General features: G+C 35.6%; 1 protein-coding gene across 5 annotated transcripts; it reads right to left on the bottom strand.

Moving 5' to 3' along the window:
- Positions 1 to 20,789: 20,789 nt before the first annotated feature.
- LOC138706509 (lysosome-associated membrane glycoprotein 1-like) lies at positions 20,790 to 110,707 on the bottom strand. 5 transcript variants are annotated; one of them, XM_069835867.1, is made up of 7 exons: positions 110,529 to 110,706; positions 98,861 to 99,270; positions 93,721 to 93,934; positions 86,679 to 86,870; positions 81,557 to 81,695; positions 57,449 to 57,505; positions 20,790 to 21,358 (listed from the first exon to the last, which is right to left on the bottom strand). In XM_069835867.1, exons 1-7 carry the CDS (start codon positions 110,584 to 110,586, stop codon positions 21,346 to 21,348), a joined length of 1,083 nt encoding a protein of 360 aa, XP_069691968.1. In that variant the 5' UTR covers positions 110,587 to 110,706; the 3' UTR covers positions 20,790 to 21,345. The 5 variants fall into 5 exon arrangements, with proteins under 5 accessions (XP_069691968.1, XP_069691970.1, XP_069691965.1 ...); XM_069835864.1 differs by lacking the exon at positions 20,790 to 21,358 and adding an exon at positions 36,329 to 36,814 and having other exon boundaries at positions 110,529 to 110,707; XM_069835868.1 differs by lacking the exon at positions 20,790 to 21,358 and adding an exon at positions 36,329 to 36,814 and having other exon boundaries at positions 57,411 to 57,505.
- Between the last annotated feature and the right edge of the window lie 19,268 nt (positions 110,708 to 129,975).

Genomic DNA, 129,975 nt, shown 5'->3' with positions numbered 1-129,975 from the left:
TGACGTTCAAAACGGCGCACCATGTAGAACATCATCTTCATGCATCTTAATTGAACGCTCGTTTTAAACAATATTCTTTCCAGATTACATGCGTACGCGCATGGAAAATTGAACCGTGTAGATCCAGCTTTAGAGCATTTTACCCCCCTTATTTTTGCATAATATAAAAACCTTTATTCCAAACATTTCATTTTGCCGTGAATGATGATTTATATGATGAATTTTGTTGTCCTAGATATGCATTAAAATGTGGTCTTTTCAGAAAGTGATGCTTGCCAGAAATGGGTTTAGTGCTCACTCCTTCAAAATCAAACAAAATTTGGATCAAACTGGCGAGTTTTGTTCTACGCATACAAAGTAGTAGTGCTCATACAAAGAGGATAAGTAATATGAAGTAAACTACAACAAACTGGCATGCCAGTCACTATCGTTAAAAATGTATGACGGCTAAGTTATAGGCCTACATACTGGACGCCAAAAAAAATATTTGGCGAAATAAGAAACGCAGTTAAACACGGCAAAAACTGGCTTGAAATCAAAGCTTTGGCAGAGAACTTTCGTGGTGTGCTTTCATTAAGACTTTTCAGAGTGGCTGACACTACTGCATTTCCCAAAATTTCGTTCTTCCTCAAGCTTGCCTTTATTCACTTAACTGAAATAAATGTTGCAAAAAAAATCAGCCAAAGTAGATTATATATAGGGGTTGCAACCAGGTGTGGCTTTCACTAGTGCATTCACGAAATTATAATATGATCTGCAACTCATCATGCAAGATGGATGGCCAAGGCCATTTATTCCCTAAAAATCTTCCTCTTAGGGATCAGAGCAAACTTACCTCTCGTGAAGAGAAAGATCTAAAAAATTGTCAGTTCGTGGCGCTCATGTATATAAAATATTGGCACAAAGCTCGTCTTGCTGCAGAGGCTCTGCTGAATGACCGAGCCTTCCTCATAGCATTAATGGAGTTCCAGGACCGACTAGTGGTCGATGTGGCTCTCAACACCTTCAAGTAAAATCTGTTTTTTTTTTTATACTTCACATAACTTGTCAGACTAGCAATGTTCGATGTAGATTTCGACATCGAAATGAAATCCAGAATGCAGAAAAATTCACTTCTGTCGACCAAAATCAAAGGACTTAAACGACTGGATGGAAAGTTGTTTGTTACTGCCAGCATCCTAGATTCCTGTCACAGAGAAAAACGCAAACATCGTTGATGTTCTCTTGGACAACAGCAAGAAAATATCAGCAGGGAGCTTCTTGCTCAAGGAACCCAGTCAGTGGCCAGAGGATGCAACCTACAAGTTACTCCAGGAGAAAGCTGGAAAAATGAAAATGGTAAACGACTGTGCCTGATCGACCTGATCCAGTACCATAATCAAAATCTGACAAAAGGTGAGACCCAGAAGCAGTAACTTCTGCGCCTGGTGGAGCTCCATAGAAAGGTGCACCCTAATCCTTCCAAGTATGCCTTGCTTCAAAAGTGATCGAGAAGTATTGTGTATGAAACTGATCTAATGAATATAATGCTATTGACGTTGATGGTGATAATTCGTTTTTCTTCAAATTTGTTAAGTAAACTTCGTTATATGTAAACAATGAACATGATTTTTGTAGATTTTCAAATGTATTTACAAAATATGGTTGCGACCACCTAAATGTAGTCCAAATGACTAGACGTTTTTGCTAGGCTTATTCATTTTATGTAAGGAACAAGATCTGCCTTGAGGAGAAATATATTTGTACCTTGCACTTTTTTGGATCACCCTAGTTCCCAGGCACCCCTCCCTCCCCCATACCTCTGCCTAGGGTATAACTTTTTCTAAGCTACTACAATGCTCGGGACAGAACAGAATTAAGAAAATTTCTCCATGCTCATTCCTTCTATTCAACTTATGAATTTATGCTTTAAATTAAATGAATTAACTTACTATGCATTGTACAGTGTTGTGTAACTTTCGATTTTTTCCACACTTCAAAGCTACAATACTTATGTAAATAAATGAATGGATAAATGAATGTATAGACAGACAGATTGGATAGATGGCCAGACAGACAGATTATATTGGATTAGATTAAGAGACAGGTATATAATATGGATAGATTTATTCATCATAAAAATTACACAATTTTCGGGTTGGCCACAAATTTAATTTTACATGTTGGCCTACTCTAGCCTAATATAAAATCTTAAAATTAAATTTTATCTTAATGGTATAAGTAAAAAGTTTACCATTTTTACAGGTATCTATAGTTTGAGTGTAACATATAAAAAGCATATTATATAGTAGTACACATTGTCTCTAAAGAAAGTCCCATTTTCTGTAATTTATAGGATGGCGAGGTGGATAAACTATGATGAATCATGTGGCATGTAAGGCTAGCTCTTCTGGTTTTGTTTTCATTGTAGTCTAATCCCTTTTTCTTTTTTTTTTTTTTAACAATTTATTGATCGATCAGCGCGTTTAGCGCTATAAAGATCATTTCTAAAAATTATAAATACAATATATGACACTGAATTGAAGGCAGCCTAGATTGGGCTCCTCAATGAACAAAAATAATTGTTAATAAATAATTGTTTACATAGGTTGGTGTGATGATAAATTTTGATTATAATATGAGGTCCATTGGAAGTCGGCTCTTGATTCTGGTGGGAAATGTGGACTTCTTTCCGAGAGAGTAATGGATGGCGCCTGGAACATTTTCTAGGTTGTCATAGAACTTCTTAGCTTGTGAATGAATAAACTGTTTGATTGTGTCAATACCAGTTTCTCTGTGTAGTTGGCTTTTACAGACAAACCAAGGAGAATTGAGTGAAATTCGTAGGACTTTATTTTGAAATGGCTGGATGTGTTTAATGTCACTTGTTGCAGCTCCTCCCCAGACAGGACAGGCATAAAGCAGTAGAGGTCGTAATAGAGATGTGTAAAGTAGCATGCAATTAGTGCAATCCCTGAACTTCCTCGTAAATCTGCTGTTGCTATGTTCAGGCTGCTCGCTGGCCACGATTAAGTAAACATCTCCACAGAATCGGTATACTGACTTCACCAAATTGTCTGTTCTGCTGTCAGGAGCAGAAAATGGATATGGATTATCTGGCAAGCTGCACAGCACTTCATATAGTTCAAGACATCACATAGAAATATTGGGAAGCACGAAGGAGAATGATTTCATTGTTAAACGAAGAGCATTAGATACATACATTCACTGCATTTTCCCTACGTGTCTGCAACAATACAACAATGGCATGCAGAATAATTTTTTCGTGCCCTGAAATTTGGTAGAGAAATGGTTGTGCTATGCAAGTAAATTCTTTCCGAACTAAATATGGAAATGAAGCACCCGTCAGGAAGTCAATACCCAAGTGGCATCACCAATTTGTCATGACTAGTGGTCTGTGTTCACTGAAGAAGATCGTATGTTCTGCAGTTTCCAATGAACATGTTACAAAAAGTCTTTCGTGAGGTGGGAATATCACCAGTGTGGAAGGTGCTATGGAAATGTTTACAGACGAAGCTGTATAAATGGTAACTTTATGAGAAGCTCACACAACCCAATAATGAAGATTGATGTCACTTCGCCTGAAGTTTTTAGGAGTTTGGGGAGGAAGACAGGTTAATCAGCAATGCGGCAACATACTAGAGAAAAAATGAACAGTCACAATTGTCGAATTTTGGGTACTGAGAATCCACACACACTATCATTGAACATCAACGTGATTCATCAAAGCTGAATGTCTTTTGTGCCATGTCACATTGCAAACCATATGGCCATGGAGGTCAGTCACTAGAGTATCCTATCTCGACATGCTGTTAATTCCACAAATTAATGAAGATTCTAATGATCACCTTACCAGCAAAGTACCCTGCATCCCACTATCACTGTGAAGCTTGTGACTATCTCAAGTGTGTGCTTCCAAAACATTGGATAGGACAAGTGGAAAACATCAACAATGATACCACAGTTTAGTATATAAAGTTGCGAAACTTGGGATGATTTTTTGCATTTCTCGCGATAGTTGCTAGCCGCTTGGAGCGCTGTGAGTACTAGGAACAATAGACTGTGTCACTGCCATCGTGATCTAATCCAGGCTGTAAGGCAAACCATGTGACTCGCTTAACCCAATCAAGAAGGGTGGCTTTTAAATCATATAAATTAGTTATATTTCTCTAAAATGTAGTGTAATTGTAATAATAAAATTTAAAACAATGATTATGAGACACTTCAGACATACTTCACTTGCGAGTTAAGGTGAAATATAATTTTTGGTGTGAAAATTACGTTGTTCGTATGTGTAATACCTCCCTTTATTTGAATTAAATATTGCGAAATTCTTGTACATTCATTTATGCACGATTCAATAACTTTCAGTTGCACCGCACGGATTTTTAGATATGTTGAAATTATAGGTTATGTTTACTGTACCATTACTTCAATATTCGCATTTATACATTATAATTAAGCATAATGTCATGTATGATACACTGCACATTCAATTTGTCTGTATTTTAATACTACAATTGAGTACGTACTGGATTATTGTATTTATCTACTTCCTAAGAGACAAAGTAACACAATCGTACATACACTAATTTCATAGGAGTGGTATGGTAAATTTTCTATCTACAATTAAGGAAGGTAGATGTGCCAAATTAAAATCACAGCATAAATTCTTTTTTATTAAACCTCAATAGCTTCCATTCTAAATTTAAAATGTTGATGCGAAAAGATTATGTTAACATGTAAAATTCTCTTCACATTAAAATAACACAGTTTTGTAATTATTTCTGCAACAAATTATGCAATAAGAAGTAAACGGAACTTATGGACACATTACACTAAATAAAACTTAGCAATGATACGCAATAAAGTTATAATATAATATTTCACCGAGCTCCATACACTGAAATAGAAAACCCGAACATACATTATCGTCTGCTCGGTAAAGGGTCTGTGCTGAGGCGATAGTAGCGATCCTGGTGGTCAGCAACTATCTATGTTTGCATATTTATTAAGTATTGAGCTTCGCAACTGTATATACTAAACTCTGATGATACCATGAAATGGCCTTAGCAATCCAAATTTTTTCTTGGTAGTGGTTACACAAAGGTTCGATCCTGGCCCAGTCAATGGCATTTAAGTGTGCTTAAATTCGATTTACTGGCATGTAAAAGAACTCCTGTGGGACAAAATTCCGGCACACCGGCAATGCTGATATAACCTTGGCAGTTGCGACCATCGTTAAATAAAATATATTAAAAAAAAAAGAGAATTGAAGAAGCTGGCAGCCATGGTGACATCTCACGTGTTATCCAGAGTCTGGCAAGAGTTGGATTATCACATCAACATTTGTTGCATCACACATGGCACTTACATCAAGTCATTCTAATTAAACAAAACCTGGGTATCTTGTGAATTATGAGACACCGAACATTGCCTAAGATAGGAGTTCTCAAACTTTTTGAGACCACGCAGCCATTCACATGTCATATTTTCCATGCAACGCTCATGTACCTAAAATTAAAGAAAATTTTAAAAAATCCAAATTCGATTTGGTGGTATTTTTAAAAGAAAATAGTAATTTACATTACTAAAATCTATTCCTGTAAATGTAAAAATACAAAATTACAGTAAAATAAATATGTACACATACTGGTACTGAAAATTTGTATGTTGTGTTTCACTATAAATCATAAATATTAGTTTCTCCTTATAGCCATGATGCCCCACACAAAGACTGGCAACACATAGTTTGAGAATGCCTGGCCTAAGATAAGACAGTATTTGAATAAAACAATTGAAGAGTCCACTGCAAGAATGATGGATGTAATTTTCTTGTCGAAAATGAACGAAGACTGTCAATGCATAGCTTAAGACATATAGAATGTACATAGAGAGTTATATGGCATTAACACTGATAGTCATTGTCCAATAATGATCGGAAAATCACAGTTAAGCTTTGAGCGCTAAGCATTTCAAACTTTCAATCACTTCTCCTGCAAAATTTATTCCAAATGACATCCATCATTCTTGCAGTGGACTCTTCAATTGTTAAAGTGGGACTTACTTTACAGACACGGTGTACTTAATTGTGTGTGATATAAAAACTTAGTTTGCTCTTAAAACTATTCTATTGTTAACAAAAATTCAATTAACTCATCTCGATGTTAATAGAAATTCATGTACATTGTAAAAGAGACTGTTGTCTAAAATTCATTTTACATGCTTCATAAATGCTGTTTCTTACTTCTTTTAGCTGCTGCGGCAATTTATTGTACAGGATCACACCCATATATGAAATGCTATTAAGGCTTTTACTATTTTATAATGATTTAGATGCTGGTGTGTAGATGTTCTAGTACTATGATTATGAAAGTGACTTTTTAAAATTTGTCCATGTTTTATGTATAATTTGATCAGTTTCTAGAATATATTACAGTGAAATGGCAAAATGTTTAATCCTTTGAATAGGTTTGGAAGCCTATTCGACCAGACTGGTACATGCTTCATGACATTCAGAATTTCCTTTTGCTCTTTAAACACTTCTATTGTTTTAGGTGACGAACCTAGAAAGGAATACTGAAGCATATTATTATTGAGTAGACATAACCACACTATACTGAATTCCAGGTAAGGAAAATATTGAGGCAAACAAACATGTGATGCGAAATTTATTACGCCGCTGAGATAGGTAACACGATTGTCATCTAATTGCGGCATGCGAACTCTTCGTGTGCATTCGATACAGTTTGATAATATGGAAATTAGTAACTATGAAGACAGGCATTAAATTCTATAAAGTGATGCATTTTTATAATTACATTGTTGACAATTAGTCCGATTTTTCCAAACAAGAACGATGTGGAGTTAAACATTTGATAACTGTATGAAAATTGTATTATGCAGTCCTCTTAATGCTACTGCTTGTACAGTATTCCATGCTACAGCACAGACTCGATCTCTACAGTGGCAAATTTTTATGTTCAGTATAATATTAATAATGTTTATGTGCTTAGGCATGTACAAGAGAGAGAATTTTGTAGGGTTACAAAAGAACGAGACAAGTCTCGGCATTGTACAGTAGTGTGCAAATTAATCCAAACACGACATATTTTTACATTTTCTGTCATTGTTGGCCTCACAGCTGCTCATACCGCTTTAATTGACATCTGTAGTACGTGTAATTCCATTGTTGAAGGTCTGTCATTATTTTTTTATAATATGTGACATTTTGCCTGTCGTTTTGTACTTATAAGCATTTCAGTTGTGTTGAAGACTTAATACTGCAATCCTGTGTACATTCTGTCGTCTTCACAAATGGATACAACTCCACGAAAATGGTCTAAAATTATAACATTAGCAGAGCATTCTTCTATGACACAGAGGCAAATTGCTGCAGAATGTCACATTGGTTTGGCTACTGTTAATTCGATCATAAAACGATACAGGGAGACTGGATTCATCACACCCCAGAAAAAAGGAAACTGTGGCCGGAAAAGGAAGACTTCACCTGCAGATGATCGTTTAATTGTCAGGAAAAGTAAATTAAATCCTAGACTAACTGCTGTCGACTTAACCCGCGAGTTAATGGCTACCACTGGGGCGAATATTCACGTCACAACAGTGTGACGTAGGCTTTTGGAAGCTGGACGAAGGGCTCGTAAGCCAATTAAGAAGCAACTGCTAACCCCTGTTATGTGCAAAAAACGCTTAATGTGGGCAAAATTACATCAACACTGGACAGTGAATGACTGGAAGAATGTACTTTTTTCCGATGAGTCTCATTTCGAGGTCCATGGCCACCGTGTTTCTTACGTATGGAAAGGATCTGAAAAAGTAACAGCAGCTCATCTCCAACAAGCACCCAAATACCCACTTAAAGTAATGTTTTGGGGTTGTTTTACACATGAAGGGCCTGGAGCATTAATACCTATCAAGGGAATGATGAATTCTGACAAATATATTCACTTATTGGAAACCAGAATCGTACCCCAGCTGCAAAAATCATTTCCGGATGGCAGAGGTGTGTTCCAACAAGACCTGGCCCATGCCATACATCTCGAAAAACTACAGAATTCAACAAGAAGAATATTCAGGTACTCCCCTGGCCAGGCAACTCACCCGACATCAACCCCATTGAGAACTTGTGGTCAATTTGCAAAAGAAGAATGCAAAAAATGGATTGTTCTACAAAGGAGAAGATGATTTCTGCCCCTATTGATGTATGGTTTCGCGATGAAGAAATTAAGAATATTTGTGGGAAATTAGTGGAATCCATGCCAAATCGTCTCAGAACTGTTATTAGGAACAAGGGAGGCCACATAGATTAGTGAGGTATTTCTTAGATCCTTTTTTTATCCCGTTTAAGTGTTTTTGCATAAGTAATTACGTTGTTCGGATTAATTTGCACGCTACTGTATGTAAAATGGTATAGGTTATATAAGGTCGTGAAGCAGGTTTTATTTACATGAAATGCAACAGTATGGCCTAAAGGAAAGCCTGTCTACTTTAGACAGTTAATATTACTTTTGTGAGAATGGATTTGTGATAACTAATAGCTGCATTCTAAACGTATCACGATTTTATCTTATCTCACTTCTGTCTAAATTACAATAAATGATCAAAATCTCAAAAAGGAATTGTGAACTAACTTCTAGCACATACATCAACACTAGCCAATATGAGAGCATGTATTATTTGGTACAATGGTATGGGAGGTGATAAAACTCCACCTTTTCTTTATCTCAGTATTTTTCTCATCTGAAATTCAGAATACAAATCTTAAGTCATCAGTCTTAGAACGTAGGCTTTCACAGCCAGTGTCAATAGATAAAGGATTCATCGGGCTGAGAGACCATGGTCTACTAGTGGAGTTGCATCCAGACGTTTCATCTACAGCTATGGTAAACATCTTCAGTGGCGAGGCACACACAAGCAAAGTGATCTCCTCACTGTATTCAGAATTCTGACACATAACCAATCACAGTATCAATTGCCTCTGGTACACCAAGGAGATCACTTTGCCTGTGTGTGCCTCGCCAGTGAAGATATCTACCATACCTGTAAACGAAACGTCTGGATGCAACACCTCCAGTAAGCCACAGCCTCTCAGACCGAAGAATCCTTTATCTTTTCAGTCATCAGTGTTCAGCCAAATAAAACGAAAGTTGAAGGTTTTCTTAATTAAAATGTACTCCAACGATGAAAACGTGAAAATGCTGCTCATCTATGGAGAATGTAAGTTTGCTGATTGAGTGAGTGGTCTGTGCTATATTTGTTTACTGTAAACCAAAGCTACGTGGAATGGATTATGTGACTCTGGATATCTGCAATGTATTGTTTACATCAACTTAAAATCAAACCACTTCCTTTGCATTAATTATGCACAGGAATCATGCAATCAAAGCATCAAATAACATTATATTTATTAGAATGACCCACTGTGATACATTTCTGAACAAGTCTTGGCGAGCTTAATTGAAATAATGAATAATAAATACATAGTGTCATTTAAAAAAGAAAACAATGTTAGTACTTGTATCTCATTAATAAATAGGACTATAAGGTTGCCTTTTCATCAGTTTTATTCCGCCTTTCGGTTCACTTTATGTATGAAATAATTTTTCATTTGATGCTTGCGTACAAAGTTATTTTGAGTGGTCAAGATAAATGTTGACATCCTGTATAATTAGGCCTAAAGCAGATTTGAATTCACTGTTCATACATATTTTCCAAACATATAAATACATATTAAATTTCAAATGTTATAAAAGTCTTAATGATATGATATTGGGCAATAGAAAATTTGTACTTCTTGATGGCATTCTGTAGCTTTTAGGTTATGACAGCAGCATGGAAAGATTATGAGGCAGCATGCAAATCTGTCCATCATGCCCCCTACATGCTTAGAGATAATAAAATACCATATTAGTAGCAATAACCTAAGTTTTTAGTAATTTTAAGGTACAAATTAGTTGCAATTATTAGATCTTTTAATTTTTCAGGGGTGGCCGAAATATTTAAATTATTGTTCAGTTATTCAACGTTACATTGGAAACTGTGGTTCCTCTGTCACTTTTTCTTATTATTGATTTTAGATGATTCATAATTATAAGAAGAAAATTGTCTCGAGAAGTTGTACAGAATATGCCATGCAGCAAGCTATGGATGACGCCAAGAGAACAAATATAGCAGAGGCTTCCAGGCACTACATTATTCCACTGAAAACTTTACATAGACATCTAAAGTCTGTGTCTACTAAGAAAGTTCTTGGACTATTCAAGCAAGTATTTTCTCCGGACATAGAAGTCAAAATTATGAAACATGCAAAAGGGATGAAGAGGAAATTTTACGGTTTAATAAGAATATCCCTTCAAGAGTTGACCTATTTATTGACGTCCAAGAACAATATTTCTAATCCCTTTCGAAATGAGAAAACAGGAAGAGCCTGGCTTGAGGGGTTTATGAAAAGGCACACTGAGTTGTCAATGAGAACATCTGAACCAATAAGCATAGCTCGACATGCAGGGTTTAACTGAGAGATGGTTCAGTCGATATTTCAGAACATGGATATCTTCCTTTTCCTCCTACTCCAAAATTCCAACCTTGTGCACACAAAATAAATTATTGGCACTGAAAAGTGCCTTTTCGTAAGCATGATGATGCACATTCGACAAACACAAACAAATCTGCTCTTTTAGTATTTTAAGATATTTGTCACTGAAATATCCGTATACTGAAATTTTCCCAGTTTTTCGATTAATTTATGTCTATGAAAACATGGATTTGTTCAACGTCCTCTTAATGTATACAATATGGACGAATCTGGTGTTAAAACGTTTTCAAGTAGACCTCCAAAAGTTATTTCTTTAAAGGGCAAAAGACATGTTTGACTTATAAGTACTACAAAAAAGCGAGAACAAACTACAGTTATTGCTTCTTGTAATGCAACAGGCACTTTTCTACCCCATGTTTCATATCTGGAAAGAGAGAGAGAGAGAGAAGAATAGCACACAGAATGTTACATGGTGGGCAGGCCTGCTAGCAATGCTGCTTGGTGGATTTGGTGCAATAACAATGAGGTATTATTAAGAATTTTCATTATAAGCTAAGTAACCCATCATCCCAAAGGTATACTCTGGATTGAAAGCCTTAACAGCATTACTTTCATTTACTTGAGAATATTCACTAGAGTATTTCTTCCTGGTTTACTAGAAGAATTGGCAGCACCCTTCATTTCAGTGATTAGCTTCCCGAATTCTGAAGATCATTTTCAAAGCAGTTGTCAATGACTTTGCATAGGAGTTTGCCCATTTTTATTGCTCCCATTGGATTGAGATGCAGACCAGCCCTAGTTCCTTCAGTGTATGAGGATTTGTTACATACACTTTGCTTTTTAGCACTACTTGCAGATGCTTCAGAAATAACTGTCTCCTGTACCACACATCTCAGGGACCTTTGAGTACTACGCTCCAAGGTAACTCCCATTTTATCAAGTTTTTCGTCAGCAAGCACACGATCCTTTAGTATGATTTTTCGATCATCCAAAGAACCTGTTTTGCTAACTTTATCAACTAAATTTAATATTGTATTTCTACACGGAACCGGCCTGTCAGGGAATTTATGTTTAAACTTTTGTCTTGTTATGCCACACGACTTATTATTCTTTATGAACGTATTGTAAATATATATACGTTCCCTCAATAAATATTTGCTGACCATTGTCACGCAATTGAAGAAATAAAATGAATTCAATCATAAAATCCACACCACAAACGAACTAGGCTATAAAACTGCCTACTGATCCACTGAGGTTATAGGTTGTAGAAACTATACAACCTACTCCAGTCCTATGATTCATGGTTGCATTCCGCCGGGACAGCACTAATCCATTTATTAGGCCTATTACTTTTTGATGAGGGGTTCAATTTGTCTATGGGTTGAACTACCCGATTTCAAAACGTCCAACGTGTTTACAAACAAAACAACCACACCCTTGTTCTTTCGCTGAGCGAGCAGCGGAAGTGTAGCGAAGCGAATAAAATGTTGCTACAAAAAATGGCGACCGCTGATACAGCGAAGCCGAAGCGCTGTCAGTCAGCAAGGCGTTCACTATAAAACGTCTTTGGGCGTTCAATGTTTTTGCTGAACCCATGATACAGCAACATCAAATATCACTATACAAATGAACAGTGTCACAAGCCTTGCACGTGTCTGACGTGCTCCTTCGAGAGATAGTGGCACAAAGTTACCCTTTAAACTAGTGGAAGAACCGCGAATTGGCAACACTGAGCAGCAGCGACAGGGACCAGTGTTCCCAAACGAAGGGAAGTTTGCCGCAACCAAAGAGTTTGTAATACATATTACAAACTCTTTGGCCGCAACAAAGGAATATTCCATGCGATGGAAGTAAGGATGGACAAACTTGGAAAAATTTGAAAGTAGAATTCGCGAAATTTCAAGACGGTTTTCTAGACTCATAGAGAGTGCTTACTGTAAAACAATTAAAGACTATAATATGTATAAATAGACCTAATTATTCATCAATGACTATATTTTAAAAGCCCTTTTACATTTTGATAGTTACGGCGTTATAATTTCATTTCTACATTTGGTGATTCGGCATTAATTTAAGCATGTACATGCGTCTTCTACCGTAAAAGAAATACTGTGCACGCTACGAGTGGCAATTTTCACTGATGATATTCTCCATGGCACAGAAATTTTGTTAGAGTGGGAGGAAAATTTCGAGCGTCCAGTTTACCAACGCGCTGTTCGTCAGTGTCACCAATACAGCGGCTTTTCCACTATATCTGGAGTTTTCCCCTTTTACCCCTGATCGTTATATTGTGATCAGAGCTAAAACTTATGAAATTTCGCTAAATCCCACAATACCTGTTACTAGTGCCACTTCCCCATCTTTTTTTTTTCTCTCTAGGCTATATATAAATATCTATCTTCGGGCACTTTAAATTACAATTTCGTAATATTAATAATAAAAATAAAATAATTTATCTAGAAACAAAACATTTTTTTTAATAAATCATAAAAAATGTTCCAAGCACAAAACTGTGTAATTTTACTCTATACTTAATATTATAGTATATCAAATCTAGGTGTTTATTAATGCACAAACAGGATTGGCTGGAAGAAAAGAATAAAACTTCTATGTTAAATAGAATTTAGTTTGAGTTATTTTTTTTTTTCAAGAGAGCAGATAAAAATTTATCTGGAAATATAGGATTCAAAAATTTAAATAGTTAAAGATTATTTTTTTCATTCTTATCTACACTTGCATAGAACCTGGGAGTTCATATATTTCATTAGATAATACATTTATCACTTACCTTCAGTATGAAGAACACAATTTCTTAAGTTTCGCAAAGTTGGCTTGTATATTGTTATAAGGTAGATTAGGAAGCATGTTACATTTTTATGGTTTCAAAATTATTTATTTTTACCTTACCACTTTATTTACAAACAGACTGTTTACCTCTGCACATCTTGCAGATGGAGTGATATAAGAATCTGAAATTACCTTCATTTCGCTTCCCCCCCTTCACCCCCATCTGAATTGTGTTAGCAGTTCATTTCCAATGTTCGGTCTTTCGGAAATAAAACTACCCACCATCCTGCAACTCAGTAGTGTTGAATCATAGTAAAGATGTCAGAAAGAGATCCAAAGTTCGCTAGATGAGTCCAATTCACCAAGTAATTCTTCTTGCACAGAATGCAGATGGGTCAAATAAGAATTCCAAATCTCTAAAAACTTCACCACTTGAATTGTACATAGTCTTGAACTTACAATAGTTAATGCAGTACAAGTGTAATGAAGTCAAGTGTCACAAGTAAAAACTTAAGTGATTCGGGAAGTGAATTAATTAGCTTAGGGGGAAGGAAGATCAGTGCCAAGAGGGAAAGTGAAAATGTTTCTGTGAGTGCAAGGGCTGAAATGGGAAGAACTGAAGAGAAGGAAAAAAAAAGATGAGTTTATAACAGAAATGACTGAAGTGGATATTTCTGGTTCAGAGACGGTTAAGGATGTAGTAAGTAAAATAAATAATAAACTGCAGAAGTATAATAGGAAGTTAGTAAGATGATAGAGAGAATGAAAACAGACGAGAAGTCTGGTGGAGGAGGCTAGCTAGGATAGCGAAGCATTCATTCATAGTGTTCTGCCCAAGGGGAAGGCTTTCACTGCAAACCCAGCATTCTCCAGTCTTTCTATTTTCTGCCTTCCTCTTTGTCTCCGCATAAGATCCATATATCTTAATGTCGTCTATCATCTGATATCTTCTTCTACCCCGAACTTTTCTCCCGTTCACCATTCCTTCCAGTGTATCCTTCAGAATGCAGTTTCTTCTCAACCAGTGACCCATCCAATTCCTTTTTCTCTTTCTGATCAGTTTCAGCATCAATCTTTCTTCATGCACTCTTTCCAACACAGCTTCGTTTTTTACTCTATCTGTCCATTTCACACATTCTATCCTTCTTGATATCCACATTTCAAATGCTTCTTTTAAATTCGTCGTAATATCCATGTTTCTGCCCCATACAATTCTATAAGCTCCACACAAAGCATTTCACAAGTCTCGTCCTTAGTTGTCCTTTTTCTATTAAGATGCTCCTTTTTCTATTAAAAGCTTCCTTTGCCATTGTTATTCTCCTTTTGACTTCTTAGCAGCAGGTCATATTACTGCTTATAGTACACGCCAAGTATTTGAAGCTGTCCACTTGCTCTACTGCCTCATTTAGAATTCGCAAGTTTATCTTCTTTACTTTTCTTTCTATGACCATGGTCTTCATCTTGTTAGCATTTATCTTCATTCCATACTGCTTACAGCTGTCATTTAGCTCCAATAGCAGATCCCTTAGTATCATCTCCTTTTCTGCTAATAACGCCATATCATCAGCAGATCTTACACACTTTATTCTTCTTCCGCCTACTATCATGCCTATTTTCTGAGAACAGTTCTTCACTAAATCCTCCAAGTAGATGTTGAACAGAGTAGGTGTCGTACTCCTCTCCCTATTTCACTTCCTTCTGACATTTAGCTTATGTCCGGAATCTTTTACCATGGAAAGACTCATCATGCAATGTTTGTAGTTTTTCTTGGGAAAGGTAAATGCGGTAGCTTCCCATTGCTTTCCACACACCACTCTCTCTTTCGCATCTTAAAAGATTCCAGGGTGCTCTAGAGTGGAGGTGAGGAGAGTGGATTTGACTAATTAGGCCCTCCGGACTTCACCGAAATTCACTGCAAGGGTTAAATATCAGTTCTATAAGGGTTTTGAACCAATCAAAGACCGGGAAACCCCAATTAGTAGCAAAGCATAATGTGTAGAAAATAAATGAGATCACAAAATGGAATGTACACAGACATAATAACGAACATATTGGATTTAGTAACAAGTATTCTTAATAACAGAGATTGTTCGATATAAGTGAACTGAAAATCAAAGAAATGAATTGTAATAGTGTCAATTTTGAATGAAGTCATTAGACCTTAAAAGGGAGGAGTATGAAAGAATTTATATTGGAACAAAAGCGAGAGACTACAGTAAATAGTGAATAAGTGTAAGGGAATGAGAAGGGTACAGTATTGAGAGAATATTAGTACTGGGTATGAATCTAAATTATAAGAGCATCTACAAAAACAAAAAAAAAGGTATATCTGTCATGAATGTAAGAGTGGCACCGGACACAAAATTGTGAGGTCCACTTTACATGGATGTATTTGATGACATGAAATATATATCATATCATATAAAAAGCGAGTTTTCGTAAGGTCTAGACTCAGTGATAGGTTAGGTTTGGTTTGTTTAGGCTTTTGGTAGACCTTGCAGATAGCCTATGTTTTTTTGTTCATGCTTTTGTTTGTTTAAACTAGTTTTTACTAGATGAAACTGGATTTGACGAATTTCGGGTTCTGACGGTAACAAAGTGATTCAGGGACTTCTATGACATATTTTGAATTATCTTTTGTCACTGTTTGCACTTCCCAAAATTTGTCTGCTATTGTTTGATGCAGTTTTCTACGCATATCTATCTTTCTATCACTTGCAACCTAATAAACACCAGCATATTAAACAGTGTGCTCTTTTGTTATACAGAGTGAATCAAAAGTCTGGAACCATATAAATATCTTCCATATGCTTGATTTTCGATTACTATAGGTGTTACCAGTATTTGTAAGACCTAATGCTCTACCAGTGACACATTCGATTCTAGCCCTCAGCTATCTCAAAAGCCGCCATTTTTTAAGCAACTTTGAAATCTTAAATGGAAAGGGGGTCATGTAGGTACTCAAAATCATGTGAAATTTTCTGAAGAAAAAAAAAATTGTGCAATCTATTTTGAGATATCCTCTAACCATTTTCAAGTTATTTAAAGATAACTGTCATAATGACACAAACATTAGTTACTGGATCTACAGATATTTTGTAACATGGTACAATACTAAGGAGGCTTTGGAAAAGGTATTTTTATGCAATTCTGGTAATTAACTTTTCCTTGTCAGTATATAAAGTGTAAGAGTAAAAATGTTAATAAGACATAATGGTTATTAGACTGAATATAACATTAATTTACAGTCCTTCGAATTTGTTATAGTTAAGGGATTTAAGCTCTTGTGGTACCTCTTCCTCTGATTACAAATCGACTGCACAATGTCAAATCCCATCAACAGAGTGCGCACGAAGTCCATATACACATTCATTAAATTAAATTACATTACCTCAGGGGCGGCCCGTCCATAAGAGGTGCGGAGCTGCAGCACTCCCTGCTTTGACAGGAAAATAAAAATAATATTTATTTTAATTTGTAGAAGAATTGTTACAGCTTTTATTGGTAAATTGTTTTAGATTTCATCTGGCCGAAAATATGTACTATTATCTTATGCATTATCTTTTTGCGCGTCGACTGTATTGGAATTGACACTGGATTCAAAGTCGTCCTGGGATCTGCAGGGTGGGACAGATCATAGAGTGTATGTCTTGCATGGTCAGGGGGTAGAGAGGTGAAGGGAAGCAGAGGGAAACTGCCGCTGTTTAAAACCCATGTTTCGCTGCAGTGGCTTGCAGAGCCAGGCGAGAAGGGAAGATCTTTCCTCCCCTCTCACACCGCTATTGTAATGCTACGTCAAATGGATTCTCTGCTCCCTTGAAACTTAATGACAAAATTTTTATTTTCTCTTCACATACTTATTGTTGTAGAATCTTATCGAGTTAATATAACGAAATTAATATTCTCTTTTGTCTTATTATTACGTATATATCCAGCCTCCAGCAGAACCTAATATTTGCCTTAACTCAAAAAGATTGCACGAGTATAATCCTTTTGATATAGCACGTAAAATACGAAAGAGACTTCTTTTCCAGTTTTAGAAAATTGTTGACTATCAGTATATCTAAGTGTTCCTTTGGTGTGACGTTTTAGTACCGTAACTTAACCAGTGCAAATGTGCAAGCATGAGTGTGTGTGAATTACAGAATATTAATTTTATTTTTCTCAACTTTCCCTTGTGGAGAAAATTGATGTAATGAAGTGAAATTAAAGGGTCGTTTGTTACCTGACTTAAAACTTACTCAAGCTTTATCCAGCTGAAATAGTGCATATATGTAAGGAAGTATAACAATGAAATTTACGCTGAGCATTTGTGATTGCCTCCTCTTCGGTGGTGATACTGCATAGATTGGGAGTGGTGTGACAGATTTAGGACATTTGCCCCTAAAAATTAAAAAGCACGAATCTTTGCAATCTCACCTGAAAAATGTTGTTTCATTGGCTATGTTAGGCAAAACTAATATTGCTGCGCAATTAAGTGAAAAAAAAAAAACAGAACAAACATTATTTTAAAAAATATTGATTGTATCAAATTTTGTGGCCAATATGAACTTCCCCTTAGGGGACATTATGAAAAAACGATTAGAAGGACTCTGATGTATTTCGTGGGTTGCTACAGTCCGTGAGTAATCTAAATGAGCCTCTCAGAAATCATTTGGAACATGCCACTGTTTAAAGGTAATTCTAAGACAATTCAGAATGAACTGGTAGATTGCAAGTTGAGTGTCTGTCGATCAGAAATTCAGATTGATATCGATGGTATTAGTTTTTTTTTAAAGCAAATGATGCCAAAGACATCTCCCAACTAAGTCAGAAAGTTTTGGTTTTTCGATATGTAATGGATTTATTTTTGTCCTATACTTATTAGTAATGGTATCAAGAAGTGAAATTTGTATGTACCAAAATCTCTGCAGCTCTCCCAATCCACAAGTTCACGAGCCGCCACTGCATTACCTACATTAAATTCAAGCTGACGTGTCATGTTCGTGCTGGTGAGGTTACCACTATTGCTGTCCATTGTTACTCTGAGAATCACAATGTATAGCAGCAGATTGTTAGTTGAAAGAATGGCTGACACAAGTGAATAAACGATTGAAGAACATTTGGTGGCCGCTGTGTGGGTCCATGAGCGTCAAGTTAATGGCAAATTAATTTAAAATGTCATGGACGATTTCGTTATGTGGTTTGAGAAGGCAGCACCATGCAGAAACACACGAAATTGGACCTGAAATTGAAATGTTGATGTCCACTGAATGTTAATGAATTATCAGATGGCGATTTGGAGAGACGTGTGGATGCTTGTGGTCGGATGCTGCAACAATTTCCAACAATGGCTCAGCAGGCAAAGGTAATATTTTCTGACGAATCCACGATATCGCAGCTCCTGCTGATGATTTTACTATTCATTTTTTCTTCAGATAAATCTAATATAATATAATGAACATTTTTTAAGTTCAATCTAAAAGATTTATCTATTTTGCAAATGTTTATTTGTTACAACATTGTATATAGAATATTAACGTTTTTGCCTTTTCAGCATCATCAGATATTGTTAAGAAACACGTAATCTAAACCTTAAACAAATTAAAAAATGTACATTGTAATATGCATGACAAATAGATTTTCATGAGTTTTATGTAGTATGTCTTATGAGTAAAAAGGTTTATGTAGAAAAAGTTTTCAGAAAATATAAATTTGGAAGGTCGATATGATTGCAGATACATGTAACTCATGTTACAAAACACATATGAAATGATTAAAATGTCAAGCATATTATACAAAACACATATGAAATGATTAAAATGTCAAGCATATTATATTATATCTTGCATTAAAAAAAGAATGTCAGCAATAATTAATATTGGTGGAAAGGACTTGAATTGTTGAATTTTATAATTAATTATGAGTAGAATGGTGATGTAATATCAATATATTTAAAAGACAATTTATAAACTCAATAATAGATGATTAATAAAATTAATAATAAATAATGATAAAATTTGATAAAATCTTATGTGTCGTATATTGCCATGCTGTTACAATTGATCCTTAGTAGATGTTTAGCAATACATTTGGCTTTCTTCATTCATCAATCTTGAATTTATTGATTGCGTATATAAGTACTGCATTCAAATAGTAGCAAACATCATTGTGTTGGTAGAAACATATGCTTGTAGGTTTGTTCTCAGTACGGATTAAACTACCAAGTAGAACACCCACACGTAAGCTGAGGCGTACACATACCATATCATTCTAAAACCTACAAGCATATGTTTCTACCAACACAATGATGTTTGCTACTATTTGAATGCAATATTTATATACGCAATCAATAAATTCAAGATTGATGAATGAAGAACAGCCAAATGTATTGCTAAACAACTACTAAGGATCAATTGTAACAGCATGGCAATATACGACACATAAGATTTTATCAAATTTTATCATTATTTATTATTAATTTTATTAATCATCTATTATTGATTTTATAAATTGTCTTTTAAATATATTGATATTACATCACCATTCTATTCATAATTAATTATAAAATTCAACAATTCAAGTCCTTTCCACCAATATTAATTATTGCTGACATTTGCTTTTTAATGCAAGATATAATATAATAAGCTTGTCATTTTAATCATTTCATATGTGTTTTGTAACATGAGTTACATGTATCTGCAATCATATCGACCTTCCAAATTTATATTTCCTGGAAATCTTTTTCTACATAAACTTTTTTACTCATAAGACATACTACATAAAACTCATGAAAATCTATTTGTCATGCATATTACAATGTACATTTTTTAATTTGTTCAAGGTTTAGATTACGTGTTTCTTAACAATATCTGATGATGCCGAAAAGGCGAAAACGTTAATATTCTATATACAATGTTGTAGCAAATAAACATTTGCAAAATAGATAAATCTTATAGATTGAACTTGAAAAAATTTTCATTATATTATATCCTGCTGATGAACTGGAAAATGTGGTGTACACAGCTTTCCAGACAGTGACCCCAAGAATGTTGGTTAACATGAACAAGAAAACACATTTGACTATGCAGGGACCACATAGCGACACATATGAATGTTTTGGAATCCTAAGAGGTACGGTGTGCCTTTTGTAATGTGTATACGGACTTAGTATGGACATTGTATATTTTAATTCTAATGTTATTTCTCAGATCTGAATACGATTAAAGATTCACAGCTACAACGTGAATAAATATAATGATGTGATGGGGTACTCACACATTCCTAATATGTTTTAAAGCTAATCCATTGTTTGGTCCAGTTTTTTCATTCAGATTTTTGGCAACTCTACTCATCATAATGATGTGTTGGGCAAAATATAAAACCAACAAGAGAAAATGTTTTCTAATGCAAAACACAATTTCTCTTGAAGCATTCAGCATATTCCATTATAAAACATGGTACATCTAATCTATATGGTTTTATTTGTTCTCCTTTTTCATTTGTTTAATTGAAGTTAATCATGCATGCATTTATATTTCAGTTTCCTGTTCTATATAGACAAAGGAATGAAAGTTATTGCGCATGAGTATGAAAGAGATTGGCTTACTGAGGGCAAACTGTACATTTAGAAAACAAATGCTCATAGGACTATTTAAAATGGAAAACCCAAGAGTAGAGTTCGTGACTTAGAAGTAGACATTCTGAAAAGATTTCAGCTGTTTGATATCATAAGTCTGGGGCACAGAAGGCCATTAAAAGTGAGTGTGAGTAAGTCTTTGAAACCGCTTGAGGTTATAGGCTTGTAACTTAATAAAGATTCTCCTATTTTGTGTTATTTTGTATATTATCAATCTGTCTCTTTCAAATCCACGAAAATCTTTCTTAATACAGTTTTCCCACCTGTGAACTGCTTCTATCATCCATTTTTATATACTCGGTCTTCTCCAACAGTTCATGTCCCTTTCACTGCAACCAGCTTCATTGCAGTGCCAACAAGCAGCATCAATCAAGTTTCAAAGCTATGCATGTTCTCTGGGAAAATAAAACATTCAAAATAGACGAACAATCTAGTAAAACCATTATACGAGGCGCGTCCATAAAGTAACTTTCCCACTCGTCCCACAGCTAGCAAACCATATGTTGCGCGAGGCGACTGCGTGTACGTGATAGAGTAATGTCCTGGCATGGCGCATGTGCTAGTGGAACTTCCCAAGTGCTCTCAGTAACTTCGTTGCATTGGTTGAAGATGGACGTTCCTATTCCAGCTGCCGCCACGTGAAGTGCGGTCAGTGATAAAGTTTTTGAATGGACAGGGCATAGCGCCGATTGAAATTGATCGTCAGCTGTGCCAGGTCTAGGGGCAAGCAGATGGTGCGTTGCTGCTGTAGACAGTTTTCAGCAGGACGCCAAAATGTGCATGACGAGGAGCGCAGTGGGAGGCCAACCATCATCACAGACGACCTTGTGGAGCAACGCATCATCTGCTTGCTCATGACGTTAGGCCCAGCTGACAACTGACGATCAATTTCAATCGGCGCTATGCCCTGTGCATTCAAAAACTTTATCACTGACAGCACTTCACATGGCGGGAGCTGGAACAGGAACGTCCATCATCAACCAATGCAACGAAGCTACTAAGAGCACTCGGGAAGTTCCGCTATCTCATGCAACATGCCAGGACATTACTCTATCACGTACATGCAGTCGCTTCGCGCAACATATGGTTTGCTAGCTGTGGGACGAGTGAGAAAGTTACTTTATGGACGTGCCTCGTATTTAGTGGACTGGGAAGGAAAGGATACTACAAAGAAAGTGAATAATTTTTGAGAGAAAAAATCAAATAGTAAAATTCAACAGTTTCAGGCAAAGAAATTCGGAGCTCTATCAGGGATGTCAAGGTCAACAATTGTGCGTAATGCTCCCAATAGCTAGAGGAAGCAAGAAAGAAGGACCATACCTATTGGATCTGTCCTGTCCAGGATTATATCTTGACATCCTTAATAATGAGATCAATACACAGCTCCAAAATTATGGATGTTCCTGCTCCCATGATATGGTGCAAAAAAGCAAAAAATCTGGCACCATGCTGAATACCACGGAAGGTTTACATTATATAAGAATTCAACACACAAAGCAGGTCATATAAGCAGTGAGAAGTATCGGAATTGAAGTGTAATACCCTGGGAAAGGTTCATTCAAGGTTTGATTATTTATTTTATTTGAGATATACCAAAATCTATTATACTGTATATCTTGGGTGTTTCAATTGTGTGTTGAAATGTTAAGTTTCCAACATTTCCAAACTCCTTACTGACTCCATTTTTAGGCAGATTAGTAGGCTATAACAGAAACACGTCCCACATATTGTAATTGTTGGTAATAACCTGGGAAGCACAGCCTACTGTGTTGGATCTGTTATGCTAAAATAGTCCAGATAACTAGACCAATCAAGAATTTAATTTCGCTTTAAAAGTGTCTGTTTATGGGATCATGCTGAGCCCCATACAGTTACATATTTGGTATACGAAATTACTTTTGACCAGTTTTCTAGACGGCATGATGAATAAAAAATCTGAAACAATGTTATTATATGTCTGATACTGTATGTCAGGTGAATATAGATGTTCCCATTTAATATATAACACCAATGAATTAACCAATTATATACATAACTGTAACACTCCGCCATCTTTAAATCTGCAATATTGAATACAACTTTGAAGTTTCAAATGGAAAAGAGGTCGTGTGACCACTCTGAATCATGTACAATTTTATACAAAAAGCAATAGCAAAATCGGTTTTAAGATATCTCAATTCCTACAGAAAATATTGCATATTCAAGTTTCCATAAAAATTGTTGCTGCACTTATAAGAAGTATAATTGTTATACTAGTCATGGATAATGTGTGCAGTGCCATAATCTTGAATGCCGCAATATTGGATACAACTAAAAAAAGTTTTATACGACTATTATTTAATATCATTTATTTTCCACTTGAAATTTTAAAGCTGTATTCAGCTTTATGGAAACTGTAATGTGCGATATTTTCCACAGGAATTGAGACATTTTGAAACCGGTTTTGTCATTAGTTTTGTTACAAAAATTTTACAAACGACCCCTTTCCCATTTGAAATTTTGAAGTTGTATTAAAGGTGGTGAAGTATTACAATTATGTGTGTAATTGGTTGATTCATTGGTGCTATAATAAATGGGAACAAGGTATATTCACCTGACATACAGTATCAGATATATAATAACATCATTCCAGACTTTTGATTCATCATGCGGTCTATACTTCATTCCATAATGTCTGACAGGAGATGTAAACATTGCCAACAGAGGAGGAGAGAAGTATAATTGCTATTCAACCAATGGTAGAGGTCTCATTCCACATTTTCCTTGAAGTTGGTCAGTCTGAAGCATTCTACATCTGCCCAACTTGAAGATCAGCATGGAATGAGACCTCTGCTGTTGGTTGAATAGCAATAATTATACTCCCTCTTCTCCTCTGTTGGCAATGTTTACTTCTCCTGTCAGACATTATGAGACGAAGTATAGACAAGTGGACAAAAATAACTTCGCACCAAATATGTAAATTTATGGGGCTCAGCATGATCCCATAAACAGACACGTTTAATGCGAAATTAAATTCTTGATTTGTCCAGTTATCTGGACTATTTTAGCGTAATAGATCCAACACAGTAGGCTATGCTTCCCAGGTTATTACCAACAATTACAATATGTGGGACGTGTTTCTGTTAGAGCCTACTAATCTGCCTGAAGATGGAGCCAGTGAGTAGCTTCGAAATACTGGAAACTTTTCATCTCAATATATGAATGAAACATCTAACAGCTAGACAAGAACTTAATCACTACGAAAACTTCAAATACGGTACTGTAATTATATGTAATTTTTTAGCATTGCTGAGATGATAATTAGACGTGGTGAAGTGGGATGAAGGAAAAGAAGAAGAAATGGAGGAGGAATCACATTATCTGTCTGTAGAAAACCATGCTGATCGCGATCCAAAAGCTACAGAAAATTACAACATCGTAAATGAATTCAAGAACTGTATTAAAGCTTAGCATATGTGTACAATGTGAGATGCAGTTATCGAACACATAAAGTTGTGAGAAGTGTATTATTGTAATACATTAATGTTATGTCTAGTTAAAAGCCTCAAATGTAGCACTAAGCCGTATCATGAAGTGCTGGATAGGTATCTGCTTGTGGAATGCTGTTAAATATGGAGGATCAACTGTTCTATACTGCAGCCCAGTTGAGAGTTAACCAACCAGATTTGTTCCATGTCTCATACATGATCCGTTGGATTGAAGTCCAAACTAATATATTGTTGGAATGCTTGGGAGAATTTCCCACTGTTGCAAACAATAGAGAATAGCATAATTATTTACATGCTGAATGATCAATTTTCGAGATTTTACATAACTCCATTCCATAAAAATATAACCAACAATGGTGTTGTTACAGAAGGAAGATGGACGTGTTTCACACATTAGTTTTCAATACATTTGTCATTTCAACGTATTTACACCACAATGTGAAAGATGACTTGAATCAATTACCATATACAATTTGAAATGAAATAATTTTCCCACTTTTTTTTGTCATGTCAGGAAACGAATACACCATGGCAAAGGGTAATGCTTGCCAAGAGACTATTTAAATCAACTTTAGCAAAGCGTAACAACGCAAATTTTTGGGGAGTGTGATACTGATGATAACATAATATAATTGTATGAAACAGCTTGAAATCATTTATAATAGAATGATTATCATATTACATTTAATTAATTCAATTTCAATGTATTTCGAGACTTAACAATAAACTGTTCAGATGATAAGATGTAATATTTGGTATGCTTAAACAACTAAACTACGACGAAATGACATAATATTAAAGTGAGAAGGGAAGCGACCACAAATTTTCGTTTCAAAAAATGAAGGAAGAAAGAATGCAAATGTTTGATACTGGTCATTAAGATGTGTAAACTATAAATTAGTTGTCTGTCTTTTAGGGGGTTAATTTCTTTTTCAGTTGGCATAAAATGTCTATGATGTATATGCTGATTATAAATATAACTAATAACTTCTTAAATCTTAATTTTACAAAAAAAAAGTTTTATACAAAAGCTGTTGGAGATTAACCATACAATATCATCATACCTTTGGTCCAAAAAAGTTAGTTACTCAGGTATACAGGGTGTGACAGTAAACTTAATTTTTTTTAATGATACTCTATATTAAAATTTGCACATTCCGAATCTCCATTAAATTTTACGTATGAATGTGTAGAATTTTACCCATTCATCGCTTTAATGTCTCTTAACTATTTATTAAACTTGTTTCGTGGACTTTAAACTTGAAACAAATAAGTATGTAAAATCCTGTTGAGTAGGTCATTAAAACTAAACAAAACACTACGACTAACCAAACTTTATCACAGATGCTCAAAATGAGAACCATTCACAGCTAAACAATATCCCAGTCTATCACGAAAACAGTCCATTGTAGATACGAGATGAAACAGATCAGTCTTATGACTGTGAAGAAGACAATGGACCATTTTCTTGATAGACTGGGATATTTTTTAGCTGTGAATGGCTCTCATTTTGAGCATCTGTGATAAAGTTTGGTTAGTCGTAGTGTTTTGTTTAGTTTTATGGCCTACTCAACAGGATTTTACATACTGGGTACTTATTTGTCTCAAGTTTGAAGTCCACGAAACAAGTTTAATAAATAGTTAAGAGACAAGAAACTGATGAATGAATAAAATTTTACATATTCATAAGAAAAATTTAATAGAGATTCGGAATTGTAATATAGAGTGCCACTTTAAAAAATAAAGCTTACTGTCACATCCTGTATACCCGAATAACTAACTTTGTTGGATCAATGGTGTAATATTGTATGGTTTATTTTCAACAGCTTTTGTGTAAAGCTTTTTTTTTTTTTTTTTTTTTTTTTGGGAAATTAAAATTTAAGAAGTTATTAACAGTATTCCATACTTACTGTTCACCCTGTATATATGTTAATGAGCATGGTGAGTTAGCAGTATTAAGTGTACATATGTAACAATATTTTTCCTGCAAGTAAGAATTACTATTTTTAAATAAAAAAGTACCATCATACTTCATGCAATTAAAAATATACATCCCCATCAACATAGGACAATCTATTAAATTTATGATGTCCACCTAACAAAAATTAATATCTAAAAATATCAGTGATGATCAGTAATATTAACTCCACAGCCATTGAAAGAATGCTACTCACACTAAACAATCTGTATAAAACATTGTAATTTCGGTGAAATAATAAGAAAATGTACATTACATATACTCTGTATATAGGAAAATTCTCCAAGACATTCCAACAATGCAGTGGCATGGACTTCAATCCAATTGAGAACTCGTCTAGACAGCAATATTCAACTGAACAGCTGGTTCTCCATATCTGACATTTAACAAGCAAACATTCAGTGCCTTCACGACTTGATGTGATGCTGCATTCGAGACTTTTTACACCAAAACTCTATTAATACGTTACAATAAACCCACTTCTGACAGCTTTATATGTTTGACCACTGTATCTAACCCTCTACACCATGCCTGTCAAACACAAACTCTCAACGCATGAACTACGAGGTGCATCCATAAAGTAACTTTTCCACTCGTCCCACAGCTAGCAAACCATATGTTGCGCGAAGCGACTGCATGTACGTGATGGAGTAATGTCCTGGCATAGCGCATGCGCTAGCAGAACTTCCCGAGTGCTCTCAGTAGCTTCGTTGCATTGGTTGAAGATGGACGCTCCTATTCCAGCTCCCGCCGAGTGTGAAGTGTGATCAGTGATAAAGTTTTTGAATGCACAGGGCATAGTGCTGATTGAAATTTATCGTCAGCTGTGCCAGGTCTATGGGCCTAATGTCATGAGCAAACAGATGGTGCATTGCTGCTGAAAACAATTTTCAGCAGGATGCCAAAATGTGCATGACAAGGAGCGCAGTGGGAGGCCAACCATCATCACAGACGACCTTGTGGAGCAACGTACCATCTGCTTGATCATGACATTAGGTCCATAGACCTGGCACAGCTGACGATAAATTTCAATCGGTGCTATGTCTTGTGCATTGAAGAACTTTATCACTGATCGCACTTCATACGCGGTGGGAGCTGGAAAAGGAGCATCCATCTTCAACCAATGCAACGAAGCTACTAAGAGCACTCGGGAAGTTCCGCTAGCGCATGCGCCATGCCAGGACATTACTCTATTACGTACACGCAGTCGCTTTGCGCAACATATGGTTTGCTAGCTGTGGGACGAGAGGGAAAGTTACTTTATGGACGCGCCTCGTAGTATGGATGGAGTGCTTGCCTTCTGTAATGCCTCAGGTCCCTTGCATCGACTCAATGTAGACAGAAGGTAGGGCTGGGCGAGTGACTGTAAACAGATGTTGCACTACTAACAGTGGTGGCTGATACTGTGTATAGACTTTGCACACCTAATTAATTTGTTAAATAATCATTACTGTAATTACTTTATAATTCTAATGAACAAGGGATGTATACAACAACAGTCATGATTGATGATATGATACTAATGTGCAATTTTTATAAAGCTGAGGATATGTTTCTCCTGGCTGGTTGTTCTGGGGCCTTTAAATTAAAAATAAAAGAGAAAGAGACGGAAGAAAACTGTAAGACATGTCTGTCCAATTTCACTTTTTGGTGTGATGTACCTCCTCACTTACATGCTCTATCTTCAGCTTGAGTCATAAAGTGTTTAATTTGTTAATTTGCCATAATATTACCACATTACACCACTGCCTATCAGTTTTATTGTGCACTATTATTCATCTCTGCAAAGTTTATCATTATCATCGTCTTCCTCAGTACATCTACTATTCCCTAAAATGAAGTTAATAGACGTTACTGCCTTGCTGCTACTTTGGAACACGATGCTAATTACACAGTAGGTAGCTACAGCATGGCAATAACTTATATTAACTTCATTTTAGGAAATAGTAGGTATACTGAGGAAGACGACGAAGATTGGCGATGATGACTGAGATACAATAAAAAAAAATCTTGCAGGGACGAATAATAGTGCTCAATAACACGGATAGGCAGTGGTGTAGATTGGTAAAAATTACAGCAAATGCACAAATCAAACACTTTATGACTCAAAGTTGAGGATGGAGCATGTAAGCAAGGAGGTGATTCGCACCAAAAGAGTCAAATTGGACAGACATGTATTACGGTTTTCTTCCTTCTCTTTCTCTTTTATTTTTAATTTAAAGGCCCCAGAACCAACAGCCAGAGAGTAACGTATTTTCAGCTTTATAAAAATAGCGCATTAGTATCATAACATCAGTCATCACTGTTGTTATACAGGTCCTTTGTTCATTAGAATTATAAAGTAATACAATAATGAGTATTTAACAAATTAATTAGGTGTGCAAAGTTTATGCAAAGTATCAGCCACCACTATTACTAGTACAACACCTGTTTACATTCACTCGCCCAGCCCTACCTTCTGTCTACATTGAGTCGATGCAAGGGACCTGAGGCATTACAGAAGGTAAGCACTCCGTTCGTACTAGTTCATGCCTTGAGAGCATGAGTTTGACAGGCATGCTCCACACATATGCCAAGCTTCAGTACAATCCTTCAACAAGTTCATGCCTTGAGAGCATGAGTTTGACAGGCATGCTCTACACATATGCCAAGCTTCAGTACAATCCTTCAACACCTTCATGGTGTTGCAACTTTAATTTCAATCAATGAAAAACTCTAGTGTCAACCATCCAATCAGTCATTCTCATTTCATGTCATTTGAAAATTCTGTAAATTAGAATATAAGCACAGATAGACATTTTGTATTTAATCCCCGGTTTTTATGTTATCTCTTGTACTTTTCTATTCCTCGCAGTTTGGGTTAATTAGCCACTTTTCTAACTCACACGGAGATCTCCTTACATGAATAATATACAAAGAAAGAAGATATTTTTTATCTTTCAATTCACAGAGGTTCACTATGACATCACTTGTTTAAGGTAATTCTCTGGTTAACTCATCTGAAAAAAGTATTTTATAATTTATGTGAACCAGGAAAAAACAGGACCAACTAGAATATAAAACTGTGGATCAGAGAATACCTTAAAAAAGTGGAATCATACTGAAATCTTTACTGTCAAACAATGACTACATGAAAAAAAATCATCACAACATTTCAAAGATTCGTTTGACTCTGGTTTTCAGATGAAGAAAAGATTAGAAAAAAAAATATCTTACTCGCTGAGGTCATTACTGGCGAAATTCACGTGACTGACCATTGACTGGTAACACAAGGCGAAAATGTAGGAGCATTACAGGGCCATAACTCTATGAAAAATAAAGAGACAAAATAGAACAGAAAACACGCATGGAGATGATGGGTGAATAGAAGAAAAGAAAAACACTAACAGTCCCATGTTACGTTTTATTCATCTGGACTTTATATTGTATCTGTTGTGTTTTACCTCTTGGTTCCTTTCTTTATGATGTTGTGGTCTGGAACTCCCTTACGTTTTCTGTTTATTCATGGATATATATATATATATATATGCACTATATGCTAAAAATGACATAAATTATATTTGGGTAGGCATGGTGTACATTACGATTGAGAAAGTGTGGTTTACAACATTAGGAAGTTTAAATCTTCCAGGCTTTATCTAGTAATACCTGAAGGAGGCAAGTAGTCACCTACTGAATTGTAAGACGAGTGTATCACACGTGCAAGTTATCATTACAATCAGTCCGCGTCACCGTTTTTGGCGTGTGAAATAAGTAATGGGAACGTTAAGTGTGAGTGTTTTACATTTGCCACAGTCAGTCTAACAACTGTATTTGGCAAATGTCTGATGTGACGTGTATAGGAAGTGGTACCATTCTTAGCTGCAGTAGTAACATGCCCACAAACTGGGCACTATATATCTAGGACACATGCCAAAAACGCTGGCACCAGCTATATCAACTTGCTTAAATTTGTTTTATTTTTTTTAAAGGTTTCTATGATGGCCGTAATATGCATTGCTTCTCACGTCACACCTAAGTATTCAGAAATATCTGATATCAGACACATAAATATAAAAAATATACGAAATAGCAATACTACTTTTTAATGCATATAAAGCCAGACCCTAATCATGAATAATACCTCGCCTTTTGTTACCAGTTGTTTGTCAGTCATGTGGGTTTAGCTATCTATAACGACTCTAACAAGAATATTTTTTTTCTCCCTTTTGAACTGGTGTTTTTCATCTGAATACGAAAGTAAATCCAATCTTCGAAAGAGTACGAATTCTATTTTATATTTTTACTTCTTTAATCAGCACTGCTTCAAGTCTAATCCAAAAGAAACTCTTCTCAAGAATACACCATTGCTTTCTCCTCATTTAGAATATGCAACAAGTGCTATTATGTTTTACTAGCAAGGTCGATTGAATAGTTTTGAAGAAAACAACAGTGGCTATTCATTACAGAGAGGCCGTTGCATCTCTTAAAAGCATGCAATGTCTCAGATGTTGTATGGTCCAAGCAGTTTGAATGTCCCAAAACACTGCTTGTCCCATGCATTTGCTGGCATTCTCCTCCATTAATGCACGGTGTTTTTCTCACCTGCAGTCAGCCATGAGTAAGATTTCATCGAAGTAGGACAGTTATATTGTGCAGTCCTGAGTGAGATTTCATTAGAGAGTACAGTAATGTTGTGAAATGGTGAGATAATTACTGCAACATCGTATATTCATCTTAGAGACATACATTAAGTGCAGAAAGTTGTGTGACAAAGCAAGGCAAGCATTTAGACGTAAATTATCTGGCAGCCCAGTTTCAATACGAAAAGCAATTATTGAAGTCCATTTTGAATCTTGCGTACACTACTTTTAACACTTAAATATAAGTAATTGATTAACTAGCGGACTTACTCGTGTTAATTATGTAAGACTGTGCGGCTTACAGCTGTTTCGGTGCTTCATCACACCATCTTCAGAGCCTACTAGATCTCGGCGTCATCTCGAACTTCTCTGCCTGTTATGTGGGTGCGTTTGATTGTTGAAAGGTGTTGAAAAGTGGAGTCAAATAGTGTGTGTGTACTGAAATTGATCTGTGTGTTGAGAATTTGATCGGGGTGTGTTTTAATGTGTTTGTATATTTCGTATTTTTCTAGTGTGTTGAGTTTTTGGTTCTTGGGTTGTATGTGTAGGATTTCCATATAACATAAATGCGGACATGGAAATCCTGCACATACAACCCAAGAACCAAAAACTCAACACACTAGAACAATACGAAATATACAAACACACTAAAACACACCCCGATCAAATTCTCAACACACATATCAATTTCAGTACACACACACTATTTGACTCCACTTTTCAACACCTTTCAACAATCAAACGCACCCACATAACAGGCAGAGAAGTTCGAGATGACGCCGAGATCTAGTAGGCTCTGAGGATGGTGTGATGAAGCACCGAAACAGCTGTAAGCCGCACAGACTTACGTAATTAACACGAGTAAGTCTGCTAGTTAATCAATTACTAATATTGAAGTTAATGAATACGTTATCTTGCTCAGGATAGGGACCAATGGTGGGCTTATGTGAGGGCGACAATGAACCTCTGGGTTCCTTAAAAGCCATAAGTAAGTATGAGTAAGTTAAATAAAGCAGGTTCTTTAATATAAGTTAGTGGATAAGTTTAATAAAACAGGTTCTGTGACTAACTGGAAAAGAAAACGAAAACATCATGTGCTGACAGAAGAAAAACTTGATGAAATAGGAGCTGTCTTAGAACATTGTCCTCGAAAATATTTGATACATCTAGCACAGCAGACAGGAATTTCTCAAGGATCTGCATGGTAAGCAATTTATTTGATACATCTAGCATAGCAGACAGGAATTTCTCAAGGATCTGCATGGTAAGCAATTTATTTGATACATCTAGCACAGCAGACAGGAATTTCTCAAGGATCTGCATGGTAAGCAATTTATCCACTAACTTCAATATTGCTTTTCGTGTTGGGACTGAGCTGCCAGAAAATTTACGTTCAAATGCTTGTCTTGTTCTGCCACACAACTTTCTGCACTTGATGTATGTCTTCAAAAGGGTTATATGATGATGCAGTGAATATCTCGTCACTGCACAACACTACAATATTCTCTAATGAAATTCACTCACAACTGCACAACATAATTGTCCTACTTCGATGAAATAATACTCATGACTGACTGCAGGTGAGAAGAGCACCGCATTTCCAAGGAGAGGAATGCCAGCAAATTGCATGGAACTCAGGCTGCCAGCCTAGCTATGTTTCGGGACTTATAAACTGCCTGCACTCTATGTAGCTCCATGAGAAGGAGATAGCCTCCTTGTTGAAATTGATATAACTGGCTGTTACAATTGACTGATTTACTTGTAAACCATCAGAGTTAAAGTAAAGTAGATTAACTATTAAAGACAAGTGAGGGCTAAAAAAAATCTTATGTACCAGTTTACAGGAGTACCACAGTAAAGCTGAAATAAATCATATTGTGACTGGAAGTAAGTACTAATAAAAACAGAAGAAGTGTGAAAATTTAAATAGAAACTAAGAATTCATATGAAAACACAAGAAACTTAATTGTTGTTATGAATATTTTGTTTTCATTTAGCATGTGATCCAAGTAACTCAAAATTTCTTCTCCTATAGCAGACATTCATATTATATATGAAACATTACCTTCTTTTTCTTCTTCTTAACACTTAATATGATGTTTAGCACTTACAATGAGAGGATAGGTTTCTGGAATGGCTGATTTTGATGATACTGTTTTTGATGGAAGTGAATGATGAAAAGCAAAATATACCAAACCAAGTTACATAATGCTTGAAGAACACTCGACTTATTTGTAGTAAAAATTGTGACATGTCGACAGTTTAATGTATTTATCTCAGTTATCTTGTCTATCTCCTTTCGTCAGGTAGTCGCAGTAGCTTAGTGCACAGATATGAGACTGACAATGAGGAGGTCTCCAGGAATAATTCTTCTCGGGTTCTCAGCCAGGTGAATTGGATTGTTGCTTCCAAGCTTTCGATGACTAGCTCTGCCATCACTTTCAGGGATTAAAGTGCGGTGGGATCATGTCTAGGCCAATATATAAGCTATCAGTTAGCCTTCCACTGTAGCCCAATCAGAAGCCAGTACCTAGTCCTCACGTCCTGTCTTGTTCTGGTTGGTCGAAGCATGTTGACTACAGGTTTCCACACTGTACTCAGCTGTAGGCCCCTGCCTCTGTTTACATTATTGGCATCTAGTTGGATTTCAATGTCTTCCTTGATGACCAGGTCTCAATAATCCGATGCCTTGTCCATGATGGTGGGGGCGTCAAAATTCATCTTGTGGCCCATTTTCAGTCTGTGTTGTGCTACTGCCGACTTATTGGGATAATGTAGTCTTATGCTGTGTTGGTTTTCCTCGCAGCATTCCACAATGGAACATCCTGTCTTGTCAATGTCGCATTTTCTACTCACAAGGTATTTTATACACACCAGGTATCTAAGACTAAGGTTGTCCCTTACTAGTTTTTTTTTATTTTTATTTTATTGGGTTATTTTATGACGCTGTATCAACATCTCAGGTTATTTAGCGTCTGAATGAAGTGAAGGTGATAATGCCGGTGAAATGAGTCTGGGGTCCAGCACCGAAAGTTACCCAGCATTTGCTCGTATTGGGTTGAGGGAAAAACCCGGAAAAAACCTCAACCAGGTAACTTGCCCCGACTGGGATTCGAACCCGGGCCACCTGGTTTCGCGGCCAGACACACTGACCGTTACTCCACAGGTGTGGACGTCCCTTACTAGTCTAAGTTCTGAATTTTTATAGGTGACATGGATGGTCTTAATTCCATGTTTTCTTAGTAATCTGCCGATCTTCCCTGAGGTGGAGCATGAAATGGAATTTACGGGAGAGGGGCAATATGGCCCAGCACTGCAATCTGTTACGATCTATTGCGCTAACCCTGAAGCTAGACGCATTCCCGAACCCATATCAGCTGACTGCACTAAGGTGCGCTGCGTACCTAGGTTTCGTCTCTAGGCCAGTCTTCTCAGTGTGTCGCCAGCCGAGACTCAGGGAATGCTATAGAATGATGACGAAATGAAGAAATAGTGATGGAATGATGTAGATGCCTAATATGGGGAAAAAATGGGAGGACTCTGAAAAAAAACCTTGTCCGCCATAAGTGTCGGATTTTTCAGAAAAATCCCAGCCTCACCGGGACTTGAACCCTGCCTGCTTGAAAAACTGGAGATCTGACCACTCAGTCACTGTAGGGGTCTGAGGTGGGACCATGGAATAGGATGTATGCCATGCCCTTCATCTTTCCCTTTTCCTCGGCAGGTGGTTTGTCAGAGAAGGCTCTTTTGCGAGCCAACTAATTTCTCTGTTACCGAAGTTGTTCCATTGGAATGTCTTGTGCAGGTGTCGAATCTCTCAAGGGAGACTCTCTTGGTCCAAAATGCCTCTCTCCCTGAGAAAAGAGTCGACAGGACCGTTTGTTTCTGTGCCAGGTGATGGTGACTGCGTCCATTCAGGTGAAAATATCTTGTGAGTGTGGAAAATGCTACACTGACCAGATGGAACACACCATTATGGAACACTGCAAGGAACACCAACATAGCATAAGACTATATTATTCCAATAAGTCGATGGTAGCGCAACACAGCCTGGAAATAGGCCACAAGATGGATTTCGACACCACCACCGTCATGGACAAGGCATTGGGTTATTGGGATCTGGTCATCAAGGAAGACATTGAAATCCAACTAGATGCCAATAATATTAACAGAGACGGGGGCCTACAGCTGAGTATAGTGTGGAAACCTGTAGTCAACATGCTTCGACCAACCAGAACAAGACAGGACGTGAGGACTAGGTACTGGCTTCTGATTGGGCTACAGTGGAAGGCTGACAGCTTATATACTGCCCTAGACATGGTCCCACGACACTTCAATCCCTGAAGAAGATGGCAGAGCTAGTCATCGAAAGCTTGGAAGCAATAATCAAACTCACCTGGCTGAGAACCCGAAGAGAATTATTCCTGGAGACCTCCTCATTGTCAGTCTCATATCTGTGCACTAAGCTACTGCGACTACCTGACGAAAGGAGATAGACAGATAATTGAGATAAATACATTAAACTGTCGACATGTCACACCTTTTACTACAAATAAGTTAAGCGTTCTTCAAGCATTATATAACTTGGTTTGGTATATTTTGCTTTTCATCATTCACTTCCATCAAAAACAGTATCATCAAAATCAGCCATTCCAGAAACCTATCCTCTCATTGTAAGTGCTAAACATCATATTAAGTGTTAAGAAGAAGAAAAAGAAGGTAATGTTTCATATATAATATGAATGTCTGCTATAGAAGAACAAATTTCGAGTTATCTGAATCACTTGCTAAATGAAAACAAAATATTCATAACAACAATTAAGTTTCTTGTGTTTACATGAGTTCTTCCTTTCTACTTAAATTTTCACACTTCTTCTGTTGTTTTTATTAGTATTTACTTCCAGTCACAATACGATTTACTTCAGCTTTACTGTGGTACTCCTGTAAACTGGAACATAGATTTTTTTAGCCATCACTTGTCTTTAATAGTTAACCTACTTTACTTTAACTCTGATGGTTTACAAATAAATCAGTCAATTGTAACAGCCAGTTATATCAGTTTCAACAAGTAGGTTCTCTTCTTTTCATCTGTAGGCGGAGCTAGATAAATGTCTGAAACATCGTTTGCTTTTGAGACATAACAGTAGTGGAAATAGTCTCAACAATAAATACTATTTTTACAGCACACACAACAAAAACAGAAGGGAACAAAACGCTGTTTGGTGAAAATCTGCAAGTAAACGAATAAATATATATAAAAAGATGTGTAGAGAGATCTGTCAATGATTTAATATATTTAATACCTATTTAATACCACATCATATCACTTATAAAAAAAATATGTTAATGAACATTAAGTATAATAGCTTTCCATGTAGATTTAAAGTGTCATATATGAAAATGTTACAGTCACAAAATAGACACTATCACACATTTGTCAATTAACGTAAAAATTATGATTTCAAAGTTCTTTTGCTGTTGCAGCTCTGAATATTATTATTTTCATTGTCATAGTATTGCAATGCGTGCAGGTGACTTATGATAATTTTTGCAGCACATTCAATGTCACATCATGCGTAAGAATGTTATGTTATGATATGACTGATTAGATGAATCACAGCCGAATGAACGGACCAACCTCACGATCCACTACACAACAACATGAGTGAACGATAGAGATCGGGGGGCCCTGTCTACTTCCAGCACTTCTTCCATTGGGAAACAGGTTGCAATGGGATGTCGCTCTCCGAGTCACTTCTTACACTGCAAAAGAAAGTAAGTCCCCAAGCTAGTTGTGACAACAGTATCACGAAAAGATACAGAACAACCAATATGTAAAGAGCAAAGTGGTATGGGCCTATATGCGGTTATTTTCAAAAGTGGAATTATTTCCTGTCTGTAATTAAATAATAAATTTACCTGAAATGTGGTTAATTTTCATTTGACAAACAGTGGCAGACTTTCACATTAAGATTGTGGCAGTTAGTTGTTATGAAATATTCCATAAGCATTTCAAAATTTGTTTTTTATGCGTCTCCTTTCCCAGTGTGTAAGTGTCTTCATGATGTTCAATAAATATTTCTGCTGCTACTGTTTAGAGCTTCGGTAGGTTGAGATTTTAACGAAACTGGTTTGATCAACAGAGTTCTCAGAAATCTAATTCTTCTACGAGTTTCTGAGCAGGTTTTATATCTGGTGTTTGAGAGTTTCAAGGAGGTACAGCACAATCCATGGCACCAAAGTTTAATAGTTTTCTTCTACTCTGTAGTTTGGCGGACAAAGCTAAGGTTCCTGAAGGTTTTCTCGTGGTTCTCCCGTATCCCTCCATCATTCCACTATCACTCTTCACTTCAATATTCATCATCATTAATAGTATCTACCCAAAATGGTGTAGCGTGATGCAGTATTGTGACTGGCATACAGACAACGTGAGCCTAAGGAGGTGGAGAACATTCTCGTGGGTGAAAGGGCGCTCTAATGAGACTTCACAAGACATTGAGCCTGCACAGCTGAATCGACACCATATAGATGAGTCATGATATCTAAAAGTCTTTCATAATAACGAGTCTATAGAAAAATTAATTATTTTGGATGATTTTTTAAAATGATGTTCATCCTCACGAGAAAGAACCCTTCCTGGTGCCGTACAGTCGATTTGGAAACAAACACCTCCTCCCCTCGCCACCAGAGCTATTAAACGAAAGTATGGTTATATTTTAAACCTTTATTAAAACACATAAATGTAAAAAACGTTTCAATTGTTGACAAATTATGGTGTACAATTTTCAAAATGTCTTCCATTCTGCTGAATGCACAAATGTAAGTGACGTATCAATTCTTAATGGATTATGGCGAGCACGTCAAGCATAACCATTTGTATCTTGTGTTCAATTCGTTCCACTAATTCAGGGATGGTGCGTGGCTTAGTCGTATAGACACGATCCTTGATGAATCTCAAGAAAAAGAGGTCCAGGGGAGACAAATCAGGTGATTGTGGAGGCCAACGAACTGGGCCTGTGCGACTGATTCACCTGCCTGGAAACACTTTGTCTAGCAAGGCTCGAACATTACATGGATAATGGGGAGGAGCCCCATCTAATTGGAAATGTGTTTCAGGAGTCAAGAAGTTCATTCTGTTCAACTCTGGAATGACAAACAGTGTCAGCATGTCATTTCCACGCCGGAAATTGAATTGTTCGGAAAAATGAAAGGACCGATAACAAATTCTGCAGTCAGGAGAGACAATACATTTATCTTAGGACTGTTCCTGTCATTATTTAAGTCATTTTAAGTTGGCAGGGGGTGTTTGTTTCCAAATTAACTGTACGGCACCGGGAAGGGTTCTTTCTCGTGAGGATGAACATCATTTCAAAAAATTCTCCAAAATAGTTAATTTTTCGATATACTTGTTACTTATGAAAGACTCTGTATAAGAAAGCAACTATTCAGATTCAACAATTATTCCCACAAAAATAGGAGTGGCAAGGCACAATATGCCTATCTAAGGCTCCAGTGCTTGCCTTCTGTTTCCTTCTTCATACAAAAATGTAACCACTGATCAGATTACTGATTAAATTTTCATACTAATCATTGGCAGCAGCAACATAATATGTTGAAAATTCAGGAAGTCAGCATTGTGGGAAGCATTCCTAATAAAACTAGTGCAATGCCATTGTGACACATATTGCCTCGCTCTATAAATTGAGTATCACAGAGCTCGTGAATACCTTTCCATACTTGTCATCTGCGACCTGTCCTCTCACAGCAAAAGAATGGTATTGTGCTGTCAAGCTTCCAGGACAATACGTCCAATAATCCCATATCCATATCACATATGTCCACACATATTTATGTCCATATTTTTGGGTCCACGTGACCTATGTCCACACACGTTTATGTCCATTTTTATTTATGTCCACCTATGTTCACTCGCTGAATGTGAAATGCATATGAGTATTTATTTATTTAGGCAGAGTTAAAGCCGTAAGGCACTCCACCAGGCAAAACTGCACAAATACAATGTATGCATCATTATTTTTAGCTTTCTGTTTCATTGTCTATTGAGACTATTGATCGACAAAATGCGTGTATAAGAAATGAAATTCGATAATTAATACGAATTCCCTTTGTGCCATTGGCAGAAGTTCAGGTTGTTTTTGATAGACATATAAATTATATCGAGTCTGAAGTGATGGATTTAGTGTTATAGAAAGAATTTACATAAGATGAAAACCTGTTTGAGGAAGAAGAAGAGAAATACCGACAAGATTCCCGCCTGAAATATGGAAACTTATAATCAGGTTGTGACAGGATAACATCGAACAACTAATGCAGTTGAAGGATGGCACAATCGTTTTTGAAAACACATCGTCACACATCTCGCATCAATCTGGAAATTCATGGAATTCATTAAGGAGAATCAAAAGAATAATGAAATTATTGTACCCAAGTGCTTGGCAGGAATCGGAATGTGTGACATCCAATTAAACAAACGTACCTGGTAAATCTGAGACAGTGGAATATACTATTCAGAATTACAACCACTACAAGCAAGAGGGTAACATCACTATTTACCTTAAAGCTATCAGTTATCGGTTGAAGTTATATGAAGATGAAGAAGCAGAAGATGACGAGTAACTAATTGGTTATGTGAAGTGGACATAAACTTTGTGTTTTGGACTAAAATAAAGTAGACATAATATAATTAATTTGGCATATATTTATGGCCATAATTTAGTGGACTTTCATGTAATGGGCATAAGAAAATGGACATCAAATTTTTGGATATTAAAAACTGGACCTCGTGTCTGTATTTCACTGTTAACACAACCTCCTCACATTAACCATCGTTTAGAGCCCATAAATATCTCTGAATACTCTTTTCATTTAACGAATGGTTGATAAACTAATCTGGTAACACACTGAAAATTTATTCACTAAATCATCTGCTTAACGCTGCTGGTCTTGTTGGCTATTAGCTCACACTTCGACTTTCCTCAGCCGAGTTTCTCAATCCTACACTGGTATTCACTTTAACTAAATACAGGACTTGCAAGAACTATATATTTTTCACTGGGCTAACCATTACAATTAAAACAATTATTGTTTAATGGACTGTGCTGTACAACCTATGTATAGTATGGTAAGTTATGTGTATTCAAGGTCGCGAACTAAAATGATAAAAAAAAACCGACAGATGTATTTTAGGGGGTTCAAATCTGATCCAGATATAAAAAAATCAAACCATGATTATCTTTAAACATAGTCCTCCACCTTGTTTCTACACTTCTGCCAGCAACCATGAAACTTCTTTACTCTTTCTTGAAAGAACATCTTTGGTTGTACAATTTATATACAAACTTCCTTCACTACCAAGTCATTCACTGTAAATGTTCTGCCTCCTGAAATCTTCTTCACAGATCCAAACATGACTGTCGAATAGGGACATCAAAGCTACTGTATATGGAGAATGTGGCAGCACTTCTCAGCTAAGTTTAGTAGAGATATCTTGTGATTTTTGAGCAGTGAAGACGATGTTGTCATGAAGGAAGATGATGCCTTTAAACAATTTTTCACTTCTTCTGGACTTTCGAGCTTCTTTTGATATAATATGGTGCATTCATTATTTGATTTAAGAGAATATCAATTCCAACTCTTTCACATCTTAAAGAAAAATAGCCATAATCTTTTTCTTATTATAGGACTTCACTTCTCTGTTTCTTGGTGATGGCGAATCTGGGTGTTTTCATTATTTGCTACAAATCTTGATTTGAGGAGTGTATTGGCACACCCAAATCGAATTAGATGTCACAATTCTTACCAGGAACTCGAGACCTTCTTTAATGTAATGCTGGAGATGTTGGAAACAAAGTTCAACTCGTCTTGCTTTGTTTTCTTCAGTCAGATTTCTAAGCACCCATCTTGCAGTTAGTGAATAATATGCTTGGTGCTACCAATGCTGATATTATACTTTTTGACCAATTCACAGGTTAGTTTTTCTGAACAATTTCAACATACTGACTGAATCGTTTGTTCACTGACAGAAGTCAAGGGATGTGTAGCATTTGGCATGTTGGAAATTGTATAGCATATATCTTGAAATAATTAGCACCAATTGAAGATAAGTACCAAATATAACTTTTTCTGGATATATATTAGAAGTCTCGTACAGTTTTTGGCACCACCAACTCATTCCACACTGACAAACTTGATAATACAGAAAGGTTTTCCCCCTATCCATGGGGAATCTACTCTTCCATCTATCTGGAGACAATGCAATGATACACACCATGCAGAAGAAGTAATAGGTTGACGGACTAGATGTAAGGAAGGAGACCCACAAAAATTATCGATACATTTCTGGCACCATTGTAAAAATTCATGATCACTCAACAGAACTCTATACAAACATAGAAAACTTCCTGTCGAATATTTTTCTTCTGTTCTTCTATGGTGTACAGATTTGATTCGTACACTTTTAAGGTACCTTAACAAATGAAATTCACATGGTTGAGATCTGGTAAGCATGCTCACTAACTACAACCTACAACTAATAATTCTCTTCCCAAACTCTTTTTCACAAACTTATCTTATATAAAGATTTGATACATGATTGAATTATTATTATTATTATTATTATTATTATTATTATCATCATCATTATGAGTAAATGTTATTTTAATCCAAGCAAAAAATAATTTGGATCAAATTTGAACCATCCACATATTTCAAACATGGTAGTCTGCTTTATACAGGGGCGTATTTTGCGGGCTACCAGCGGTAGCCTAAGGAAATTACAAAAGAAAAAGTTTATAATATAACATAATGTAATAATTTTGTATTATTAGTTTTACCATAGTAATTAAAATTAAAGTAATTGTTAGATATATTTTGTGTAATAATAGGGTCAGCGGTAGCCCAAACCCTTTAACCAGTATACGCCACTGGCTTTATATGAGTGCTTTGTCTTCATTGGTCTAGATGTTATGCTTGTCATTGGTTCCTTGACTCAAATTCAGTTCAGGTCAATGAGATTTTAAGGGCAGTATAAATCTTTAATGTAACTTTCTTACGAAGGAAAGTAAAACTGAAGTTCCATGTTGTAGATCTGTGGCACGTAAAAGAACCCCGACCTTGAATGAGACCTGAGACAAACTCATTGACTCTTCTTCACTCAGGTTTCATATTTTGCAGATATTTTGACATGTGCTGTAAGACTGCTGCAATGTCTGATCTTGAATCAGGGAAACACAGGTTTAGAATCACTACAATAGTGAAGAAAGATTTCAAGGTCATTAAAATTCAAGCAAAAATACGGAACTCTGTTCACAGTAATAGACAGATGATGTAAAAGAGGTAATAGTAATGGGTACATTAGAGTTAAGTGGTCAAGGTCAACAAAAGCAGACTCAATATCAAATCTACGAATGTCGAATAGACACATTAGAGCTATATGGGGAATATGGCAGCACTTCTCAGCCAAGTTTAGTAGGGGTATCTTGTGTGATTTTTGCGCAGTGAAGATGATGTTGTCATGAAGGAAGATGATCCCTTTAGACAATTTTCCACTTCTTCTGAACTTTCGAGCTTCTTTTGATATAATATGGTGCATTCCTTATTTGATTTAAGAGATTTTGATTAAAAGTTTTTCAATATTATTGACAGAAGACACATGTAACGAAGAAAAACGAGCAGTTTAGAGTCTCCATAATTGTTAATAAGATTTTTGTGTGCTATGGTTCTAGTTGTATCCACAAGTGTTATTTGAAGTACAGTCAAAATGTCGTTTTAACAAATTTCTAGGGATCCTGTCATTATTTTCGTTATACTGGAAAATGTCATTTTAACCATTTCTAGGAACTGTCATCATTTTAGTTATGATGAAAGTTCGTTATACTGTAATATTGATAAATGCTACTTTTTACACAAAAGTCATAACTGTATGTTTTACTTTGAGAAGAAGTCAGTAATTTTTTTCTGAACTGAACATTTTACAATTGATTCTTTTAGATAATTTACAATATCACTTGCACTTTTTGTCACATCCCCTGGTAAATTTTTTTGTCTTGCCAAAAATAGCCATAAATAATCCATCATTAGCAACATTTACAACTTCAGCAAGAGACATTTTCTTTTTCACTATCATTGTCACTACATACAGATTCTTCATCACTTTCACTCACACCTTCTTCTTACATTACACTATTGACAATATCCTCTTCTGTAACCTCCTTTTCAACAGTTAATATCAATGAAATATTCCGGTTTCACGTCTGTAGGTGTGTTATTCTTCTCACATGCTGAAGTGAATATTTCCATGGCTTCTAAAATTGATATATTGGTATTACCACTTCGTTGTAATGATCATATATATCATGAAGGAGAAATTTTTATTTTCGTTGTAGTGAAATTTTCGTTATATTGACGTTCGTATAATTGAAATAATTTAACATGGAACCTTATGCAGGTAAGGAAGGGCAATACAATTTTTTTCGTTGTACTGACGAATTCGTAACATTCGTTAAAATGACATTTGACTGTAGTAAGTAGTACTGGTAGTAATAGCAGCAATAGTAGTAGCAGTAGTATTGGTAGCAACAGTAGTTGTAATAGTAGTAGACAGTAAATATAAGTAGTAATAGTAGTAGTAGTAGTATGGGCAGGGCATGTAGCACGTATGGGCGAATCCAGAAATGCATATAGTGTTAATTGGGAGGCCAGAGGGGAAAAGACCTTTGGGGAGGCCGAGACGTAGATGGGAAGATAATATTAAAATGGATTTGAGGGAGGTGGGATATGATGGTAGGGACTGGATTAATCTTGCTCAGGATAGGGACCAATGGCGGGCTTATGTGAGGGTGGCAATGAACCCGGAGGGGTTCCTTAAAAGCCAGTAAGTAAGTAAGTAAATAAGTAGTAGTAGTAGTAGTAGTAGTAGTAGTAGTAGTAGTAGTAGTAGTAGTAGTAGTAGTAGTAGTAGTAGTAGTAGTAATGACACAATCAACTGAATGAAGAGGTTATTCAGTGTCGAAATTCAACGTGGGCAAGAAATGGCTGATATTTTGTCTGAGTCCTCTATGAGGAACAGGATTTTGTACATGTCATCTGCAGATCTACAACATGAGCCTCCCAGCTTTACTTGCCTCCTGGAGGAAGCAATGCTAAGAATTTCACCATTCTTTAATATTCATCACTCTGAAACGGCAAACTTCAGATTCAGTCACTACCATGATAAACCCATCATGAAGCTGGTGTCATACTGAGGTCTCCTAGGATGATTTCTAGTTTACTGGGTGCAATATGGGCCATTTGTGTCCAAGAGCTTCTGTAACGGTTTACACCCTCAGGAAGAACATAACATTTCTGCAATGTTACAACTTCACATGGAGTTTGTTAACAAACTTCTGTGCTATTGAATGGCTACTTCTGTCAGAAGAGGGAAAAATGGTCGATAATTTTGACCATTATATTTTCAGATCCAGAGTTCTTCCACATACCACAAATCTGACATGCGACTGAGTTTGTAACCCTTCTGAAAGAAACCATGCTATCAATTCTTATCACTGACACTTTCTGCTAGAAATTGAACCAAAAAAAACTTTTAGTAGGTACCAGAACAGAAAGGGTAACTCAATGCCTGTACTCTTGAAAGATGATGCATGACAATCTTCGAACTGCATGCATTTTTGCATCTGTTCACTGACTTGCCTCAACATTAAATCCACATTTATTTTCTTTGATGCTGGTCACGAATGAACAGTGTTTTTTTCCAATTTTATATATATTAATTAATTCAACGACGCCAATCTGTAGGATAATTTTACCCTGGGTATTATCATTTTGTAAGACAACTTTGTCAATCACATATTTAGCTGTATAAAGAGCAATAGTCGGCCTTTATTCTACTAGAGTGAGCAAAACTTTATACTTTGCACGTACATCACAATATAGTAACTTACTTCCCTGTATATAATAAATGAATTTAAGAAAATCCCCTCTGACTTTTCAACTGCACAGAATGCTAATATACTGCTAATTTGTTGTTGACATATCATCTTGTTATATCTTTACACACACAGAATTTGTCATACTATTGTGCTAGTAACACAATAAATAAGCGAATCCGTTCATCATGGATAGAAAAACTTCAGGGGGAAAAACAGCATACAACGAATTGGCAACACTCATGTTAAATTTAAATGTGGCAACATCTGTTTATGTTTTCGTAGGAACTAGTGTTCCAACTTGCATTTCTTCCTCTGCTAGCTTGGCAACACGGTCATGCATTCATTCATACATTTAGTGTTCTGCCCAAGAGCAAGTCTTTTACTGCAAACCCAGCTTTCTCCAGTCTTTCCTATTTTCTGCCTTCCTCTTTGTTTCCTCATATGATCCATATATCTTAATGTCGTCTATCATCTGATATTTTCTTCTACCGCGAACTCTTCTTCTGTTCACCATTCCTTCCAGTGCATCCTTCAGTACGCAGTTTCTTCTCAACCAGTAATCCAACCAAATCCTTTTCCTCTTTCTGATCAGTTTCAGCATCATTCTTTCTTCACCCACTCTTTCCAACACAGCTTCATTTCTTATTCTGTCTGTCCACTTCACATGTTTCCATTATTGTTTTATAAATTATAATACAGAGCATATATTAAAGCAAAGTTTGTATAAAAATGTAGAATATAAACACATTTCCATCTATTTCAGTTATTCACTTTATATAAACTGAGTTGTGACTGGTTGTCAGTGTACTATTTTTTAACTACATGACTAATTTGTTTGTTTCGTATGCTGTAGAGACAATTTAAAATATCAAGAGGTCCATGTGGAATTTACGGATGAAGGTTTTCTCGGGGTATCCCATTACCTGTACCTTCTTTTCTAGGAGATGAACTCTTGGGATCTTTACAGATAAAGTCGGGCAGAGAAAGTAATTGTGGAAAAGCTAAATGGTTACTGTGCTGTTGCCACAGATGGCTGAGTTTTAAGAGCATGGGTTCTTTCAGAAGAATAGTAAAACCAGAAGTTCTGTCTCACAGACTTATGGCATGTTAAATTACGCTGACTCAGGTAAAATTACTGACTAGCTACTCTTCATTCCACTAAGTTGCCTGCATTGCAGATGTCTCTGTGCATCAAATTCTCAACTGAGACTGCACATATGACTTCAGGACATCTCGAGATGCAGAGACCTCTGATAGACAAAGCAGGAAACAAAGCAAAGAAGATGAGACTCAACGATCATTCACAGGATGCAGCATTTAAGGGACCTAAAATGCATATCACTATTATAAATAATAATTAGAGCTTCGATTATGGTATAACACTACACAAACATAACAAAAACTGTCTGCCACAAGCTATATGTCAAAGCTGCTTTATGACTATAAATAAATACAGTGAGTCACTTTTAAATAAACTTGCTATAACTTAAATTGAAACACAATGGTAACTAACGTACAAATAACTTGAACTCAAACACAAAAGCAACAGAAGCTAAATCATATATCAAACAACACTGATACACTTGGTAAATTATAGCACAAAAATGTATGTGATACGTGAAAACAGAGTACAATGGAATAAAAAAATACGAATAACAAATTTCATAGCTATGGAAGAAATTCACAATGTAGGCTACTTTTGTAGAGTTTGAAAGCAATGGTGATAGCAGTCCATTGTGCAAAATGTTCAAAATATGTTTTGAAAACACAAATAGTGCAATGCTGATAAAGGAAAAAGTCACTAAAGACTCAAGTCAACAGAGAGGAAAGCTTATGAGACTAATGTTTTACAATAAAAAAAATCGAGATGTGATGATCATTGTTCGTGAGTTTTCATTATTTAAACAAACAAATCTTGAGTTAACTGTCAGTATCTAAATAATAGAGAATAGTGATACTAGTTTGAGAAGGGAATAGATTATAATTTGCTTAGAATGCCACAATAAGGTTACCTTATCAGAGGACATTAATCTTTATTTTATGATAACGATTCCTTTCTCCTACAGATCTTGTACTGTCATAAAACCATAATATGGAAACTGTTATTAATCAGTTAAGCCCTACATAAGAAGAGATAAAGCTGTCAAAACAAATTACAACAGTTCTTTGAATGCAATGACTTCATCCACCAATTCAGAAAAGCAATGAATGATAACCATCACTGAAATAATACTTCATGATAAACTAGTATAGAATATGTTAAAACAAAATTATGAACCTTATATTCAATTTTTATTATTTGGAGACCCCAGCCATTATTCAGTCCCAGACACACTGCGTCTTATTTGCTTCTTATATCAACCCCTGTTCTTGCACTTTTGTTTCTTGCTTTCCCAATGGCCTTCACAGTTTCATTATAAGTCCTTTCAAGACTTCAATCTCCAAAGCAAGGAATTGGTAAGTAGAAACAGCCAGTAAATTTTGCTTAACGTCATCTCATTCAGAAATTTACTGATTTAAATATGCATTTAAAACCTTAGAGTGCTATGCATAGACATTTCACTAGCCCGCACTACAAGCGTGCTAAACTAGCCCCGACTATCGAGTGATTACTTGTACAGGATTCATATCATATCATATCGCTAACACTGGTTTATGAATATGAAAAACATTAGTTCGTTGATCATCCACCGGAAGCCCGTGCTAAGAATGTCTATGAATATGGCTCTAAGTCTTTAATTATTATATAGTCTGTGCATTTATGAAACACAGAACTAAAACACAGAGTTTCAAATTGTTCAGTTTCGATGTCCTCAATCAAAATAACTTGCCTTAATATGCTTACATTTCTTGCGTGTAATCAGAAAACGTCAACCCAAATACAAGCACGGTCAATAAGTTTATGGGCTGGCCACATAGTTTCACTGAGGCAATGCAGCAGATAGATTGCGTCACAGGATGGTGCTGTGCAAGTTCTTCTCTCAGCTCAGCTAGAGACAGTTGCATGCATACAGTGTAAGCAGAAATACGTCTCTATTGTGAAGGATATCTGAATGCAAACAGCGGAACTCTAGAAAGTCGCAATTTGAAAAACAGGCAAATGTCAAGTTCTGCCAAAAATAAGGCAAATCCACTAGACTAGATGGCAGTTAGGAAGGCAGTCGGCTGCTATATGCACCGTAGCATTTCTGGCATGTGACGTCACAAGCTTGTACAGCAGAACCAATCGGAATCAGTCTGTAACAAGTACTTCCCAAGTTCGTTTGTTCACGTATGAGTGTTTCAATATATTGAATAAGTAAAACTAACATTTACTGTGTGTATGTGTGTAAGATAAATAAATGGAAGAAGAGACTAAAAAACTAGTATTGCACAGGCAGGTGCGGAAAATATTGTTTAAGGTGTATAATTATTTTAAAAACATTGACGATCACGATGCTGCCAGCCATCTTGATGCTGGCTGCAATGTTGCCAACGTGCAAGAAACGACTGCAGAAGCATGTAGTGTGGGATTGAGAACCGTGCAAAGAATATTGTTAGTGAAGGAAACAGGGTTTGTTTGGTGTCATGCTTACAGTAATCAACCGCTAAGGTCATTATTGTCTTTTGATAATTTAAATTCTCTCCTGCACTATTTGCATCGCACTTGTGCGTGAAGTACTTTGTTGTACAGTGCCTTGCCCTCTCTATCTGTCTCTCTCGACACAAACGCTAGTAGACTACTGCCTTCCGAATTGCCGTCGACTCTAGTGAAACATTTCAAATGATCGAGCATATGTACAACATAGAAGCCTTGGACTGTAGTGCTGTGTTTAGGTGGCAACAACGTTTCGCGAAGGGCAGAGACAGTTTCGAGGATGATGAACATACTGGTCGATCAAAAACTGTCCAAACTAAATGCAACATTGCAGTTACAATGTTGGTGCATGCCGACTGCTCTCAATTGGTAGATGATCTCGCAGCAGCAGTAAGGATTTGCCATGGTATGTATCACAAAATTCTGTCTGATGACCTGAACATGTTGCGTGTTACCCTGCACACTGTCCCACACGTCCTGATGCAAGACCAATGTGACGATCACATGACCATTTGTGGTGATCTGATCAGGACAATGATGCGACATTTCTCAACCGGATCATAACAGATGACGAAACATGGTGTTTTCTGTACGGTAAGCAACTAAAACGACAATAAGCCACCTGGATATTGCCATGAAAGAAAAAAACCGCGACAGGACAGGTCAAGAGGCAAGGTGATGCTTGATCTGTTTTTCGACTTATCAGGAATTGTTTACATGGAATTCGTCCCACAGGAGCAACTCTATACAAGAATTAGTACAAGGAGATCATTCACTGTCTGCAAGATTTAATTTATCACAAGCGTCTTGAAATTTTGGTGTAGGAAAAACTAGCTGTTACTACACGACAACACCCCTGCACACTGCTTGTCCAGGAGGAACTGGTAAGGCAACAGGGACTGTTTTGTCACGCCCTCCATACTTGCACCATGTGATTTCTTTCTCTTTCCCCGCTTGAAAGCAAAGCTATGTGGCTGTAAATTACATTCGGCCAAGGAGATAATCACTGACACAAGGAAGCTGTACAGGATCTTCCTGCCAGTATCTTTCAGTGGATCTTTGGTCAACTAAATGAAATGGATGATTCGAGTGTCTTGATGCTTCCAGCAGCTGTACTAATGTTGGCAGACATGCATAGCGGCCAAAGGCAACCATTTTGAGGGATGATGTACAATAGGTGTGTGTGTGTGTGTGTGTGTGTGTGTGTGTGTAGATCTTATAGTATGGCGTGACAGATGAATAGTCCACGAACTTATTGACTGTACTTCGTATGTATCTTTTTCCATTTAGCAAATGCTTGTAAATAAGTTTCCTTAATTTAAGGTAGATTGTAAAATTAATATAAAATCATTTACCTAACTTTCTGGACATTTAATTAACCACTGTATGTTAGCTCACACAATAAAGTTAAAGCATTTCGGACAGCTGTAACAAACACATGCAGTCAATCTGTTTTTACCAATGCAATATTAATAGAGGTGATTGTCAGTGAAAAATTTTAAATGGTTGATTCAGAAGTCAACATTCAGAAACTGGTCAGCCTGGGTAGCATAGTCGGTATAGCGCTGGCCTTCTGTGCTCGAGGTTACGGTTTCGATCCTGGCCCAGATCGATGGTATGTAAGTGTGCTTAAATTCGACAGGCTATCAGTAGATTTACTGGCATGTAAAAGAACTCCTGTGGAACAAAATTCCGAAACACCAGCAACGCTGAGATAACGTCTGCAGTTGCGAGCGTCGTTAAATAAACCATAATTTAAAAAAAAAATTCAGAAACTGGTCGGTCCGGGTAGCGAAGTCGGTATAGTGCTGGCCTTCTGTGCTCGAGGTTGCGGTTTCGATCCTGGCCCAGGACGATGGTATTTAAGCGTGCTTAAATTCAACAGGCTCGTATCAATACATTTACTGGCATGTAAAAGAACTCCTGTGGGACAAAATTCCGACACACCGGCGATGCTGATATAATGTCTGCAGTTGCGAGCACCGTTAAATAAACAATAATTTTTAAAAAATATTCAGAAACTGTGTTAAGAAGCTTCTAATGTGCCTAAACTTCGTACTCTTGATGTTGCCTTACAACAGATCTATTTACTGTATTACTAATCTACCTTAATTCATCTTTCTATAGACACCATCGCTCACCGACTTCAACAACAAACTTTGTAGGTAAACAATTTCTTTTAACATATCAGCACAGGTTTTAGATTTTTTCGCCCCATATTACAGTAGAAAACTATTGAAGGAAGGCATTTCAAGCATGAATTTATATCCCAGCATATTGTAACATGTCTGTACAGTCATAATTAAAAGAAAAGATATAAAATCGTTCACTAGAAAGTAAAAATAAAAGGCGCAAATGTAGTCAATATACAGAGTGGAAGAAAACATTATATTAATTTACAAGACTTATACAAGATGTCCCATAAGTGACGCACCATAGGGAAAACTGAAGTTTAGACCCACTGATTAGGACACATAGTGAAATGTTAAGAATTACTTCTCTGCAAGCAGTTGTGATTCTTGTTTGTAGATAACAAAGTGATATCTTTTCGTCTTTTCTGCATACACAATGGACTTGAAATGACCCCACAAATAAAAATCAAGAAGCTTGAGGCCAGGACTATGTGGCGTCCACTCATTAGGACCACGTCGACTAATCCATCATTCAGGGAACTCTTTCCTATGGTGCGTGACTTATAGAACACTCAGTAGATCAAGTCATTACGAGCAAATTTTGTCAAATAATGTTTCTGATACAAGAATTCTATTAAGATTTGTAAGTTTTTCAAGAAATTAAAAAAAAAAAAAAAAAAACTGCATGCACACACGAATCAGTAATCAGATTTCTTAGGTTGGATTCTGATCACCCCATATGATAGTACTGTGGAAGTATGCAGGATGGTTGAAGATTGTGATAATAATGGCAAAATGAGACCTAAAGAATTGATAGAAAACCCTTGACTAAACCCCAACCAGAGAACTCATATCTGAGAAGAAATGTAACAGGGTCCCTTCCATGCTATATAGTTATCATATTGGCATCTAATAATGGTGATTACTGTATTATCAATGAAAAATTCGGCCAACATTCTAGGCACGTTTCATTACGAGATTTTAATAAGCCTGCAACTTCGTAACCCAGATATTGCCCTGCAATGAATCAACTTATATTATTATCCAACCTTAATCTTTCTTGTCCTGTTCATCTGCTTATCCTACAGAATCCCATGAATTCTATGGTTAAAGATCAATGAAAGAAATTAATATTTCGCGTCTAAATTCCTAACAAGCAAAATATCTTTAGATATTTATAACTAAATTTTCATGAAAGATTATAAAATCACTTCCAAATTACTTCACATATAAACTTTTACTTTAATTTAATTATATTTCTCGATGACTGGTACACATATTTACTTTCTCACTGGTTTTCCATTGCTCTTTTTCCAAAAATATAACAAATAGAACATAAAGTCAAGTAATCTTTGGAACTATCATACTGACATTAAAAGTAATGCACCAAAAGATTATGAAAATAAAATTTTATAAGGCTCTGAATTTACCACTGTTGTTATAGCCAACTAAGAAATGAATATTGAAAGCAATGAAGATTCAGAATTATGGCAACTCAAATTATTTATGTTGCTAAGGAATCTCAAGAGTAGATAAAATACTGACCAAAGAAACCTGAAAATAGGTACAGATCTACTCAATACTTAATAAAATGAATTAAAACAGAAAATAATGAGAAGATAATAGAGAATAAATCCAAATCATATTTCTAAATTCGCTTTATATTTTAAAGCTACAGAAATATGTCTCATATTTATTTTGCTAGGTATGATAATCTAAAGAAGTATCCAACATTGCTAATTAAGAATGCTAAATGGATTCAATTCGTGTTTGTGAAGTATCAATATCACAAGCAGTTTGTATTGCTGTTACAGTGCAAACTAGCATTTAATATACATAATGTTCATGCACTATCTAACAAGCCTACATGTATTGTCAATGAAACGGTTTACATAATGATATTGATCAAACAAGATTCCAACTGCAAAAAAACATTCCAGCAGTTGCTGACAATGTCAATAACAGAAATTTTTCTCTATCATCTTGAACATACGACGTTATCCACCCATCATCCCACCTAATAATTTATACCGCTGATTTCATTACAATAAATTACATTACTTTTTCGACAGCAATATAATAACTGTGGGCCAGAAATATTTATTGTGTATAACGTGCATTTTTGAAAATAGCTTCCTATCATAATCTAATACCAAAATTACAAAAGAATTAATAGTTAACATATACTTCCAAGGACGTTTCTGAAATGTTAGCCCTTTCCCACATGTCTACAAAGCAATGCTGATAAAGGAACAATAAACAAGAAAAGCTGTAATAGAACAGTTTACTGTTCCAGTCTTCATTGTTCATGGTTGTTGATGTTGATGTGATCAAACAATGTTGATTTTAATGTACGTACATTACCAGCAACAGAAAAACTGCAACTACATATCTTCTATATAATTCACTTTTGCTTTCTTCCTCATTTACAAATTATAAATGCATCTGCTTCTCACTATAGAAATAATTTTTTAAGTTCTAAGGTACCGGTATTGAAAGATCAGTAACAGAGAAAATGACTGAAGACTTCTTTCAGTGTTTCTGCTTCCTTTATCTACCTCATTCTATGTTTGATCCGTTGCTAATCTTAAGATCATCTCAACAACACTAATATAAATAAACTCTATAGTTCGTGCTGTTGGGTTAACAGTAATTATAGCAATTTTTAAATATGCTCAATTTGCAAGATGTTTTGTTAATAATTCTCTGCTACTTATGCTAATTCTGGTTTCTAAGTATTGCCAACTGGTCTGGAGTTGGATAGGAAGTGTGATATCAGACACAATGCAAAGCTAGCATAAAATTATCATTATGTCATGAAGATTATCATCATCGAATTTCAACAAAATTGGAACATATTATAAACTGTATCTTTCAAATACAGATACAGCAATTGACTTAAAAATATATTCTTCTTAGTAGAACTAAATTTCAACATGGAATATATAACCTATAAATGTATTTTCCAATTATCCGGCACTGGCTTTGTCCCACAGTTACCAGATATGAGGAATTCTACTGTACTATTGAAATGACGATGTTAATGAATATTGGTGATGGTGGTACAGTGACCACAGGATATTTCAAGAGCCTGACAACTGTTACAATAACAATTTCAATTCCTGGGTCCTGTTGCACGATTTTTCTAATACTATTAGAATAAATTTACAAATTACTAATACTAATAATTTCTATTGCATAATACCCATCAGTTCACCATTATTATTATTAGTGATTTTCATGAGAAAAATTTTACAAGTTCAAGTTCGTCAGAGAACCATAGCCATGTCATGGTCTTTTGGACTACAACTGCATAATATGTACTATCAGTGTCATGAAAACCTCGATGGCAACAATAATAATCTTGATGAAAGTGAGTGTCAATAGTACGTAAATTTAAAAATAAACAGTTCAGCAGCTGCATTGGGAAATGAGAATTATTCCACTGCAACAGTACATCCATTCAATGTCAAAATCTTTCTTCAGCAAACTTTCTGACATTCCTGGAGCTGTGACATGTAACACTAGAGCAAGATCTTGTCAGCCTTTTAGACTTAAAAGGAAACTACCTCAGAACATCTTCCTCAGCGACACAACAAATGATTCTTTATAAATTTTAATCATATCAACATAGGAACTGCAGCATCACATTTTGATCATTTGTCTGTTCTAATATTTCACAACACTTTGTTAATTTAAAAATAAATTTAATTAGAAAAGCCTGAACAGCCAACCCTGACATAAACGGATTATGGTATCATTGAACAGTAGTCTGTTAGGAGGTTGTTGGTCAACCAATAAAAAAAAAAAGACGAGCAATGGAAACTAAAATTGTGCACAATTAACAATTAAAGGTACAAAAAAAAATTAATATTACTCGTATTTGGCCAATTTAGCCAGACATTAAATTAAGATGACAAAGTTAATTGATGGAAAGAAATATGTAAATACAGAAAATCAATTAAGCAATACAAGAGAACAAGGACTGAACATATTTGAGAGACGTTTGATGGCCAAATACAAAAAAGGCATCTGTAGAAAGGAGGAAGCCTTAGTAAATCTTCATTTGAAAAATCCAAAACTAGATTATTAATCGTGATTATGTTAACTACTGTTGACCACAAACAAACTAACCTCACTAATAACACAGGTCTGCAAAATTAAGGATCATAAAAACTTTTCTCAAAATCTGTGCTACATTTATAGTTTCTTGGAGTGCTAAATTACAGACTAAGCTAAGTGCTAAATTACAGACTAAGCTAAGATTTTCTCTATCACTTGCCATTTTCTATAACATGCACTTCAGCAAATGTGAATGTAGTGTTATTGAATTTAATATGGAAAAGTGATGAAGTGAAAATGTTCAGTGGCAAATATGAAAGGAATATTTTACAACAACCATTAGATTGTAATAATTAACAATTCACATTTAGCCAAATGCTTTCTACTGTCTTTTTCTCTTCATAGTGAAGTTGAGTTTGTTGCTTTGCTTTTCCTATTGTTCAAGAGATGTTCTTTATGGCTAGTGTTTTTGTTCCCAATGACTGCTTCTTGCTCTGCTGTCCCATTCACAGAGAAAATATAAAAACTTAGTATACCCAGCCTGCTGACCAAGAAGCATGCACAAGTCTCTCAGATCTCCACAGATCATCCAAATATGATATTCATATTTTATCTTTGCAAGAACCAGTTCAAGTGTTTTGTAAGTTTCTTTAAGATGTACCTAATAACCAACAGAAAACGAAGCATACTTGTTGCTATTGTGTAAAAGCACTGCCTTCAGACTTCTTTTGCAGAAACTGATAAAAGATTTCATTCATTTTTATACTGAACATTGAACTTTTGTATCAAACCAGGAATATCATTGCAGTATACAAGGCACCCTCTTGGGAAAAGTAGGGAGTAAATTCCTCTTCTCTACTCCTTTACCAATGAAGAAATGTTCCTGGTCCCGGCAAATTCATTTCTTTTAATCTGGAACGTAAGATCTTCGCTTCTTCCTTTGGCAATTCTGTATCTCTTTAAATCAGAGTTCAAACTGGTAAACTGTTCAGGACTTTCACTTTCTACATCACACAGCCTTCTAGATAATGTTTTTGATGCTCAACAACAGGTTAGTACAAAATTTTATATTAGAGCACTGGGTTATGGTTGCAGCGAAATCGCCAGTATATTAATACTATAAAACATAAAATAAACTTCTGTGTACAAAATGGTGCGTGATGTGCCATTTTTGAGGTCATTTCTGGCTTCAGCACACAAAAATACATGCAAAAGAGAGTTATGTTTTGTTTTTTTAAGTTTTATCATCACAGGCCTGTGTAATCTATAATGATGGGTGAATGCAAACTTGTAGGAAAGCTATTAGTAAACACTAATAATATTAATTCTTTTACTTGTAATTTGGAAGTTTTCTCCTTAGAATTACACAACAGAAATATTCTACAAGTTGCAGATCACAAGTATATTTAATAAATATTATTAGTTTGTAAATTATTATGCAAAAGGGCCCCGGAAGCAGACTTGAAAGAGGCAGGGATAGGTGTGGTGATATCTGTATGAAAACAAATCCTTCACACTGCTGAAATTAAAAACATCTGCTCACTGACACTATCAGACTCATTTACTTCACTAGGATAGAGAAGTAACATACACAGCAGCAAGTAGTCTATGTTTTCAGTTTTAACATACATGCATAACAATCCACGCTACATAATCACTGGTTTGTTTCTTATCTCGCCCTCCTTTTTCTGTGACATAGGGCAGGCGATATTTTGCGTTCACTGCATGTGAGAATTAAGAAGAAACCCCCCACTCCCTCAAGAACCCTGACTTCATCCACCACCAATACGACCCAGCAACCACTGGGATTTGAATCCAGGTCTGTAGCCATTGTAAGCAAGCACTCTGACAAATGAGCTACCAAAGTAGCTTGCAAGTGTCTTAGTGTTTGTTACAATGAATGAGAATGAGAGGTAATTGATTAACTAGCGGACTTACTCGTGTTAATTATGTCTGTGCGGCTTACAGCTGTTTCGGTGCTTCATCACACCATCCTCAGAGCCTACTAGATCTCGGCGTCATCTCAAACTTCTCTGCCTGTTATGTGGGTGCATTTGATTGTGGAAAGGTGTTGAATAGTGGAGTCAAATAGTGTGTGTGTGTACTGAAATTGATCTGTGTGTTGAGAATTTGATCGGGGTGTGTTTTAGTGTGTTTATATACAAATTCTCAACACACAGATCAATTTCAGTACACACACACACACTATTTGACTTCACTATTCAACACCTTTCAACAATCAAACGCACCCACATAACAGGCAGAGAAGTTCGAGATCTAGTAGGCTCTGAGGATGGTGTGATGAAGCACCGAAACAGCTGTAAGCCGCACAGACTTACATAATTAATACGAGTAAGTCCGCTAGTTAATCAATTACTTATATTCAAGTGTTAAAAGTAGTGTACGCAAAATTAAAAATGGATTATCAAGAATGAGAGGGTTGAAAAGCCTCCATACTGTAAGTTACTGAACCCCCATGGTATAATAATCACGATCTCACCTCTACATACATTTTTGAAGTAAATTATAAAGCACTAGTATGCTATTTACCACTGTATAAATTTCTGCCCATCAAATAAAATTCTTATTATAGTCAATAATTGCAGCACAAAAATTCTATATAAAACTGGACATTACATTACATTATTTTATCTTCATCACCATCTTCATTGCCACCTACTTGAAGAACTGAGTCCTTTGGCCTGTTCCGTCCTCACTTTCTGAGTAGTCTGAAACACTAGAGAGTCACAAATAGTGAGACTCCCCTGTTCATACTCAGTATGGCCACAGCTCAGACAACACAGGACGAACACAATAAAACGCACTTTTGAGATAGCTTCTTTTCTCTTACAAATTTTGAAGACAATTGCCTACTCCAGGGAGAACCTCACTCAGCCTGTCATTATGCATAATAGTCACTAGACATTTCCAAAGCTACTGCCACAATTGTATACACAGTGAACCATAATTTATTAATGTAAGTAATTTCACGGTGTTATTCTTTGAGATATTTCGAACAGAAAAGTTCAATGCAATTTTTCTCGTTTTTGCTTCCTTTTCGAGATAAAATTGTTTTATATGAAACATTTCATAATGTGTTTTGGGAAAACCATTCAGTTAATTCCCAATATACTCAGGCCCGGTTTCTTCAACCTTTGTTAAATAATAACAGTGTGTTATTCCATTTTAACTGTAAACTTAACAGTTGAAGCATTTCTTCAACTACTGTTAGTACTAACAGGCTGTTAAAACCTATGTTAATTTAACTGCCCAATTTCATGCAGTTAAATCATTTAACTCTCTGTTAGCATAGAAGTATCCAATATGGCTGGTGCGTTAGATGCTGAACTTATATATCTGCATTATTTAGAAAATAATATCCATGAATACATAAACAGAGCAGATGATTTCTGTGATTTGACAGACCAGAAGTTCATACAAAGGTACAGGCTATTTTCTGCCAAGCCTCACTTTTCGCTTTCAACTTAGATCCGTTTGTTTGTTTATTCTCATTAATTGGTTTATACTGAGAAATAATTGCCAGCAGAAGGTTTCTTTCGAACGAAGAGAAATTAGTCCCAAGATTTCTTTTTGTTCCAGTGTTTCCCATTTCATAATAGCAATGCCAATACGCGACTCCACGCTATTGTGGTACAGATGAGGAAAGAAGCAGAAATCAAACCTGAGAGAATAAGAAGACTTCTATTCTCTCTGAATCAAACAACAGAAACAAGCGTGAATCGCAATTGTCAGAGTTCAGAAAACAGAAGTGAGCCTATACTTGGTTATAGGTTATGGTTAAACTCTAGAATCTCTGGTCCTAACAGAGAGTTAACAAATAGAATGTTAAAATGTGAAATGTAAAGTCGAAGAAACGCAATATTTTTAACAGCAACTCATACTTTTAACTTACAGTTAATTAACGCTATGTTAGGAGCATTATAACAAAGGTTGAAGAAACCGGGCCTCAGTCAATCTAACTAACGGAGCAGGGTATTATGATTGTATTGTATTTATTAACATTCCATGATATTGATCTAGATTAATTTTCCGGACTGAGAGGCCGTGGTCTATTGGTTGGTTTTATACCAGACGTTTCGTCTGCAACTGTGGCAGACATCTTCAGTGGAGTGGTATCCGAGGTCGCCTAGGACAGATCGACAAATCGGCAGTGGCAGCACATGCCTATCAAGAGGGCGATCACAACATACGATTCAAGGACACGAACATCTTGAGCACAACGACGCACTTCTTCCCCCGTCTACATAGAGAAGCGATCGAAATATACAAACATGACAACTTTAATCGCAAGGAAGAAGGCGTAAAGCTAAACAAGTGTTGGTACCCGGTCCTAAACAGAACAGATAAGAAGCCACTACAACTACCTCGGCCTGCTAGTTGCACTATAAATACGCCCACACAACCAGCCACAGGATCAGTTGCCTCAGGTACGCCAATAAGAGTTTTGTGACCTCGGATACCACTCCACTGAAGATGTCTGCTGCAGTTGCGGACGAAACGTCTGGTATAAAACCAACCAATAGACCACGGCCTCTCAGCCCGGAAAATGAATCTAGATCTATAGACTCTGGCCGTGAAAGCCTACACTACAAGATTCCATGGTATTCATACACTGCTTTACAGCTAGAATATGGAACAAGTCAAAAAACTTAATACTATTATAAAGTCTTAATTTATAGTCACAGTCTAGATGAAATATATATACAGACGAGATTTACAATATAGTCTACTAGTACAATACATAGTCTTAGTATCAATTTCATGAAGTGTTATTGAATGTCATGAATTCACCTACAGAATAGAAGGCGTGAGAAATTAGGTACTTCTTTAATTTGGCCCTAAATAATCTTATGTTTTGAGTTTCATTTTTTACATCAATAGAGAGGCTATTAAAAATTTTTACTGCCATATAACGCACTCCTTTTTGATAGCACGACAGACTTGCCGATGGAGTATGAAAGTCATTTTTTGACGTGTATTTATGCTATGAACTGTTGAATTAGTTACAAAGTTTTCACGATTACATACGAGGAAGACTATTAATGAAAAGATATACTGACAAGCCATGGGCATTATTTGTAGTTTTTTTTAAATAGTCCTGTAAGATTCCCTAGATTTGGCACCTACTATTATTATAATTACTCTTTTTTTTGTAATAGAAATATACTGTTACTATCTGTGGAGTTTCCCCAGAATATTATTCCAAAACTCATTACCGAGTGGAAGTATGCAAAGTATATTGTTTTTAAGGTATTGATATTTACTATATTTTGCATAGATCTAATAGCAAAACAAGCCGAATTTAGTTTAGATGTAATTTCTTTAATATGATTTTTCCAATTTAACACATTATCGATTTTATTTATTTTTGATAATAAATGATTGAAAGAATTTTAGTTTTGTCATTTAAATGCGCAGAAATTTGATCAGAACAAATGAAGAGTCCACTGCAAGAATGATGGAGGTCACTTTCTTGTCGAAAATGAACCAAGACTGTCAATGCACAGCTTAAGACATATAGAATGTACATAGAGAGTTATATGGTATTAACACTGATAGTCATTGTCCAGTAATGATCGGAAAATCACAGTTAAGCTTTGAGCGCTAAGAACTTTCAATTGCTTCTCCTGAAAAATGCATTCCAAATGACATCCATCATTCTTGCAGTGGACTCTTCAAATGTAACATTTTAAAATTCCTTTTCAGAACGAAAAGTTTTATTTGTTCAGGTCAAATTTCTTCATACTTAAAGGACGAAACTAAAATTCCTTTAATCATTTATTACTACAATACACTGCTCTCTTAAACTGACTGAGCATATTGGGAATTAATTCAATAGCTTTCCCAAAATACACTATGAAATGTTTCATATTATAAAATAATTTATTTTCTCGAAAAGGAAGCAAAAACGAGCAAAATTGTATTAATCTTTTTTTTTTTTGTCTGAAATATATCAAAGAAAAACCCCTTGCAATTAATGACATTACTTATGGTTCACTGCGTATATATGCTGATGACATCCCAAACAACAGACAACCAACCAATGAACTGGACAGAGAACGAACGAACTGTTACTGAAAAAATTCCAGTTACGGTACTTAAAGAGAAGCTGATCTACACAATTTTCCACAGAAATGACATCTACTGACCATCTCGAACCTAAAATCACCTACAGAGAATTGGCAGTAAGAATACATATCCTTACAAAATTAAATGTTCGTGTATAATAAATTTGTGGTGGGGTGTGATCTGAAGACCTGTGATGTTCTTGCTGTGACAATTGTCACTGGTTCCGACTATGACTATAGTTCCAAAGACACAGCTCCAAGAAATCGTCATCTCTGACTGATATGATTCATAGTGACAGCTTCGGAGTTCAGACAATTGCAAGCAAGAAGATTAACTTGAAGGACAACATAACTGGGATCTAATTATTGTCCCACTCTAAAGGTTAAAGTCAGCAACTCTTCGATACTGAAGGTACTGTACAATGCACTCCTATATTCTTCTAGAATGATTTACCTAATCATTTGTAAACATTCTTCGGCAAATATACGCATCTGCACATCGCGATAACACAGCTCAAAACGTGTTTTGTTTTCAGTACTCACTGTACTAATCACTATTGTTGACATAAGACATGCATAAGTATATCAATTCAATTTGCAGAAGAGGATAAACATACATCTGTTGGCTTGTGATGACAAACATTCACAATCACCAAGAATCATCCAAACACAAAAATTAGTGACAAAATCGCTATTATCTGTCACAACGATTTTTTCGAAGCAGTGATGGCAAGACACTTGTCATACCCGCCTCTATAATAAATGACTGGCAAGTGTAGAATGATAAATGTCTTATTTGTAAATCAAAGAAAAGTATTTTGAGGCAGAATAAGTCTTCCCTCACACTGAAACTGGGTACCTGTACGAAGATCTGTGGTAAACAAAAAATGGTAGAATTTCAAATGCTTACTGTAACAACATTATGAGCCATAGACGAATGCTAATGTTACTAGCAGTTAGGCCATGAACCAATGTAACTTGTGTGATCACACCTAATAACGCCACATCCCCTTGCTATGGGAATGAGGGCACCAAAGTTGTGTATAGAATTAGCTATGTTGCACAGCTCCTCTCAGTAATATCTCTGTATCAAGAGCAGCGACAGACCTGTGCGAACACTCGTTTGATTAAAACTACAGAACTGTCGATTAAAAAAGTCCACAGATAATATACTTTGCTTGAACCGAAGTGGAATATTTGTTATGACCTGGGACTAATTCCGGAATGTCACTTCATATGAAGAGAAAATATATTTGTATGTCCTTCATAAGTTCTTTCTCTTCCCATATACCCATACTGTCCATTTGTAAACTGAAGAGACAAATTCGTAAATGGGTGTCAAAATGAGTGAAGATGCTTTCCATAATCACATTCGAATGCAAATGCACAATACGCTGCCTCCTCTGTTAATATCTGTTGACATAACCAGAGCCTAAAGAAAGAAGTTACTGTCATTGTCTGTATTGAACTTACTGTATAATCTTTTCATTGTAAGAATAACACCACAGTAAACAATGGCACGTGACTGAAATGAGGCTTGATTGGCCGCAGTTTGGCACCAGAGATTCTCAATAAGTGACCCCACCCACTGTTGTACATTCTGTGTCATGTTATACATTTCCCGTTACTCGTCAAAGTAGACCTAACCTCACTACTATGCATTCGTTTGCTTAGGAAACTGTTACTTTATAATTAATTAATTGGATTCAACTCACTTATTATTAAAGTCCGGAATTTTAGGTGCTAAAAGTTAAGAATGACACTGAGTGGTAGATGAATAGATGTGGTGCCCGTGAGGAGGGATTTAAGCCTAGTTCACAGGAGTCCAATATATAATAGACAACAGAGTCACAAGGACTGGATAATGAATCTTGTAAACAGTGCGCTAATTTGTAAGTGGTAGTTAAGAGCATTACAGACCGTTAACAGTACCAAAAGGAAAATACTGAATTACGTGTCAAAGAAGTGGCGGCATGGCTTCTATTTCATAAACTATACCAAGGAACAATATTAACTTTTAGCACCTAAAATTCCCAGCTCTACATATATATTCAACACTATTTCTTTCTCTCCACTTTTGAGAGGGTTTTCAAGCCATACTGTCACGTGCTTCCATGAACAAGCTCAAGTGGCGCCAGCGTATTACAAGAACAGACTACCTTGGTATTACTCTTAGTATTCATCTGCTTTCAAAACAAATAAAATATAAAAGTAGCTTTTCTTTTACATAGCATTTTATATATGAATGAAGTTATGTGTTTCATCGTATTTAATAACTAGAATTGAATGTTTATTTTCAAATAATACAAGGTTATGGTTTCCAAATACAGAACTACATTTTCTCCGTTCCATTACTCTTTCATCGTATGATGACGCAGAATATCTGCATAGAAACATCATATGTACTTCGGTACATTAATGATATGCGTAAATCACTTCGTGATTTAAGACGGCGCTTATTCCGTCGGATCCTGGCCAACTAGTCACTCATAACGAGTGCACCTCAGCACATGTATGGACTTCAGTCCTACGTTCATAGACATCTATGACGTAGTGAAGAGGGCGGCCACTAGAGGGAACCCAAGAGTTGGAACTTAAACTGAGATGATTCTGTCCGATGCCGGGGTGGGTATCCGGTGTGGCTTAGTGGATAAATTTCATGTTGTATGATTTATCCGATAAGCAGGTTGTAATACAATGTTAATATTGAAATATACCGTCTATACTTATCTAGTATTATATGATTAATTATAACATAAACGTTTTCGGCACTAATGTGCCATTTTCAAATGTATGAAAATTTGCCTAATTACATGTTCAAATAGGTGCACATGAACTGTGTGAATGAAACATATAATGTGTACCCTGGTGATTTCATGTCACATATAAAACAATCTGTTTGTAGATAATTAATGATTAAAAATTAAAAACACACACTTATTACCAACATTTAAAATTTGTTTTTCTGCTGCAATTATCCATCAATTTGTGGAACACTGGAGTTGTCTTGACGTATTGTGTGGTCAAATGCAGTTATTCATTTACTTGAAATGTTGTAACCTTACACTAAGATATTCACTATTGAAATATCACCAGGGTACACATTATATGTTTCATTCACACAGTTTATGTGCACCTATTTGAACATGTAATTAGGCAAATTTTCATACATTTGAAAATGGCACATTACTGCCGAAAACGTTTATGTTATAATTAATCATATAATACTAGATAAATATAGACGGTATATTTCAATTTTAACATTGTATTAGTGGATAAAGCATCAGCACGTAGAGCTGAAAACCCAGGTTCAAATCCCGGCGCCGGAAAGAATTTTTCTCCGTTCCATTACTCTTTCATCGTATGATGACACAGAATATCTGCATGGAAAAATATCATATGTACTTCGGTACATTAAAATAATATATACATTTTCCTGCATTGTGTGAATGTTTCGACTGGAAGCCAATCATGGGTATGACAGCCACGTGCTTGTGTTTACATTAGTATTTGTCTTACAATGGAAAGAGTATAGGTACTGTAAGTCAATGCCAACCAAGAGAATTATTGCAACACTGCTCTTTTTAGACCCACAATTTACTCTTCACTGCCAATTCTCCAGAGGAATTTCTGTGTTCTCATAAATATCTATAAAGAAAATGTGTTCACAGCCACAAATATAATTGAATCGGTTATTGTTGAAAGGAACTAAGTCCACTTTTTAAAGTTTTGAGATAATCGAAAAAAACTGTTTTGTGAATAATCTATCGAAGATTAAACCAAAATATATTGTACACATAAAATATATATGTACAATATATTGTGGTTTAATCTTCGATAGATAATTCACAAAAACAGTTTTTTTCGATTATCTCAAAACTTTAAAAAGTGGACTTAGTTCCTTTCAACAATAACCGATTCAATTATAATCCTCAGTGAAACGTTGTTGGCACTCTAATTCTCATTCTATACAAGAAGACTCTGCACATGTCCGAAGCCCATCCTATTGGCTGCAGGACAAGAAACCTCTTTATGACTCTAAAATGAGACGTTAATTAGTTGCCAGTCTGAAAACAACCTGAGATATATTTTAGAAGATTTGATAGGAAAGTGCTGTTTTTCTAAACACGAAAAGAAAAAATATATGAAGCCACTGAGAAAGTATTAATGGCTGACAAGAAAGAATGCGATGAGGTAGAGATGAACAGAGACCATTGGCAATGAGGCATGATAAGATAACAGGCAGATTGTGTAATTCATATATGGTGGCATCACAACTCACAACATAAACCAAACACGGAGATGGAAACACTGCTCAAACAGATAGTTTCTGTGCGCTCTTTGTACTTTGCAAAATATGGTATCAGTACTGTGCTGTTTTGAAATTGCTTGTTGCTGACGTCCTGCAACATATGTGATAATGTAATTTATAATGGTCGAGCCAGTTGTCGGTAATTCAGGGTAAAGCATTTCAACATGCCAGCAGTCCTTTATAATGCAAGTACGTTCTTGTAAAAAGTTCTGCATGCATTCTATGCTTTATGTTAGGTTATTAGTAGAGCCAGGAAGTTCATGCATTTTCATATATTTTCCCATTAGCTGTAATTAATTGCTGATTAATTATCTATCAACATTTAAGTTTATCAAACCAAATTCTGTTGTAAATATTTGCATATTTTAGCTTTTTTTTTATAAATGCATAATATTTCATAATATTTATATTACTGTGGCATATTTTCGCGTTACAGCTCATTAAAGGTGATTTTATGTTGCATAAAAATGTATAGTTTAGATTTTTAAAATAAAACCATCATACTCTATTTTTGGAAACTGGTATTGAGTGAAATTATTATATTATTTCGGAATATGTATGATAAGTACTTTCTTGTGTTAAATATTAACGTACTTTGTTAACATGTTTCGACCTATTTTCGGTCATCTTCGGAACTGGTCGTTGTTGATCTTGGTGCCTTTTGTTTCCTGTGTGGGTGCATTCATAATGTAGAGTCAAAGAGTATATGTGTTTTGAAATTGAGTTGTGTGTTGAGAATATCGTTGGGGGTGTGTTTTCGTGTGTCTGTATATTTCATATTGTTCCAGTGTGTTGAGTTTCTGGCTTTTTGGTTGGATGTGCAGTATTTCCATGTCTGTGTTGATGTCTCTGTAGGTGTGGTTGGCATTTGTGATGTGTTCTGCATATGTGGAGGTGTTTTGTAATTTTGTTATGGCTGTGATGTGTTCTTTGTAACGTGTTTAATAATCTTTATGTACTTATCATACATATTCCTAAGTGATACAGTGTTAAAAGTTGTGTAATCAAGATGTATTATATTATTATTTTTACCAGAAAAGTATTGAAAGGTTCACAGTACACCTAGCGAATCTCAATACAGTAGTGTGCCACAGCTCTCAACAATAAATATAATGAATTTAAATACTATTATAGTCACAATCATGCCATGGTATGAAAGAAAAATTTCACAACCTCGAGCGGGAATCGAACCTGCGACTTCCTGACTACGTCACCAAACATCGTAATGATGAAGATTACATTCAATAAATATAAGTTTAATCTCATCTAGTTTGACCTATATTGTTATTACATTTATTACTTATTATTATTATTATTATTATTATTAATTACTGATATCAACCAATATAGCATTTTATTAGTGCATATTTATTGGCATATTTTAAAGTTTTTAAAGGCATACTTGCATGCATATTTAGTAGATTTTTAGAGCATGAACTTCCTGGCCCTAGTTATTAGTTTAAAATAATTCTGCCATGTCACGTCATCTATCATTGCTCCACATGTGTCGATGTTGCTCTCATTTTCTGGCGCAAACATAGGACCAATCAGGGAGTCAGGATGCAAAAGGATTATGCGTTATGTTTGAGATGCAGTCTTCTTGTATGGAATGAGGATTGAACACATTCAATTTAAAAATATATCACAGCATATACTATGGAATTTATCTCGGTATCATTTCAAGGGAGATCTCAACACGGGATCAAAGCAACATTCCTATGACGAAGAATTACCTATCAAGATACACTCTTGGACATTCACACAGTCACTGAAGAATTATTTCACTGATGGCCAAAGTCGATTATTACAGTCACCTCCAGAAGGCTAAAAGCAACTACTGCATTAATGCCACCCTATGCACAATAGACCCATTCATGCCACAGTCACAAGTGATGACATAAACTGCCACTTATAACTCATCACAAGATCTGCACACAGCCAAGTTTCAACAAATATGCAAATAATGCATTATGAACTGTGCAGAAAAAAAAGGTGAATAGTACCATGTGCTGGAGTGCAACTAAACAGTATCTCTGATAAAATTCTAGCTAAATCGTGCTAAAACTTGCATGAATTTAGACACTTGTAACAACCCGAACAAGCAGGATAACCTCGACTCTTCCCTCCCTCCCTTCCTTTTTTATATCCAGTTTAAGATAAAGGTTGAGTCAACCTTCAACAAATTGCAAAATTCTCATATTCAATGGAAGAAGACCAAGTTACACCACTTCTCAATTTAGAACTTGCATCATGTGCTTAATTCCTATTACCATATTTACCCTAATAATAAGATGAGTCATCGATTTATAACTGTGCATATGCGATCAATTGCATAAAGCAATGGTTCCCAAAATTTTTGAAGGCACGACCCACTTCTGGGCGACCCCCTCACTACCTTAACCCCATTCGAGGGGAGGGGGGGGGGAGATACAAATCCCTGTAAAATCGAAAACGATAATTTTACTCAGAACCAGTGGGTATAGCTCGCGCAAAGAACAATTACCTAAACGCGATGGTGGCATTGCTGTCTGTTTTGGCGTGTGTATGTAGGCATGCTGAGGGGGCGAGAGGTACAATCTCTTCTAAGAAGATGAACAAATGACGACATCGCTGTGGAAATAAAGAACATAGTAAGAGAAAAATTCGAAGCTAATTAAATGCGCAATGTATGTTTATGAATGAAATAATAATACCTTGTGATATGACACATATTCACATGCAATGGAACAAACTAAAGTCGTAATGTAACTATCACAACGCAAAACTGATTCTATCTGTCATTTCTCTTCCGACTGTACTCTTGAATACCATTCAAGCCGTCTCGTGAGCTTTCCAGTCACCCTCTCTTCTTTATCGCATTGTTTCATTCACATTCCTTCTGTCGGTATTCCTTGCTTGCAAGACCTATACCACCCAACTTCTAAAGTATGTACCTGTGAGACGAGAAATTGGGAACATATTTTCCAATTCTCTTTCTTAGACCAACCTTCTTTGCCAATATATTTTTTTGAACACAACACTTTGAATACTGGTAACAGTTAACAAAGCAAATATATTAACACAACAACCAGAAATAAAATCGACTGATTTATAAGGAAACCCGATTTCTGATCAACATCGCCTTGGCAAAAAGGAAAATTGATTCATTCCTGTGTATAAAATATAAATAACTCACGAAAAATTTAGCTATGTATGATATGACAATACTGAGTTTGTTTGTGCAGATATGCTCCAGTAGAAACTCGAAACAATTACGACAGTCACAGAAGGATATCGAATACATTTTAGACAGTTGCATTCAACCGACTGACAAGAAAAGAAAAAAAAGTTAAGACTCATTGAAATATGTGCCTACTGATGGAATGTTGAAACTGTACTTTTTTTTTTTTTTTTTTTTCGCAGAGCATAGACCAGTTATGGATCAAAAGAGTGCAAGAATCCTCTAGCGTGCAAAAGAAACTCTTGGATTTTTTATAGCATTTGCAGACTTGTATTATGCAAAATAAGTTTCTCATCTATGTCTGTCATCGAAACAAAAGTGAGAAACTTCCTTGAAATTAAAAATGATACCAGTGCATGTGTATCAAATGTAGAGTTCAGAGGCACATTTATCGCACTTATTATTTTTTACTTTATAACTACTGAAACATAATAAAACCATAATTTTGGTCTTTTTTTTTGGCAACATAATTGAAACTAGTTATTTAACCAAACATAGTAACATTCATCAGATACCTCAATTACCAATTATTTATCTTATTTTCATTTCCCCTCTCAAATGCATAAAATAACAAAAGAGGTTTCAGCTAATAAATGCTATTTCTTCAAATAATGCTATAAAATGCCTTTATTTTAATTTTGCTATGAATACAAAAAAATTAATGTTATAATTTCCAGTAGCGGCTCGCCGTAAAAAAAATAGGTGAAGTCCTGTTTGCATACATAAATGCATAATCAGTTTTACCAATATAATGAGTAGGCCTACTATTCGTAAACTGCGTACAATTTGAATAGTTATAGAACACATGCAAACAGGAAAATTAATTTATTTCAGGACTCACTCAATTTCTTGCATACCAAGTCAATCCTCCTATCTTTTAAAGTAGCAAACCTGTCGATGATGTTTTCATAAAATGTCCGACTTTAACTGAGGGTGGACAGTATATCTCTATGCAAAGCTATGGAGCTAATGATGAAAGTCTCTCCTGTGATGTAGCATTCCGAGTGAAATTTTAGATCTCTTCAAACAGAAAAGCTTCTTTCATCAAAAGATTTTTTTAAAGTTACTTTATACAAGTTCTCTATATTCTTAGCTCTTTTTAAAACAAAGAACAAATGGAATTGTATGTCGTCCAGAATTTAAAACATCTTCTTTAACCTCAAATTTAAGTCTACAAAACGGCATTTCTAATAAATTACAAACCGTGTCATTTTCGGGATCCATATTTCACACCCATTTATCAATATCTTCTATGGACTGGTACCTAAGTATTTGTATAATAGCACTACAGTGATTAAACATATAATATACACTATGATGTAGGATTAATACTCTATAATCACTAATATACTCTAAATAGATTATCTAATAAGTTAATATATACGTACATAGTATTAAACTACATGTCTACATTTACGCGCGCCAGTTTTGTTATTGTATTTGAAAGTTTAACGCATGTATTTACTTTCAAATACAAAACTGATGAGCTCATGAGAAGAAATAATACATGCTGCAGAAAAGAACTTTTAAACTTTACGAATGTATATGCGGTGTATTCCTGATAAAAATAACATAGAGTCAGCTAATTTACCGCTGCAGGGTGGCTGCTTGGACACAATGAATGATAGTATTCTCGAGTCAGGTAGTACATACTCTAATATTTCACAGCCCTCACACAATAGCCCCCGGCCTTGGAGATCAGCTTCAACCCTTCTCTACCGTTAGATCTGCAAACTGGTTACTCCACCTACAAGTCTTGACAGTTCTCATACAATCTTAGTGCGTGACGTCACGTTACCATGGCAACCAAGTGCTGTATGAGAATGGGAGCCCAATTAATTTCACCTCTACAGTATTGTAAGTTCCAATAGACACCGCTCGGTGCTCATAACAGTTGACATTCTATTCAGCGAATGGTTACAGGTAGTATTTATACAACTAAACACTATTGATAACGACTGAAAATAGAACTTTTTTATTTTAGAAGTGGTACCGGTAATAACTAGAATTAATTATTTATTAATACGAGATAAAATTGTGTTTTAGGCGTAAATAGGTGAAGTCGCACTTCACCTACTTTACCTGAATAACCGCCCCTGTTAATTTCACATCTCAAGCATTGTTAGACCAATATTTGAAAAGTATACAGTAGATAATGTGAAAAATGCAATCTTGAATATTCTCAATAAGGAAATAAGCATTTAGGGGACAATTGTATTACCAGTTTCCAGAACAATTCTGTTCAAGCTGGTCCTTCCATCACTCACACACCACAATCCTTGTTGATCACTTACAGGGTTTCTTGAAGGATAACATCACAGGAGACACTCTAGTTGAAGTTGTAGAGAACTACAGAAACCAGTTGCAGATAATTTTGGATGTCCATGGAGATACACTCAAAATGTTTTCACATGATTACTAGTTACCCAAGCTACAATTCACATATATATAGAAAATTGTCAGACTATGAGCCTATTTAGTTTTGAAAGAAAATTAAATGAAAACTGGAGCATTTTTAAGGAGCCTATAATAAATAAATTAGGCTGATAGTTTACTGGATTAAGTTTTAGCCACTTTGAATATTTTAGAAATGGATATCAGAAGGTTTGATGGCAACAATTTTAGATGGTAACCAACAGAGCTAGGAAGTTGGTACCGAAACAATTAAGTTGTGAGAGTTTGGACTATATCTCTGCCAAATGAACACTAGTAACGCAGTTCTAAACATCAACAAACCAGTACAACAAACATGTACAGTTGGGTGGTAACCAAATTTGTCTTTGTGCCAATGCTCCATGGCCACAGAAGAAGAAACACAATACGCAAATAATATAAGAAGACACTAATTGTCAATTAGAACCTTCGTAATTTTCAGTCTAAAAATAAGAACTCAGATACATAGTGATAAGTCTCTAGACTTGTTACAATAGTTAATAATGTACTTTTTCAGTTTATATCTTTGAAAAATATTGGAGTGCAAGAGGTCAAATGACTCTATTGTCAAATGCCTGGCATTAGAAAACAACAACATTTTCAGTTTATCAAAATAAATACCGGTACTCCTATGTTCCGAGAAACTATTTTATGTAGATGTTCCTTCTATGTCACAAGACGTGACTGGAGCAAATCTGAGATATGATGCAGTATTTCTTACTAGACTATATCAAGTGAACAATAGCTTTGTGAATCTAATAGTGCTTCTCATATGTGGCACATCATATTAAAATCCACAATTCTTTTCAAGGATACTTTTCATATTTGCTTTAACGACTATTGGGACTTCTGCAGATTGGTAAATATACTTGAACAATATTATTCTTCCACATATCTCACGGTTTCAGTCATTTCCAAATTTCTTGACTTCAGCAGAATGATTGTTATAGGAAACTCAATTGCTTGAAGAGATATTGCAACATACCAACATTATGCATACAGTATATCGAAAATAATTATAATGGATACTTGACTTAGATTTTGAAGAAGGCAGTAATGTAGCAACTAGAGTCATCCACTCATAGTTGTGGATATACTATGAGTTGTTTATATGAACAGCTGTCTACCTGTACAACTTAATAAAAAATATACCCGAAAATGAAGATGTGAAAAACGAGCTCCTGTCTACAATAAAAATATACTCGAAAATGAAGATGTGAAAAACGAGTTCCTGTCTACCTGTACAACTTAATAAAAAATATACCTGAAAATGAAGATGTGAAAAACGAGTTCCTGTCTACCTGTACAACTTAACAATAAAAAATATACCCGAACATGAAGATGTGAAAAACGAGCTCCTGTCTACCTGTACAACTTAATAAAAAAAAAAAATTATACCTGAAAATGAAGATGTGAAAAACGAGTTCCTGTCTACCTGTACAACTTAATAAAAAAAATATACCTGAAAATGAAGATGTGAAAAACGAGTTCCTGTCTACCTGTACCTGTAAAAAATATACCCGAAAATGAAGATGTGAAAAACGAGTTCCCAACGAGCACAGAATGCATAGAGTAGACATGAACAGCTTGGAGGTGAAGCCGCTTTTGTAGACCGTCGCCATTATGATGCTACCAAAACATTGGGCTCCCGGTTAGCACATGGACAGTTGATTGTGATGTTGCATCGTTGTTTTAATTAATAAATGAAGTAATTTCAATATGCCTACATGTGCTGCGTATTGCTGCACAAACAGGTTTTCAAAAAAATTCCTGGAATAACTTTTCACAGGTAAATATGCATGTGTGAAATGTACTTATTACCGGTAGATAATGAATGATTTAGCCTAGGTTAGTCGGTTAGATTCGTATTGTTCACGTATGTGTTTGATTAAGAGAAAGGATTAGTGTATTGATATTATTGTAATTAATTTTTATAATCACTAAATCAGACACGCTTTGTAAACTTAGCATTTACGAGCAAAGCTAACCTAACAACCCAAGTTGGAAGTTTATGTCGCGTGCTATAGAAAATGGGTGTACCGAGGTTTCTCTTCAACCGAATGCACATAGGCCTATTCGTTTGATGAAAAAGAAATAGTGTATTAATATTATTGTAATTAATTTTTATAATCACGAAATCAGACTTATGCTATGCAGACTTAGTAGCTTCATTAACTCAGTCGTGAACTAACTGAACCCACTTGGTAATAAAACTTCACTTTTGTTCGCCGTTATAATCTAATTATATACTATAAACGAAGAGTCTATCAATGGTTAAGAGCATCCCACTTTTTCTCTAAACAAAATCGGGACATCTATATGAAATACTGGCAAAAGGAAGAGAATGCTAATTTGCGTTAAGAAGCAAGTTGCATTATTAAATCGAAGCAAATGGATCAACCTATAAAAGTAATTATTATAGGGTAGCATTTTTATTGGACTAGTAACAAAATAAGGTCAAACTGTAATCTTCCTTTTTTTTATCATTATTGTTTGTTTAACCTTCCAGATTACCTATTAATACCATACTGCAATTTGAAGAGCTGTCAATTTGCTAAAAATAAGTGCCTAGCGATTCTGTATTACGAAACAAACAAGAAAGTGTGAGTCCTCCAGGAAATTAGGAACATATGGAATTCTTATTATCGTAAGATCTTCTATAACGTAATAGCTATTTTGCAATGTTTTGGTAGCAACAAGATGGCGTCAGGTCCATCAAACCGGCTTCACTCCGTCCAATGATATTAAGATGCTAGTGTCTACTCTATGTATTCTGTGCTCGTTGCGAGTTCCTGTCTGCCTGTACAACTTAATCTACCTGTACAACAACAATCAAAATATATCCCAAAATGATGTGAAAAACTTAGCAATGCATCTAGATCAGGCCTGGATGTTAATACATCAATTGAAGTATTGCAGACTACCCCTAACTCCCCCCCTCCACATTCCCCAGCAGAGAGTTATGTATCAGACTGATACGAGTAGATCAGAATGCAAGCACTGCTGAGTGACGAATTGTACAGGTTGATACATTTGAAATAATTAGGAAAACATTTAATGGAAAGCTCTAGCCTAGAGTCGTTTCTGAAAGTGTCACTAGAGAACACGAGATTGCTGTAGACATTGCTGATACCACATAGCAGTCAGTTGAGAGAAATGGCAGATCATGGTCATTTGTCAACTGCGTATCAAGTTAAAGTTGTTCTCTTTTTCACTGAAACAAGGAGTGTTACTGCTACCCAAAGAATAATTTCGGGCATTTTTTCACTTGGGCACCAGCACGAAACACCATTCTTCGGCTTTGCAATAAGTTTGAACAGAAAGGTAGAGTAAAAGAGGAAAACGACAGCAAGCAAAGTGAATGGTTCATGCACGTCGATGCCGTCCCACACACCGTTAATGTCGTATTGAAGTGCCTGCAAATCTTTTCGGCCCTCAAGTGATATCGCATCATTATCCAGCATGCCACAACTGAACAGTTTTGGCAACCCCTAGTCCAGACTTGAATCCCTGTGATTTTTTCTTATGGAGTTTCTTGAAGGAAAAGTTGTTTCCAAAGAGACCTCGGACACTTCTTGAAATGAGAGCCAAAATTGTTCAGTTGTACAACAAAACTGATGGAGAACAGTGCCGGAACGAATTTTTCTCAATTTAATAGATATATCTACAGTATGGCTACTTTTAGTCAATGTATTCAATGAGAACGACGAGACCTCTTATATGAATATATATGTATATGATGGAGATCTGTCGCCGAGTAGTCTCAAAAGTGCGTGTGCGATTTCAACACGATCTGAATCAAAATGGTACACATATTGAATACGATACTCGCATAAATAAAACTTTCCAACACTTACATTATTACAAGAAATAACATTTCTATGGAAGTTTTCAAAGTGTCCATTTATCATGCACCATCCTGTATATGGCATGCATCATAGCTTTCAGCTCTTGATGGTTGCCTAAAATTCACAATGCAGAGTGATTTACTGTGTGTTCGTTTCTAAAGCTATGAAGTGGAAAGGATATGGGCAGAGGTATCTCCTTTCCCTTCACCTTTATGCCCAAGGCTGATATAGATCTGCTAACTTGGAAGAAACATATCTGACTAAACAAAAACAGCAATCTTAAATTCAGCAAGTTACACTGGTTAATTGGACGTAAATTACAGTTATCAGTAACTAGTAAAGTAATCCTCTATAAAGCCTTTCTAAAAATCTGTTTGGACATACGGAATTCAACTATGGGGCATTGCAAGCAACTCTAACATCGGGATACTGGAATGCTTCCAATCAAAGACACGTCTAACAATTGGCAACATCCCTTGATACACCACAAACAGATATTCTATCATGATTTTCGCATCCCAACAGTCAAACAAGAAATAGTAAATTAGCCTCGCCTATCAGAACTCCTAAATAATAAAATTCATTAGTAGCGAATTTATTGAACAGTATTCTTCACCTAAACGGGTTTATAAGACATACTGTTTTAGATTTAATCTACAGTTTAAACAATAATTTTTATTCTAGAAGTGATTTATATGCCAATGGACTATATTCTGCAACACTTAAGATTCTTTCAATATTGTTACTTATTGTTCACACTGTTGAACAAATTTGGTGCAAAGCTTAAAAAAAGTAGCCACCTCGATTCTGATGCATAAAATAAAATGTTTAAGAATTTCGTTACTGAACACACTATAATTTGAATACAGTTAACCTAGATTTATTGAAATTTTTTGAAACTCCATTTCATTCTATAAATTTACCAGAATTGATCAATTTCTATTAGAAATTTCATTTAGTAAATTTTAATAAATAATTCACAATTGCATGTAAAAAAAAATTTAATAGTTTATTGCACAGACATAAAATTAAATTTTCACGAACTCTAGAGCAAGTGACAGTTACACAAATACATGACAAAAATCATACAGGGAGCATATTTTTTTTTTTTGCATTGCATAAGCAGTTCACAAGTCTGAACATTTTTTTCTGCACTGCATAAGCAGTTCACAAGTCTAAACACGTGAATTCAGTTTTAACCATATACTGAAATATAAAATGAGCATTTATTATTTCGTCTTATGTAATTTATAAAGAATTGATGTGATGTAAACTTTTACAATACCTAGTTGTTAATAGATTACTTCTATTGCAAATTCTTATCCAATTTTTATTGAGACAAAGAGAGAAAGGTAGTAAATTTTTAACGTGTTCTGAAGATAGTGTACAGCCTAACAACTTGAAGTAAAACCCCGTAAAATATGCAACTTCTGGTCTCTTCTCTCTTTTCTTCTCCCCTTGTCCTTCAGACACCAACCCCCATATCATTTAATTATACCATATTCCCCATTACGGAAGATTTTGATGTCTCACTTAGCAATTTACAAACTCATGGTCACTATAAAATGCTATTACCTTTGACATTAATGAAATATAAAGTATAATTTACTATATAAAAATCACTGTTTTGGCTTAATATCCTATTGCAAACTTAACATATGCACTTCACCCTACCAGATGCCAGAATGGTCCCTGTAAGTATCAGAGGGTGTGTATAAGTACATTCTAGCTGAGTTATATTGTATCCTTGTGTTATATTGAAGTATAAGTTTAGAAATATTATCAATAACTTATCTCTCACCAAATATATCTAATCAATTACTTCAGTAACTGTGTTAGCCTGTCTATTTATTTACTGTATGAGATGCAGTAAATCTGGCAACCAGCACTCTTACATCAGTTTCTCTCACGTTTTTAACAAATAGTGTTCGAGATTCAAGCCAGGGTTTTACTTCAATTTGTCACACATTAACACTGGTGTACAAAAAATGCTAGTGTTGTATTTCAAATCATTAAATGTAGAGAATAAGAGTTTTATTATTTATAATGTGTGAACAATCTTCAGATGCCTCCTCACATAGAAAACATCCCATCACCAGTAAGTTTATGTGAAGTATACATGCCAATATGCAAGGGCTTCATAGATTCGAAGTTTTAACATTTATAAGTTAATTTTTTCAACTATTAAAGATAAATCTGGAGATTTTTATACCAGGTGTTCCAGATTAACAGGGTCATAAGGATAGAGACGATAGAGGGGTCAAACACGAGTATTTTGAGATAGGGAACTGATGGTCAGAGGTGTCATTTTTAAGGTATTAAGCGATACACAGTAACTTCTGAAGTATCTGAACAATATGCAACCCTGTTAGCATGCCTGCTGCGTCAAAGTTCGAATACAGACTTCAGTGGTACTAACTTTCAAGAACACACACTGGCCTTTATGCTTCCACGGTAAACCAATGCACTATTTAAATAAATTCATGTTTATGTTCTCATTTTGAATGGTTATATGATATGAAGCAACAGCGGAACTGGCAGACATGCATTTGATGCAGGGCATTGCTAAATAAATCTACAGACAACTCTACTTCAACAGGCATAATCTGAACTAGGAGATATCCCTTGGCCACTCAGATCACCAGACCTCATACCTCCCCTCCAAACTTCCTATGGATGCACGCAAACTTCCTAAATATAAAACCCAAATGAAAACTCACAACAAACTTTTTCCAGCATTCCAGCTGCCCATCTTGTACAACAGGCACCAAGCATATTTGACAGAGTTGGTCAGAATTTCTTACACCTTCATACTGCTGGAGTCGAAGTCTATGGGTGCAACTTAAAATAGTTGCAGAGGGTTTTTAAATATTTTGAAAATAAAGTAGCTTAAATGCTCTACACACTCATTGTTGTATTCACCAGAGTTTAAGAGTTCGTGTAGCATTAAGAAGACTTCTCCAAACATTAGTTCCCTATCTCAGATACCCATAATTGACTCCTCTATAGTTTGTCATCCTTTGATCCTGTTAATGTGGAGCACCTGGTACTTTTTTTTTTCCTACAAATGTTCGAATTTTTATTTTCTGCTTTCAGTCCTCCCTTTACCCTCCACCCTAAAAAAATACAAGAAGCAAATTTGAGCTCAAAATCTCAAGCTCACCTGATACATCTTTACATAAATACTGCTCTGTTACAACAGCAATTCAGAAGAATATTATGATCGATTCTTGGTCTTCTAACAAGATTCGCATCTAAAAAACACCTACATCCCTCTAGTTGGGTAGTACTAATTTCATTTCTGTAGTGAGGGTATAGTTGTAAAAGTGCAATTCATTACTCCCAACTTCAAATAAAAATTTATCAGAGTTGTCACTAGCAAGGAACTATAAATTTTGTGTCAAGTCATCTCACTCAGGGACAGGATTTTTTTTTGTGTGTCTCATGAATTTATGACATGGGCCTTCCAATTTCTCTTATAAAAGAAGATGTGCCAAGTAAGTCACTTTCACTTGGGTGAAGCCAATGAGCCTAAGTGAGGCTGAACCAATTTATCATCATGTACAACTCTAAGTTTATCTTTGTATTTCCTACACAGGAAGAACAGACTGCGAAAGTGCTTGAAAGTGAAATGAAATTTTATAACATAAGGAAAGTCACAGGAAAAAGTCTATCTTCAGCCATTAACATTTCATTTTATATCTCCACAACAAGAAGTACAGGTACAACCGTACTTGTGCTGCAAAGTTCTGTTGATGACATCAAATTTAGTTCTCATCAACACTAAATAAATCTGAATATAAAAAAAACTAATTACAGCAGTCTCTCCACTAATAATTACAACAGAAAATACATTTTAATGAAACCCCGACAGAGTTTTTGAATTTAAAGAGTAGCCTTTTGGTACCAATATTAGGTTTATTGACTACACATCAATTGAATCTAATACTATCGAGTGGTCAAGTCATTCTAGTATACATGAGGTTCTAGGACCTATTCCCTATCCAATTTTCCTCTTTCTTACTTTAAATACTATTTATTATTCAATAATTATTACACTATCATAATATTTGTAACTTCCAAAACGACTAGTATATACGGAAATGTTAAGAGAGTCAAAAACATACACATACGGTAATTTCAGAATTACTGACGAAAAGAAAGTTATCTCACACATGTAGGTCCTCTGACCGAGAATCAACTGCATATAAAGCAAAGTCAAACCTAACAGTAGTTAATATAATCTTCCCCCTTAATGGCAGTATACACCTGTAATGATGTTGGAATCTATTCTTTATACCCTACGACTTGACATGTATTTCATTAAAATCTCATTTCCGACTGGCGAACTACCCTTTATTAATAAATAATATAATAATACGAATAATTAATTCCAAAACCAATACTAAGAGAAAACCTAAACCACCTTACGTCACTTCACATCACATATGATAACAGCACAATCTCCCCCCCCCCCCCCCACTCCTACTACTTGTCAAGAAGTCTTCCTCTCCACTTTCGAAGTATATGGCAATTGATTATGGTTTGGGAACAATTTTTAGTTGAATTTAAGAATCATCCCTCCAATAGAAGAGAATCAATTCTTGCGAAAATATGTTAGGTGGTTTTAATGCTCGTCATATGGCAATGAAGCCATTTCACTCCTATCAACACTGATGCAAAAATGAATAATGTTTGCATCCATGAAATCCCTTTATGAACCGTAATTCTAAGCCTTCTGGAGCTACAGTCCTCTTCCTCCTTCAGATCTCTGGGTGCAGGGGGGCTTGGGTGATAGAAGGAAATTTACATCTAAAGTCCAACCAACTTCTGATTATCTGTTGATGCTACTGCTGGTAGGATATTAACAATAGCTTACAGGTTAGACACAGGGAATGGAGTTGGTTAAATGCGACAACGGATTCCATCAGTAATCAAATCTAGGGATTACTTTTATAGATTAGTTAAGACTAAAATGGATGAAGTTTAATATAGAAAGTATCACACACAACAATCTCACTACAGAAATGAAGTTTTCTGGAGTTAGAAGGAAACATGCAAAGATCTGACATTGAAGCTTAATTTTTGTAGTGGTTCCTTTTTACTTTTCTCTAAAGATATTTAATGGCGAATGCTTACATCACAGTGTAGTACCATAAATATATACTCTTATTAAGGTTTCATATAATATTTTCAATATGTATGGTCAGTTAAGCCGCTAACTAGTCTGGAAACAGAAGTCTTCATCTGAATGACACTACTGAACTGGGCAACTGAACATTCCAAGACTAATTTCACTCTACAATTAGCTCGACATTAATGTAATCAATGAAAGTATCTAACCATGACCAAACTCTCTTCAAAGTAGCTTCTAACAAAGCAAGAGATTTCATAAACCACACGAATACAGGTCATATCAACTACGAAATATCACATTTTATATCAAAATAAAAATCTGTTCACATACACCCTGGAATGAATTCACAAACCATCTTACACAGATCAACTAGATAATTCCCATCACAGTTAAAAGAATGGAAAGCAGCAGATAATTCAAAGGACACCCTGAGGAAAGAACCCCAAGTTGCAATAAATCAACGAGGCTCCCCCATAAAAGACTTTTATTTCGAGACATTACATCCTGTACAAAAGAGGGTCAACTTCACGTAACGTTAATTAGTGCAAGGCTTCTTATCCTCCCCCCTAAAAAAAAACAAATTTACATTAACAATTCAAATACTAACAGATTTTTAACCCTTTACGTAAAATAGAAAAGTGAACATTCAAGCAAAGTAACTCTGACAATGACTCATTCATCAAATGTGTACAGTCTTCCATGTTAAAGCTTTCCTAAATATAGACATACCCCTTACGAAAAATTAAGAAAAGCCAAGAAAGCTGTCCCAGAAGATGATTCTTGTCCTTTGTTTTACAAAACCGAGTACACAATGACATGCGAACTGTCATGGTGTTGCTATCACAAGCAACTCATCAGCCTTTGATAAATGTTCCGCTACTCAAATGAAAGGAAGGAGTCAAAGGACTAGAATCATCTCTATTTTACAGCGCATGCAAAACTTTCACTATCTCTTCTAAAACAAAAAGGACAAAACTAAAAATTGCAACACAATTCAAAATGACAAGCAAATTAAATTTAAAGCAACAATCAAATTTCTCCTCCTTTCTTTGAACAAGAACATGCTACAAAACATCTCCCAAACAAAACAAACTCCTCTGGAATGGCACGGAAGCCTTGAAAAAGTCTCACTTTATTTAGGTACTGGAGCTTGATAAACAGGTATCTGAAATTCTTATACAAGTATAATAATTATGCTACAAACAGCCCTTCAATCACAGATCTGAGCTAGTACTAGTTGTAATAACGTCACCGTTTACCAGAGAATGTCATCTATTCACTACAGTACCTATCAGTTCCACTGCAACAAGTTGATACAGCAGTTTAACAGGTGCATACAGAGGTTTCTTCCATTAGTTCCCTCCAAATTTCAAATAAAAAGTGCACCTACTCAAAACGTCAGCTTCGTAAGTGACTAGACAACAGGCACAAACATGTGATAAAACACTGTTAAACATTGATATTGAAAGAAACCACTGCATGAAATATTTTTTTTGAAGAATGGTACTATACAATCTTGATTCCTAAGTTTGAAAATCACGAATCTCAAAATGAGATTCCTTTAATGAACTGTAATCAACTCCCAGTAAAATAGTTATAGCCTATGGTAAATATCCGAAGAGTGCCAGTACCCTAAGATGTTTATTTTGTCAAAGTGCATCGGCAGCAGTTTTTAGATGTACTAGCTTTCAGTTCATCTCCTTCCTTTCATCCCCTGTTCTGTCTTGCTCATCACTTTGTGTCACTCACATGCTGAGGTAGCCTCGGGCCTGAGAACGTCGTCGACCAACCAAGTAGGCAATGAGCACAACTGCTACCAGTCCAACAAGAGCACAGCCCACAGCAATTGGCACTATGTCGGGACTGCTGCTGCTTTCACAGTTTTCAGCTGAAAAATTCACACAACTACAGTCAAATCTCATTTTTACTTTTTTTTAAGAGACTATGATAAACGGTTTAAGGGAGAGACAGGTAAAATTTCGACCATTTCTGGTCAAAAATCACTTTCTTGTACTGCAGAAAAATCTACAGATCCTGATCTATGTGTCCACAAAGTTTCAGAACCCTATCACACTTGAAACTGTCAGTAATGTCTTATTTAAATGGCTGCACTTTTTAAATACTTCGTTATATTTTTAAAGTAATTTTTTTCGACACTTCCATTTAGTCCATAACCTTACTATTCGAGTAGCCATCTGTATAACTTCTATGCAAAATGTCTTCCCCAGTTGTCAAAAGAAAACATATACTTTGTATACAGTTAACTTAGATTTATTGAAATTTTTTAAACTCCATTTCATTCTACAAATTTACCAGAACTGATAAATTTTTATTAGAAATTGAATTTAGTAAATTTTAATAAATAATTCACAATTGAATGTAAAAAAATTAATAGTTTATTGCACAGACATAAAAGTTCTCAAAGTCATTTTAAGTAAGTAAATATGTAGTATTACAGCAAGATATTTTTATTTTTGCATATCTATAGAATATCTGAAAACTTTGGGTAGTATTACAGTCTGAGGTCATACTAGATTTGAAACAATGTGGTAACTAACCTGACCTAAAGAAATAATGCAGAAGAATACTAAACGTTTTTATTTGTGCAGTATTGTTGAGTTCTAGTGAAAAACTGGAATGGTGAAAATGATTTTAAACACTAATTGCATTTCATTTACAATCTTTAATATGGTCATTTATCACAAACAACTATTTATGCAAGAAAGTTATCTTTGACAAACTTAATTTTAGTCTGTAATTTCATCATTGACAAAGTTTGAAGCTAACTAATTAGTGAAACCCTTCTGTTATAAAAAAAAAAAGCCATAAATTGAAGTCAGGTACTAGAAACAGCCATAAATTGAAGTCAGTTACTAGAAACTCTATATCCACTTTTGATTTCAAATGAACTAATTTTTCACACCACCACCAAGCAGTATGACTTCACCATATTCTTGTGCTTGCATGTTCTGAATAGGTCTCCTGATATTGAAGTGAAATGTATAACTGTTGAACAAATTAAGACAGCGAACCTTCTAGTATTCTAGAGCAATAAGATTTTTTTTTTCACACACACTGTGGTATAATGGTGACTAACTTCGCGTATTCAATAACTTACCACTACTGTGAAGAGTTTTTTAATTTCTATTTACAGTAGAACCCCGATTATCCATCACCTTATTAACCAATCGGCAGATTATCCGATTATTTTTCTGTTTCTTCTTTCTTTCTTTACTACAGAAATAAACATGTAAAAAAACTTAGTACTATATCTTACAATATTATAGTCCTATTTTTTTTTCTAGAGTGTTTCATTGAAAGCTTTTACCTTACATAGTACTACTGCAAGCAATAAGAACGTTACTCCACACCTGTGGAGTAACGGTCAGCGCGTCTGGCTGCGAAACCAGGTGGCCCGGGTTCGAATCCCGGTTGGGGCAAGTTACCTGGTTGAGGTTTTTTTCCGGGGTTTTCCCCTCAACCCAATACGAGCAAATGCTGGGTAACTTTCGGTGCTGGACCCCGGACTCATTTCACCGGCATTATCACCTTCATATCATTCAGACGCTAAATAACCTAGATGTTGATACAGCGTCGTAAAATAACCCAATAAAATAAAAAAGAACGTTACTCGAAAGTGTTTTCCAAACTTGTAAAATAGTCCCAAGAGCTTCCGCACAATATATAGCAAAGCTGTGCAGCATTCAGTCCTTGTCCTGCTGCTCAAATGACCATACTTCATTATTTCTATGCGAAATATCTTCCACGGGTGTCAAAAGTGTCTTGCTAAGTACTGAAATAAAAATGCAAATAATTGAGAGGTTTGGGAAAAGAAAAACCGCGGCTCATTTCGCATCGGAATATGTGATTGGCGTGAGTGATTTAATGAAAAATAAGGGTAAAGTGTATAACGTATGTAGATCTACAACAGGAGCCCTCTACTATTCGTATCCTTCCGCAAACAACCATCATAATTTGCTTGGCCCTTATAAACCCGTCGTTGACAACCAGACTTAAATTAGTGAACTTCTGATTCACTATCTAGCATGTTAAACACAGCACTACAGAGGAATATTATGAGGATGCAGTATAGACTTACACAAATATTTTATGGTACGGATTATCTGATTTTTTCGATTAACCGTCCAGTCCACCCTCTTCATTACCACAGATAATAGAGGTTCTATTGTATCATTCTACCCATTCCTTTCTCTACCTGCAATACTGCTGCAGTGCATTGGGAGAAGGAAATCACTCGGAGAGACTCTTTGGCAGACCTGCTATAGATCATTAAGTCAGCACACTGTTCCAGTCACTTTCTAGCAAATATCTGGTACTCAAACATATAAAAGAATGAATGGATGCTAGAACAGTTTTAAAAGTGTAGGAAAATAATAAAAAACCCATCTCTGCTTCTACTTCAAATTTATTTTAGTCCTGCCTTGCACTGACAAGAGCCAACACTGTTCTTCATCGAAGTTAGAGGACATTAACAGCCATGAAAAAATTATATTTTGACCAGAAATCACAATTTAAAGTACTATCAACCCAACTATGATTAACTGTAATACAAAAATAATAACACATTCACACTTTGCCATTAAATAATTATCACTTGCCATGTGATTACCATTATAACAAATATTTCGCCAGTACTCCCATTGGCATTATGTTTGTTCACAAAAACAGTAAGTCACTTGGAAGATTGTTCAACTATTCACATAAGCAGGCTATCCTGTGACTGAAGAAAACTGACTAATACAAATTTACCAACACAAGCTGACTGTTCTCGAGTATGACAGTAAATAAATTTTTCACCCACTTCCTTCCTTCTTTCCATATTACTACCGTCAGGTACTTTGAAATCTATTGCTTTTATTTACTTATGCTATTTCTCTCTCCCAACTTTCAACATTTCTATATTTATTTTAAATTAACTTTGCTCTAGAGTATGCCCTTAGCAAAGTCCAGGATAACAGAGAGGGTTTGGAATTGAACAGGTTACATCAGCTGCTTATGTGAATGAACGTGAATATGTTGGGAGAAAATCCAGAAAACACGGGAATTTTACTTGAAGCAAGTAAAGAGATAGATTTGGAATAAATCCCGAACAGACAAAGTATATGATTATACCTTGTGACCAGAACATAGTACGAAATGGAAATATAAAAATTGAAAATTTGTTTGAAAAAGGGGAAAAATTCAAGTATCTTGGAGCAACAGTAACAAATATAAATTACACCTGCAATGAAATTAAACGCAAAATAAATATGGGAAATGTATTATTAATCGGTTCAGAAGCTTTTATTATCCAGTCTGCTTTAAGAAGACTGACATTTAGAATTTATAAAACTGTTATATTACCAGTTGTTCTATATGATTGTGAAACTGACTCTCACTTTGAGGAACAGAGGCTGAGAATAAGGTGCTTAGGAAAATATTTGGGGCTAAGGGGAATGAAGTTGCACAATGCAGAACTGTACATTGCATTCTTCAACTGACATAATTATGAATATTAAATCCAGAAGTTAAACATAAGCAGGGCATGTAGCACATTAAGGACGAATCCAGAAATGGATGTTGTGTTAGTTGGAAGGCCAGAGGAAAAAAAGACCTTTGAGGAGGCTGAGAAGCAGATGGGAGAATAATAAAAATGGATTTGAGAGAGGTGGATATGATGGTAGGGACTGGATTAATCTTGCACAGGATAGAGACCAATGGCAGGCTACATAAGGGGAGCAATGAACCTCCGGGTTCTCTAAAAGCCATTTTTAAGTAAGTATACTTATTTAAAATAAGTAAAAAAAACTTGATTTCATACACTCAGAAACCAAATAGAAATGTCAATGAATGACAATCCAAAAAGGGATAATTGCACTATTGCCAGGGGTTACAGCCTCGTAATTTCTTTGTATATGTATAAAAAACATTTTCACACAGTTAAGTTTTTCTTTCCTTCTTTTCAGCAGTCATATTCCTAAAACCGAATAATTCGTTTATTTATGAAACTAGAAACGGTAATTTACAATCAACAACAAAGAAATTAAAATTTGTGTTTATATATTCAGGAGATTGATGTATCAATATGAAATCTATACGAAAATCTACATAAACTTCTGATAACATATAGTTGCATGTGCTCCAAACCATAATACTGCAATCACTTCGCAGGAATTTTCATGGTAATTTTCTTCTAGGTATTTCAAGCAAGGTTCATAATGCCTCTTTCCCCCCCCCTCCTCTTTCTTTCACAATTCGCTTCTTTGTTCTGCATATCTTTTTTTTTTTTTCAAAACACCGATTAATATTTGGTCAATAACAAAACCAATGTTGTTTTTCCTGTCAATTGCAATGTCAACAAGTTTATTAGTTTATTGGAACCTTCCTGAAAACCAGCTGAGATGCATGGTACTTCTTCATAGACTACAAAATTCAGATTTCATAGGGCATGGCAATGTTACTCCTGAACGCGTGGTGTCTTATTACTTAATAGCTCCCCTACGGGACAGAAACAAATAACATAAGGGACAGTTTCATTCTCATTGCAGTGATGGCAACGAGGTTCGACTTCTACTTTCAACACTTAACAGGAATAACATTACAACTCATTTTTATAACATTCATCCATTGAAATGGTGAAAGGCCCTTTATGATTGAAATTCACGAGTTCGTTTTTGACCATTCGGAAAATTGTGATAGTCTCTACTGCAATGTGGTTACGATTTTCCATATCTAAAACTCCTGGTTCTGCAACATTTTCCCAAGATTCGGTACATCAGGCTGCTCATCAGGAGTGCACTTTCATGCACATGGCAAAGATTAAAGAAAAAAAAAAATAAGTAACAAATTTTTGTACAATGCCAATACTAACCTGCACCAAACTTCTCATTCTTCTCTTTGTGGAAAGCTTGAAGTTGCACTTCACTAACATCTATGGTTGCTACAGTCACATTGGTGCCATTCTTCTCCAGTCCAAATTTCTGATCCTTAGCACAGACGTAGGACTTGCTTACTGGAGTCGAAAATTCGGTCTTATTGCTGTAATATAGTGTGACGTTCTTGTCTGAAAATAAAGAAATGAAGTTAATTCCTCAAACTGTCACTATTAAGTATACAGCTGAGATAAAATATAGTACAAATGAAAATAAACGAAAATTATTTGGTCACAACAAATGACAGTTACAATATAGTGCAGTCTTATCTATCAGTGTACTGGCAGTCATTTTCGGAGCACAGTTGACACTGATGGCCAAGGGTAAAGAGCCTGTGATCAGAGGAATTTTAACAAGCTAGGTTCCTACCATTCACATAAGAAAATATTCGTTTTACAAACAGGTTTATTTAGATTTCCCTGAATAAATATATCCAAAGTAAAACAAGACTCCCAATCGTGGTTTCTAGGCATATCTGTACAATCACAAATCATTCATATTATGATGTACTAAGACGAAAATCCATACAAAAATGGATAAACCTATTTTGGCCCCTTTGTCACTTAATCTGACGAGGATTAACAAAAAATTACATGCAATTCTAACATTAATAGAGAAGAGTTTTCAAAAATCTATTCTTCACACAGTAAGTTGTAAGAGCAGAATAAATGTCACATATCTTGGAACAACATGAATTACAAACAAATAAATGCATGTCAAGAAAATTAAACTGCTTTTACATGTTTACTAATTTAATTTCATTATGTTGGGAATATTATGTTCTTGCTTTCATGAACCATCACACATCTAAACAAAATAACTTAATTTGCATCTAATACAATAAACGTTCGTTTCCTTGATTGAATATGAAAGGTATCCTTTGTAATCCTAAAAGTAAGATATTCAATTATTTATGAACTGTACAGTTTAAGAACATTATGTGAATATTGTTTTTCAGACAGACCACGTCTTAAAATTAAAGGCTTTTGTTAAATTCACGTGGTTTACAACAAGTAGCCATTAATCCTTTTAAGCATGTAGTAATCTGGTAAGAGAAGGCAAAAATTTCTACTGAAATAGCAACAAAAGTTAATAAATAATAATAATAATACTAATAATAATACTAATAATAATAATAATAATACTAATACTAATAATAATAATACTAATAATAATAATAATAATAATAATAATAATAATACTAATAATACTAATAATAATACTAATAATAATACTAATAATAATAATACTAATAATACTAATAATACTAATACTAATACTAATACTAATACTAATAATAATAATAATAATAATAATAATAATAATAATAATAATAATAATAGGAAACCATTTTCTCTTCACTATGTATATCACTTCATTCATCAGCATATTGTCTGCTAAGGAGGAAAACGTCTGATCTCAATTTTTCAACAAAAATTTTTTGTCTTAATCTAAAGATAACCTCGTAACTCCTCCAATTATTTCTGTAATGTGCTGCACGTTACTGGAAAATTTTTTTTCTGCAGATTTCTACTCTGAAAGAAGATATTATATCTGGATGTAACTTAAAGCATTATCTTAATTTGAGAAATAAAATTACATTTTTTGTTTAATATGCCAGCATAATTCGTTTACAAAACCATACAATAAGATGAAAACCTTGTATGTAGGCTTCAGTATTGGGTTTTTGTGCAATAACGTCGCAAGTTAAACATACGAGATTTTCGCGGTGGAAATAAGAATTTTTATGTGACTACCTAAAGCTTTTGAAAAATTAATTGGGGTGAAACAAAGACACTAATACAGCAATCTGTTAGTCGAAGGAATGTAAGCCAAAGAAGGGAAGAAGCTGATGAATCTCGTCGTAATAGTTAACCATTTTATCACGTGAAACTAAGTTATCACGATATCAGTATGTAAAATTTAAAACTATGTTCTTAAATACATTATCTTTGGGGGAATGGACAATTCATAACTGGACATCCGATTCTGAATGAAAATAATAAACATAACATCCAGGGAAAGCAAACATATCTAAGAGCAAAAATGATGAAATTAGAAACCTGGTCCTTCAATTTTTTTGGAAGCTACCTAAGCTAGTGTCGCACTATTTGAGGAAGTCATCCACAAAAATGTACCTGGAACCAAATTGGCCAAGTCAGGACTGTACAGGGAATACAAATTTATTGTGAGGAACAGTAAAAATCACAGCTCATCTGCTCTTTATTCACATTTTATGATATTTTTGATTAACTTTGCCATATTTTCACCAAGAAAAGATCAATGTGACCTGTGGTGCTCCTTCAAGATTCGTGATTTAAGTGAAGGCTACAGATCTCATCACAAACGGGGAGCAGCAAGAAGTGAAAACGAGACTGATAAAAAAAAAAAAAGGTAAAACCTTCAGAGCAGCCATGCTTACAAGGACCTACAAGTACTTCTGTTACCTCCTCCTTAAAGTCATCTGTGCTATCCTACAGAACAAAACTTACAAGCAAACATTCTCATGGGGACAGATAAGAAATAGCCTATATATTTTTTTCTTCCACCATGTTAATAATGTTAAAACATGTGCTTATACAAATTTTGGCCCCTTGAGTGAAATTATGAGGGCCGTAAAAAAATAAGTTTCCCTGGGATCATTTCCAGAAAGAAAACAATTTCATGGAAAGATTTAATGGAACAGATACAGCAAATGAATTATTTTTCAACATTTCCCCCCATTTTGTAATGCAGCTAATTTCAATATCCAAATAAGAATAATATTTTCTTCGATATTGTCACAAAATATTTTCCTTTTTCAGTTTCGAGTGTCTATGCACATAAAAACAAGTGTGATTTTTTATAATATGTGAAATTTGTTAGAAACAATTTTATGCATGGAAAATTGCAAATCCCTTAATGTACACAAGTACAAAATTAAGTGAAATATATCCGCGAATTTTCGCGAAATCTACACAAATTCACGAAATTAGTTCATAATCACGATAAAAATGTTGTTTTCTAATGCCAGGCGTTTGACAATAAAGTCATTTGACCTCTTGCACTCCAATATTTTTCAAAGATTTCATGACCAGCCAATGAAGCACAGATTTTGAGGTGTTCCGAATCCATTTCTTGGTTTGAGTTTCACAATGGACCGTTAGGGGACTGATATATTCCAATTCTATGCAGGTGTTTGGCCAAACAATCATGGCCTGTTGCCAATCTAAATGCAGCTACACACGCTTTTCGTGGTAAATCGGGAATTAACTGTGGATTTTGATGCAGAGAGTTCCATTTTTTCCCTTGGGATTGAGTTATCAAATTTTGTTTGTTGAAGTCTAAGTATGTAGATTTAATAAATCTTTTCACAGAGTAATACGTAGATTTAGTAACAGGTCTGTAAGTAGCAGTGCTGCCCTTCTTTGCTAAAGCATCTGCATTCTCGTTTCCCAGGATTCCACAATGGGATGGTATCCATTGGAATATAATTCTTTTATTGAGTGATATTAATTGAGAGAGCATTTTAGTTATTTCTGCTGTTTACGATAAAAAAGCTTGACAGAGAATTCACACGAAAAAGGACTTTCTTCGAAATAAAATGTAAAAATTTCCTTAGTTATAAAATATATACGAACATTTCTATATATCTGATCATTCAGCATTACATACATGTGGTATCTGACAATGTATGCATAGTTTCAGGGACTAAAAGCAGCACAGACAATGGTCATTTCTCTTTCCCGCAACAACTGCCTTCATGTGATAAAGAAGGCAGTGCCGTCACTCCCTCACAGTCTAATGAAATTTAATTATGATTGAATTAATGATGCAAACAATTTTCTGTTAATTTAAAAGGTATTGTTTGAATAATAATTTTTAAAGTCATTTTTTTTTTATTATTATTTTTAAGCTTTTCTTGAGTGCGAAATATTCACGAAATTGCTAGTTTTCTTTTACGAAATATTTACCAAAATTGTACATTTTAATCACCGAAATCAGGGTAAAATAATCAACAAAATCACACCCCTACTCGTATGGTTTCAGTTTATCGTTTTTTTTTTTTTTACAACCAATATTTTCTATGCACCTTACTAAAATACTGTTCTGATTGGAGTACAAAGAATCTTGTTTGCACTTACTACTGCTGATTCCATTAAGTGTTATTTCCAGCCTCTCTGATTACAGAGATTTCTGGCAATGTGAAATTATTTTACAGCAAGTACTATCCTATTATTAACAGTATGAAATAAGATAAAAATTTAAAAAGGCTTTAGATAAAGTTAATAGAAAAAAGTTATTTGAAATCCTGAAAGAAGATAGTGTTCCAAACAATTAATAAATGCAACCTATAATTTATATTGCGAAAATTATATTTCGGTATGTACTGGAAACAACCAAACTGAGTGGAAATCAATTAATCAAGGTGTTCGACAAGGTTGTGTCTATCCCCATTACTATTTACTATATATATGGATCATATGATTAGAAACTGGAAAAGATCAAAACATGGTAATTTGAACATCAATAGAAATTTAAAGTTAGATATATTACTGTTTGCAGATGATGTAATATTATTAGCAGATTCTGAAAATGGCCTCCAATGTTCTGTTTTCTAATTAAAACTCCTTTCTGAGGAATACGGGATGAAAATTTAAATTAATAAAACTGAAGTAATGGGATTCATCAGAAAATCTCTCTGCAGCAAAATCTGCCTTTATAATAAAACCTGTAGAACAGGTCTCATGTTTTAAATATTTGGGTTATTTCAGTTATGAACAAGAAAGAGAGATTTCCACAAAACTTAATTACTTTAACTATGCAATGAATACCATTAATAAAATTTTCAAACCTTCTCTTGTCCAAAAACATACAAGAATGAAAGCCTATAAAATATTGGCGGGACTTGTTATAATGTATGGATGTGAAGCTTGGACCATACGTAAATTGATGAACACCAAATCATTGCCAATGAAATGAAGTTTTTAAGAACTGCTGGCTATATACGGTAGCGTGCAAATTAATCCGAACACGACATATTTTTACATTTTCTGTCATTGTTGGCCTCACAGCTGCTCAAACCGCTTTAATTGACATCTGTAGTACGTGTAATTCCATTGTTGAAGGTCTGTCATTTTTTTATAATATGTGACATTTTGCATGTCGTTTTGTACCTATAAGCATTTCAGTTGTGTTGAAGACTTAATACTGCAATCCTGTGTACATTCTGTCGTCTTCACAAATGGATACAACTCCACGAAAACGGTCTAAAATTATAACATTAGCAGGGCATTCTTCTACGACACAGGGGCAAATTGCTGCAGAATGTCACACCGGTTTGGCTACTGTTAATTCGATTATAAAACGATACAGGGAGACTGGATCCATCACACCCCAGAAAAAAGGAAACTGTGGCCGGAAAAAGAAGATTTCACCTGCAGATGATCGTTTAATTGTCAGGAAAAGTAAATTAAATCCTAGACTAACTGCTGTCAACTTAACCCACGAGTTAATGGCTACCATTGGGGCGAATATTCACGTCACAACAGTGCGGCGTAGGCTTTTGGAAGCTGGACAAAGGGCTCGTAAGCCTATTAAGAAGCAACTGCTAACCCCTGTTATGTGCAAAAAAGCTTAATGTGGGCAAAATTACATCAACACTGGACAGTGAATGACTGGAAGAATGTACTTTTTTCTGATGCATCTCATTTCGAGGTCCACGGCCACCGTGTTTCTTACGTACGGAAAGGATCCGAAAAAGTAACAGCAGCACATCTCCAACAAGCACCCAAATACCCCCCCTAAAGTAATGTTTTGGGGTTGTTTTACACATGAAGGGCCTGGAGCATTAATACCTATCAAGGGAATGATGAATTCTGACAAATATATTCACTTATTGGAAACCAGAATTGTACCCCAGCTGCAAAAATCATTTCCAGATGGCAGAGATGTGTTCCAACAAGACCTGGCACCATGCCATACATCTCGAAAAACTACAGAATTCTTCAACAAGAAGAATATTCAGGTACTCCCCTGGCCAGGCAACTCACCCAACATCAACCCCATTGAGAACTTGTGGTCAATTTGCAAAAGAAGAATGCAAAAAATAGATTGTTCTACAAAGGAGAAGATGATTTCTGCCCTCATTGGTGTATGGTTTCGCGATGAAGAAATGAAGAATATTTGTGGGAAATTAGTGGAATCCATGCCAAATCATCTCAGAGCTGTTATTAGGAACAAGGGAGGCCACATAGATTACCGAGGTATGCCTTAGATCCTTTTTTTATCCCGTTTGAGTGTTTTTGCATAAGTAATTATGTTGTTCGGATTAATTTGCACGCTACTGTAGAGTAGACAATAGAAAAATTAGGATATTTTGAAAGAATTAAATATTGACCCTTTTTAGAGAAAATTCATGGAAATCTCATATACTCAGGATGGCTAGAACAAAGATACCATGCCAAGCACTAAATTACCACCCATTAACAAGATCTTTGAGCCGTCCGCTGAAACGATGGCGTGAGACCATAATAAGCCATGAGGCTTAATACGTAATAAGAAGATTAAAATGAACATTTCTCTGATACTAGATTCCTCAATAAAAAAGTCTGTACATGTCTTCGAAATGGATGGAGGATAAACTACGAAAAAAGAAATTCAAGAATTAAGAATTTGTCACCATTCACTGATCAAAAAGGCAGATTAACACTACGAATAATTATTTATGCTATAGTTACGCTTCCCTGAATAGCTGCTACAGAGATCTTAAAAATAATGCACTCTTACTTTATGAAACAAAATTCTGATTAATTTAACTCAATTTAAAGAACATTTCAAAATACCTTCCCTTAAAATTTCTAGGTGTATATACACACACCTACATCATCAACCTGAAGTATGCAGTTTTTGTGTTACACTTAGATCACTTGACCATATCTTTCCAACTCTTAACACAAAGTCTTAATACAAAATTCACTACATCAAACACTAAGCACTCACCTTTAATGTCAGGGAACACCTCTGAATCGGACTGATTGACAATCAATGTGATGTTGCTGATCATAAAGTGATCTTTTTTATTAACGAAGATGAAGTTCACAGAATTGGTTTTGTTGTCGTCATTTAGCCAGCTCAGAATCAGAATCTGGGTCTCATTACCACACACTCCAGTAGCAGTGCTATTCTTAGGCACATTAAATATTCCATATTCAGTCTGTAATGCAAAATCACAAATCTTAAAATCTTATAACTACCAGTACTAATGCTTCTCCAATTTCCCACTTCGGCTACAAACGGCATGAGTGCACAGAGTTGGACAGCTGCCCAGTCCACTATTTGGACTTAGATCATTCAACCACTTTTGGCTAACGGCCAGCAGTCAAAATTGCTCAGCATCAGACCACAGTTGATCATTACGCACTTATTTCTATTCAGAAATATGCAGCTATGCATCTTCAATAAACACTGGACTGTAAATTAACATTTCTTACTTATGCGAAAAAAATCTGGAACAATATTTATTTCTGAAACTTTCCACCGAAGAAACCCCATTCAATCTACATTACAATCTCAGAACCTTCATTAACCATTTTCTTTGTTTTATTATTATTATCCACCACCACCACCACCACCACAACCACCATAATAAACATTCGTTTCAACAATTATAGTTCCACAACAGTTATATAGGAACTAAGCAGTTAAGGTAAACAAAGGAAATCCGAAAGTAAAATCTTTCGAAGTATTGATTATCACTAATGTTTTCCAATTCTGTTAAATATTTAAAAAAAATTAAGGTTTAATAAAATAAATACTTTAGATAAATGTTTGTTTTGTCAGTAAAATCAAAATCTGATGGAAAAGTTTTGTTCTCATTTCATAAAAACAAAGTTTACCTTGAAATGACCTTGATAACCTAAAGTAAATCAAAATTAACCAAGTCCATTGTTTTTCTTCTTCAAACAAAAACGTTTATTCGAAGTTGTATTCTCGCAAAAACATTTTTACATAAGCAGCTAGAAGGTTAAAAAAACAGCAGTCTTGATTTTTCTGTTTCTGTAAAAAATCTCCCCCCCCCTCCCCCAGTATCAGTGATTGGCTAAATAAAGTTTGGTGAAACTTCAGTACCGCCTCTCCACACTATAAAATTTCTCGGCCTTATATCAATTAAAATTAAATAATCCCTCAATCCATTAACCTTGTCACATACCTCTGCTTGAAAGTAATTCACGACATCCTATATCAGGTCATATTTATCCAATCACAAATACTAGGAAATTATCATAAAATACAATAATGAGAGTGATTTAATGATAAATATTAGTTGTTTAATAAGAAGCTGTGCTAGAAAGAGTGGGTGAAGGAAGAATAATGCTGGAACTTATCAGAAACAGAAAAAAGGAATTGGTTGGGTCACTGGCTGAGAAGAAACTGCACTGGAAAGGATGGTATATGGGAGAAAAGTTCGGCATAGAATATAGACAGATACATAAATCTTATGCAGAGACAAAAGAGAAGGCAGAAAATAGAAAAGATCGGAGAATGCTGGGTTTGCAGTGAAAGACCTGCCCTTGGGCAGAAAAAACTGAACGAATTAAATAATAATAATAATAATAATAATAATAATAATAATAATAATAATAATAATAATACTGTTTCATCATGTCATTACTGATCCATATTTTGTGTACATTTTGTAGTACTATCTGCTAAGTACAAAATTAAATTTATAAACCATTTAGGATTCTTAGAACCCCTAGAATTTCTTTGCAGAACAGTCTTTGAGAAACGCTTTTTAGAAGGATTTTGAGCAATTTCAGAGGTAACATCATTAACTTATAAAGCCTTGAACCTAATCAGAGGATTACTGGATCCATTCATTAAATCAACTCGAAATGATGCAGAAGTTTCAGTTCACACTTGAGAAATTAATGTTTAACTAATCGTATTTTAACATTAGAAATAAGCTTAATACACAACAGGTTTTGTAACAGTCATTAAGTCACAAAAAAGTACTATACCCAGGAAAATTTTCTGATAATACAAAATTCTCGAGTTCAAATTTCTGTTCAATTCTAGATTATTTTCTTTTCAGCCACGAAACCCCTTCATGCTTCAGCAATCAACTCGCCATTACCAGTGTATTAATTCCTGTAAAAGTGAACCAAGTAAAACAGAAAAATCCAAATTAAAAGCATAATCACGTAACTACGAGTTTGTTATTCACTTTTATAAAATGTTAGGTATCATTTTATGAACCATATCCAGACATTTTCTAAACTAAAGTACAGGTAATTGATAATTAATGCAGTATAACTAGAATGTTTCCAAACTAAAATAAAGCTAACTACATGAAGCACTGAAGTATGTACAGTGAAATGCATAATTACTCTGTTCCAGAAAATTCCAAGTTAACCAGAGGCCTATAACATAATAATTTAAATAACATTGTAACAACGATTCATTTCAAAAATAAAATCTGTTTTAGGTTTTAACTCTGAACAAAATTACACATTATATATATTTAAGACTATCGCATTGACTTAATTTGATCTGATCGAAAATGATTTTAACAGAAAAATTCGACATCGTAAAATTCAATACAATAAAGCAAAGAGAGTTTCAATGGACGTCCAGTAAAGCTCTTAGGCACGTAACTGATGCTCAAGATAGTGCAAATGTTACATCATCCAGGAGAAATGTACTGGTACATGACCTTACTATTTTGCAGCACTAGAGGTTATTATTGTTGAAATTTTTAGTGCAAACAGCATTTAACAGAAACCATAAGATTATAATCTAAGCTTCTCTGGTAATTTTACCTACAAAACAGGAGAGAGAATTTTGGTCCCTTTAACAAAGTCATGGTGGTAGAGAGTTCGAATTTTTATATTTTCATACACACCTTTGCATACCATTGTCGTTCCTGCAATAACTCCTATGCAACATATTTATCAATTTTCAGGTTTTGCTCTATTTAACAACTTAAATAGTGATACAGCAAATAATAAAATCTACTATATGTAATTGTATTTCTTTCTTTAGAAAATATAATTCACATCTCCTATGTAACACTGCCACAGAATGAATAAATGTGTTTTTTCTTCCTACTGAAAAATTATATATTTTGCACATAGGAATTATTGCAGCAACAACTGATATTTTCAAAAAATTTCATTAACAGTACAATAAAATCAAATGAGCAACTTCCAAACAAGATCCTCCTTTTCACAGATGTCCATCCAGGAAATCTGATGTCCAAGTACTTTTCAATATTATGGGAGAACAATATGAAAAAAATTATTAGACTGACCAAAGACCCAAAATGGTTACAATATGGTAATGAAGATAACAATAGCAAACAAATTGAAATCACAGATGGAGTTTCAACACCTAAGATAACAATACGATCTCCAAGAGCTCATACTGATAAGCTTATTTACCCACTGTAGCCAATAACACTTCCACAAATACAATGTGAAACAGAACACAGTCTCAAAAAGAGGAAAATAGATGAACTATACACGAAAACTGCAGCAATAGAAACAGTACACCTGAGATATCCTGAAGGAGAATGGCTACATATAATATACAGATGGGTCATTACTTACAAATAGCTTTTAAGGAACCCGGAGATTCAATGACGCCCTCACATAAACCTGCCATCTGTCCCTATTCTGAGCAAGATTAATCCAGTCTCTAGCCATCATATCCCACCTCCTCACATCCATTTTTATATTATCTTCCCATCTACGTTTCGACATCGTCAAAGGTCTTTTTCCCCCTCCACTGATGGTTCATTAATGGAGAAAAACTGAAATTTAGGTACAGGGATTCACAGCAAAATCTTCTTCAGACACTATAGGACCTTATCACAGTAATTTTGAAGGAGAAAATAACATCATCAGAGTTGTATTAAACCACAGGAATAACTTTATGAACACCTTATATATTCATATTTTGTAAATCCAGAGCTACAATACAATAGCAAAAATCCATGATCCGAAAACAAACCAGGTGAAGACATTCAAAATGAAATTAGACTCTTGTAGCAAAATAACGAGACAATTATTACAGTGGTCAACACACATTTTGTTGACAATCATCTGAAAGTTATTTTAGGGTCAATTTGTTGCACTGGTTCTAAATATGACATCAGTTTTGTCAGACTGGCTCGAGTTTTTGAGATATTTAGTATGTCACTAAAATACATGAACAATGCAAAAAATAAAGGTGTATATGCTAAGGTGTAACCTATTCACAAATTACATAAAAAAAATCAAACTGCTTTAGACTAAGTACACGAAATGAAAAATATCAGTCAATTCAGTAAAATGAAAAATAATCCCAATTAACACAACAAATCCCAGTCTATTTGATTTTCTTCTGTGTGGATAATCAGGGCAATCATGTTGATTCCAGCAGTAGTCAGCCATCATATGCACATCCCACCTTTCATGGTATCTTTCTTCCATTACCTTTATATCTTGGGGAAACCTCTCCCTTGTTCCTCACTAAAAGCACCAAGATTATCTGGAAACCGGTCTTCTAAGTGTCTATGAAGAAAGTTAACTTTTATGCTCATTGTAGCACCCAAATTTTTTTAAGTTTATACCAGTTCCTCATAATTGTCAACCTTATGGTTATCAAGAAAGTGTTTAACAACCAAGGCAAAGTTGTTCCAGGCATCAGTAATCTATAACATACAACACCATACCTTTGTGAAATGGGCTCCAGCTAAGAAGTGAAATCTCAAGACTTTCATGTCACTCTGTAATGCATTCTTTCCTACTTCTCTATTTCTTAAACGTTAATCTTTGGGACGTGGTGATCCCTCTCCAACAAATTAGATTCTCATAAATGGTATATTAAATCTACCCACATATACGGTACCAGTATATTAAATCTACCAACATTTGTCAATTCTCTTGTCAAGCAATCCTACTCTTCAATTAGGGATCTAGTCATCATTCATCTCAACCAGTTTTCTCATGTGAAAATATCAAATTCAAAACAAAGTTTCGCCTCCAGTTAGCTCAACTTCAGTCTCGTCAATTGCTAGAAGGAATGACAGTCAGTCCAGACTTCGCTGTCTAGTACCATAATGATGGATTTTAAGAACACAGTAGTCCATACTCACCGTATTTTTAGTGGTTTCATATGTGATGTTGAACTGAATTGCCATCTTGGCCATGATGCAAGTCACATTGTTGGTGGCGTTAGTAATATACCAAGTACCAACTTCAGGCTTCTCTGGAGTTGGTTTAGGCGGTATTGCAGTTGTAGGGGGAGCTGGTGAAGTAGTAGGAGCAAAGGTAGTATTCGGAGCATGAGTAGTATTTGGAGCAAGGGTGGTTGGAGTTGTAACAGTGGTAGATGGCGTAGTTGAAGTTGTAGTAGTTGTGGTGGTGGTGGTGGTTTTATTTGGACTAGTAGTAGTAGGAGTAGGAGTAGTAGTAGTAGGTGATGTAGTGGTTGGTGGTTCGGTAGTGGTTTTGTTATGTGGGATGGGTTCTGGTGGTGGAACACTAACTGTAGAGTCATTCTGTCCTGTAGAAGAAAAAGAAAAAAATTAAATACCAATACAAACAAGGTTAAGAACTGTAAACAATGTTCCTCATTCTCTCTCTTCTAATAAAGAAAGTTACTTAAAATTAAGCCAACAATCTGCTCTGCCAGCTCTTGCCTTTAGCACTGTCACTGTCCTAAGCTAGCAACTGGAATAGTAAGCACTCTACCACTTAAGGGGAGGTTGTAAGCTGATTTGGACCAAAATTAACATCTTTTGGTTTTTAGCTGAACTAATAAATTAAGAAAAAGTCGGTAGGTTAAGGAAGATCACAACTACAGGTGTGCAAATTTTCATAAATGTAGATTGAATAGTTTCTGAGATAAATGTACCTGAAGCTGCTAAATTTAACACGGCGAGGATAGGGCTTACAACCTCCCCTTAATATCCTAATGTGTTATTAACTAAAGCAGAGTTCTTGGCAATAAAACCATTAATTCTCTTGCTCTCAAATATTTCTTACACAGAGTGGGTTTAGAGTAAAGATAAAGAAAGATATTGGATGGTGATGTAGCAAAAAAATATAACCGCTTTAATGTAGGCACCATATTTTACATTATACGAGGCATTTTCTTAAAGTTCCATTTTCAATTATAGCCTTCGCATCGCTGCAATTGTTATTTTGCGCATGTATGTTTTCTTCTTCAGTCCTCAGGCAAGCTGTGCATGCAGTTTCAGAGCTTCAGTCCGTGTGTGTGGTTAGTTGTGATCAGTTGAAATGTTTAAAGTGATCGAGCACCCTGCCGACTGAGATGCAGTCTGTTATCCATTTCTTGAATGCAAGAAACATCAAACCAGCTGACATTCATCGTCAACTTTGTGAGGTGTATGGTGATGATGCCATTAGTGATGGAATGGTCAGGAGATGGATTAGGAAGTTCAACGAGGGCCCCATGTCTGTGCATGACGAGCAGCATACTGGTCGGCCATCTTTGATCAATGATTTGGTGCGTGCTGTCGATGAAAAAATTCATGAGGACAGGAGGTTCACAATTTCTTCGCTTTCCTTGAATTTTCCACAAATGTCGCGGAGTGTTCTCTACAAAATTGTAACAGATTGATTATGATATCGAAAATTGTGCTCACAATGAGTACCCAAGATGCTCACCAAGGAACACAAAACTAAACGAGCATCCAATGTATTGAGCTTTCTCACATATTACAGTGAGCAAGACGATGAGTTTCCTGACCATATCGTGACAGGTGACTAGACTTGGGTGTCTCATATGACACCTGAATCAAAGCAGCAGTCCATGGAATGGAGGCATACTGCATTGCCAAGGAAAAAGAAATTCAAACAAACCATGTCAACACGGAAGATCATGTGCACTGTTTTTTTGGGACAGAAAAGGAGTCCTACTCATAAAATTCTTGCCTCGGGGTGAAACCATTAATAGAGAAACCTATTGTCAGACCATGAAGAAGCTCCATCACGCAATTCAGAACAAGAGACGTGAGATGCTGACTGACGGAGTTGTGTTGCTTCATGACAACGCTCTGCCACACACAGCTCGTGACACCCAAAATTGCATCTCGAAATTTGGCTGGGAACAAATTGACCATCACCCCTACAGCCCGCATTTGGCTCCGAGTGACATCTCTTCCTGCACCTCAAGAAGTTCCTCAGTGGTCAACATTTTGATGTCGACGATTAAGTGAAAACAGCAGTTTGGGAGTGGTTCGCATTGCAGGCAGGCGAATTCTACAATGAAGGGATAGAAAGACTTGTGCCACGACTCTAAATGCCTCAATAATGGTGGAAATTATATTGAGAAGTAATTGAAGTGTGGGGAATACAATGCAACAAAAATGGTTTGTAAATATCTTCCCGTTTACTTACTACACCCTTTTGAACTTACTTTAAGAACACGCCTCGTAGCAGTTATATTACTTAGACCTACACATAACCTCTAAACTGTTTGAAGGACCACACCTGCCTTTGTTGACAGGTCCATATGACCCAGCCAGGAGGGCTGTCAGACAATTCCTCACATATCACCTCTTCATTACTTTGGGACCACTTAAGTATGCCATATTGACTGTGATGGATTGGATATGTGCTAAGACCTCCAGAAGAAAGAGGAGTAAAAAGGGTGTTCACAGAATATCCTTTAGGCAAAGCACCACTGGGAAGATATAGGCTTAGATATTTAGACAATCTAAAGAAGGACCTACATATTTTAAACATTTATGATAGCTGGGAATTGTCTGCCAGGATAGAGTGCAGTAGTACTACATGATAAACTCAGCAGCTAAGAGTTTTCATAGCTTAGTTAGAGACCGGATGTTAGGAAAAAATTCCTATATTTTATTGTTGCAGATATCAATATGATGAAGTTCATGCCAGGTTATTAGGGTTGCACAGAGCAAATATAATTTTGCCAATTTTCATATATAATGCCTATAAGTGTCAATTTGATTTTCTTAAAATAACTCCGGAGTTGGGAGGGAGTTAAAATATACAGTGGCAAATATTTTTCTGAAAACATTCTTTCAATCTGTATTGTATTGTAAAAATTCTATTTCATGTTCCTCTTACATTTCCGGCAACGCAAAGTTTGTTTCTGGAAGTGTATGTTTTTCCCAACTCGTCATGGCTCCTATTGTGTATGGTGAGTCTCCTCCTACTTCCAGTTAAAGTGGTGCCAATAAACACCTCCATTCCTTCCTTTAACTGTTAACCACTATCTTTCATTCAACTGCAAACACATGTGAATATCAGGCTGCGGATAGTGTAGAAGGGACAGAGGAACATCATTCACATACTTTCTCTCAGATCACTTTGCTCGTCCACTGAAGAGTGATATAGTATTTTATGTTAAGTGGTGAGGCAGTGTTCCGTGGTTTCTTGTTGATATTTACTGGGCAGCTGTTTTACAATACCAGAACACGGCAGGATAAAAATCAAAACTAAATAATTTTATGAAAAAATGTTTTCTAATGCCAGGCATTTGACAAAGTCATTTGACCTCTTGCACTCCATTATTTTTCGAAGATATTGTCATGGTCAGCCACTGAAGCACAGATTTTGAGGTTTTATTTTTTTTATTTTATTGGGTTATTTTACGATGCTGTATAAACATCTCCATGTATGGTGGGTCCCTATCACCACGGCATGGCGCGTCCTCAGGTTGCGGATAGAGGAGACGGCCTCCAGATATGGAGGGTAGCTGCGAATATATTGAATAAGCAGTCGTGGACAGCCGATAAGGGGTGGTCCTCCAGCTTGGGGATTGGGCGAAGGGCTAACAACCCATCACCGTAAAAAACAGCTTGTTACGAATTCCTACAGTAAGCCTCGGAATAGGACTGATTCTCTGGCACGACCACAGCAAAGGAATAAGGTTTTGAGATTTGGCACTTGGAACGTAACTAGTCTTTATAGAACAGGAGGGGTAACATTAGTAGCAAAAGAACTAGCTAGATATAGAATAGACTTCGTAGGAGTACAAGAGGTTAGGTTAGATGGGAATGGCATATCACAAATAGGAGATTACTTGTTGTATTATGGGGAAGGAAACAATAATCACCAATTAGGAACAGGATTCTTTGTACATAAAAGAATAAAATCAGCAGTAAAAAAGGTCGAATTTATCAGTGACAGGTTATCATATTTAGTACTTAAGGGTAGATGGTGCGACATCATAGTTATAAATGCTCACGCCCCTACAGAAGAGAAAGACGACTATATAAAGGATAGCTTCTATGAGGAATTGGAACATACTTTTGATCAGTTCCCTAGATATCATATGAAAATTTTATTGGGGGATTTCAACGCTAAAGTAGGACGGGAGGATATTTTTAGACCAACTATTGGAAAAGAGAGCCTACACGCAATTAGTAGTGACAATGGAGTTAGATTAGTCAACTTTGCCACATCGAAAAATTTAATTGTCAAAAGTACAACATTCCCCCATAAGGATATACATAAATATACTTGGACTTCTCCAGATGGATTGACACACAACCAAATAGATCACATCTTGATAGATAAACGGAGACATACTAGTATAGTAGATATTCGAACTTTCAGGGGTGCAGACTGTAATTCTGACCATTATTTGGTGATTGGAGAATTAAGAGAAAGATTATCAGTAGCCAAGCGAGTAGAGCAACAAGTTAATATTACTAAATTCAATATTTTGAAATTAAAGGACGAGGAAGCTAAGCAAAATTATCAGGTCGAAATTTCGAATAGGTTTGCCACTTTAGAAAGTTCCGACGAAGTTGAGAAAGAATTAGATGTTAATAGCGTGTGGGAAAATATCAGAGATAGTATCAAAATTGCAGCTGAGCAGAGCATAGGTTATTATGAAACTAAGAAAAAGAAACCGTGGTTTTATGAAGATTGTTGCATGGTAGTAGAAAGAAGGAAACAGGCAAAATTGAAATTCTTACAGGATCCAGTCGAGGAGAAGAGAGATAATTATTTCAATGAAAGACGGGAAGCAAGTCGTACACTTAGGAATAAAAAGAGAGGTTACTTGAAGGAAAAACTGAATGAGGTAGAAACAAATAGTAAGAATAAAAACATTCGAGATTTATATAAGGGTATAAAGGAATTTAAGAACGGATATCAGCCAAGGGTAAACGTGATCAAGGATGAGAATGGTGACTTGCTTGCAGACTCTCCATCAATCCTAAACAGATGGAAAAACTATTTTGCGCAACTACTAAATGTACATAGGCCAAATAGAAATGATCGGGACGAAATTGAAATACAAACTGCTGAGCCATTTATACCCGAACCCACGCTTTCAGAAGTCGAAATTGCGATAGAAAATCTGAAAAAGTACAAGTCTCCAGGTATCGATCAAATTCCAGCAGAATTAATACAAGAGGGTGGAAGTGCATTATATAGCGAAATTTATAAACTTGTACTTGCTATTTGGGAAAAGGAAATTGTACCAGAACAATGGAAGGAGTCCATAATTGTACCTATTTTTAAAAAGGGGGACAAAACCAACTGTGGTAACTTTCGAGGAATATCACTTTTGTTGAAGTCGTACAAAATTTTGTCCAATATTCTTTTGAGGAGATTAACTCCGTACGTAGATGAAATTATTGGGGATCATCAGTGCGGTTTTCGGCGTAATAGATCGACTATTGATCAGATTTTTTGTATTCGGCAGATAATGGAGAAAAAATGGGAGTATAAGGGTACAGTACATCAGTTATTCATAGATTTCAAAAAGGCTTATGACTCGGTTAAGAGGGAAGTATTATATGGTATTCTTATTGAATATGGTATTCCCAAGAAACTAGTTCGATTAATTAAAATGTGTCTCAGTGAAACATACAGCAGAGTCCGTATAGGTCAGTTTCTATCTGATGCTTTTCCAATTCACTGCGGGCTAAAGCAGGGAGATGCACTATCACCTTTACTTTTTAACTTCGCTTTAGAATATGCCATTAGGAAAGTTCAGGATAACAGGCAGGGTTTGGAATTGAACGGGCTACATCAGCTTCTTGTCTATGCAGATGACGTGAATATGTTAGGAGAAAATACACAAACGATTAGGGAAAACACGGAAATTTTACTTGAAGCAAGTAAAGCGATCGGTTTGGAAGTAAATCCCGAAAAGACAAAGTATATGATTATGTCTCGTGACGGGAATATTGTACGAAATGGAAATATAAATATTGGAGATTTATCCTTCGAAGAGGTGGAAAAATTCAAATATCTTGGAGCAACAGTAACAAATATAAATGACACTCGGGAGGAAATTAAACGCAGAATAAATATGGGAAATGCGTGTTATTATTCGGTTGAGAAGCTCTTATCATCCAGTCTGCTGTCCAAAAATCTGAAAGTTAGAATTTATAAAACAGTTATATTACCGGTTCTTCTATATGGCTGTGAAACTTGGACTCTCACTCAGAGAGGAACATAGGTTAAGGGTGTTTGAGAATAAGGTGCTTCGGAAAATATTTGGGGCTAAGCGGGATGAAGTTACAGGAGAATGGAGAAAGTTACACAACACAGAACTGCACGCATTGTATTCTTCACCTGACATAATTAGGAACTTGAAATCCAGACGTTTGAGATGGGCAGGGCATGTAGCACGTATGGGCGAATCCAGAAATGCATATAGAGTGTTAGTTGGGAGACCGGAGGGAAAAAGACCTTTAGGGAGGCCGAGACGTAGATGGGAGGATAATATTAAAATGGATTTGAGGGAGGTGGGGTATGATGATAGAGACTGGCTTAATCTTGCACAGGATAGGGACCGATGGCGGGCTTATGTGAGGGCGGCAATGAACCTTCGGGTTCCTTAAAAGCCATTTGTAAGTAAGTAAGTAAGTAAGTATAAACATCTAGGTTGTTTAGCGTCTAAATGAAATGAAGGTGATAATGCCGGTGAAATGAGTCCGGAGTCCAGCACCGAAAGTTACCCAGCATTTGCTCGTATTGGGTTGAGGGAAAACCCAGGAAAAAAAATCTCAATCAGGTAACTTGCCCCGACCGGGATTCGAATCCGGTTTCGCGGACAGATGCGCTGACCGTTACTCCACAGGTGTGAACGATTTTGAGGTTTTTATGAAAGAATTCGGTGAAGCATTTTCGACTGACAAATCAATCTTGTTTTGCAAAGTGTGTGAAACATCTGTGAATAAAATTGCGCAAAAAGTTCCACGTTTCGCAGTATAATTTCAAGATTCATCTGGTAGCAAGTGCTTTGTAATACATGTTTTAACTGTTCATGTTCCAAACATACTGCGTTAATGGGAAGCCTACATTGACCTAAAATGTCACTACTTATTTTGAAAGACTCATTACTAAATTTAAAAAATAAAAAATAATGCCTACAGTATTTTAATACCTATTTTGAAGATTTTAGTGCCTTTTGCCTATCTATTTTGAATTTTTTAGTACCTAACATCCGGTTTCTGTACTTATAAGGCTTTATAATAATTATGCATATCATGGCAGGTCAGCATGCTGAAATGGCATTTCCTCCATTTTTTATGAAACGGTAAACTGGACTTAACACCTATTAATGTATTACACTGCTGCCACTTGTCAAAATTCAACACTTTGCACAAACATAAGCCTGATGGGTTACAACTGTATCAATCAATCTTCTTAATGTATCCAGCTGTTTGCTGACAACATAAAGTCCACTATAGTCCACTGTAGTCTATTCAGTTGTTTTTCACGAGAAATGAGTGGTATTTTGATCGGTGTTCATTATAAATGTCTGTTGCTAGTAGCCAGAGGTGTGGTGTACTCAATACATACTGCAGGGCTGCGTCTTCTGCAACTGGTACTGATGATTTTAATTTACTTCTTTTGTGGTTTATGGATGGATAGTATAGAAAAATGTGTTCCAGATCTTCATCATGATTATTACACCACAGACAAGTAGGATTATCAGAAATGTGAATTGGTGTAGGTACAATTGAGTGACAATGTAACCTGTTCTGGCTCTTGTTAAAAATGTTTGAACATGTCTGGGGAAGTTTTTGTACTTTTCCAGGTCATTTGGTTTCTTTTGTACAGACTGTAAAATGTTTCCTTTGTCAGAAGAGAGCCAATTGTTGTTCCATAGGTTTGTAAAACGAAACTTTACTGAGGCAAAAGCATTGGATAGAGATATCACTTGAAGAGGTCGTGGTTGCAAATATGTTGCCTGTTTTGCAGTATTATCGACTTTCTCGTTTCCAGGTCTACCACAATGACTAGGTATCCATTGAAATGTTATTACAACTGTATGAATGGTAATAAACTTCTCATTTTTTTAATGTCGCATAGGATCATTTGATCCTAAGCTCTTCATTTTGTCTCATTCTCTTCAGCCCCACCCCTTTTCCCTTTCAGCTCTTCATCTCTGTCAGCGCACTTTCTCTTCTCCAGTTTGTGCTTTGTATACAGAACGTCACAAATGCTCAACAGGTTTGCTGTAGGCTAGCTTAGTTTCATAGTAAGCTAGGAACATAAATACAGTATACCGTCCTCTCATAGAATAGTTTCATTAGATCAAACATGTCACAAAACGACCTTCAGATGGTGCAGGTTTCTACATACTACGTAAGCCCATCTAACACAGTACGTACATCTACAATGCTTTAACTGGCCATTTCCCTAATAACTCGTCCTGAACCTCTCTCATGTTACGTTGGTAACAAGTGGGGTGGGAGAGCCTGCAACAGTTCATTGGACTACACAGGTATCAAACGATTTTTAAGCTGCTAACTAAATCCACGTGCATATCACTGTATAGGCCTACACATCATAGAAGCCATTGAAGAAAAAAAATAAAAGTCTCCTTTGGTGTAGTTCTTCTGGAGAAAAACTTGAACATTAGGCCTGCCTGTACTTTGCTTTGAAGATGAAGTTTCGAGATTCGGGTAAGAAAAATAACTTTTCAATAGGCAACGAAGCCAACAAGAAGCTGACCACACCACAGACTCGAAACTACTTGGAAGAAAGGATCAATTTTTATTTATGTTCAAATAACGAGTCTCAGTACTATTTATAAACCTACAATGAACCATCAAGCACAAGGTATCTGTGGGTCGTTCATTGAAGAGATCTAGTCAAAGTTCTTCTAATGCAATACCAATTATATTTCATCAAGATCTCGCTAATAGCGTCTGAAATCGTGGTCTGTATATGATCATATGTGTATATGGTCACTTGAATCATCCACAATGCCACAAGGATTCTTCCACACACAGAAAGCAACTTACCACTAAATTACCTTTGTTCAGCTACATAACCTAAGTCACATTTTCTAAATCAACGTGATTAATTCATGGAAACAAACCATAAATTGGACACACTGAACTATTAAGACTATCTTTGCACAAGGTATTCACTAGCCACTGAACGAATATTGCACACTTATCACTGTCAATGTGGAACTATAAACCAATCTTCAACACTTTCAACACTGCCACAACACATTTCAATTCTTATATATAGGCTATATATTTTATTGAATTATCACTACATTAACACATTTTCTTCCCACCATCACGATCCACTTAAACTTGATGGCAACCAACACAACAGGAATAGCAATATATGCAAATGAAATTAAACTAAACGTGAGGAATGTTACTAAAGGGGTGTAGTATTATGCAACAGGTTAGGTTCGATTGTGTGTGTGTTACGTGACAGGTTAGGTAAGGTACAGAAAGTTCATGGAAGCGCAACCAAAAAAGTAAAGGTATCCCCTTCACATGCCATGAAGCCACTTGGGGGAGGGGGGAGACATGGAGGTAGAGCCCATGTGTTTTGTGATCTTGGCACTAGAATGAGGTTGTGTGGTCGGCACCACATTCCTACTGCCTTTTACCCCCAGGAAAGACCTGGCAGAAGGCTGAGTGAACTTCGGGACCGTTCTTGAAGTCACCACACGGAATCGAACCGAGCATCTTCCAGTCCATAGCCAGATGCTCTACCAATTGAGCTACCTGGCCGCCATAAATGTGTTTCATACTAAAACTATTTTTAAAAACTCGCAATACTTCAATATTCCAAGTAATTTCTCTAGAGAAGGATGAAGTAGCCTATTCTGCAAATTAATGTAGATTCTAGGTTGATTTTCCCCACACAATTTTATTCTAAACTCTGAAAATGAACAGTTATAGTGAGTGATCAATGGTAATGTATACTTAAACCATTTTAACAAATTTTGTCCACGGTAAAATACTAATTTTTAATCCAGTTCTATTGTATTTTTATTCTAGGGAAAATACTTTTCTTATACGAAAACATTGCTTTCATTTACTGATTTACAGAACTAGCATATGGTTCACTAGAGATTAGCCTCAAACCCACTAATCTTTGAGCTATTTTGAAATGCAAGTAATTTCAACTATAGGCCTATGCCGATTTTCACTGTTTTAACCAAAAACACTTCTGGAGAAAAAAAAACACATCGTATTACCTCATTTGTGTTTCTATTGTTGTCGCTCACAACTCATTAACTTTCCATGCAACAGTGAATTTGCCCCTTTTTCTCGTCGACATTACGAGCAGACATATCCACAAAGAATGGTAGAAACGTCTTTTACTGTAAGTAGGCTGTGAAACTAGCAATGAGGTAGTTCCGGTGATTTCGGAAGTGAAAATCATTTAATTTACAAGTTTTTTTTTTTTTTTTTTTGAAGATGCAGTTGGTCGTATATCAAAAGCATAATAAAAGCCTAAACTAACCAAACCTAACCTGTCATAGATTCTTATATTATGCAAGATGTATAAGCGGAGTACGAAGGGAATTAGCTCAGCGCTAGTTCAGCCTCAAAGGTTGCATGTTTTTTCAATGCCTAAGATCCGAGTTACTGTGAACATCTTAAAAGCTTTAAACTCTACCAGTCATATTCTTTACCTTCGCGAAGTAATTCCGCGTGAGGATTTAGTTCGACCCGGAGCTTACTCCAACATTCAAACCAAAATCCAGTTATGTAGCTAAAAGTGAGTTACTTGAATTCCTCCATTTTCTTAATATTTTCAACTAATATTACTCGCACAGCTCTGAAGAGTCACGCGCAATTATAAAACCAATACACAAAATTCCAACAAATTATCACTAAAAAAAAATACGTACTCCACTGGCAGAAAAAGTTATTCTAATTTCAAAGACCTACGGCACACTAATGTAGACTGTACCCATTACGCAGAAAAACAGGAAATTACCTTAATCACCCATTAATGAAGGTATACCCACGGCTATAAATTCGAAGCTGTATTATGTTTTTATACCAGGCGTATTACAGCAACTTAAAATAAAAGTAGCTTACTATTGCAATACGTAATAAAATGTTGCGAACCACAGCATGAATCGACGATTTTAAATTATATTTTCAGTTACATACCATACAAATTAAATAACTAGGTCTACACAGTGAATATATATAACCTAGATTTGGTACTCTTGTTTTTACTACTTCGTCTCTTCGAAATCATTTACACATCGTACTCTCGATAATATTTCATCCTTGTCGTGCCTTAAATGTCAAATGTCTTTTTTTTTTTTTTATTATTCGAACCAATGCACGTTAGCAACAAAGAAAACATACCACAATGCTACTGTTTTGAGTTTGGTATTCGTCCAACTTAACTGTATCATTATGTTTGGGAACAATTATGCTGTTACTGCAAAATACATTACCTCTATAACCTGTCATTTAACAAGTTATGGTCACTGATCAGTACATTTGAACTTTGTATCATACTTTCAGTTTCAGTTACTTATTCTCATATAATTATTGATATATTGTATCTTACCGTTCGATAAAGCTAGTATACTAGCCAATACAGCGAACAATACTATTTTCGGAACCATGGTTGTATAACAAATCACTCCAAAAATCTGTCCAGACAAATCTTCAACAGCTGAAACAATGCAGTGAAATGAAAGAGAAAACAAGACAGCTCATAACCAGCACGCAACAGCAACTCGTGACCAGCAATTCTACTTATCTGCCTGTCCCCCCTACAGCTATTCCAGATGACGTTTCTACCGAACACGTATTACAGCTAAAACTATATATAAAATACTAACGAATAGTGTATTTTAATTAATATTATTTCGTTATAAATAAATATAAATTATATTCTTATATAACCGATAAATATTATAACATTATTTAGGAGTACGTTCGAAAAATTTATGTACGGATCAAACCCGGAACAGCCAATGTTGCTGCTTAGGTAGGAAAATTGAGCATGGAACTGGTAATGTGAGATACATTACAATGTTGGTACCACTGCAAAACTATACAATATTGCACAATAATGAAAGTAAGAAGAGTCTTTTAATAAATGAGGCCTGTACTTTATGGATTTTTTAATATTTATATTTTTACGTTTAGATGATTTAAGATTATCAGTTATTTTATAATTAAGAAATGAGCACATTTAGAATGCTTAATTAACACATATAGTAGCAGGAACATTATATTCAGGCTACAGTATTAACTATAAAAAAAAAACAATATTATTATTGTATTTCCTCATTACTCTGTTAAGAGAAAAATTTAATGCCTAGTTTTTACGTAAAAAAATATTCACTACTGTCATTATCTTACACATTTTCGATTAACTATTTACCAGCTGTTGAACCCAAAAGTTACATAAATTTGAACCTCTGAACATGCTTTCAGATTTAATTCAGCTTAAATAAAATCGTAATAGTAGAAGTACGGCATAAAAGTCTTCCTCAAGGCAATATTTCAAAATTGTTACAACTTTCCTACCAACCTATAAATAATTTAACAATTGGTTAATGCGTTATTGTTGTTTAGTCAACTGTCCGAAGGCAGGTTTGAGCATCTTAAGTTGGGTGCGGATTTTAGGGATATTTGCATGTTTTATTCCTTAATTGCAAATCATATGCTACCATTATATAAATGCGTTTCAAGTTATTTGGAACTAAATGTCAATATTTTATAGTGCATAATTTATGCATATTTAAGCGATTAATGCGTATTTCAGTTTTTAGCGCATATTAAGTATACTGTTTTTTTTTTTTTTTTTTTTTTTTAAGTATTCTAGTGCTTAAACCAAGATTCAAAACACGGAAAATCAGCAGAGTGAAATGTAGCTACTGCCTGGAAATAGATTTAGGTCTACAATCAGCCACAGAACCTCAATTCCCAAATATACCGGTCTAGGCTATAATTTGAAAATTATTTTCTTACTTTACTTTACGGGCTTCTCCACATCTTTAGCGGTTACCCTTTATTCCCGTCCTCCAAAAATGCCGGTCCTCCCAGTCACCTTCCTGCAGTCGACGATCTCTCATCACTTCTATTGTTCCTTTTCTCCAAAGTGTTCTAGGACATCCACGTTTTCTCTTCGCAGTTGGCGACCATTCCAAAACCTTCCTTGGCCATCTTTCTTGAGACATACGCCTCACATGTCCATACCATTGCAATGATGCTCTTTCCTGTATTCTCTGAATAACATTTTCTTCAGCATTCTTTTTTTCCCTAATCACTTCGTTCCTTATTCTCTGAAATCTGGATACCCTTGCACTACCGGTACGTCTTAAGTCATCCATTTCAACACCATTATTTTACTTTTTTGTTTTTCTGTTATCACCCAACTTTCTGAGCCATAATGTTAATATAGATTCTACAACTGCATGTAGGATAATTTTCTTTGCCTCTTTCGTTATTTCAATTGAGAGACTGGATTACTAAGATTCAGATTAGCGAGCGTCTAGTATATTTAACTGTACCAGTAGTACCATTACCTCTGATTGAGGTTCTGGCTGATATGTACCTACATTTATTATCAGGCAGTACATCTCACTTGATAATATGTCAGAGGAAGAACAATTTGTTTGTATATATCTGAAGTCTGATTGGTGCAGCCCTGGGTATAAGAGGGGAAGTGGAAGGGACGCAGAAACCTTCGCTTACACCGCCTTATAAATAAAAGTAGAGTAAGGCTGTGTGCATCAGTGGTGGATTTTAGACGACCAGCGAGAGCCGAAAGTTCGTAAAAGCCTGATACAGTCCGTCACTGATCTTCCTGTCCGCTAGTACCGCACCAAAACATAACTGTTTCAGCCTGGGAAGGTGGAGTGAGGAGATAAGGAGTAGTCTGCAGTGACTCAATCGATTTAATAGCGCCCAGTCCTGGATTAGTGTAATATGTTACTAGTCAGCGATGTATGCAATGGAGGCGGAAAGGAACTGGCCATCCTACCCTATTATCTCCTGGCATAGTCACTTATGAGATTCAAACCTGTCTTCGGACAGTTGACTAAGCAACAAGTTGGCCGCGAAACCAGGTAGTCCGTGTTCGAATCCCGGTAGTGGCAAGTTACCTGGTTGAGGTTTTTTCCGGGGTTTTCCCTCAACCCAACTTGAACAAATGCTGGGTAACTTTCGGTGCTGGACTCCGGACTCATTTCACCGGCATTATCACCTTCATCTCATTCAGACGCTAAATAACCTAAGATGGTGATATAGCGTCGTAAAATAACCTTCTTAAAAATCATCAAGTACCCGTACCGTAGTAATTTCTCTCTGCTTCATTCCCCTTTGGAAGAAAATAGTCTGAAATTATTGAAATCATCAATTATAGAAGATTGTACAGTACGATACTATAGGAACCGTGAACTGTTTCACGATCAGCTTTTCCTGCATGTAGAACAGCATCGTAACGAGAGATTTTCTGCGTCCATCGAAGCAAATCGCTTTGATTAGGTCGGAGAAGTCATATCGGTTCAATGATTCACGTTCCAAAACCTTTACAGATAACGACTAACGCAAGTGCATTCCTTAATTCAAAGAGTTTGTTTCAGAGACCTCAAAACGAAATTCTGAGAATACAATTTAAATTTGGTGACGATGCTGGTCTGCAACGACTAAAGAGTTCAGCTTTCCCTTGTGTTAAATTCACGGCCATGTCCTCGAACCAGAATGCGTGTTTGTCCTTTGCCATTGCGATTGCGATATTTTGTGTTCTCTCAAGCTGGAGACCCGGCGTCATGCTGATTACACGTACAAGGAGTCCCGCTACGTGCACGTATAATGTGAAGATAAAGAACGGTGAGAATTATTACAGAGAAACGGTTGTAAAATAATGTAAAATGTAACAACTAAATAGAAGCAGACCTACCCACTTTAGAATAAAATGTAATAACGTCAAATATATTTTGTCGAATATTGTGATATTTCAATAATCATAATTTCTACGGCTATTACCAAATATTTACCAGTGAACTTCATATTGCAGGAGACCAAGGCTTTTATTTGTATCCTTGATTTCGAAGAAAACTATAGAATGCAATAGGACAAAGACACTACATAATGAATATGTTATTTAATAATTCATTGAAATATCTGTGCAAACGGACATTTGTGGAACTAATCCACAACTGTACTTAATGGCATTTTGTCACTAGAAACATACTGCTGGCGCCTTTCTCAGAAATGTCTGACCGAATTTCATTTAAGGAAATACATTTTCTTCGGTAATTTAATTTAGAATTTAAACTCATGTTTCTTGCGATAAAATAATTATTTCTCACCCTGTGGCCTCGGACTAATTACACTGAACAACAAATTTTTACTTTTTGTCTTGCTCCGGATTAAAACATAGGTGAATAATACTAATATGTGTGCCATAAATCTAAATTTAAAATCCAAATTACCGCATCACGTACCATTTTCCTGGGAAAATGAATTTAATTTTTTATGAAAAAACTAATTTGTTTTTAATTTTTCACCGCTACTGATAAAATTACAACACATTAGGGATTCAAAACTCCTCATAATACTTGAAAAATGTGTACTGGATACAAAAAATGTTACATAGTTTAAAACACAACAACAGTAAAAATATTTCATGCGTATAATGAGAGAAATCTCGGAATTTGAACTTATATTTAAAATAATTTTCTGAATAACTTCTGTTTATAACTAGACCCGGAACTGTCATTTACAAGCAACCAACAATAGTCTGCAAGCATACTGGATGATGATCTTCCTTTATATCGCCTTTCCATATCAGATATTTCTTGATGAAATCTTTCCCCATGCTCGTCGTTTACCGCTCCAAATTTAGGAGAAAAGAAATTTAAATGAGAATCTAAAAAGTGTATTTTGAGAGAAATATTACACTCCATTTTGTCATATGCACTTATGGTTTCCACAACAAGTTCTATGTAGTGCTCTGCCCCAGAATTTCCAAGTAAATTTGAGCAAACATCTTTGAAAGAGCGCCATGCCATTCTTTCTGTAACGGAAAGTTTTTCCTCAAACAAAGGGTCAGCCATAACTTTGTGAATTTGTGGATCAATGAAAATGTCCTCTTTTAATTCGCCTTCACTCAAACTGGTAAACTTTTCCTTTAAATACTGAAACCCACACCTTTGTTTGTTCATTGCATATACCTCACTTTGAACTGTTATGAAATTTACTTAATAGAAGGGACCAATATCTGTTTATTTATTAGAAGTACAAAACAACATGCCAACAACCATAAGAAACCGGAAATAAGCCATAAACTCATAAAATGCATTAGCTTTTGTTTAGGTTTATGCTCCCAAACCGCGCCAGATGTTTCTGGGGAAGCACTTATCGAAAAGTGAAATCATAGCATATCTTAAAAACCTTACGTGATACGAAGAAAAGAGATGCATTCTCGAATTCAGCGCACATCAAACTATAAGGGACGCATTGTTTTAAGTCGGAGCAAAATTTTGTTCAGTGTTATTATTATGACAATAAAATATCCTTTAAGCAAGCACAAATAAATTATCCAAAAACAATAGAATGTAATAGGAAAACACACTACATAATCAATACTTGTTAATTTACTAATAGCAAGTATTGGAAACTTATTCGACAGTAGAATATAACTATGAAATGATCAATTTGATAGTTTTCATTAGGCTTTAATATTTCGAAAAAATCCATTATCTCCAAATTATCTAATTATTCTGTAGTTCTCTCTCTCTTTTACGGACGAGGGATTTACACCTCAGCTTGATGCTTATTGTGCTTACCACTTCTGTTTTGTGAATTATACTTGTAGCCGAACGGTCGCGCTCTTGTACAAGTACCGTAGGCTGTACCGTGAACTTAATCCTGGCTATGGTAAGTATGGATGATGATGATGATGATGATGATGATGATGATATGTGAATTAATGATGGCGAAATGAATCCGAAGTTCAACACCGAAAGTTACCCAGCAATTCTGCTTCAATCGGAAACCCCGGAAAAACTCCAACCAGGTAATTTATCTCAACTAGGATTTGAACCCAGGTCCGCTTGTTTGACGGTCAGACGTGCTAACCGTTACTCCACAGCTGTAAACCATTATGTAGTTTAAAATAGTTTGTAGTTTTTAGAGTACATTGCTAGTTATAACACAGGAATGAAATGGAATTTCGGGAGGGAGGCAGTATGACCCTGCACTGCCACCTTTCAGGATTTATCGCGCTAACCCTCAACTTAGGCGCACTTCAAAACCCACACGGGCTAACTACACTAAACTTCGCTGCGTTTGGAACAGGCAACCCTACTCGTCCCTAGGCCAGCCCCCTCCGTGCGTCCCCAGCCCGCGTCCGGGGAATGATATGGAATTATGACGAAATGGAAATGTATTGACGGAATGATGTAGATGCCTAATATGGGAAAAAACGGGAGAACCTCGAAAAAAATCCCAACTGCGGCCTTGTCCACCATGTTTCAGTATAGACTCGAACCCGGACAGCCTGCATGGCAGGCTGAAGGTCTACCACTCAGCCACCGAAGACACAATTATAAAAACACAGACTCCCTTCTTGTACGAACATAGAATATCAGCCAACAATAACTTTATACTTCTGCATGGATGTAGTTATCAGTATCTTCAGCAGGATTTTACTTTAAGTCCCTTTTTTATGCATTTGAAAATTTTTAATTGGTTTATTTTACATCTGCGATGGTTACATAGCGCTAGTTTCACGGTCAGACATGCTAATCGTTACTCCACAGTGGTGGGCTCTCATTCGATAATAATGCAGGCACATGACACGATTTCGGTGTCGTGGATTCTGGTTAAGTTCGAGACTGCATAATACAATGCAGGACATTACACTATACAAGACAGCACAGTAGGTACCTACAAGGCATTCGAACCTACGCCATGTCTTTTAAGCGGCTCATCTTCGCGTAGCATACTCATCCTGCCTAAGGTTTTTCCGTGGTTTTCCTAAGGCGCTAAGACAAATGTCGGGATGAGCCCTAAAAGAAATGGGCCACGGACCTGCACTCATATCCCCATGAATCCCCCTAATTACTCTAAATTAATTAATAATTACATCTCTCCCCTCTCTTCGTAATTGAGTCACCATAAAGCCAAATGGCTGGTCTCTAAATTGAGACGATTCAAAAAGGCTCATGACAACAATCACCTCCTACCTAATAGCCAAGTTGGCTAGTCTCTTATATGAGACAACTCATCCTGCCTAAGGTATTCCGTGGTTTTCCTAAGGCGTAAGACAAATGTCGGGATGAGCCCTATAAGAAATGGGCCACGGACCTATATGCCCTTCCCCATATATATTCCCCTTTTCTTGTAAACGACGTATGCCCTAGTTCAGGACCTATAAATTGTCTATTAAATGTAGTCGCAATTTGAAAGGACAGAGAACCTCTCAAATTGCAGATTTAGATTTCACGGCGCTTCTTCTGACTGCCTTCACTCGCCTTGTCATCGAACAGCAGATGACGTCCACACCTGTGGAGTAACGGTCAGCGCGTCTGGCTGAGAAACCAGGTGGCCCGGGTTCGAATCCCGGTCGGGGCAAGTTACCTGGTTGAGGTTTTTTCCGGGGTTTTCCTTCAACCCAATACGAGCAAATGCTGGGTAACTTTCGGTGCTGGACCCCGGACTCATTTCACCGGCATTATCACCTTCATTTCATTCAGACGCTAAATAACCTAGCTGTTGATACAGCGTCGTAAAATAACCCAATAAAAAAAACAACAGATGACAGAGTCTTCACGACTCCACTTGCACTGCGAAATGGCTAAGGGGGTTTCAATGTGCAAGATAACACCTGCCATCCTAACGGCAAACACCAGCCATCTCCTCCTCGCCCCGTCCCGTGATCACTTGATCACATTTCCGTCCCCCTCGCATATGTGGTACGTAAGAGGTTACGTCCATTTTCGGTTTTCCCCTTCAAAATTTTCTATACCTCCTTCAGTGGAGCAGCGTAACCCGGAGTGAGACTAGTGGCCAACAGGCTTGGAGCTCACATATTTAGTTTCTTACAGCCCCCAACCCCTTGCAAGGACGCGTTTTGCGTACCTTTAAATTTTTCCTCCCAATTATCCCCTTTCGATTTTTTTCGATTTCGTAGCATACTTCAGACCCGCAAATTCTGTTTGGCTGATAAACAACAACTTCTTTTGCTTTAAAACAACTTATCTCTAAACCAATATGAAGGCGTGACCAAGTAACAGCATCGTAATACCTTGTTATAAGCTTGATAAGCAGCGGCCACACGTTGCTATATTGCAACTTTTTCTTGCTGCACGCAGGTTTGAAGTATACACAGGTTTGCACCGCAGCATACTTTATATTTGATTTGTTGAACTTCTATAGCGGTTACGAGCAGTGTTTCCACCCAAATGTGTCATTAATGCTTTATATTGTTTATATATATAATATGTATAATATATATATATATATATATATATATATACACACACAAGGTCATTAATATACAAGGTGAACCGTCGTATCAGTGTATCGATGATTTGTGGCAGTTGATAAATCTGCAATGCTTGGGAAAAGTGGCATAAGTCAGTTTCCACAAACATTTTTTTATTAATTTATTGACAACTTACGGAACATCTGCTCGCTTGGGAGAAGAGACGTAAGTATTTCTCCCATTACAATAATTCATACAGAAGAAAATCAAATCGACATAAACCAGTGTGAAGACAGTTTTTTTCCTTTTCCTGCAAAATTAACATTTTTGACTTGTGCCACTTTTCCCGAGCATTACAGAAATGTAGTATAAAATGTAGACAAGCATAAATTCAAGCATGATGTATAGTGGCACTTTTCTGACGGTTTTATAACATGGTTTAAGCTATAAAATACATCATTGTCGCATAAACACACAAATGAAAAGTTATATTTGTGCAAATTACGAAAAACTTGTGCAAAACACTAAATAAATTTATTGTAGCCCTACATAAAATTAAAATTAATAAGGTTTGCATAAACTAAATAATTAAGTAATTTGCTTCTTTGAGTTTTAATACTTTAAACCAACCTTACCATATCTAGGTGTATAAGTGAATCAGTAAACCTATATTTAGAATCTTTTATTGCTGAATTTACATCACATTAAAATATTCTATTTTATGAGCACTTCAAACTCCAAATATTATACAGGGTGATCCGTTTGGGTATGGATAAAATAAAAATACAGTAAAACATTTACTACTGAACTTTATTTGTTGAAACTTTGTGCATACAACACTGAAAGATGGGAGATTCCTCACAGCTCAACATGACCCCCATTGTGCACTCTGCACAACTCATAACGGTGATGCAATTCAGCCCATGTCCGTTGTGACATAAGAGGGGTGATTTGTTGAAAAGCTTGAGTAATTTTTACTCTCAGATCATTGATGTTCCTGGGTTTCTGTGAATAGATAATGTCTACCACAACATTATGAAATCGTATTTAAGTACATTAAGGTACGGTCACACGTCGCTACTTTTGCAGCGCTGCAGTACAAGAAACTGCGCAACTCTTGTACTGCGACGTGTGAACAACGGTGCAACCCGAAAAGTAGCGGCTGCCGAACCTGCTGCCCGCTACTTTTCCATGCTGCGCGCAACTTAAAAGTAGCGACGTGTGAACAGGGTTCTCAGGGTTGCAGCCGCAGCATTTTTGATATCGGTTTTGTTGAAACTTTTGCTGCGGTTGCAACCAGTGTTACCACCCAAATGTGCCAATGATACTTTTATTGTTTGGATATATTTTAATGTTAAATTTGATGAAAATAAATTATTTGTAATAGTTATTAAATACACAACACAGTCTGAGCATAAGTGCTGACGATATAATTCATTTTTTAAATTTTCTGTAGCGTAGTTCCAAACAAGAGGGTTGCCAACATTGATTACGTGAATATACTGTTGGTTATCATTTAAGTATATAGGCGTTTTTAAAAGCTTTATAGCAAAAATAATGCCAATTTCTGAATACTAGATACGACAGAAAAGCAAATAATAGATAAGGAAGCTTTCGCATGAGTTTCTTAATAATGCGAACATAACCACAAAATGTATATTGAGAAGTCAACACTGAGATGGGAACCTGCAGCATGACTGCGGCTGCAAAAGTAGCGCCTTGCGTGTGAACAGACTCGCAACCTCCAGTTGCAACTTTTGCAGCACTCGGGTTGCGCAGCACGAAAAGTAGCGTGCAGCGCGCTACTTTTGGCTTACGTGTGAACACGACACGCAACTTTTGCAGCTGCGGTATAAAAGTCGCGCTGCAAAAGTAGCGACGTGTGACCGTACCTTTACGTACACCATACTCACGTCGAAATTCCCTTTGAACTCTTTTAACACTTTCAAATTTAGCATACCAAAGAACACATTGTGCCCGCTGTTGATCTGTAACAGCCACTTTAATTATCTACGATTTTCATTTGTCCTTTCAGATTGAGCATTGTTGATTGTCATATATGGAAACTCCCATCTTTTAATCATAACATAACCAGCAAGAAATTTTTCCTACTGTCATAATAGCTTTATAATAATAAATTAATATTATTCATAACAAACCGGATTAGGCTGTATGTTTATGTGCACTTGGGAAATGAAATGCTTTACGAGTAGGCCCTCCAAGATTTATTCTTAGCAGAATGCTAACTCTTATTACTGAAAGGCGGTTTCCAATTTCAGTTTTCACAGTTTAAATCCTCGCTCACAATTTACAGTATGCAATGGAATTGTTGCAGCATACTGCACAACCAAATCAATTAGAGCAAAAACTGTTTACTCAACTTAACATATATAAATTGTAATCCATTCCTGAACATGTGCCCAAGACCTTCTTGAACGTTGTCCATTCCATTGACATTTTATTTAAATCTGCAGAGTCTCCAGAACTAATTAGTTCATACACATCTCTAATTTCCTCCATAATCTTCGTTAATAAAGTTTTCTCAAGTCCATTGTGGGTCTCGCATTATTGCACATGTACATTGAACGTTTGTCACATTGAAAGTCCAATAGCAAAATGCGACAAATGCGATTGTGGTTTAAACCCTGATTTATAATAAACATGATGCCAACTTTAGATAATAATTGTAATAGGAGGCTATCAAAAGCAAAACTCGCCTTATCCAGGTAAAGTGATTTGTCAGAAAACAGGAAAAACCGTTATGAATCTGGACAGTTTTGCATTTGATAGTAGTTTTCTGAGCTCTATGGAAGAGGAATTAGACAAGATTTGCACAAACCGACTATATCAGTAGATAGAGAGCTGCAAGAAGTACAACATCCCATATGTAACTCTTTTTTTTTTGGATAAGACGAGTTTTGCACTTGTCCTGCAACCTTACTGCAGTGCGCTCCGTTCCTGGCAGAGCTTTCAGCACGACCCGTTGCCGTCAACCAGGCTGCAACGAGACAGAAACTCTTGGCCACGTGTTGGGCTTTTGTCAGAAAGGAGAGTTATTGCGTATCAACAGGCATCATAGAGTCGCCTGTCTTCTTCGGAACAAGGGTTGGGAAGTTCATGAAGAGGTACACTGTATTTCTGAAGACGACTCTCACAGAAGAGCGGATATAATAGCAATAAACAGGCAACAACAAAAGGCTATTATCATAGATCCAACTATACGCATAGAGAGAGATCTAAACCAAGCTCATCAGGTTGATCATGAAAAGAGGGCCATTTATGAACCTTGTATTCCCTACCCTAGTGCCAAGTATAAAATCCCTCTCTTCAATTGGTCAGTGACAGGTTTATTTTTTGGTGCTCGGAGTTCTTTACCAAAATTTACATATCATTTTTTAAAACAATTATCAATATCACCTTTTGAAATTCAAAAAAATCATCCCGCAAATTCTTAAAGATTCCCTGCAGATTATACAATCTCATTTATACCACTCAGAAGGCCTTAATTAAGGATATGCTAATTTTAAATGAAATCTTTTATTTATATGTATAATTTTAAAGTCATCTTCTAAGATTTTATTTTGTAATTGATAATCAGTAGTGCTTAATTATTACATTTTATTTTTATAACAATATTCATATTTAATTAATTATATTTTTATTTGCTATTAATTTCCGGATCCTAGTGGTCGTCCTTAATTAAGGCCGGACGATTTATTTCTCTCTCTCTCTAGAGCTAGTTGAAGCTAGAGAGTGCTTGTGAATGTTACGAAATGCTGATTATCGTAACAATGAATAAAAGGCGGTCAGCTTTAACGGAATTTTCTAGTGCAATGCCACTAGACGGTGTTTAAAAAAATAAATTTCACATTCCTTGGGGCCAATACAATAAGGAAATGTCAAAAATAAAATAACAATAAATCTTGCTTTACTCGCAAAATTTTCTTATAAAAATATTCGCCATCTTTATCGAAACTCTGGAAGGGAATTATTTGTAACTCCACATTATATCTAATTATTCACTATTTGACTCAGAATCTTTCAGTTTCTTTTTGTAATTCGACAATTTGTTTTCTGTTTTATAGTTAAACCAGCTGTTAAAGAAGCCACCGCTTGCATTTTATCTGAAAAAAATGTCGCGAACATAACCACAAAATGCATTGAAGAATCAACACAGAGATGCAAGTTGCAGATGCAGAAGTTAACTGCAAAAGTAGCAACTTTTTCAGTGTCCGAGTTCCACTGCACGAATGGCGGCTTGCAGCGAACACTTCGTGCAATTTTTGCCTCTACGATAGGAAAGTTGCGCACCAAAGTAGCAATGTGCGACCTTACCTTTAATCACAAACAGAGATTAGGCCTACTTATTTGATAAGCAAGACAGGATGAAGCTTATCACGAGTTCGAAGAATGCGATAGTCACAGATTAATAGGAGACAAATGCAACACCAACATGACAAAGTAGGGTTTGTTTCCTTGTAATTCAATGCAGTTATATACTAGAGCCATAAATGCCGATTCAAGTACCCAATAGTGCATTGTTGTGCTGAAATTAATTTAAATTTCCATTATAACATTCGTGCCACGATGGTTTGAAAAAAAATGTTCATGGATCATGTAATGTGGGCTTTACAGACAACCGGAAAGCAGTGCGTCAGTATCTTCGGGAAGATGAAACAGACTTCTACAGCAAGGGAATTTTCAAACTTACAGAACGGAGGGAAAAATGTGTGTGTAGGCTGTCGAAAAGTGGCAGAAAAGTCTGTAGATTAAGATGATATACTTGGTTTGTCCAAAAAATAAAAATTAAGAATTACAACAATGGGTTTCTCATGACTTTCAGTATGACCCTCGTATATTAAAATTAAGAATAGTTTTATGCTCGACATGCCGAAATGTAGTAATTATACACCTGGTAGTAGCCCTTTAACGCACCTCATTAAAGTACATCTATTCATTATAATTCAGTTGTTTAGTCAATGAAAAATCACCTTTGTACTGATTGTACCATTATAAAACCGCAAGTATCGATTATTCTCGGATATGCAATCGAAAGACAATTAGCGAAAAGTCACGGAGGCTGGAAATCCAATACTGTCGGAGAAGGTTATGTTCTGTTACTATAATAATTAGCGTTAATTGTAAATAATATTCAAATAAATTCAATTTGTCATCTCGTTGTTCAATTCTAAATCAATTTCAAGGTTATATCAAACCTAATCTTCATGTTATTCTCTAGATTATATCAAGGTCAATGACATTCGTGTTTCGGAAAAAAAATCAATACTTTCGCGTCTGCGCATATCTCACAAATCAGGTCAGTTCCACTCCTCACTTACATAACCATAACATGAATACTTCTGAATAATTTCAAGTTAGAAATATGGTCGAGCATAAAAAGTCATATGAAACTTGCCTATAATGGTAATTAAGACGCTCGTTGCATAATGTACTATTAATGCATTTGGAAATCGAGAAAAGGGATTTAGAATTTTTGTTGTAGAAAATATTGCCAGTTATAACTTTCAGGATCTAAAATAAAATAGGGCATCAAGATTTTTACGTCGGAAGTATAAACTGCGATATTTAAAAAAAATCACAATTTTTTTCGTAACTGTTCTATACAAACATAATGGTATGAATTTGCATTAGATGCTTTATAATTTAGCTGAGTCATTTTTGTAACAGAATTTCTGAGTAGTGCTTATTCAAGTTTTGAGTTCTCTAATGCGAAATAAAGCATTAAAAGTAAACCAAGCTTAGATAAAGAATAAGTTGATCTATTATTTTAGGCGTAACAGATCAACTATTGACCAGATATTTTGTATTCGACAGATAATGGAGAAAAAATGGGAGTATAAGGGTACAGTACATCAGTTATTCATAGATTTCAAAAAGGCATATGACTCGGTTAAGAGAGAAGTTTTATATGATATTCTTATGGAATTTGGTATTCCCAAGAAACTAGTTCGATTAATTAAAATGTGTCTCAGTGAAACGTACAGCAGAGTTCGTATAGGTCAGTTTCTGTCAGATGCGTTTCCAATTCACTGTGGGCTGAAGCAAGGAGATGCACTATCTCCTTTACTTTTTAACTTTGCTCTAGAGTTTGCCATTAGGAAAGTCCAGGATAACAGAGAGGGTTTGGAATTGAACGGGTTACATCAGCTGCTTGTCTATGCGGATGACGTGAATATGTTAGGAGAAAATCCACAAACGATTAGGGAAAACACGGAAATTTTACTTGAAGCAAGTAAAGCGATCGGTTTGGAAGTAAATCCCGAAAAGACAAAGTATATGATTAGGTCTCGTGACGAGAATATTGTACGAAATGGAAATATAAAAATTGGAAATTTATCTTTTGAAGAAGTGGAGAAATTCAAATATCTGGGAGCAACAGTAACAAATATAAATGATACTCGGGAAGAAATTAAACACAGAATAAATATGGGAAATGGCTGTTATTATTCGGTTGAGAAACTTTTATCATCCAGTCTGCTGTCAAAAAATCTGAAAGTTAGAATTTATAAAACAGTTATATTACCGGTTGTTCTTTATGGTTGTGAAACTTGGACTCTCACTTTGAGAGAGGAACATAGGTTAAGGGTGTTTGAGAATAAGGTGCTTAGGAAAATATTTGGGGCTAAGAGGGATGAAGTTACAGGAGAATGGAGAAAGTTACACAACGCAGAATTGCACGCATTGTATTCTTCACCTGACATAATTAGGAACATTAAATCCAGACGTTTGAGATGGGCAGGGCATGTAGCACGTATAGGCGAATCCAGAAATGCATATAGAGTGTTAGTTGGGAGGCCGGAGGGAAAAAGACCTTTAGGGAGGCCGAGACGTAGATGGGAAGATAATATTAAAATGGATTTGAGGGAGGTGAGATATGATGATGGAGACTAGATTAATCTTGCTCAGGATAGGGACCAATGGCGGGCTTATGTGAGGGCGGCAATGAACCTCCGGGTTCCTTAAAAGCCAGTAAGTAAGTAAGTAAGTAAGTAAGTAAGTAAGTAAGTAAGTAAGTAAGTAAGTAAGTAAGTAAGTAAGTAAGTAAGTAAGTAAGTAAGTAAGTAAGTAAGTATTAAACCCAACAGTGTAAATGCATGTTTATGAGTGAAATCTACGCGCTTATGAAAATAAAGTTTAGTGTCAAAGAATATTTGTACTAGTATCCCGCAATGTTCGATCATGAGACAGGCAACCAATATATTACAAAATCCGTCTTATTCCATATGAAAAACTAATCGCAAGATCTGTGCTGAAACCCTTCAGCGGTTAAAACCTGAAGGGGTGGAAGTGGAGAACAGCGAATGTTTTTGTAACAAGGCGGAACAAACACGACAGGCTTTCTTCTGCAGAGCGAACATCGGCGAATATCGAACTTCTACCTTACTGGACAAACTTTAACCAAACACAGTGTCTGTAACGGCAGTATCTAATCAATATATCTGACACGTTATCTGGTCTGTTCATTAACTTATTTCGATTTAAATTTTATTAAAATTAAGAATAATTTTAATGCATCTAGAGATCTAGGAAAGGGATTTCGAATTTTTATTGTAGATCAGATTTCATAGGAACATGTAATTAACATTCTTTATGAAATATCCACAGATTATTTTAGGATCTGAAATTAAAAAAAAAAAGTATCATAATTTTACGTCGGGAGTAAATCACAATTTTTCTCGTAACTGTTCCACTTGTCATTGGCCAGAAATCTGTACAAATATAACGATATGAACTTGGGTTAGATACTTTCTAATTTAGCCGAGTCAGTTGTTCTAATAGAATTCCAGAGTACAATTATTCAAGTTTCGATCTCTCTAATGCGAAATAAAACATTAAAAGTAAATCAAGCGTAGGCTACATAAAGAATAAGCTATTGGCCTATTAAACCGAACAATGTAGGTCCTAATTGCATGGTTATGGGTGAGATCTGCGTGCTTACGAAAATTAAGTTTACTATCACAGAATGTAAAAACATCTTTGAAGCGTTATCTATTCCGTTAATTTGATTTTGATCTAATTATGTTCAAATTAAAAACAGTAGTTCTTCCCGTGAAGGTTAACATTAGTTTCGCTAACATTTAGTTACATGCCATTCCCTTCAAATGATTTTGTGATAGCGCCAAAGTCACTTTGAAGAGATGGGAGTCAGCAGTATTCTTTATTGTACGAATGATTTTAAAACGTCGGAGGATAACAAAGAGAACTTATCCTTGCACAGAAACCCATGGAAATCATAAGTGTAATATATCCTAAAGTTGACCTCTGTGCCATTCTACCGTATAAATGAAATGAATAGGAAAGTTTGTTAAGCAATCGTACACAGCACCGGTACTTAGTGTAGATAGTTTTACAACAATTTACGTAACTTTCAGAGACTAATGTTTCTGAACTTATGAAGCAATGTTCTAAGTGGAACTACAACGAAAGTTTACTGAAACCGAAATATATTGCATATACATAGTCTAGTTGATGTAAGCAGTGGTGTACGCAGAAGTTTGTGAGGAAGGGTCATTATTAAACTGTTTACAAATTTGCATTATCGGTATTTTAAGTTTTGTGTATTATTATTTTTATTATTATTATTATTATTATTATTATTATTATTATTATTATTATTATTATTATTATTATTATTATTATTATTATACTTGAAGCAAGTAAAACAATAGGGTTGGAAGTAAATCCCGAAAAGACTAAGTATATGATTATGTCTCGTGATCAGAATATTGTACGAAATGGAACTATAAAAATTGGAGATTTATCGTTCGAAGAGGTGGAAAATTTCAAATATCTTGGAGCAACAGTAACATATATAAATGACACTCGGGAGGAAATTAAACGCAGAATAAATATGGGAAATGCCTGTTATTATTCGGTTCAGAAGCTTTTGTCATCTAGTGTGCTGTCAAAAAATTTGAAACTTAGAATTTATATAACAGTTATATTACCGGTTGTTCTGTACGGCTGTGAAACTTGGACTCTCAGTTTGAGAGAGGAACAGAAATTAAGGGCCCCGGAACAATTTTTCCCTTGAAATTATTCAGAAATTAAGGGTGTTTGAGAATAAGTTTCTTAGGAAAATATTTGGGGCTAAGAGGGATGAAGTTACAGGAGAATGGAGAAAGTTACATAACGCAGAGCTGCATGCATTGTATTCCTCACCTGACATAATTAGGAACATTAAATCCAGACGTTTGAGATGGGCAGGGCATGTAGCACGAATCCAGAAATGCATATAGAGTGTTAATTGGGAGGCCGTAGGGAAAAAATACCTTTGGGGAGGCCGAGACGTAGATGGGAAGATAATATTAAAATGGATTTGAGGGAGGTGGGATATGATGATAGAGACTGGATTAATGTTGCTCAGGATAGGGACCAATGACGGGCTTATGTGAGGGCGGCAATGAACCTCCGGGTTACTTAAAAGCCAGTAAGTAAGTAAGTAAGTAAGTAAGTAAGTAAGTAAGTAAGTAAGTAAGTAAGTAAGTAAGTAAGTAAGTAAGTAAGTAAGTAAGTAAGTAAGAATTATTATTATGTTACATAATAAAATCTACAATTAATTAAATATCTGCACGATTCTTACAGGAATATTCTAAAGAACTACATCAAAAACATAGTCTAGGATCTTTTACCTATTCCTTCAGGAAATATTTTTTTAATCAAACATTTTAGAAAATTTAATATTGAAGGTAACGATTAAGAAGAAAAATATTTCTTGAAGGAATAGATAAAAGATCCTAGACTATGTTGTTGATGTAAGTCTTCAAAACATTCCAGTAAAAGAATCATGCAGATATTTAATTAATTGTATATTTTATTATGCAAATTCTTTACGGTCGTAAAAACTAATGCAAAGCTGATAATATTTTTGCAGGTAATTATTAGCTATTTTAATATTCTGAATAGCGTTTCATAAAGTGCAATGTATGTATCTCGTATTAAGCATGAAAAGTTTGTTCATTTAGTTGTTATAGTAGTTGAGATATAAAAAAATGAATTTCACTAAACTTTTGCAGGCCAAAGTTGTACCTCCCCCCTTAACTAAGCCACGAGACTTGCTGCCACTTCATTCCCAGTGCCCATCTGGATCACTAGTCACCATTCCTGGAACAGTCGGCTTTGGCAAGAATATTCTGGATAAGTACAATAAACTACAACATGGTTCCGTTTTTGTCAGGTTTTCTTACTTCAAGATTAATATGTTAGAACCCTTAACGCACTCAGGCATCGATCTTGTTTCTTTCATTTGAGAACTCGTATTTTATACGTTGTAGGGCTATTTTGTTATTATTGGGGTACTATATCTCTGTTATTGCGACTTGTGACCTTATGTTTGTTGTTGCATAAGGTACATATATTTTGCATTTAAATTACTGATATAATGTACTGCATGTATTAAAGTCTTTGTGAGTATGTAAATTAATGGCTTATGAATGAGAACGTTAGACACTCGGCTTCCTGGACGTGTAACATATCTCTAATCCCTTCTAGGGATGTAGTAAACTCTTTGGTGAGAAATGGATCGGGATTATTACTAGAGCCATTATTATTATTATTATTATTATTATTATTATTATTATTATTATTATTATTATTATTATTAGTATTATTACTATTATTATTATTATTATTATTATTATTATTATTATTATTATTATTATTGTTATTATTGTATGAATTTATTATTCACTGTGGGCTAAAGCAAGGAGATGCGCTATCACCTTTACTTTTTAACTTTGCTCTAGATCATGCCATTAGGAAAATCCAGGATAACAGAGAGGGTTTGGAATTGAACGGGTTACATCAGCTGCTTGTCTATGCGAATGACGTGAATATGTTAGTAGAAAATCCACAAACGATTAGGGAAAACACGGGAATTTTACTTGAAGCAAGTAAAGAGATAGGTTTGGAAGTAAATCCCGAAAAGACAAAGTATATGATTATGTCATGTGACGAGAATATTGTACGAAATGGAACTATAAAAATTGGAAATTTACCCTTTGAAGAGGTGGAAAAATTCAAATACCTAGGAGCAACAGTAACAAATATAAATGATACTCGGGAGGAAATTAAACACAGAATAAATATGGGAAATGCCTGTTATTATTCGGTTGAGAAGCTTTTATCATCCAGTCTGCTGTCAAAAAGGTCTGAAAGTTAGAATTTATAAAACAGTTATATTACCGGTTGTTCTTTATGGTTGTGAAACTTGGACTCTCACTTTGAGAGAGGAACATAGGTTAAGGGTGTTTGAGAATAAGGTGCTTAGGAAAATATTTGGGGCTAAAAGGGATGAAGTTACAGAAGAATGGAGAAAGTTACACAACGCAGAACTGCACGCATTGTATTTTTCACCTGACATAATTAGGAACATTAAATCCAGACGTTTGAGATGTGCAGGACATGTAGCACATATGGGCGAATCCAGAAATGCATATAGAGTGTTAGTTGGGAGGCCGGAGGGAAAAAGACCTTTAGGGAGGCCGAGACGTAGATGGGAGGATAATATTAAAATGGATTTGAGGGAGGTGGGGTATGATGATAG

This window comes from Periplaneta americana, chromosome 9 (genome assembly GCF_040183065.1).
Source record: "Periplaneta americana isolate PAMFEO1 chromosome 9, P.americana_PAMFEO1_priV1, whole genome shotgun sequence".
Classification (NCBI taxonomy): domain Eukaryota; kingdom Metazoa; phylum Arthropoda; class Insecta; order Blattodea; family Blattidae; genus Periplaneta; species Periplaneta americana.
This window is presented reverse-complemented; position numbering and strand designations above follow the sequence as displayed.

Bases quoted from the DNA above. Each gene is read 5' to 3' on its own strand.
- LOC138706509 (XM_069835864.1), bottom strand. From the start codon at position 110,586: ATGGTTCCGAAAATAGTATTGTTCGCTGTATTGGCTAGTATACTAGCT. The intron at 86,871-93,720 runs GTGAGTGCTTAG...CTTTATTTTCAG, and splicing joins GGTGTTCCCTGACATTAAAG to ACAAGAACGTCACACTATAT. The intron at 57,506-81,556 runs GTGAGTGACACA...GTGACTCTCTAG, and splicing joins GCCCGAGGCTACCTCAGCAT to TGTTTCAGACTACTCAGAAA.